Source organism: Schistocerca nitens, chromosome 1 (genome assembly GCF_023898315.1).
Source record: "Schistocerca nitens isolate TAMUIC-IGC-003100 chromosome 1, iqSchNite1.1, whole genome shotgun sequence".
In the NCBI taxonomy this organism is placed as follows: domain Eukaryota; kingdom Metazoa; phylum Arthropoda; class Insecta; order Orthoptera; family Acrididae; genus Schistocerca; species Schistocerca nitens.
In genome coordinates this window covers 732,745,861-732,890,039 of record NC_064614.1, presented here as the reverse complement: position 1 = coordinate 732,890,039, position 144,179 = coordinate 732,745,861, and the positions used below count along the sequence as shown (strand labels likewise).

The 144,179-nt window shown below is 39.2% G+C and overlaps 1 protein-coding gene across 1 annotated transcript; it reads right to left on the bottom strand.

Moving 5' to 3' along the window:
* Window positions 1-54,395: 54,395 nt before the first annotated feature.
* LOC126259965 (double-strand-break repair protein rad21 homolog) lies at window positions 54,396-120,953 on the bottom strand. Its single transcript, XM_049957083.1, has 14 exons — window positions 120,837-120,953; window positions 119,624-119,804; window positions 111,890-112,119; window positions 99,859-100,042; window positions 98,169-98,316; window positions 96,972-97,158; window positions 87,395-87,624; window positions 87,028-87,248; window positions 83,200-83,379; window positions 78,894-79,181; window positions 68,723-69,319; window positions 62,775-62,909; window positions 61,746-61,901; window positions 54,396-56,012 (listed from the first exon to the last, which is right to left on the bottom strand). Exons 2-14 carry the CDS (start codon window positions 119,765-119,767, stop codon window positions 55,887-55,889), a joined length of 2,826 nt encoding a protein of 941 aa, XP_049813040.1. The 5' UTR covers window positions 119,768-119,804; window positions 120,837-120,953; the 3' UTR covers window positions 54,396-55,886.
* Window positions 120,954-144,179: the final 23,226 nt, after the last annotated feature.

The following is a 144,179-nucleotide window of genomic DNA, read 5'->3' as shown; positions in this document are numbered from 1 at the left end:
ATGAAGTCAAATATCTAACCAATATAGATGTGTGATGTTCTAATTGATAGGTTGGCCCCATCCAGACAGTCTAAAATGTACTGTCTTTGTCTGTTCAGGTAGAAACTGTCAGTTTTTTGTTGTTCCTTTTGGTTTGAACATCAGTGCAGGAGTTTTCATCTCAGCTTTGGATAATGTTCTGGGCCCAGAGCTGTTGAGTGTACTAATAGTATATGTAGACAATCTTTTAATTGTGACCACATGCTGGAAGGAACATTTGGAACTATTAGGCAAAGTGCTGAACAGATTCCTAAGTTTTGGAGTTAATGTCAATTTACAAAAATCAGAATATGACAGGTAGGATATTAAATCTGTAGGCCACCTTATTTCTCCATCTGGAATACTTGCAAATAAAAGAAACACTGAAGCAATTAAACATTTACCTGTACCTCAAACAGAAAGACAATTAAAAGCATTCCTTGGAATGGCATAATTTTTTCATAAATTTGTACCAAACCAGCTTTTAAACAGTGATGCCTTGCTGCACGTACTGTGTAAGGAATCTGCTTGGTTTTGGTCAAATCCGTGTCAAAATCATTTTCAGACAGTAAAGAAAGCCTTAGTAAATGCAAACCTATTGCACCACATGGACCTGAATAAAGATTTTTATTTAGCCACAGTTGCATCTTTTGATTGGTTCAGGCATCCTCTCTCTCTCTCTCTCTCTCTCTCTCTCTCTCTCTCTCTCTCTCTCTCTCTCTCTCCCCCTCCCCCCCCCTCTCTCTACTTCCCCCCCCCCCTCCAAATTGGAGGTGTTGACAGAAGACCTACCGTTTGTATAATAAGTTTTGTGACCAGAATTCTCATGGGGTGTGAATGACCATACTTAGTGAAGAAGTTAGAACCATTAGAATTTGTTTGTGTTTTATTAAATTTTAGTATTATGAGGGGGAACAAAAAAACTGGAATTCTTTTTTAAAAGCTATATATTTTCAAATTGTTTACAAAACAACAAAAGTTGATGGACATCCAGAATGAGGTTTGTCATCAATCAACATGTTGCCATTTTTAAATCGAGCAAACCATTTTTCCACTTGAGTTTTTCCCATAATGTCATTTTGGTAAGCTGTATGTTGTTCACTTAAACTTGCCACCATAAAAAATGAAACAAGGACAAAACAGTGCTGACACGATGGCACCTACTGTTCCTATTATTTAAATATGTGTAATAACATGAGTCTTTTAGAAGATGCTGATTCCTGCTGGAAAGCTGGAAAGCAGAAACTTCAACAAATCACACACCTGATTCATCTTGTTGGTGTATATGCATACTCTTAACTTGTGTAAATGATTCTATTATTTGTACTTATCATGCTTGGAGAAATTATGGAGTTTCCAAGGACATGAACAAAATTGTAGCCTTTGGTTATTTTCCTAATGAGTGGCACTGAGTTCACAAAGTTTTGAAATTGTATTGTTTGCCAGAAAGCAAAACATTTGAACCAATCTTGTCTGATTAAATTACATCCTATCATTTCTACAAAGCCTTTAGAATTAGTCTCCTTGGATGCTGTGGGGCCTTTCCCCAGGCTAGAGGAAGTGTGAACTATGTGTCTGCTTTATATGAAGTCTTCACAAAATTTTGGGCTGTATGCTACCAAGAACATAACGTCAACCACTATCATCAGAAGGATCTCTAAAGACTGCTTGCGTAGACTTCGCAAACCCACCATTTTTTTAACAGACAGTGCCTCGAATTTTATGGGTGACAAACAAATAAAACACATTTTAGTTTCTCATTTCATCTGGAAGCAAATCCCATGGAAAGGGTTTTCAAAAATTTCAACAGGTTTATTGGGACATATGTTCCTTCAAGACAGACTAAGTCGGTAGAATACTTAACTCCATTTCAGCAAATTGTAAATGATCTTCCATTTTCTACAGGATTTGCTCCAACAGAATTGATGTTATGTTAGTCAGAAGTGGACAAGTTGGTTAAACCACTACCTCAAATACCAGCTGATAAAGTTCTTCCAGAGCAAAAGTTTCCATCAAGTCCTAACAACTTCAAGTGAAAATGGAGAACAGAGTAAAGAACTCTTTGGCAAAAGGCTAAAACACACATGTGGATATCAGACTGGAGAAGAAGTGCTCCTTAGAACACATCCAGCGACAAGTAAATTGTAGAAGTTAAGCCGTATATGGCAGTTACTGTATTTAGGTCAGTATGTGGCTGCTGATATTCCACACCCAGGATGTTATGTATTAGCACTTTTAAATTTGGGGAAGATACGAGATTTATTCCTGCACAAAGATGTACAGAAATTTGTACACTGAGCACCGATGGACCTTAAACATTATTTTAGTTGAAATTTATATGAAAAATATTATGAACACATACAATTTAGACACTGCATATAGTAACATCAACAGCTGACATACAAGCAAGTAGTTGAGAGAAATTTCTTTTCTAGCAGTATGTACTGTAAAGAGTCTATGAAGAGAAACCACACCAAAAGACATACACATAACAAAATAAATTAATTTTAAACCCAGATAATAAGAAATACTATCTATCCTGTAATAAAAATATACACACTGATATCTAAAAAATGCCTATCTTACTGTCTACACATTATTTACAATTAGAAAACCTGAGCTGAAAGCATTGGGAAAATACTCCAGATGAGAAAAGAAAATGAAATCACAAATAAAATATGCCATGTCACTCTGTCTAGTTTATGAAGTGGCAGCAGGAGAACACACACACAAAAAAGATTATCTTACACAAGCTTTTGGAGCTAGTGGCTCCTTCTTTCAGCAGAAGAGTTAAAGAAGGGTGAAGGAAAAGGACTGGAGAGTTTTAGGAAAAGGGGTACAGTTTCTTTCTCTGTCCAATCACATTATATTGTCAAAAACTGATTATTTTTATTGCCTAATTTATGAGCCTCTCACAGCGTAAATTATTGGGGAAATTTCGAAAAAGGTAAGTTTTATGGATAGCAAATGTTAGAGGAGTAAAACTATTAGTTTATGAAAAATACAAAAATTGCCATGTTGTAAAGACAACATATAGTAAGCATTGGAGAACAACTTGTAGTCATACTGCCCTGCTGACACTGTGCAGTTGTATGAGTGTGGTCTGTGCTGACCTACTGGGAGCCCAGCACTTTAGTTAATTTATGAAGTACTAAGCAGTGGACGTAGTGGAAGTGATGTAAATCCCCTCATAGACTACTATCTTAATGCTTGGGAGCCCAGCACTTTAGTTAATTTATGAAGTACTAAGCAGTGGACGTAGTGGAAGTGATGTAAATCCCCTCATAGACTACTATCTTAATGCTGCTGGGGAGGTTTGAGTGTGTCGATGATCCACTGAGCTATGCTGGCGGGAGTTATGCGCCTGACCATGCCAGACTGGTGAATTGGTTTAAGATTTCAGATGAAGTGTAGTCCCTCTAAGGAACTTCCTTATTGGAATTATGTGGATGGCAGCCACATGGTCCCTTAGCTATGTCTGATATTACTTCAACTTATTTGTAGCGTTCACGCTTCCCGAGCACGGGGTCCCAGGTTCGATTCCCGGCGGGGTCAGGGATTTTCACCTGCCTCGAGATGACTGGGTATTGTTGTGTCATTTTCATCATCATCATTCCTCCTCATTCGGTCGGAGGAAGGCAATGGCAAACCACCTCCACTAGGACGTTGCCTAGTACAGCGGTGCGGGTCTCCCGCATCGTTCCCCTAAGCTATGTCAAGGAGTATGGGACTTCATCGTCATAATCATCATCATCATTATTTGTGTCAGGCTTCTTCTCATTTCTTTCCTATAGGTCTCCCTTGGATAACTCTTTGTTTTTTCAGGTTTTGAGGCCTTAGAGTGCCTTTCATTTTCCTCTTCACTCTTCACTTTCTGGGGTGGTGGGGCTCTGAGAGCCATAGCGAAAGCAGCGTAACTAGGAAAGAAGACCCTGAAGAACAAAACAATGGTCCTCCACGATAGAGGTTCCTGATTGAAGTTAACATCCTGTCTGTGGGAAACAAATTCTAAGGCTGCTCACAGAAATAATAATGAGCCTCAGAATAAGATGGATTAAATCATGATGACCATGCCCCAGAAAAGGACAAAGAACTGGAAAATAATGTACTTTTAAGAGTTGGCACATGAGATACTAAAGAGCAGGAATTTGTTATGGAAATTGAAGAGCATAAAATAAGCACATTTGCAATAACTGAGGTAAAGAAAAAGGGGAAGCCTCAATCGTAAGATGAAGGTACACACTGTTCTACTGTGGTGTTGATAAACATCTATGAGCACATGCAGAAGTGGGGATCCTAATTCACAAGAAATTTAATAAGAACGTTACTAATGTTAGCTGTGTCAAGGAAAGGATAATCAAGATGATAATAGAGGAATATGAATCTATATTTAACATAATTTCTGTATACTCACCTGATGTGGGAAGACTTAAACAAGAAAGAGAAATGTATTATAATAATCTTCAAACTTTAACTGATGCTATTCCCAAAACAGGAAAAATCTTACTCATGAGAGATCTCAATGGATGTGTTGCCAATTTGATTATTCCAAGCATTAAACAAAGATTTAATGAAACATAAATAAATAAAAGTGAAGACGACCTCATCCATTCAACAAATTAGGTATTAATAACACATACTTTGACAATAAGCTGCAACATGAATATACCCGGAGTAATATAAAAGGCCAGTGCTCAGTTATTGAGTACATCATAACCAATAGAGCCATTTATCCAAATCAAATATTAAATGCGAGAACATTAACATCATGTGTAAACTGAACAAGAAACTTAGAAAATAAAAATAAAAATAAAATAAAATAAAAAATGGGAGGCTTACTGAAGAAAGAATTAAAATTGAAGTCATAGAGGATGACAGTACTAAGATTATGTAACGAAATCGATTAAAGGTGAAAATCCTTGATAACCTATATCTAGACAAAAAAGATGCAGAAGCTAGGTGGTTTACTCTCAGATTGAATATACAGGAGGCAGCACAAAAAGCTTTAGGTATGAAAAGGGTGAATGTGATAGGGGGTAGTACTATGTAGAGGACACCATGGTTTAACCAATATGTTAAAGAATTAGCTACTGAGAAGAAGAAAGCATTTCTAAAATATAAAGCCAATCGAAATCAAGACAGTTATATGGAGTATAAGATCATTCATAATAGGGTAAACTTGGAAATTCAAAAAATCGGTGATTATCAGGAGCAATGTATAAAAGGTATGGAATGATAGCTTTATGAATCACAAAAGAAAGCATGGTGAATGCCCCAGAAGCAAAAGAAGGATATTAATGGACACATTCAGATACACAATGTAAACAAAATTCAGCGATAAAATAATTTTAAATTACAGTATAAGGACATAAGAAATATGGAAATTGAAACTAGTCGCCAAAGCACAGAAAATGACAACCAAATAGATTTCTCATTGGAGGAAATATGCACTCCAATAAAAAGACTTAAAATAGAAAATCTTCAGGACCAGATGGCATATACTCGTATAATAATGGGTGGCAGGTATTATAACAACAAATTCGTACTTTGTTTAACAGCATCATGAAGGGAAGCAGGATATCAAGGCAATGGAAAGGAAGTATTACCAGTCCAGTGTATAAAGAAGCAGATAAGCAAGTATTAGATAATTACTGGGGAATTGTCCTGCTTGGTACTACATTAAAACTGTTAACATCAGTAATTAGAGACAGATGCAGAATAATATAGAAACACCAGATGAACAGGAAAGATTCAGGAAAAACAGGAGCATTTTCAGATTGTGGAGAAATTCATAGGGCTGGACAGATGCACAGATGGAGTCGTTGCCAAGCACAACATAATTGCAAGATGTGAGATCATAGTGAACAAAGACTCGTGGCGGGGAATACAGTTTCAGAGAAGGAGTATGGATGTGCAAAATATGTTCAAGTACTTGATCAATTTGTCCTCATTCAGGAGGTGGGAGTGTTCGATGAACTCGGTCAGGAGGATGAGTCATTCACCGTAGAGGATGTTGACAAGTGATGCTTGTAAGTCCTCTGAGTGGGTCGTACATATTCCCAAGAGGAACTTTCATGTTAAATGAGTGCCGTCTTAAGTGTGTGGTGTCTAAGATTCATGAGACCATTGCTCAGTAATTGGTAAGCCCTGGGTGGAAGTTTTCAACACTGCACAGCTCACAAAGTTTGGAGAACAGTGAGTATTCGAGTTGGTGATCCTGGTCACTGTTTATATATGAAGGACAACCAAAATGACAAGCACAGGAGTTGACAAAGGCATGGGTGACTGAATCAGCTGTAATATCAAACAGAGAAATGTTGTCGACCCACCTCGTGTCCTGGTTGATGATTACAAGTATATATCAAATGCCCTGGGAGGGAGGGAGGGGGCTTATGATGTCAGAGTGTACATGATGTAGGCATCCTTTGGGGATGCCAAACTGTCCTAGAGAGGGCTGTGCATGTTGTCCAACTTTACTTTCCTGGCAAGGTACACAGGCCCGCAACAATCATCTAAACCCAGCCAGACTAATCGTTCAGTTAGCATCTTAGTAGCAGCCTTGAAACCTGGGTGAGCAAGAAAGTGTAGGTTGTGGAAAACTGCTCATTGGAGAGGGGAGGTACCTTTGGTTTGAGAGTATCCGACAGTGTCACACACGATGGGGATGGCTGAGCCAGGTACTGTGTATGGCTCAAGAGTCAGTGCATTTTCTGTGTCTTTTAGCATGTTTTGCAACTTGGTGTCATCAGTTTGCAGGTAAGTCAACTCTTCCAGTTCAGTGGGAACATGATAATGTTCACTAAGGAGGTCATCTGTGACAACATTGTTAGAACTGCACATACAGTGTACTTTTGTTGAATACTGGCTGATTAGGTGCAAATGCCACAAGGACTGGGGAGGAATGTCTTTCCCAGGCTGCAGATGGCATCTGCAAGTGGCCAATGGTTGGTAAAGATAGTAAACTCATGGCCTTCAATAGTGTTGCAAAAATGTCTGATCACGTCACGGACCACGAGGAGTTTGCAATTGAACATAGACCACTTGCATTGTGAGGAGAAAGCTTTTAGAGAAAAATTGGAGAGGTTTATTAGTATTGACAAAATGCTGTTGCAAAACCATACCTTTTGTTTGACATATCACTCTTGTTGACAGCGATGGACATGTGGGCATCAGGTATTGGGTCTGTCAGTGTGACAGGGTGGGTGAGGGCAGACTTGAGGGTCTCAAATGCTTAGATCATGTCATCAGAACATGGGACTTTCCTCATCCCCAAGGTGTTTTCACTGATTAGGGCATCAGTGAATGGTGCCTCAAAGGAGGCAGCATGCAGTAAATGATGATGGCAGAAGTTTATAATGCCTAGGAATCTTCACAACTCACAGTAATCCGTTGGCAGAGGGAGGTTATAGATTAACCCTACACAGTCAGAGGTCAGACGGATGCCCTCAGCCGATACTGTATAGCCAAGAAAAGTTACAATCTCATGAGACAATTGAGACTTCTCATGGTTAATTTTGACACCATTGTTCTGGAGCATATCCTGGACTTGTGGCAAATGCCATTCAAGTTTCTCTGGAAGGAGGACAAAATCAAGATACCATTCAAATAGGTATATGCCAATGGGAGATTGCACAATTAAGAATCAATAAACCCCTGCCAAGTCTAGGTCACATTTCTGAGATAATGTGATATGAAACAGTACTCAAATAGACCAACAGAGCAGTCTTGGGACTATCATCTTTGAACATTGGAATTTGGTGGTAAGCTTTGTGGCAATCATGTACATTGAACGCACACATGCCATTGAGCAGTTGGGTGAAGTCCTGAATGTGTAGGATTGGATAACTGTCTGTAACGGTGTGAGAGTTCAGAACCCTGTAGTCCCCGCACAGACAAAATGAACCCTCTTTCTTATGGACAAGGTGTATGGGGGAAGACCAATTGCTATTTGCTATCTGATGGGCATTAAATATAAATCCGCGTTAAATAGTTCATCATAGCTGATTTAGCATGGCACAGCTTTTTGGGACAGATACCTAGCCTTATGTCATCCAAGGGGTCTCCCGGTCATATAGATTCTGCTACAAATACCATTAGTAATTGTACGTATGCATACATTGCATGAATCTGTGGGGGTAACGTCATTGTTGGTTCTAGAGGGGAGGGAGTACCAAGAGAAATCACCACGGAACAAAGTGTCATTGGTCATGGCAACCTGTGCAGGAGGTGGTGACAGAGGAAGCCACAGTTGCTGAAGTGTTGACAGGGCATGATGAATACTCAGGGAAAGAGCTGATGTGGTGTCTGATGAACTTGCACCAGTTTTGCAGATGCTGCTTTGATCAGCTGGGTAAACATGGCATTGTGTGCTTGTAGAGCATCTGAACCAGAGCACTCGAGCATAAGCTCAGCCAATGATGCAGTAAGTTTAGGTGCTAGATTGGAACACTCAAAGAGAGCCACAGAGGGGGGAAAAGGGAGCAGAGCCGAATGAGCTCGGGAGTAGAGAGCCAGAGGCTTGGTGAAGCAATGAGGCTGACTGGATATTAGGTGATAACCCGAAATGTTATACCCAGTACAGACTTTCCCACATCTGCGGCATGGAAAGTCCATAGAAAATTATTAGGTTGGTTGATATGCAAACACAGACTTATGTGATGTGAATGACGCTAGCCTCCATGCCTTTATCGATAAGAAATCTTATGGCCAATGTTTGGTCCACCACATAGAGACGGCCACCAGAAAAGGAGATGGTGTTTGCCAACTGTTGTTTCATTAGTGATTGGTTGTCTTAATAAACTTAAAAAAAAAAACAAAAAATATGAGAATAGAAGATTATTTTCTGAATACAACATCACCTCGCTAAAGAAAACTTTGGGTCAAGAATCTTGGGAATCAGTTTATAGAGAAAGGGGAGTTGACAGCAAATGGGAAGTATTTGTAAAAATTTTAACTAGACATACTGATAGATCAATGTAAATAAAAATAAACCTCCAGTAGTCAAATGTGTAAAACTTGATGAAAAAACGAAAAGACTCAAAGAAGGAATGGAGTATATGTATAAGCTACACAGAGAAACCAGTCTTGATTCATATAAAGAGGATTATAAAAAATATAAATATGAGTAATGGAAGGAAGTAAGGAGAAGGAAAGTAGAACATATTAGTAAACAGATCCGAAATTCTGACTGTGTCTCAAAGTCGTGCTGGGCAGTAGTTAATGATATGAGGAACACTGATTCAAAAACTAAAATTAATTATATAGAGTTAAGTATACATAATGATAATTTTTTTGATCCTTATATAGTTAGCAATATACTTAATGATTACTTTATAGATGCTATTGAAAATGATACTTGCATGAAACAGGAGAGGCAGTTTAAATATGATAAGGAAAAGGAACGGGACTCTTGTATGCTACCTACAGTAACCATCAAGGACGTAACAGAGCTAATTGACAACCTAAATAATAAAAGATCAGCTGGATGGGATGAATTCTCTCCTTTTCTACTGAAAAAATGCAAGGGTGAGTTAGCCAGACCATTAGTCCATCTAATAAATTGTGTACTTGAAGAAGGTGTGTTTCCGAAGAAACTGAAACTTGCTTTAGTTAAACCTTTATATAAGAAAGGGGAAAGAAAACAACCACAGAACTACAGACCAGTTGCCTTAACGTCAGTGTTTGGTAAATTAATTGAAAAAATAATGCTAGAAATCCTAATTGAGCACTGTAATATGAATAACTTAATAGGAGATTTCCAACACGGCTTTAGAAGTGGTTCGAGCACCTTATCTGCAGCAGTACAGTTTGTACACTGTCTGATGGAGAAAATAAATGAGGGTTACGAAATGGCAGGAGTGTTTTTAGATCTTTCCAAAGCGTTTGACAGAGTCCATCATGGCGCTCTTTTAAGTAAACTTGCTTATAATGGTGTCAGTGGGAAACTGTTGCTTTTAATAGAATCTTACCTTACAGATAGACAACAATGCACAGAAGTTGTGTATGATAATGGAGAGGTAATTGCAAAAAGAAGATCAAAGATAAGGAACATAAATTTTGGTGTGCCACAAGGCTCTATCTTGGGCCCCTTCTTGTTTATTTGCTACGTGAATGATTTCCCAAAAGTATTAGACACCAGTCATCATATTACTATGTATGCTGATGACACCTCTGGGGTTTGCTGGGCACGTAGTAATGATGACCTAAATTCAGTGGTACAGAATTTTGTTGAAAAAGCCCAAACACATTTTGAAAAAGAAAACCTGAGAGTCAATATTAACAAAACTAATTTAATTTATTTTAAGACAAGTAGTTCAAATAAAAATACTGTTCTAAATGAGGACATTCAGGAAAATACCTGTTCAGAATGTAAATTTCTGGGGATATATATAGATGACAGACTTTCGTGGAATCAGCAAATAGATCATGTCTGTGGTAAAATAACATCTAGTCTGTATTTACTAAGGAGATTAGTTCAATATTTAGATATCGAAGCAATAAAAATACCGTATTTTGGGTTTGTGTATCCCCATCTATCTTATGGAATTGTATTGTGGGGTGGGTGTAGCCAATACAATATAAAAAGGGTATTTGTATTGCAGAAAAGAGTAATAAGAACTATGGCAAAAGTAAGACCCAGAACTTCATGTAAAAACCTGTTTATTAAGTTTAATATTATGACTATCTATGAGGTATATATGTTTCAATCAATATTATTAGTGAAAAAAGACAAAAAAGTGACAAACAGGAATATGGAAATCCATGATTACAATACAAGACAAAAATCAGACTTTCATATGGTGAGCAGACGATTGAATCTAACAACAAATACCCCATTCATTAAGGGAGCAATATTTTATAATTCTCTGCCAAACAACCTGAAACAGCTTTCTGGTAGAATTCTTAAAAACGAGTTAAAAAAATGGCTTGTATTGAAGTGCCCATACAGTATGGTGCTGACATGATTTGACCTCAGGAAGGCTGTATTAAATATACTTAAATGATATTTTACTTAGTAGCATGTAATCTATTTATATTGTGTATCAATAATCTAAATGTAATTATTATAACATTGCCCATGCATGTTAAATACATGTTTCGAGCTGTAAGATAAATAAATAAATAAGGTGCACTCTGGATGCGGCATGGACTGGAGTGCATAGACTGGTCGGGGAGCAGAGTTTGGAAATGCATAGGGAGCACAGGAATTCCGTTCAGTGTTGCCAAAGGTAGTGTGGAACCAACAGATGGGGTACACAGGTTGGCGGATACTCAGTGCTGCATGCACAATATCTGTTGGCTTCCACGATGAGTCAGCCGAGTTCTTGGAAGAGGACTCAGCAGCGCTCAGTGAGAGTCAGCCGGTAGGAGCAGGCAGTGCACAAAGGCTGCTACCAGGTGGCTGTGTGTCCTCTTGAATTGCTGTGTGTGCTCTCACACGTCCTCTGTCAGGTGGGTGAGATGGAAGGGGAGGGTCATCAGTGGTACCAACACTGGTCTCTGTGTGCTCATCAGGTTAGCGAGCAGGTGCCTACAATGAAAGATGCTATATGCCTGGTGTACAGGGTGTAGTTTAGACTCCAAAGAGCCTCAAGGAGCTGAAAGGAGCTGAAGTTGCAGCTCACAGAGTAGCTTGGTGAGCCACAAGGTCCATAATGCGATGTCAGGCATGAACTGCACAACGACCAATGCCCATAGCTGATGGCAGAGTTGGGATGGAGTCAATGAAACCAAGCTTTCTTCATGGATAACGTAGTGAATAACTCTGAATAGAGGGTGTGATAGATGCGTGATTATCAGTATTTTGGCAACTGAATATATCCAGACAGTAGACAGGCAGAGAATGAGGTCACCAATAAGGTCCATGTAGTCATTTAGATGGCTCACCAGGCAGATCAAGCATGTGTGTTCATCTGCAATGCTGCACAGGTCAAAAAGGTTGCTAGCCAGGTCAGACTAGGTCCTCGGATTGTCTTTCAACAGTGGGCTATTTAGGGTACTTGCCAGTAAGAACACTTTACGTCAGAGAAAATTGAATCAGTACATCCTGAGGCTTTGAGGGAAATATGGCACTGTGACACCGATAGCAAAATCTTGACTGAGCGATTATTGGTTTCCAAGAGCAGCATCACCTGATTTCTTCATGGAGGGGTCAAGATGGTAACCACACACAGTGCAAGACGTGGTAGGCATGAAAGCATGGTTGACCAACGTGGCAGGTACGATTATGCTCATCAAATGCATTGATGGAGTACTTTCATGCATTGTGAGAGTGCGATGTGATGCATCGTATGAGGCCCACATGAGGGGGAGGGGGGCCAAGATCACATGGCACAGAAGTCACGGATGCATGATAGGCTATCACGGGTGGTACAGCTGTGGCTGTGATAGGTGATAATGGGTGATGCATAGTACACAAGAGTAGCAAATGAACAGTACCTTCAGCAACATGTTGTGTGTAAAAATTTACAGTCTGACGGCTGCTGGATTCTGACAGTGATGTATGTAGCATATTATCCATGCAATGGGTATTGATATCTGGGTTGAAACACATACATTAAACAGTTTGTGGAGCACTGAGGTCGACATGACCTTGATGCAGTGACACTTGGTTCACTTTATTATGAACCTGGATATATTAGAGGGAGGAAATGTCTCTGTTCCTATGTAATGGTGACATGAGGTAGGTGCTGCACTTGAGATTCACAGTCCACGGATGAAATGAGATGAGAGAACACAGGGTTTGTTATGTCGTATGGCATATGGCTCATTGTTTGCAGAGTGCACACAACACACAGTCACTGAAATAAAGGCTGAAAAGGCAAAAACGAGCCTGGGGTCACCAACTGTGATAATTCTCTTCCTTTACTTGTATGGAGAAGAAATAACAACCACCAACACAAAATACATTAAAAACAATTTTATCAAATAACTATAGCACATATACACGAAGTTTGACAAGAGAGTACCTATGGATTTAGTGAAAATCATGGAAGATTTATAGCCTATATAGGTAATAAAACAAGATTTAAAACATATGAAGGATTCAAAGATGAAATTACAGTACATGAAGGAATTAGACAAGGAGACTCACTAAGCCCACTCCTGTGCAGCTTAATAAAGGACCACATCATTGATGGCATAAAAAAGAAACCAGGCTATAAAATAGAAAATAAAGTGGTAAATATCATATGTTATACTGAGGATGCTGTACTGATAGAAAATAATGAGGATAATTTACAAAGTGACTTCACCAATTTAATAAAACAGCTAAGCAATATAACAAGGAAATCTCATAAAAAACTAAGAGTATGATAATATCAAAAGCACATGTATGATGTAAATTAGAAATAGATGGTGTATCAGTTGAACAGGTTATGAGCTTTAATTAGCTACAGACTGTTATCACTAGGTATGAAGATTTAACCATGGAAGTGAAAAATCAAGTTACAAAGGCAGTAAGAGCAGCCAGATGTCTGCAAATACTGTATGGAGAAACAAGTTTATGTCAACAGAGGGGAAACTAAAAGTATAAAACAATGGTGTGGCCTGTTTTGACATGTGCAGCAGAAACTAGAGCAGAAACAAAAATGATAAAATAAACGGCAGTGCAAATGAAGGTACTAAGACAGATCCAAGGAGTAACCACGTGGACAAAATAACAAATATGTTATAAGGCAACAGTGTGGAATACAATATATAAATCAGTGTATTAAGTCAAGGAAAAAAACTGGAAGGATCATGTGGATAGGATAGATCCTACAAGACTTGCTAACATGGACGACAGAAAGGGAAACAACTACACAGATAACTACCCAAAACATGGTGTGGCAGTTGGTCCAATACAGTCAAGAAATCACACACACACACACACACTAGGAAAAAGCCTAGAGTGGTCTAAGAACACACACACACACACACACACACACACACACACACACACACTAGGAAAAAGCCTAGTGGTCTAGGAACACACACACACACACACACACACACACACACACTACGAAAAAGCCTAGAGTGGTCTAGGAAGAGGGGTACAGTAGTTTGGAAAAGTCATCAAGAACCCCGGGTCAGTGGAGACTTAACCAGACAGGACAAGAAGGAAAGACTGATTGTCGGGAACTGCGCCAGAGGAGATTTGAAAACCTGAGTGCTGAAAGGTGGAAGGGAGGGTAAAATGCAAGACAGAGATTACTGCTAAAACATCATGCACAAGTTAATAAGAGTGGAAATCTAAGTGCATTGTATGTAACAGAGGTGGGAGAGGGAATGGCAAGGAAGTATACTGGTCAGAAAAATGAAAGATGTTAAAAATAAAAACGAGTAAAGAAAGGAGTAGTTACTGTGAAGAAATGCTGAGACAGAAGGAACTGACATAAATTAAGGCCAGGTGGGTGGAGTTCTGAGAAACTGGTGAGTAGGGCAAGAATCCAGAAGGTGAGCATAGTGAAACTGACACTGAAGTCATGACCGTCATGCTGTAGAGCAGGCTCTGTAATAGGATATTGTGTGTTACCAGTATATACCCTCTGCCTAAGTCTATTCATCCTAACTGATAACTAGGTGGTAATCATGCTGATAGTAAAAGGCCGAACATTGTTTACATAACAGCTGGTACATGACGTGTCATTTCACAGGTGGCTCGCCCTTTGGTAGTACATATTTTTCCAGTTACAGGGCTGACATAGGTAGTGGCAGGAGAGGGCATAGGGCAAGTCTTGCAGCAGGGATGATCATGGGGGTAGGAGCCATAGGATAGGGAGATGGGTGCATAAGGCAAATCTTGTAGCAGCGACGATCGTAGGGGTAGGAGCCATAGGGGAGGGAGATGGATGCAGAAGGAGCATATGGTCCGACAAGGATACTGTGGAGATTGGGAGGGCAACAAAAAGCTATTCTAGGTGTGGTGGGTAAAAGTTTAGTTTTCTACTTATTTCATTTTCTGACCTTTTTTTTTTTTTTTTTTTTTTTTTTGCCTCCCACCCTGTCACATACAATGTACTTAGTTTTCACTCTTATTAACTCATGCACAATTTTTTAGCTTAATCTCTGTCTTGCAGAGACCTTTAAGCTCTCAGGTTTTCAAACTCATATGGTGCAGTCCCCAACAATCAGTCTTCTCTTCTTGTCCCATCCGGTGAGCTTCCCCTGACACAGGATTCTGGGTGACTTTTCTGGACTGTACCCCTTTTCCTAAGCCTCTCCAGTCCTTTTCCCTTACACCTCTTCCTGCCCCTTTGACTCTTGTGCTGGAAGAAGGAGCCACTGATTCCAAAAGCTTGCATAAGTTAACCCTTTTTGTGTGTATGTTTTCTCCTACTGCCACTTGGTGAGTATATTTTTTTATCTATCATATATTTTGCTTGCATTTATATAGCTCAGGCATTGCCAATGACAAGGGAACATTCTCAAATGTCAATAACCAATTTTGATTAAATGCGGGGCATGTGTGGAGGGGACAAAATAAAACAATAGATATTTTTTGTTTGTCACCAGTTTCACTTCTAAGGGATAAGACACATCCCAATAGGTAATTTGGACTATTAGGTTTAGAGGGAATACCTTCAAAATGGGAAAAATGCTTTTCATACAAAAGTTTATATGCAATTAACGTTCTTGAAAACTGTGTAATCAACTTTCGTAAGATCTGAAATTTTGCAAAATATCACAGCACCATTAATTAATTTATGTTACAACATAAATTAAAGAAGCTTTCAAGCCACTTATATCTATGTCTAATAAAAGTGCTTTGTTTACTGTTTCACATACATGTATTTTGCTAATTGGAAATAATAAGTAACTCAGTATTATGATAGAAAATCACTACAATAATAATATTTCATAAAATGAGTGAAATTATTTCACCTAATATACACAATGGAGAACACTATGTAAAACAAAATTCAGTAGGATTTCAAATTGTCGTAGATGATCCTCTAAATATCCTCAGGCATATTTCAATACATTGGTAAATCTTGGGGAAGAGAACTGATTTTGTACTAGTGAATGCAGTTTGATTATATTGTTTCTCAAGTGGAGGCTGACATCATAATCATTCAACAGAACTAGAACTGAAAATCTCCTCATAAAGTTCTTCCAATATTGAAAGCCATATACATCCCATGGCTGTATCTTTACCACTGAGATCTTCCAAATATATGTTAACCTCCCTAGGTGTTTGTTTATCAGATTTCAATGCTGTCACAAGGACATTTGGCACTTCAAAAAGAGATTCTCGAGATCTCAGTCCAAACTCACGATTATTTTCTTTTAAAACTATGAAAAGGTGGGTGGTTGGTGTGGAAAAATTGCTTTGAGTGTTGCACCCAAGGTCAAGAAACTTGGTCATCTGATGATCCCAAAGGGCTTGACAATACAGGTACAACCATGGAATATATACAGCTTTTGATGTTGGAAGAACTTTGTTAGAAGATTTTCAGTTCTAGTTCTGATGTCATTCTTCACTTGAGAAACAATATGATCAAGCTGCAGTCACTAGTACATAATCAGTTCTCTTTATCAAGGTTTACCAATGTACTGAAATATGTCTGATACAAGTCATTAAATTAATGGTGCACTGACATGAAGGTATTGTAAGCTTTACTGTTTGCTGCAAGAACTTTGACTAGCAAGGGGTTGTTTAATTTTGAGGTTTGTAATGCCACTTTCTGATCAAAAACATAACAAATTATGATGTGCACTAAAGAGTCTGCTTACAATTGTTTACAGACAAAGTCTTCATATGTAATGTGAAACTTTTGAAGAGATCTTTTGCATATGCCACCCAAGCTGCATAAGATTATAAAGATTTCTTGTGGGAGTGAAAAAATTAGAGCCTAGAAGTAACAACTTGATGCTTTTTGTCGTGGTAGGAAGACCACAGATAACAAATGTCTGCAAAAACTAGTATCTCAGGCTCTAGAAGAGCATGCAATTTACAAAGGATAGAGAGCAAGTACGAATTTTTTGCTGAAAGTCAACTCTGCTGAAAAACAACATTTTTTGAATTAGCACAGTGAAATAAGTAACTTTGAATACTGATTTATAGGAATAAGAAAAATTATATTTTAACGTTCAAGAATACAAAGGACTTACGCATAAGACTGTGTTAGCAAGATGACATCACAGAGTACACAGCACACTGCAGAAAGGCCTATTAAACTCATTGCTCATAAACATATTGCTCATATATCCCTCACACCACCCTTTGAAAATATATTTTGGATATCACTTTCACAAAACAAATCCGTATTTTTTCACTATCTTCTGAAACTTATAGTGCTTTATACTGATGTGTTTGGCTCTGCCACTAGTAACATAATTTGTGGCTAAAATTATAACTTCCGTGTTGTCACAGAAGATCTTGGTAGGTTCCATACTGATATTAAGCTCTCTCTCTCATGTACTAGAGTCGTGATTCACAGAGCTTCTTGAATTGTGTGTCATAAAGCCCACTGAAAACTGATCAGGATTGGAAGTCAACAGGCCAGTCTTCAGATGATGATTCCAGCCCATGCAGGTACTCATGTGACCATAATTCAGACAGTTAGTCAACAGGTAGTGACATAGCTTAGTGTTCTGTTAATAGCAACTCATGCAAGCAGAGTAAAATACTTCACTGTGTGATTAAATTCCTGCACAGAAGCTGCACAAGTTTTTCTGGTTTGTTTTATTAAGCGTTCTTGTGCCCTGTATCATTTCCAGGACAAGGAATGTGATCACTGTAGCAAAATTAGACACATAGCTTATGTTTATCAAAGCATGCTTTAACTAGATTGCTACTTGCTGTAAAGAATACACATTAAGTTGCAGGTAATTACAAGAAACTTCCAGCCACAGCCTGCATCAGTTAAAGAGAGACACACACCATTCATACCCACAAGCAAGCATACCTCATGGTGTGATTTTGGCAGTCATGTGTACATGAGGAGCATAATATTTGCAATGCATTCTCTTCAACACCTTAGAGGTGTTATGTGACAAATCTTCTTCTCTCTATGAAGCCAGTCTGGGTTGTGCCAAAGACTATACTTCACATATCACACTCAAATTCATGGGGACACCTTAATTCTACTGTGCTCACACCATTCCTATCACTCTCCACAGCCCCCTCGAAAAACCTTTTCTGTTTTAAGCAGCAACAGATTTTGATGCTGGTCTTATCCAGTGAATGGGCTACATCTCTAATCATAATAAGGAAACCTACTGACAAACTTTGTATCTATGTTGATTTCAAATCCACTATCAGAACCCTACATGTGTTGGATTCATATCCAGTCCTTCACTCAGAATACCTCCTGACTGAACTCTTTTGCAAAATTGATCTGCCACTGTGCATATCTCCAGCTTTCATTTGACAAAAAGTCCTCTTCATTCATGGTCATTATCACACATTTGGTGTGTACTGCTCATTCACTTGCCATTCAGCATTGTTAGTGTTCCAATCATTGTGCAGCACTATTTTGAACAACTTATCTGCAATATCTCCAGTTGTGGCAGTTATCTGAGTGACATAATTGCCACAGGCCATATGGAAGCTGAACACCTGCTGTTTCTGCTCTTCACCAAAGTCCAGCAGAATGGTTTAGAGTGTAATTTAAAGAAGTGATTTTTCAGACTTCGAGTGGAATACCTAGGCTACATACTCAGCAGAAGGGGCATAGATCTGAGGCAAAAACATGTGGGAGCCATCACTGTTGAAATTTTAAAGTGTACAACACATACTGTGATATGGGTGAGGATGTGGTACTTAAATTATTACACAGACATCATCACTATTAATAAACATATTACACAATGTGCATGTACACACACACACACGCACACACACACACACACACACACACACACACACACAATGTACAGAATGATACTTCTGCCACACTGTCATCTTTACACTGAGATGTTTTGGTGCAAATTAGACGCTGGCCCAAAGAGCACACACAGGAAAGAGAAACATAAGCTGGAAATCCCCTGGTTTCTGAGTGCACTGGGAATGGTGTTGAATTCAAATAATGGTCACTGCATTCACTAGACAGAATTTCAATGCTTCCCCTCTGTGGACATCATAAAAGGATAACTTAATAGCCTCACACTACTAAATTCCAGTATTAAAAATAAGAATCCAAATGAGACGTAACTTAACTGGCAGTTAGTCCAACAGGAAATAACACTTATTTTAATCCTAACATGTCTCTGAATCTCTCAATTTTAATACATAATAATCTTTAGTTAAAATGTCTACTGCATTTGTCATCAGCTGACACATACTTAAACAATCCACGACAGTCAGCTTGATTTTATGATAGTGTACCCTGAAATGTTTGGTTCTTTCTTATAACCCTGTCTCTTGGTAATCTCAATGGAAACTATGTTGTCAGCATTGACCTGTAGGGATAGCTAACAAATTCAGAACACTTCATCTCATTAAGAAGATCTACAAACCACTTCACCTCCATACAAGTCCCAGAAATAGCAATATATTCAACTTATACTGTGGAGGTCACTACAATGGATTGATTGTTTGGTTCCAGCTAATTTCTGTTCCAGCTAACCAATCATGTACCATGTTCAGATTTACTATTAGCTGGGTCATTTGGCCAGTCAGCTCCACCGTATACACTATTGTCAGAAAAATTATCCCTAAAACATGAACTAAAATCTTTAGTTTGCTGCAGGAGGTGAAACATTCTATGTAGTCCTGCCCAGTGTGAAACACATGACTTAGAATTGAATAGATCTTCCCACAATAAAGATAATACCAGGCCCAGTACATGTGGAGATATATAGCAAAGAAGCCACCACCATTTGGTACAGTTTTTGGTCAAATGGTTTATCATTCTCATCTTCACCAAAATGGTTATCATTACATAGTGTAGTTATGCCCTTGGAGACATGATTTTTAAATTCCCTTAATGCCTGGTGAATGTAGCTAGTTTGGTTTAATTTCACCTGCTCTTGAGACTGTTTAATCTCAAGTCTTAAAACAAACAAATGTCATTAATTTCTTTATGTTATTGAGAACTTTCAGAACATGCTTGAATGTTATGACCCTTTCTTCCTCACCTATTACAACGGTCAACAATATGAACCCCAGTGATAAAATTATTAGAGAAGAATACATAAGGATCCTTTTTACATTGTTTTGAACCTAACTTTATCATCACAGAACAGAAAAAATCATTCCAAACTTTACCTGCCTGTTGAAGCCCATACAGTTATTGAAAAAACAAACTTTATTCGCTGCACTCTACACATGAAAATGGTGCCGTTTTTGGGGCTGTTCAGATAAGCAGTTTCTATATCAATGTGTTTGGCTTACCATCCTGTAAGTACCTATGTGGTGTCACCGCCAGTCACCACACTTGCTAGGAGGTAGCCTTTAAATCGGCCGCGGTCCATTAGTATACGTCGGACCCGCGTGTCGCCACTATCAGTGACTGCAGACCGAGCGCCGCCACACGGCAGATCTAGTCTAGAGAGGCTCCCTAGCACTCGCCCCAGTTGTACAGCCGACTTTGCTAGTGATGGTTCACTGACTACAGACGCTCTCATTTGCAGAGACGACAGTTTAGCATAGCCTGCAGCTACGTCATTTGCTATGACCTAGCAAGGCGCCATATTCAGTTACTATGTCTTCTGAACAGATAATATTGTGACTCATGTACTGTCAAGAGCGACGTTCATCATTAATGGATTAAAGTTAAGTATCAAACTAATTACGTCCGCTTTCTGAATTCTAATTCCTTGTCATGTTCCAGACCTCACATCAGTAGAGTCCTTCCCTCCTCATGCCACCCTGCGTGAGCTAAAACGCGTGCATTTCGGCCAACACTAGTAACACAGTGTTGGCTCTTCTGCCAACACAACAACCTAAGTACTGCAAATGCTCTCAGAATTCTCAAGCTACTTCATCTCGTCCATAGGCTGTAGCTTTCCATATAATCTACTCCAGATATCTGGCTGTAACTCAGAGCTATTAACCTCGCTTTAAATTTACTGATACCAATTTCTCTGTTTCACTTTGTTGTAAATAATCACTTATGTCCTAGAACATGATCAGCTTTTGATCTGTCAACAAGTTTCCTTGTATTGTATAGCATTTTAGGCTACTCGCTTCTGACTCCCTGGCTTTATACCATTCATCCCTGTGAACTGATGTTGGATCAGATTCATTCAACATGTGGTAGCTAAAAAACACGCAAAAAGACACAAACCAGTCTTTTTCATTTTTGCCAGATGTGAAGACTGTTATAACCACACTCCACTATTGCACTGGAAATTTCATTTTCCAGCACTGTATCACACTTCTCACATACGTCATTATCTTCAGTAGTGGTAATTACACCATCTTCTGCATCATATCTACCTTCTTCTCCAATCCCAAATTTGCCCCCTACTCCTCGAACAGCTCTTTACTCAACTTCATCATCTGCTATTGGTTCTGCATTCCCCACAGATGTGTTGTCACCATCTTTTGATAGGCCTGGAAAGCTCAATCACACTGTATTGGCACTGTCTGCTGTCACCTCATTGCTGTGTGGATGGACTTTTGTCATCTGCTTCATGTTTACTTCTGCTGAAAGACACAGTTCCTTGTCTATCAGAGAGAATGCTCACTCATCAAAGATGATACCTCTTCTCAAAAGGATTTTTGTCCATACAAGGCTCCACAGACGATGACCTTTTGATCCTGCTCCTACTCCAAGATAAACACATTCTTCTTGTTGTTCCCCAATTTTGTTAGATGTCAATGTGCTTGTCCAGGCTTTCCAGCCAAATGGTTTGAGCTTACTAAATATTGCTTAACAAGTTCTTCCTGCTTTCAGACTGCATATGGGATTTTTCCACCAAGGGATCCAGTTGGGCATCAATTTCGGATGTAGCAGGCCAACATCAGAGCTTCTCCTCGAAATGTTGTTGGTTAAATCACCTTTGAGCAGTAGGCACTTCAGGATGGATATAAGTGATTAATTCAAGTGTCTGGCTATTCTGTCAGATGGAGTAGAGTAAACTGTGCTTTTCTGATTTGATGAGCCCCCTTCCTTGAACAGTTCTTCAAATTTGCTGTTGATGTATTTGGTCTCATTGCCCTACTGGAGACTTTGCACTTTCCTCCTTGTCTCACACTCTGCATGTTCCTTAAACTCCACAAAAAACTCACACACGCCATTCTTATGGTTTAGCACTTTCACTACCGAGTATCTTGAGTGATCATCCAGTAAGTAGCATAGTACTGTGCTCCACCCAGGGAGGACTATTTAGCATAGCCTGCATCACTATGTACCAGTTCTAGAACATTTACGGTAGTAGTTTGGCTAGGTTTGAAAGGATATTGTTTCATTTTTCCTTGCACGTATACTTCACACAATTTTTTTTTTTTTACTTAGTAGTGCATCTGCTTTAGGTTGAGCTTCCCTGTCTCAAAGCCTTCTTCTGCCTGTCTGGTTGTTGCTTCATTTTCCACTTGTTGATGCATTTTGTTTCTGTGGGGCATCACTGTACTGTTATTCATTTTGTAATAATAGCAGTGCACTAAATAGGCATCACTGCTTGATGATCACCCTCTGAACACTTCCTTCTCACCAACAGACAAACTGCAACATCATCATTTTTTAATCTAATGCACAATTACTTTCTTGCCCATTTGTTCAACAGACAACAAGTTCCTGGCCAGTTCTTTCACCAAAGCACTCTGTTAACCAGATTCACATGATTTTACTGCTTTCATGCCAATACTGCCCTTACCAGTCACCTTAGTAATGTCCCTTCAGACAATTTCGTTTCTCCAAATTTACCTAGTTCTAAGTCTTGTAGAATCTCTTGGTGACTAGTCATATAATGGGATGCTCCTGAATACAGAACTTGTGCCCTTCCATCAGCACCTGTTAAAGTCACTATCTCATCATCTTCCTTTGCACTTGCACTTGCTGAGCCTTCACTGCTTGTATAATTTTTAGCACAGTTGAATTTGCTCCAACTTGCTCCATATCCTGATACCTCGTGAATATTCAGTCCATTTGGTGCAGCCCCTTTTTGTTTTCCATGGAAATGTGGGCATTCCCTAGCAATATAGTCTGCTTCACTGCAGGAGAAACAGAGTCTGTTTCTGCTGGATGTGTACTTTCCACTTTCTTGGTTTCATTTATGATGTTTGTAGTGTCTCTGGGCACTCTTGTTTTGTTTCTGACCTCCACCTAGTGCTGAATATGCTTTGGCTTCTTCTAAGCTCTTGATGGATACCAATGACTGTTGTCAATGGCTTCAGCTTGTTGGAAACTTCTAATGAGGCCTTCATACTTATCCAAAGGCAACTCGAGAAGCATGAAGGTTGCAACTGTTTTGTTCTCAAAGTAGAAGCTTCCTTGCTTCACTAATCTATTGGCAGTCTGAATCTTCATTACATAGTTCTCCATAGTCATATAATCCTCTTTCTTCATATTTACTAAGTCTCTCATATTGGATACAATGTTGAGCAGGCCATTGTTGCAGTGTCTTTTCTTGATCTTCTCCCCTGCCTCCTTTACTAGTTTAAGAATACCAGTCATCTCTACGTAGTGGTCTTTGACCAGCATTAGAATTATGGACATGGCCCCCCTTCATTTTTCTTCTTTTCCTCTGTACCCAATAAATCATAACCCATTCTAAAGCCAGGATCTATGGCATCACTTGCCTCATCATGTTTTATCAGTGAATGAACACAGACTGACTACAAAAAATAGTTATTGCTGCATGGATGATCAATCTTTGCAGATGGTTCCATCATTCTAAAATGTTTTCTTCATCATCAGCTATTGTACAATTCAGATATGTTGTCTTCATTAGTTCTTGCATTTAGTGATCCTTTTCTCATCGAACTCCAGCACACTCACCACAATCATACACTGGGCCCATAACCTGTGGTAATTTTGAAGTGCTTGACATGTATTGAGATGTGGATGAAGATAGGTTGTTGAATTATAACACAGACATCATTGCTGTTAATAAATGTACTGCAGATGAACACACACACATACACACACACACACACACACACACACACGTACGCACACAAATGTATGTACAATGTACAGAATGGCACTACTGTCACACTATTGTCTTTACATCGATATGTTTTGGCGTGAACTACACAGCTGCCCCGTAAAGCATGTACAGAAAAGAGAAACAAATGCTGGAAATCCCTTGGTTTCTGAGTGCACTGGAAATGACACTGAATTCAAATGATGGCCACCGCACTGACTAGATATAATTGCAACAATTACTCATTTACCCACATCAAAGATATAAAGGGACAAGTGTTCTTATGAAAAGTAAATTATTAGTCCAAACATACTACAGGCATCTGAGATTGCTAAATCTTTAAATAATTTGTGCAAAAAAGATGCTGGATACATTTTGGCAGCTGCCTGTCAGACAGCATTTGAAGCTTTCTTAAGAAGGATCACTGCCTACCCACTTTTGATCCCACAAAGATGGTGCCTATAAGAAAGTGTAGTGACGCTTCTCTCTCATTAAAAAGGCAAAAAATGAACGGTTCTTCGTGTGGAGAATGTGAAAAGCATGTGATGAAGGGTATTCTGTGTATCAAATGCAACTACTTGTTACACTAAAAGTGTGCGAGAGTAAATCTAAAATTCGTCAGCGATGATTTTCCGTGGACATGTCATGGTTGTTTACGTGACGAAACGGCCGATCTTGTAAGAGCAGTTGATACAAAACATGAAATTATAAAGTTACTACAAAGTGACATTGAGGCATTAAAAACTGAACTTTCAACCATCAAGAAAGAAAACGATATATTAATACAAGAAAAGAAGTCCTGTGTGTGTAAAAACTATCAAACGGAAAAGCAAGAAGATCGCGAAAATACGAGTGAACGATCGGACTTTAAAAACAACAACATTTCAAGTGTTCCCGTTGATGTCTCGGTAAGCTCAGTAAGCCAAAAACTGGAAGATAAATATAAATGGAAGGTGGTCACATACACCAAAAGGAAAAACAAGGCAATAGAAATGCAACAAAAGGAAAATGACTTTTTAATAATTGGCGATTCGCTGCTGAGGAATATAGCTGTCTCCAATGGCAAGATCGACGTAAGTCCTGGAATTAGAACGCAGCAACTCGGTAAACATTTTAAAAATATGGTGAATGCAAGACAAGCCACTACAGAACCAGATTCTGAAACCAGACATAATTATAAAGAGGTATTTATAAATGTTGGAACGAATTCGTTAAGGAGCAGCAGTAAGGAATAAATGGCAAACTAAACAAGAAACATGATTCATTCTGCAAGAAATATGTATGCAGGATCTCGGCTGATACTTAGCGGAATCATAAACAGAAGGTCAGTGAGTGAAAAATATATCGCCAAAATAAACTCTGCTCTTAAAGAACAATGTGATCATCTTGGGGCAGTTTTTATGGACCCAAACAAATTCCTATGTGAAAACTCACTAGCAAAGGATGGTTTGCATTTAAATAGATTGGGGTCTGTAACATTCAGCAGAATGTTTGCAGATGTCTGCTAAATCATTAGAAGCAAGGGAAACTAATATGGCCTGAAGGGGATGAAAAATCATACACTCTAGCTGGAAAAGAAAAATATAAGCACCATACAAAAAGAGACAATGCTAAAGAATTTGCCTCACAACATGTAAAGCAACAAAAGAAAAATTACATAAAAGTACTTCATCAAAATATTTAATACTTTGGTAACAAAAAATTAGAAGCAGAAGTACTTCTGAGTGAAGTAAGACCAGACATATTATGCATCAGTGAACATGGACTAACTGAAAGTAAAACAGGCAATGTTGCAATAAAGGAATGCAAACTTGCTAGTTACTTCTGAAGATCTAAATATAAGGGTTGTATATATATTAAAACAGGTACTCTCTGAAAGAATGTAAACAGTGAAGCTGCTACATTGCCCGTAGCTAGAGAAAAAGACTTTGAAGTTACTGGTATAGTGACAGAGGATTTTAGAGTGTTTTGTGTTACAGATCACCATGTGGCAATATTAGCATCTTTCTAAAAAAAATTGTTAGCTTATTGAGAATGAATATGAAGAGAAACCTTATTATATGTGGAGACTTCAACATTGACATGGGAAAAGACACAAAAATAAGACAGGATTTTGAAGAATTGTTAATACAGCATAACATGAAAGTAACAATAACTGCACCAACAAGAGTGACTTCACAAAGTGAGACAGTTATTGACAACATAATTACTAATATGTGTAACTATGAGTCACATGTAGTTCAGACAGAAATATCTGATCATCATGGACAACTAATCAGCTTTTGCAGAAGTAATGACACAGTATCAGAACCAAAATGAACAACCAAAGTAATTAGGATCATCAGTGAACAAAATATCAACATCTTTAGAACAATGTTAAGTAAGGAAACCTGGAATGAAACAGAGTGTAAATGAAAAATATGATGCATTTATTTCAACAATTAAATACCATTTTAATGTAGCATTTCCCAAAGTAAATAGACAAGAAAGGCTGCAAGACCAAACACAGTGGATTACCAGCAAAATACTAGAACAGTGAAGAAAGCTGCAGGATCTGAGATGGATGGGCGAAGCTGAAAACTATAAAATATTAAAAAAGAAGTATAGAAAAACAATAAGAGAAGCAAAAGCAAGAGTAATTGACGCCACCATAACAAACTCAAAAAACAAGGCAAAGGCAGCTTGGAATGCAATCAATGATGAAAGAAAGGAAAAAGATGGATCAAACGAAGAAGAAGGTATTAGGTCAATTAAAATAGACAACACAGTGGTCACAGATGGTATGGAAATAGCAAACATACTGAATAATAACTAGATCAGTGTAGTAGAAAACTTAAAATTGGAAAGAAATAGTCAAAAATAGAAGAGCATTAAGGTACCAAAAAGATCAGGCAGTACTATGTTCTTAAGACCAGTCACGGAAGATGAACTACAAAAAACTATACAGAAACTGAAGTCCAAGAAATCAGCTGGTGATGATGAAATATCAAATCATATAATAAAGCTGGTAAGTGAGCAGATAATAACACCACTGTTGAACATAGCAAACTGTTCATTCAGAGATGGAATTTTTCCAGAAAAACTGAAGATAACGGTGGTGGTGCCAGTGTACAAGAAAGGGGATAAGGATGACCCCAACAAGTACAGACCAGTTTCACTTATATCAGGTTTCTCAAAAATCCTAGAAATACTTATGTATACCAGATTACTTAATTTTTTGGACAAACATAACATTCTCATACCCTCAGAACATGGTTTCAGAAAAAGTAAATTTACAGAATCAGCAATTGCCAGTCTAACAGAATACATTTTACAGTCCTTATATGAAAGAAAGGTTGTCTCTGCAATGTTTTTGGATCTTTCAAAAGCATTTGACACCACTGACCATGAAATGCTGATACAAAAATTAGGCAACTATGGCATTCGAGGGCAACCAGCTGAATGGATAAAATCATACTTGTGCAACCGTAAGCAGTATGTATCATTAGGAAACTCATACCAATCAGAAACCAAACCCATCAAATATGGAGTGCCGCAGGGTTCAGTAATGGGGCCATTGTTATTTAATGTGTTTTTTAATGATATAGGTGTTGAGGAGGAAGAAAAGAAAATATTGTATGCTGATGACAATACTAAATAGTGACCAAAATATGGAACAGCTTGAGAGAAGAGCATACATATCTGCAAATGTCAGTGCTCAATGGCTGTTGGAAAATGGACTGGTTTAAAAAAAAAAAAAAAAAAAAAAAAAAAAAACTATGTATGCAAGTGTACAGTGTATCATGGACTTTCGAACCATACTCAGAGTATGGAGTGACTATGTGGGGAAACTCAAACAAACAAGAGACAAAACGAGTGTTCACATTACAAAAAAAGCAATTAGGACCATTTTAAGAAGAAAGACCTCTAAAACGTGCAGAAACTGTTTCAAGAAGTTAGGTATCTTAACTTTTTCATCATTGTATATATATATATAAAACAATAATGTACATCACAAAAGGTAGTGAGGACTGGATTACAAATGCTAGTGTACACACCCACAATACAAGAAGGAAGAATGAAGTATGGAGCATACCCCACTGACTGGCAATGCTAGAAAAGGGGCCCCAGTACTCTGGTGTCAGACTACTAAGAAGTCTGCCTAAAAACCTGCAAAATAGTGTACTTGACAATGTCTTTCCAAAGAAACCTAAAGATTATCTCCTTGAAAAAGAGTTTTACTGTGTTGCAGAATACTTATGCCATTAAATTTGTATATATTGTTATTCATTATCAGTTATGTAAAAATGTAAGCTAAAGGGGTAGAAAAATAAGTGATAATGAATGTTACTGCTTTGACATGTCCTATATTACATGTACATTTACTGTACACAATGTAATATTACAGGATCAAATAAAATTCAATTCAATTCAACATCTTAACCACATCATTGTACCAGTGCAGCTTTGTCCTACAAATAACCCCAGAAAAATTAAGAAAGAATCTGTTGCCATTGGTCTGGAATCAAAAAATTCCACAATTTCATGTAGGAACCAAAGTTCACTTAATCACTGACCACAAACCATTCCTTTCTCTTTCAAAATATAAATCCAAGCTGCCAGGCTAAATAGCTTAACAGCTTCAGTGATGGGTACTCTTTTTAATCAAATACCACTTTGACATTGATTGCCATACAATATCTCAACATACAAACACAGACACACTCTCTCATCTCCAAATGGGCCATGACCCATCTTTCAATTCCTGGGGCCCACGTGCTTTCAGATCAGTGACATTCTCAGTGAAACTGAGCAAAGTAATCTAGATACAAACAATAAAATAGAAACAGTAGAAAAGGAAGTAGTAAAGGGGTGTTTGGCTACTATTGAAAAGAAAAGTGAAAAGGCCAATGAAAATAAAGGATCTGAGTTTGTTGAGATTGAAAACAGGAGAGGTCAATGAAAATAAAGGATCTAAGTTTGTTGAGACTGAAAATAAAGTCAGTTAACTTCAGAGTGTCAGGCACAGTGTTTGTACTGTATCTAATGGATTTTCTTTTGTTAGATATAAAAAGTTTAATGATTTTTAACTACAGGTATACGGTAATGCACATCCTCTCAATTCTATTAGAGACCTTAATAATTTGCCTGCAAGCTGAAGTGATAAAGATAAAATGTCTTCTGTGATATGTTTCTTCAGGGGGAGAAAAAGTCTCAAACTTTATTCAATTTCATCAAAATATAAGGGTGTGATGGTCATCAAAAACCAGAACTGAGGGTCAACACAGTGCGCTATCTTTGTATTACCCAAAATCTTCAATTTTTCAAACTTGCGTCACCATTGTGGTTTGTTCCGGAGTCTTATTCCAGCTCTTGACATGTGATGATGTATTGTGTACTGTGTTTGTAATAAATATCGAGTTTCATATAAAGTGGTTTCTAGGTTATTAATACATTGATTGCATGACCTGTTCCCCATAGTGATGACCCTGGACTTCCATATAAACCCACACCTGTTTTCACTACACTCATTTTGCATTATTCCAGTGACATAATGTACTAATGAACTGCCACATGCTGTGTGATTCAGAAGTGGCAATAAGTTTGCCTTCGGTCTCTTTCACTACTAGCTAGTGCATAACCACCTATGGCAAGCTAGCATACACCAACAAGTGACAAATGTCGGCAAGCCCCTGCATATCAGCAATGTTGACTGGATATGCCAGCTGCTATTAAAGCCGACCAACAGGCTACAGCAGGCAAACTGACAAGCTCGCCCACTGATGCACAAACAAATTGCCAACATCACCCTACACTGTGCATCTGATATATGTCCTATTGGACACAAAACAATTATGAACCTGGTACAGGTATGCTGATGCTGACTGTGAGATCAATGCTGGCACCCAGCGGCAGCTGCCGAGTAACAGCACCACACAATGTCAAAGGTATTGACATGCATGATACCCACTACTAACAAAGCCTACCTTTGCAAGACTTGTCTCAGGCAGCAAGACATCTGCTACTGCTCTTGCTATCTGACCTAATTATCGCAAAGGTTTTTTCCTGTTTGTTCTTGCCTTGGCACTTACTTTTTTTCCCTCTGATCTTCAAACCTCTACCCTTTTGTTCGACTTTTGACCCAATCTATCTTCTCCAGATGAGCGCATATTGATGGTTAACCTTAACCAGATGTACACAGACATCGCCGTACCCACATCCTGTGACACCTCACTTTCGTGAAAACTAACCCTTATGCAGAGATGGAAGTAGACCTTCTGAGCTGGCCGCTATGCAAGAGCTGCTGGCAATTCAGAAACCAATGGTTCTGAGTGTATTTTCAAGCCCATGTATTCCAAAGCTGGCACAGCATAACATAAGCAGTACTGTTCACGAGCCATGGTGCACATGGACTGCACCGTGTCCACATGTGCGGTAGTTCCTCAACTTTGTACTGCAGCTGAAACAAGAGAACTACCTTTACTGCAGTGCTCCACAACATTTGAAGTGAACACATTTCCTGCAAGCCTGACACACAAGCATGTACTTCCACCCGACTTGTGTGTCATTATGTTCCTGTATCAACAACCTATGACAGTGTACACAGCCACCTGTCCAAAGCTTCCACAACTGCAGAAGAACAACCCTACAACATGGTTCATACTAGTGGATAATATCCTGGACATCCATGGCGTGTTGGGCATGCTTCATCTGTTTGAAGAGCCATCTACATGAAAAGCCAGACCTGATCAGCAGTCTATTGCTCACGCCACCAAGCCATCACAAATACACAACCGCAAGAGCCGACATCATCAAGAGCTTAATGTGTCTTCCTGCAGAAGCATCCACTCTATTGTCATGAAGTGTCTTTATGGAACCATATGCCTTGTCAACTTTGGTGCCACTTACGAGATCAGGTCAGCACCAAAGAACTTTCTGACCTCGTACTCTGGTCGTTGCGGCTTGTGGAATTGCCATCAAATCTTCAGCTACATCTGTTGGCTCACAAAAGCAGTGCCCTGGAAGAAAAGCTGCACCTTGTTGACCAGGTATACAGAATCATCAAGCACCACCAGCTCATGTCCTCATGTTTTTCTAGTATGCCAGAAGTTGGTAGCACTGCACTCTCCCCCAACTCCTGCATTTCATTGGCTGGCTGGCAGAAGTCAGACATGCAGCATGCAACACCAGCCGATGGTGTCACCTGGTGGCCAGACCACCATACCTGCAGCCACTCATTGCCCGGCTGTCCTGCCCACCTCAATGCTGCAGCAGAATACCCCATCCCATTCTGCCAGCTCGCTGGCCCAGATGCCGCATACAGCATACCCACTATGTTGATACCGTGGTACATTTGAGGATGCTGCGAATTCTTGCCGTGTGCCCTACAACTACCCAAAAGTGAAGTGCGAGTCCCAGTAGGTGCCACGGCTCGCACACATCAGGGCACCGATGACACCCTCAGTTGACCAATCCTGTCACTCATCACACTGGGCGACTCTACATGTACAACGGAATCAGTATGGTCTATTTCCTCGTAGACACAGGCACTGTTGTTAGCGTCATTCCTAAGTTGAGTGCTCCAACTGTGCTCTTGCCGTTTTCTACACCACACCGGGCAGCCAACACCTCAGCAACTCGTGTCCATGGTTCAGCTGAACTTCAGCTGTATCTCTCGTCTGCCTTATGCTGCACATGGACATGTTGCATTGCAGATGTTGGCTGACCCATTATCAGCACGGATTTCTTATGCAACTTTATTTCTCACCAGGCCTCAAAGCAGCAGTCCTTCTGCACCACACTACCAACAACCAGATACCAGGGGTCTTTGCTACCACCCCATGGCCTCCTGCCACACATTGTGATGCCTTGTCTGCTGCTACAATTGAATGTGTTCACTTCACTGCAGAGCTCACTGCTACCCTGGCCTGCCTAACAATTTAGCGCCATGAGACCACCGACCTTTGTGCCAAGAGCAAGCACCTATGACAGCTTATCGCTGCCACTTCAGCTGACCTGACACACGCACTCAAGGCAGCACAGGACACGGCTGCACTGCACGGACATGTCCACCACAATACCACCATGGCACAGACACCCTCACAGCAATGACTATTCCCACATGTCAGTGACATTCCAGCTTCTGGTGTTGCGAGTGTTCTTATGTTCTTACATCTGCCTCCAATATTGTTGCTCAGGAAATCCTGTTGGTGGTAGGTGTGATTACTAATGGTTTTTGTCACTGACTGAACACCATGGAAGAACCCCCAGACCCCCATGTATGCCACAAGTCTTGACACCTTAACGCCACTGAATTGCAACATGCAAAAGCCGCAGTACAAGAACTGCTAGACTCTGGTATTGTCTGTCCATCCAACAGTAATTGATCCTCACCAATCCACTTAGTTCCCAAGAAGGATAGTTCTTTTCATCTGTGTGGTGACTACCGACAAGCGAATGCCTGGACAATCTTAGATAACTATCCCATACCCCCCATATAGGTTTTTTCCCAACAACTCCATGGCGCACAGGTTTTCAGTATGATAAATTGTAAGAAAGTGTACCATCAGATTCCAATGCATCGAGATGACATCTCCTAGACTGCAATAGTCACCCCTTTCAGACTCAGTGAGTATTGCTACGTGCTGTACAGCCTTATATGTGCTGCACAGACCTGATAAAATTTAATTGATTCCTTACTGTTCTCACTTTCATACTGTTATGCGTATCTAGCTGGTATTTTTATTTCTTGAACTACCTCCAAGGAGCATGAACAACATCTGTTAAGAGTCCTTAATATACACTATGTAATCAAAAGTATCTGAAAATTTGGCTGAAAATGACTTACAAGTTCATGGCACCCTCCATTGGTAATGCTGTTTGGCCACCCTTAGCTTTGATGACAGCTTCCAATCTCGCAGGCATACGTTCAATCAGTTGCTGGAAGGTTTCTTGGGGAATGGCAGCCCATTCTTCACAGAGCGCTGCACTGAGGAGAGATATCGATGTTGGTCGGTGAGGCCTGGCATGAAGTCGGCATTCCAAAACATCCCAAAGGTGTTCTATAGGATTCAGGTCAAGACTCTGTGCAGGCCAGTCCATTACAGGGATGTTATTGTTGTGTAACCACTCTGCCAGAGGCTGTGCATTATGAACAGGTGCTCGATCATGTTGAAAGACGCAACTACCATCCCTGAATTGCTCTTCAAAAGTGGGAAGCAAGAAGGTGCTTAAAACATCAGTGTAGGCCTGTGCTGTGATAGTGCCATGCAAAACAACAAACAGTGCTAGCCCCCTCCATGAAAAACACGATCACACCATAACACCACCGCCTCCGAAATTTACTGTTGGCACTACACACGCTGGCAGATGACATTCACCAGGCGTTCGCCATACCCACACCCTGCCATCGGATCACCACATTGTGTAGCATGATTCGTCACTCCACACAGTGTTTTCCACTGTTCAATCGTCCAATGTTTACACTCTTTACACCAAGCAAGGTGTCGTTTGGCATTTACTGGTGTGATGTGTGGCTTATGAGCAGCCATTCGTTCATGAAATTCAAGTTTTCTCACCTCCTGCCTAACTGTCATAGCACTTTCAGCGGATCCTGATGCAGTTTGGAATTCCTGTGTGATGGTCTGGATAGATGTCTGCCTATTACACATTATGACCCTCTTCAAGTGTCAGCGGTCTCTATCAGTCAACAGACAAGGTGGGCCTGGAACAAATGTTTTTGGGGGTGTCCAGATACTTTTGATCACATAGTGTACTTGCCGAGAATGGGGTCATGATCAACAATAATAAATTGCAGTCATGAACGTGTCACTGATGCTCCAATATCGATTACGGTGGACATGAGTGACACAGCCATTGGTGCGACGCTTCTTCAGCAGGTCGAGGATTGTGTGCAACTACTTCATTTCTTCCCACAAAAGTTATCCACCTCCCGGTGTAAATGGCTCTCTTTCAACTGAGAACTTTTTGCTATTTACAAAGCAGTTCAACATTTCTGCGAGGACATCGAGGTAAGGTCAGTGACTATATATACGAACCATAAGCTGCTGGCCAATGCAGTGTGTAACCCCACAGTCGGCTTCCCTCCCCGAAGCTTCCAACACATAAATTTAATATGTCAATTCACAACTGTTGTCCATTACATCAAGGATGCAGACAACATCATCGCTGACTATATGTCACAAGTTGGTATGATCTCATTCCCTAGCCGTCCAGCATTAGACAGATTAAGACATACAGCAGTTACTACACAGTGAGTCTCTCCCCCTCTCAATTGAGCCTCACCAAATTATGGGTTCTTTTCTACCGGTCCTCTGCAACATTTCCACAGGCACAACCCACTCCCTAGTTTCAGCCAGCTTGCACTGTATGATATTTGCTGCTAGCCATGACCTCTTGTATCCTAGTATTCAGACCACCATACATCTAATAACAGAGCAATTCGTATGGACAAGGGTTAGGGCAGACTGCAGAAACTGGAACCGTGTGTGCATACCCTGCCAATGCTCCAAGGTTGGCCACCATGCATACCCATCGTTGGGCTCATTTGACATAGGCCCACCCAAAGGCAGGTTCCGTCATGTACATCTCGATCTTGTTGGCCCACTCCCTCCTTCAGAGGGTTTTCAATACATCTTGTCTATCACTGACCATTATAGTTGGTGGGTTGAGGCCATTCCGATCACGGATATAACAGCCAACTCTGTCACATGGGCCTTTATCACCTCCTGAATTGCACAGTTCGGCTGCCCAACTTGGGTCAAGAAAGCCCAGGGACAACAATTTGAGGCTGTTCTTTACTCCAAGCTGTGTGACCTGTGCAGTGCAAACAAATCACATACAATAGCCTACGGCTTGTAGAGCAACAGGTTGGTTGAGTACTGGCAACATACTTTAAAAGCCGTGCTGATGTGCCACGATCCATCTTGGTCAGCGGATCTCCCCTGGGCCCTGCTTGGCATCTGTAAGGTCTACAAAGAGTATCTACAAGCCTCCCTAGTTGACTTATTGTATGGGGAACCTCTCGTCCTTCTGGTGGACCCCCCCCCCCCCTCCCTCCCTGTGCAGTGCGAACTTCTGGTCTTAGTTGAGCGAGTCCAACACTTCACCGCACATTTAAGCCCACTGCCACCAAGGGCACGCACAGTCCCTCGCGCCTTCATGCACAAAGACCTACGTGTTTGTGACTACACAATGTTGCACAACGACATGGTGCGACCTGCATTGCACACATCCTACCTGGGCCCACATAAAGTATTATGCCACTCACCACAGACCTTCGACTTTCTGCTCCCCAGTATAAGACAAACAGTGTCCGTCTCACATTTCAAGCCAGCTTGGTGGCTCGATGAAGATGCAGATTCAGAGGATGACTCCTCCCCCCCTGATCCTGCTTCCGTGTGACCCCTCACTCCCATTGCCCCTAATCTCTCCTTCCGGCTCTGATAGTGCATGTGGTGCAAGTGCTTCGTGTCCTCCAATCAGCTCAAAGGTTGTGTATGAAGGATTCCACTCGCCTTCTCCCAACCTAGTGATTCCATGACCAGCCGATGCCTCTGATGACACCTGCATTGCTGTCTTCCATGTCAACATGTCATCCATTCCCATCGAGGGCCTCTCTCTCTGCAGCTATGCAACAGCACACTGTTTGTCCTGCATATGCCCCTCCATGCACACTGGACAATTCAGTCGCCAAGGTCACTCTTCTCCATGTGAGCCATCATTGGTTCAATTGATGACGATGGCTGTCTCTCTTTTCACATGCCACTCACTGCACACCACACCCCCAAATCACCAGGCTGTTTGATCCCGGTTTCCCATTTCAGCTGCCTGATCCGTCCAATGATATGGCAACGAACCTTTGTCATTAACGGAATCTACACCCGTGGGTACTCTTCCCGCACAGAGACATCTTTAGTAACAATACCAGACCAAGCACCATGCCAACCTACACAACCACCTCTCCCATGCTCTGCACTAGGGAGGGAACGGGGGCATGGACTCTGTGGCAGTCATCAAGTGTCAACACAACATGCTACCTTTGAACTAACCAATATCTTTGGCTTTTCAAACTTGTACCGTCATTGCAGTTTGTTCCATAGTCTTATTCTGGCACTTGGCATATGATGATGTATTGTATACTGTGTTCGTGATAAATACTGAGTTTTGTATAAAGTGGTGATCGGGTTATTAATACCACTACTGTTTGCCCTGTTCCCAATAGGTCTGAAGAATAATATAGACCAACTACTAATATACATAACAGATGAAGAATATGAAAGTGAACGTCACATAATGTTTTTCTCTGAACATCTTTTCATGACCAGAATCCACATGTTACAGACTGAAAACTTTTGTTTAGCTGCTCATTATTGTACATCTAGTATGGCAAGGGTGACTTTTTAACAGAAAATAGGAGGAAAAAAAACAGATCTAGAACACCTGATGTGCTCTTACAACTTAGAACCAGTGATAGCCCAGTTAGAGTAACAGCAAGTTCTTGTACTTCAGTAGGTAACATATTTATCGATGAAGATGCATATAATGATTTAACTGGGAAAAATATTATAAATGGCCTCTCTGATCATGATGGCAGTTCCTCACCATAAACCAAATAAATGTACAAAGAAAAGTAAATTTCATTTTGGAAAAAAATTAGAATTTTAAACAGAGATGCCATGATAAACTTTTAACATCAACTACAGCTGCTGTTGACGTAAACTCCAAATTTTATATTTTTATCAATGAGGTTACAATTCTGTTTGAAGAAACATGTCCTAAATCTTTAGTGAGGGGAAATCTGTTTAAATCAGGTCACAGGCCTTGAATTACTAAGGCCATTGAAATTTCTTGTAGAATCCTTCCAACTTTTTTTTTGCAGGAGTGTTATTTATATGGCATGAGCATGGTAAGCAAAATCTTGAATATTAACTTAGGGCTTAGCTAACTTGTACATTCATTTAATTAATTAGAATCTGCTGGCATGACTAGTATACTTAAAAACTGTGCTAATTACCAACACCAGCAATTTTAGATTTCATTATCTTATGTGAACATATATCCCATTACTAGCTTTCAGATAAAGAAGATTAAAAATATATGTAAATAAGTCTTATTGTTACTGAAGTTGTACCCCATATTTTGGGAAACTAGGCAGCATAATTCAGTAGCAACAGTTGTTGTATCTAAAAGTTTGCATTCAGAAGAATCTCTCTCCACTATTCAGTTAATCAGGTGTGTAAATTTTTAATTGCAGCTCTTAAAATACCAGCAAACAACAATCGAAAAATGTAGTTTTTAATATTTCAGTCTTGTAAAAGAGAGGCACAAATTATAACTCATACAATGTGCAAGTTTTATCTAAATTTTGCATCCAGGAGATCGTTTTGTAATGACTGTTTTTAATGACTGACTGTGAACTTGCAGTTAATCTCGGGAACTGTTTCTGCAATAATGCATTCTACAAACTCTGACAATAGTACTCAACTGTAAACAGTATTATTTCCATATTATAATTACTGTGCATAGCATGTTTGTTTTGATATGATTACATTAATGATTTACTTGTCACTCATTAATTATTGTGAATCAGTACGTCTATGTTAAGTTACTGCACTCGAACAAGCATCATTGTTATAGGACATCAACCAAGTGTAGAATGTGACTAACCATTTATCTCTGCATAAACTATAATATTTGAGACTTGATCAGGTTATAAACCATAGGTGATTCAACAAAGAAAGTGCTGTTACATTATTTGAACTGTAAATTTTGTGTGGCCCTTTTCGTCACTTTCAGACAGAATCAATGTATGCGCAACTCCTGATGGCACACTGGCACAGGTAAAAAGGATAATGTTACAATCAAGCATTGCAAACAACAAAATTCTGAACAAGACCATACAGGCATCAAAGAACATGTTCTTGAACACAGAAATTTATGCATCAAGCACTAATGTAAAATCTATGTGAAATTTTATACAGAAGAAAACCGGGGAAAGTGTAGTTCACAGTGAAAATAACCAAATAAAACATAATAACAAAAATAATCAATTATTGATAAAATAATGTAAATAAATAGAGAAAACAAATGTACTCATCAAGTGGTGGTAGGGGAACACAACACAAAAGGATTTAACTTTCATAAGCTTTAGGAGCCAATGGCTCCTTCTTCTGGTGGAAGAGTTGAAGGGAAAGGAAAAGGGGTGATGGAAAAGGACTGGAGAGGTTTAGGAAAAGGGGTACAGTTAAGAAAAGAGATCTTTCCTTCTCATTCCGTCTGGTAAGTCTCCCATGACCAGGGGTTCTGGGTGAATTTTCTAAACTGTACCCCTTTCCCTAAACCTCTCCAGTCCTTTTCCTTCACCCCTCTTTCCTTCTCATCCCATTTGCTAAGTCTCTCCTGACCTGGGATTCTGGGTGACTTTTCTAAAGTGTACCCCTTTCCCTAAACCTCTCCAGTCCTTCTCTTTCACCCCTCTTCCTGCCCCTTCCACTCTTCCACCAGAAGAAGGAGCCACTGGCTCCAAAAGCTTGTGAAACTTAAATCTTTTTTTTGTATGTGTGTTCCTGTGCCGCCATTTTGGTGAGCAGATTTTTATCCGTCCAAATAAAAAATGAGCATCGTCTTGTTAGTGATCCAAAAACAGTTACTGATACATTCAAAAAACATTTTTTAACAGTAACAGAACAAATGGGATCACAAAGCTCCATAAATGAAACCATGAATTTTCTGCACACAACTTGACCTCACACAGTATCACAGATCGTAGTGAGAAGTCACTAATGCAGAAATTGAAAGAGTCATTAAATCTCTGAAAAGCAAAAACTCTAATGGAGTTGAAGACATATCTAGCAAATTTTTAAAATACTGCTGCAACCATATAATTAAAATGTGTTTGCCACATTTTAGATGCATCACTTAAGTAAGGAATGGTTCCTGAAAAGCTCGTGTGTGCAGTTGTGAAACCTCTGTATGAGAAGAGAGATAACACAAATACTGCAAACTATCAGCCAGTCTCACTATTGACAAGTTTTTTCAAGGTTTGAGAAACTAGTGCATGCCACGATTGTCAAGCACCTCAGCGAGTGTAATATCATCAGCAAAAGTAAGTTTGGATTTCAGAAGGGTTATCAACATAAGATATACCATAATATTTTCATTGGCTGCCAATGTTTAGGATTCCATCAAAAGCAGTTGACTGTCATTCACCTAATACCCTTACACAAAGGTACATATGTAGGTATAAGTGATGCAGCATGGAAGCGGCTACATTGGTATGTTCCAAACAGAAAACAGAAAGTTGCAGTGGATAGTTGAGTAGGCATCTCGACACTATCAGGATAGGGTACTATCGCATGTGGAGTGCTTCAGGTTCCATTCTGGGCCCCCTACTTTTTGCTATTTTTATTAATGATCTACCTCTCTGTAAGAATATTTTAAATTTGCTATCTCTGCTGATGACACTACACTGGTTATTTATAATTCAGTAGACAAGCTTGAGATGTCAGTTAACAAGGTTTTTAGGGATACTGTGAACTGCTTTAATATAAATGGTATTTCTGTTGATTACAGTAAATCAAACTATATCCAGTGTCACACAACCTCTAAAGATGAACAAACAGAAGATAGCTGAGGTGGATATTTCAAAATACCTTGTCTTACTTTTTGGAAGCAAACTAAATTGGTCAAACCACATCCTGGATCTGTGCAATAGAGTTCCCACATGGAATGTTTCCCTCTATTATATTCACATCTTATACTCTTATAGATAAATCAGCTTATTATAGTTATTTTCATGCCATTATGGTATATGGAATTACATTTTGGGGAAATCAGCCACTAGATAGAAAAGCACCATGTGCACCGAAAAGAGTCATAAGAAGTGGAGTCATAAGTCATAAGAAGTGGAGGTCCACCATAGAGCCACATACAGAAATCTTTTTAAGGAACTTGAAACCTTCTCATCCACTGCATGATAGATACTCTTCCTGATGTGTTTCATAAGGAAAAGAAAGCTGCTTTTCAAACCTGATAATGGGTATCATAGTCATGATACTGCAAGTCATGATACTGAGTATGGTGCAGAAAGGCTTTAGTGGCTGTAAGATTTTTAATGCCCCATTCACAAATTAAGTGTTTAGTGGATTATGAGCACTTATAAAAAATAAAATTAATTAATTAATTAGTTTAAAAAATTTAAGGTAGTTCCTATTGTAAAAATCATTTTACACTATAAAAAAGTTCCTGAACCACAATGAATAGTATCTGTGAACCTTAGCCCTCAGCCACAGAACCAGATTTTTATTTGTGATCCTATCTGTTTATTACTCTACAATATAACAACAAAAACAATCAATCATTGATAAAATTATTTAATTGGATAGATAGAAGATCTACTCATCAAGAGGTGGCAGAATACACACATAAAAGACTGATGTCATTGGCAAGCTTTCAGAGCCAGTGGCTCCTTCTTCACGCAGAAGGGTTGAAGGGGAAGAAGGGTGAAGGAAAAGGACTGGAGAGGTCTAGGAAAAGGAATATATTTCGGCAGTCACCCAAAACTGCGGGTGACTTACCATATGCGATGAGAAGGGAAGACTGAATCAGTCTTTACGTACGGGATGAGAAGGAAAGACTGAATAAGTCTTTCCTTCTCATCCCAATTGGTAAGTTTCCCCTGACCTACTGTTCTAGGTGACTTTCCTGAAATCTACCCCTTTTCCTAGATCTCTCCAGTCCTTTTCCTTCAACCTTCTTCCTTCCCCTTCAACCATTCTGCCTGAAGAAGGAGCCACTGGCTCCGAAATCTTGCCAATCACAACAGTCTTTTATGTGTGTGTTCTGCCAATGCTTGTGAGTAATTTTTTATCTATACAATTAAAAAATTAGTCTAAAATATTTCTTTGTCAATGATATATTTTCTGTGATATTTATTTAACTGCAAAATTTATTTTTCTGCAATACAACCTAAGCTGCAGATACTTTAATATATTAAAGTGATTAGTACTATTTGCATTATACCGAAACAAATTTGTAAAACTGACACATTCTATATCTTGTGATATATCTACAACATAGATCACTGTGGCATGAAATAAATAAAATTAAGGGTGGGCAGCAGAAGAGGTGGAATCTTGTAATTCACAGAAATAATTTAAGAAATCATTTATGAAGAAGTATTGGACTAAAGGGTAGAAGCAAAGAATTATGAGTCAATTTTGGGATGGTGACAGATATGACTCAAGAAGGGGTAGTGTTAAAGGTTTTTATCAATAGTAGCTGCACAGGGAGCTGGGCAGTGAATCAGGGGGCTGGAAAACACATTTTCACAGAAAGTTAGAGAATTGTTTTAGATTGCTCTGCCTCAGGAGTAATGTTGTTGATTTTTTGAACAATGTGGGAAAAGTGGAAAGAGCCAGACCCACAGTAGAAGACATGTGAGGAATTTTGATGCTAGAAATCAACCAAGGAAAGATTACCAGATGAATAGTGTGAGGAGGACAGGTTCTGGGAGATACAATGTATGTCCCAGGGATAATTGGTCCAATGGAAACAGAAATTATTGTACAAATTCCATTGAGTATGGGAAGTAATGATCACAGACCCAACCATGGAAACTGAGGATTGTTCCAGCTTGGGGGCAAGACATAAAAAAGAGCCACTTGTAAATAAAAGTAAACAAGCCACAAATAATGCTTATCTAGATAGAATTTGTGGGGAAAGTAAAAAACCAAAGTCATGTATAGCCCTAAGCAAAACTGTTTCCAACTGGGAGGATCTTACAGAATTAAAAGAGGTGATAACCAAGCAGACTAATGAGATAGAAAACTTTTCACTGTGCAGTGTAAGAAATACACTCTTATGACAAAAAACTACACCACAAAGTAATATAACCCATATGGGACAGAAATTTGTAGATGTAATGTTCACGTGCAGACAAACAAATGATTAGAATTTCCGAAAAACTGGATGATTTATTCAAGAGAAAGAGCTTCAGAAATTGAGCAAGTCAATAACATATCGGTCCATCTCTGGTCCTTTTGCAAGCAGTTGTTTGGCTTGCCACTGACTGATGGAGTTATTGGATGTATACCTGAGAAATATCAAGCCAAATTCTGCGAAATTGACAAGTTAGATCCTCAAAATCCCAAGCTGGTTGGAAGGCCCTGCCCATAATGCTCCAAACATTCTTAACCCTCGCATTACCAAGCGGAGTATTCTGACTACCCCAGGTTGATTTTTTCCCTATAATAATGTTATCTGAAGGGCCACATGCCTGTGGTTTCATGACGTTGTACTAAAATGATTGACGTTGAATTCACACTCGTGACTGTCTAATTTTTTTACTTAATCACTGTTGTTCAAGTTACTTATTGGTGGGATTGTGAGACTACCCCGCTTGGTATGAAATGTCTTATTTTCTTATTTGTAGAAGAAGAATATTTTGGGAAATATATTTGTCAGTCATCTTCTTTGTTGAGTTTTGCCATACATCCAATGTTTGTTATTGTTTCTGGTTACTATTGTTGAGTTGAATTTAATGTTCACTGTTGAGCTGACATTACACGAGTCAGTATTTCATTTGCAAGTAAGGATGTCTAGCAAAGAGATCATGGAAATTCTATACAATTCTGATGTCAGTGATGATGAAAATGGATGGGACATTGATAATGAACTGAATGAATATATGGAACCTCTTGACAAAGACCATATCATAGCATCAGATGAAGCTGATGATGATGATGAAATATCAGAAGATACTACACATTCACGTGAACAAGTAGTAGAAGAAGAAGAGGATGAAGATGAAGAAGAAAAAGAAAAAGACGAAGACGCTGGAGATTTGTTTGTTTCTAGAAGTGGACTACAATTTTCTAGTGAACCACCAAAAGGTGGGCGGTGTCGCAACATTTTGAACGTAACACCTGGCCCAGTGAATGATGGAAAAACGATCAAAACAATAACAGAGTCATTTTTATTATTTATCTCACTGGAAATCGTGTGCATCAATGTAGAAGAAACGAACAGGGAAGCCAAATGAGTAATTTCTTTGTGGAAAGCAGCTCATTCTTCGAACAAAATGACATGGAGAGATATAAATGCAACTGAAGTGTATGCTGTATTAGCAGTTCTAATAGGAGCTGGTCGAACTCATGGACATCGCACAAGTGCTTCCGATCTGTGGAGAGGTAATGTTGCCTTTTGGCAACCATTCTTTTCTGCCGCCATGTCAAGAAACCGATTTTTGTCTATAGTGAAATTCTTGCTATTTGACAACAGAGACACAAGAGCACAGAGACGAAGAAACCAAGGACAAGCTACAAACCATCAGGGTAGTGTTCGACAATTTTTAATCTAACTTGTGCAAGAACTTCTATCCTTATGAATACGTGACTATTGACGAAGGATTAGCAACCTACCGAGGAAACTGCCTTTTTGGGGTTTATATGAAGAGTAAGCCTGGCAAGAATAATGGTCATGGTGTAACAACTGATAATTTTTTCACCAGTTTTCCATTGGCTGCTGAACTACTAAAACAAAATATGACATAGGTTGGTATCTTGCGTTCCAATAGGAAAGAGATTCTGTAGGAATTCTTGCCAAACAGAAAGAGAGAAGTTCACTCTTCAATGTTTGGTTTCACAAATGACTTGACCCTAGTTTCCTATGTTCCAAAGAAGGAAAAGGCAGTAATACTACTCTCTACTCAGCATAATGAGAGACAAGTGAGTGGTGAAGAAAGTGAACACAAACCAGAAATCATACTGCACTACAACAAAACCAAAGATGCTGTAGATAATGGGGACAAAATGACAAGAGAATACAGTTGTGTTAGAGGAACGAGGCAGTGGCCACTAAGGATCTTCATGGAAATGATAGATATTGCAGCACTGAATGCATATATTCTTTACACTAAAAGATTTCCTGAATGGCAGAAGAACAATCGAAGCTAACGTGAACTCTTCACAACTGAACTGGCATTTGGACTCAGCAAAGGCAACATGGAAGAAAGAGCCAAAAATATCAATGGTCTTCATAAAGATGTACAAGATGCACTGAAAGCTTGTGGTATTGAAATTCCAACAGCAATGGTCCAGACCCAGTGTTCCAAGTTACCAACGCCACAACGATGTCAAGATTGCAAGAGAAATAAAGATTGGAAAACAGGATTCTGTTGTGTAACGTGCAAGAAACCTGTTTGTAATATACACAGAGAAGAAACTGTTACTGTGAAGTGCATGCAGTTCAAAAATGTACTTGACTGAAAAGTTGAAAAAAGTCTTGTGTTATTTTACTGCAGTGACTGTTGAGGTACATAGATTATTAATTTTCTGTTCGTTGAGTACTGAATATAGTGAAAGATATAAAAATTTTTTGTACTTCTAATAACCTGAAGAGCTGTTTTCTATACTAAATAAACCCGTTCGATGGAAATAACGAAATCTGAGAACAAATATTACAATAAAACACAAAACTCTTTTGGAGTAGTCCAAATACCCCACTTGGTAAAATAGAGGTGTGTAAAAGCTTGGTAGCGGGAGGGTTAATTGGGGAGGCATCTGGCCACCTCGCTGGACAAGGTAGGTTTTGGTAAGACAAACAGCAGGTCCATTCACTGCCTCACGAGGAGATGACACTTCCCTACAGCAACTGCCGGACAGCAAAACAACTTGTGCGGTGGACACCAATCTCTCACTAGGTGCCACACATGTATGCTGATTCCAATGCTGTTTCAGCTCTTCAACATGCAAGTGCTGATAGCTGTGCACAATTTGCCACTGTGTCGTGCAATCCGCACTGTGCACGCTGAGTCGCAGATGCTACCCAAGGCAACCACCTATTGACACAACACATTCAACGATGTCATATTGCAGCATTTGCTCCACCTGCGGGACAATGTTACTGCACTGAACAAAATGTTCCAGCAGCATACCACAGTTCCACCACCGTCTAGTGGGCAACTAGTTACATACAAGCCATCTGCACAACATCCATTCTCTCCTGAACAACTGCAACAGCCCACACATTTCACGAATCATGGGTGTCTGCCCATCTCCACAATTTTCCCTCCCACTCTGGACTGTGAGCTCCTCACAGACTCACCCGAAGTTCACACACCTCCCCCTCCCATGCTCACTCACGCGGGCCATGCCATGCATGCAGCAGTCCATTTCTGTGACTATTACCCCTACACTCTGCAGCAGACCACTGTCGCCACCAGCGCTTCAGCCTCCAACAGAGATGGGAGTTGAGAGAACTCTGTTGGAATGTTAGCATCGCTGGCTACAGAATACGACTTGTAGTCTTATCTCTGATGGTTGACGGTAGCAGTTCAGTTCGCTCTGTGAATCAGGTGTCTTATGTCGTGTATCCTTATATGTATCAAGTATCTATGAAATAAAGTGTGTTGTGTACTCTGAACCACTGTGTCGCCTACCATTTGCTATTACTACGTATCAGAGTCCCACAGCTCTAGCATTTTTACAGGTCCCTACTGAAGACTTTGATATTTTTCTCCATTTGTTGCCAAATTGTGGCTCCCCCTTCAACGCTAAAAAACAAAGCAGATCATCTTCGGGTGGTTTAACACTTTGCAAAACAGGCACTATATCTTTATCACGTAAAGTTTTGGGATAGCAGTCCGAGTCCCTGTAGCTGATTTGTGGATCGTCTTAATGACATTTCATTTAACAAATGACTGAGGATGGGTATGAACACCGACAGATGGTTATACTTGTCTAAAGACTGTCTGAAAATTGGGTCTGTTCAATTCCACCATCTGGTCATATATTTTTTTAGTTCTGTTGTGGTAGGTGACAGCCTTTCTGTGTTTTTCAGCTGCTTAAAGGTAATCTGCTATATAAATTAAATAGTTTTCCGGCAGCAACGTACTGCCTAATCAGTATATGATACATAATTTAACAACAAGCTGTCCAAAAAATTCCACAAGAATATATGTTAACTTTTATGGTTCACCCACAATCACCATTTTTGTGTCTTTCAGATTTGTTGCACCAGATGCGATTAAAAGACAAAAATTATTGTGGATGAACCATAAATGCTAAGCAAATGCTCTTGTGGATTTTCATGTAGATCTTTTGGGATCTATAGGTTTGTACCATCCAGTTTGACGTAACTCTTATCACCTGTGCAACGTATCATAAAAGAGTACATTGCCAACAAAGACTTTTGCTGCTTTGATTCATTATTATCACACCTGCCAACTGATTTACTTTTTTTAAAGTAGCCAAGTTCTTCCTCAGGGTTCTCCATACCAAACTTCATCAAATTTGATTTGATGGTTCTGCTGTGAAAAGGTGACAGACAATCACTGTTACTTTCACATTTATAATATTGGTAACTTATGGATTACTCACTGTACCTTTCAGCAAGAAATGGAATGCTATATCATGACTGAAATATGCTGGTTCCTGATAAAAATGCCAAACAGGTACTATTTGCCAACAAGAGGACTTTGGCAAAATGTCAAGGCACATAGAACAACAAATGTACTGACTGTAAGAAACCTGACAACGATGCAAAATCGAAATGTGGACATACTGTTTCTTACTAACTGGGAAAAAGAGTCCAGAGAAAACAAATATTTCCTGAAAACATCTGAAAGTGTGAGCTCGAACACATCCCTACAAATTGACAAATTTTTCACAAAGTTAAAGGTTTAACTTCACTTGCAAAGCGAGTAAAACATACACAATAGCTCATTTATCTGCTATGCAATCACGAAACAATAAGTGACACCATGTTTTATTGTACATTTATAGTAAATTCTGACAAAAAAAGGAACAAATATGCATAACACAACTCACACTTACGTACCATTAATTCCAGGCATTCTGCATTTTTGAACTTTCCGTTACATGCTACCCGAAAGCAAAACTTGTGGTTATGCCAAGATTGACTGTTTCTTGAACTGTCTGGGGGGCGGAGAGGGAGAGCATATGCCCTCTCGTCTGTATGAAAACGATGTTAGCAACTTAACAGATTCAGGACTTTCTGATTTTACTAGATCCGGTGGCTTTTGATTTTGACAGCTGTCCAGATATCAGTTGGACTCCTATTTTCTCTGTTGTTTGCATCTTGTATGTCAAACTGCTGGTGTGTTGTAAAAGTAATTGCCTCTAAGTATATGCCTGTTATGTACAAAGTGTCCCATTTTCCAGTCCCTGTTTTATAGTGTCACATTCTTACTGCTCTCAAATAAACTGCAGCAGATAGCCTCATAATCCAAAATGAGGTTATTACTTGATCTGGATTATTTTTGCACCAGGTCTCTGTTTTTTTGGGATAATACGCTTTAAATGAGTCCATGAAGTCCACACAAGAGGCTGTATTTTATATGTGGGATGGGGTGATAAACAGATGATGTGGACATTGTCTTCTCTTGCTTTGTCTATCATGCAAATGTCACACGATGTCCATTTAGTATTAGCACAACAGGATCAACAGACAGCGTCACAAAATCGTCAAAGTTCTTCATAAAAATACGAGTCTGAATCCAGCTACTTGTGTGGCAAGATGAAGTTAGCCTAATATGAGATACTGTGTCCTAATATATGATATTGGGATACTGTGTATTAGGTATATCAATCTTAACTGGAAACCTAACCTCGTAGTTATGCTTATCAGTTTGAAGGACAATTCATTATAGTGAATTAAAGAGTACCGTATTTACTCGAATCTAAGCCGCACCTGAAAAATGAGACTCGAAATCAAGGAAAAAAATTTTCCCGAATCTAAGCCGCACCTCAAATTTGAGACTCGAAATTCAAGAGGAGAGAAAAGTTTTAGGCCGCACCTCCAAATCGAAACAAAGTTGGTCTATTTTAATATGAGACACAATTTAGGTCGAATGAATGACGATACAACTATAGTAGTCTGGTTCGAGTCGTAAGCTTAGCAGTTAAGCTTTACAAGGTAGCCATTGGTATGCGTCAGGCGCTCCGTCCCTATTGATACGGGTACCCTTCCTTTTTCACGTGCTTCGTCTGGTTTGAATTGATTGCTTATTTTTCTTTGATCTGATAAGTGCCATTTTCTTTGTTATCGGTGTTAACGTCACTCTAAGCTGAAAATGCATTACTGTACTGTGTGATGCATTGTTTGTCGCATTCTGATAGTGCGAGTTCACGGCCTGTCGCCGCTCGCGGCATGGTTTGCTTTTCTGCGCGCTACCGCAGCTTTTTTTTTTTTTTTTTTTTTTTTTAAAAAAGGAATTGTCTCATTAGCGAAACAATGGCAAGAGACTGCTATTTGTTGTTACTTACACTGCTGCTTTCTTTGATAATGATCAACAAGCACCAAATAATAGACTGCGTATGATAGAAGATGTTCTGAACGAGAGTTTAGCGAAAATTTTTCCCCGTTTGAAAATCTTTGCAGACGCCACTTTAGTGCATTACATTACATTCTGCACAGAAATTAGTCATCTTAGATCTAAAAATCTAGTCAATTGCCGTGCTTCATTTCTGACTGTATCACTATTAGCCATTAGAATAATACGAATATAAACATGACGATATGTATATTCTTCCGCGTTTGCTGTTGTCTCACTCTAGTTACACGAAAGAATACATCGCAAAATGTTTATATTCGTATTATTCTTATGGTTAAGAGAATATTGCATGTGATTCACAATTCATAAAAGTTCCTATTAGCAACCATCTCTTCTCACAGGTAGGAAAAAATTCAGAACATAGAGTTAACCATATTGACAAAAACCCCAAACAGTTTGCCAGTCGGATTTTCGTAGTACATTGAAATGTTGCTACATTCGAAGATGAACAATACGGAATTTGTATTTACTTCGTTGGATAATGTATGAAAATGCAGTGGTCGAAACTCGGGGCGGAGAAAAAAGCTCGTCTTCCACTTTTTTTTTTTACTGACGCAGAGGTTTTGGCGCCAGTATTTATCTTTGTGCCTGCAAAACATGCCTGTGTAGCGCTACATATTTTCGACGGCAGAAGTTAGTTGTGGCGGCACCTACCAACATTTTTCAGAACTTCCGCTTACTTTGCACTCGATTCTAAGGCGTAGGCGGTTTTTTGGATTACAAAAACCGGAAAAAAGTGCGGCTTAGATTCGAGTAAATACGGCATGTTGTGAAGAATATAATCATATGAATACTGTTGAAACAGCTACTCAGCTCAGATATTGAAGCCCTACAAGCACATACACTCAAAAAAACATACAGTGCGACACTTTCAAAATCAGGTATTTTTTACAATATCCAGCTCCTTAATGTCTTGTCACTGCTCTACACCTCAGGCACTGTGAGAACTAAGTTCTGATACCTCCCAACATAACTGAGCACTTACTTTAGTCAGAATCTAGCTTTCTCGCATTAGCACTCTGCTAATAGGCACCTTTCCACTACATTAAAAATCATTTTAGGTAATGCCAGTATCTCTCTTGGGTAAATTACAACCAGTGTCAAATCAGAACAGTTGTTCTCTCCAGTTAAATTCTAATTGCAATAAGGTAAAGAGATGTGCATCCCATAATGCGGTGTCTGCAGTTTCATACCCATAGGCCACTGACATTATCAGTGCTTTATTTTTCTTGAAAATTACAAAGAAACGAACCATATTTTTCATTGAAAAACCATATTTTATGCTTGTCCTTTCAATTGGAAGGTCATTAAATTTTGTACCTGCTTGTCACTTTCGGATTATTGTACACATCCAACCAGATTTTAACAGATATTGTCAGACAGAATTTAAACATCTTATTCAGATCCATTACGTTGAATGGGTGAACTTATTTATCCCAGCACAGTTGTAATTTGGCAGTTTATGGACTCATCGTTAAACATTCATTCTCTCTTACTCAATTTCATCTTTGCTACTTCCATGAGGAGTTTTATGCATACAAAGCTTTCTGTTTGCCAACTTAATTTGGACCTCACTGTTTTCAAAATTGATAGTGATAGTGAATTTAGTGTTCCTGAATAAAAGGGAATTACCAGTTTCATTTGTGCCATAGAACTGAATAGGTATTTGATAACTTACTCTCTCCTACATCTGAAATAAGAGCTTCGTACAAGACAAAACTTTGGTACAAGTCTGATTGATCTAAAAATCACGTACTCCTCAACATAATAATATTCTCTCATTCCTACATTATGAATGTCTTTAAAATAACTGGCCTGAATTCACTTAAATTTTGTGTTTTGATTATTTGTGCATGTGGTACTCATTAAGAGAAGAGAAGCAAACACAGAAAGGCTGTCACCTACCACAACAGAACTAAAAAAAATATATTGACCAGATGGTGGAATTGAACTCTGATTCAACAACTGCTGGCAACAATAAGACCTCCTTCAGATCACATCTAGTGCTCTCATTCAAATTGTTAAACATTTTGTGACTGCTGTCGATATCCTACACTTGTGTGCACAATGTTTAACAGGCATTAATTTCCAGTTTGGTGTACACTACATCTCAATGGTATGATACATTGTTGCTATAACGCAACATGGCCATTAATGGAGCGAAAGTGTTGCCACAAATTGTGGTGTGGCTGTACATGCCAAGAATGACCATGTGAGAATTAGCCATTTTCTGCGCAAACAGTTATGCTTTGCCGACTTTTCATACATATTAAATTGAAGAAATAGTGACACACTGACATTTGTTTTTACAGTCCACTGCATGGATCACTGTTTGTTGCATTAGCAGCCAACGATATGTGTAATTTGCAGAGAATGATGTAATAGAGTTAGTTAAGTGGATCGTGTCTGAAAGAAAGAATAATAATTAATAATTTACACAAAGGCAACGATGTCTTGAGTATCCCAGAGGTATATTTTACACTATAGTGAAATACACAGTTACAGAACTTTATGAATGTCTTTAAAATAACTGGCCTGAATTCACTTAAATTTTGTGTTTTGATTATTTGTGCATGTGGTACTCATTAAGAGAAGAGAAGCAAACACAGAAAGGCTGTCACCTACCACAACAGAACTAAAAAAAATATATTGACCAGATGGTGGAATTGAACTCTGATTCAACAACTGCTGGCAACAATAAGACCTCCTTCAGATCACATCTAGTGCTCTCATTCAAATTGTTAAACATTTTGTGACTGCTGTCGATATCCTACACTTGTGTGCACAATGTTTAACAGGCATTAATTTCCAGTTTGGTGTACACTACATCTCAATGGTATGATACATTGTTGCTATAACGCAACATGGCCATTAATGGAGCGAAAGTGTTGCCACAAATTGTGGTGTGGCTGTACATGCCAAGAATGACCATGTGAGAATTAGCCATTTTCTGCGCAAACAGTTATGCTTTGCCGACTTTTCATACATATTAAATTGAAGAAATAGTGACACACTGACATTTGTTTTTACAGTCCACTGCATGGATCACTGTTTGTTGCATTAGCAGCCAACGATATGTGTAATTTGCAGAGAATGATGTAATAGAGTTAGTTAAGTGGATCGTGTCTGAAAGAAAGAATAATAATTAATAATTTACACAAAGGCAACGATGTCTTGAGTATCCCAGAGGTATATTTTACACTATAGTGAAATACACACTGTTACAGAACTTTATTGCTCTGGAAAGTACTGGTGAATGAAACAATAAGGCTTGGCTGGATAATTGAGGCAGAGCATGACACAAAATTACAGTGTCCAGATTTGAATTCTGATCTGCTGGCAGCATCACAGACAAGGTATTTTCCATTTTCAGTTCTTGAGGTCACACTGGTTATTTACATTGCATAAGTAGTAGTTAAAGTAGAATTATTTAGGTCGTATGACTGAAAATAAATGTAGACAAATATAAGAAAACTGGGAAGTTGAATGGGGAAGTGCAACATCTGCTACCATTATCAAAAATAATCCCTTCAAAAGTAATACACTGGAACTGAAAAAGATCTATTGTAGACCTTATCTGTTGTAACTCACTTTGAATGATTCAGGTTCCTGATGTTCATTAAAGACATGCTATCACATTTGAAGGTAGTTCTTCTTCTTGTCTCCAAGAGGATGCTTTCAACATGATAGTGTAACACTCCACTTTGATATTAATGTCCATGAGCACCTTACCAAGAGATATCATTATCATTGGATTCGAAGATGAGGTCCAACATCATATCCAGCACAATCAGTGAACCACACTGGAATGGTGTTACATGGAACACTTGGTAAATGAAACCCCAGTAAAAACTGATGAACTAACTGTTAGGGTTCTCCCTGCCTGTCCTCATTGTGCAAGAGGGATGTTTCAGAGATTGCAGTAAATTTTATACACCATTGTAATGCACAAATCGACAAACTTGACTGTCACTTGTAACAGGTGCTACGAGCTCAAATTGTCAATACGTGCGAGTTGTTTGTACCAATAAAAACCAAATATCCATTTCCAACCATTAGTTCTAAGAGTTCAAAGCACTTAATATAGGAACCACTACCATTTGTATAATTCTGAACATAGGGTTTGGAATACCTTTAGTTACTGAAATGTCATCACATCATTTTGATGTGACACAATGTCTTAAAAAATTATACATCTACATTTTCTGTTTGCATTTGCCAATCTTGCTCTAGTAAGAAAACAATAATGTTGTAAATACTGATAGAGTACGTACTAAATAATATACACAAATGAAGACAATAAGCTGATTGGGGGGGGGGGGGGGTCGTTCCGGTCCCGGGGGCTTGCCTTGGGGGAGGGACGGGTGTACACTCGCACACACACGCATGTGCATCCACACATGTACAGGCACAGGCAGACATATTTAAAGACCAAATATGTCTGCTTGTGTCTGTATATGTGTGGATGGATAGGTGTGTGTGTGCGAGTGTATACCCGTCCTTTTTTCCCCCAAGGTAAGTCTTTCTGCTCCCGGGATTGGAATGGCTCCTTACCCTCTCCCTTAAAACCCACATCCTTTCGTCTTTCCCTCTCCTTCCCTCTTTCCTGACGAGGCAAGTTTGTTGCGAAAGCTTGAATTTTGTGTGTGTGTTTGTTTATGTGTCTATCGACCTGCCAGCGCTTTCGTTCGGTAAGTCACATCATCTTTGTTTTTAGATATTTTTTTCCCACGTGGAATGTTTCCCTCTATTATATTGATATCAGTAAGCTGATAAAGAGGTACACAAATAAAACAGCAAAAAGAGACAACACCACTAAGAAACAAAGATCAAAATATGTAAATAGACTAAGAGGAGAAAAAAAAATCTGACTCAATTAGTGATGCAATGGAAGAATCTCTGACAGTAGATCACAGAAGAACAGACAGATAAAATCAAAACAATTACAGTATGTTAAACTTAGATGAATAAAAGGAACTAAACTTGTTTTGGACAGCAGATATGTACATAATTTCTCAAGCAGTAAATACACAAATTATGTAAGTAATGTGTTACTGAATATGCCTTGTCAAGTGTTATTGGCCATATCCATGTATCCCTAGTGCAACATACTCTTTATCAACACAATAAGAAAAGTCCATGTGATAGCAATTTAACTAATAAATAAATTATCACATACAAGACTCACTCCACACCACAAAGATTACATTAGTCACATATCCAAATAGATGTCAGCAACTTAAACCCGTTTCTATGCGATGTACCTGGTCATAAACACATGAAGCACAGGCAAAGTAAGAATGGGTAGGTAAGGGTAAGGGCAAAGAGGAATGGAACCTACTACTTTATTTAGAGCTGCAACCATAAACATTCGTTTTAGACCAGGTACAAGAGTTGTGATCATTTTCACAGCAGTATATTAGCCATTAATGACTTCTAATAAGGACAAAATAACCAAAAATTTATGCTATCTTCTACAGAATATATGAGCTGTCACAGAAAATCTCATCATCAATGGTATTCACAAAACACTCTAATCAACCATTTGACTTGTTTTGGAAGCAACAAATGACAATGACGATAAAAGTATGTGTCCGCCAAGACAGTAAAATACTTTGTGATTTCACAAATGACTTATTACCTTGTTCATTTCACAATCACAGATTGATCAGGTTTGTCAATGCTGCCCAAGGTTGTGTTATATGACTCCAAAAGATGTACTTTCAACAGTTTTCACTTACATTGCACAACATGAATGAGGAAGCTTCCAACAGTGTGAAAATTTATTTCCAAGGATTTGTAAGAAATTACACTTCTGTATGCAGCAAACGCTAAAACTGGTGGTTGGTGAGTACAAGAAAAAGAAATTAAGTGACTGGAATGTAAGTATTGTTATTGTCCTGAATCTCTCCTCAAGATGTAATACAACATAGTACAAATGATGTAAAGCATACAACTACTGGCTCTGACTGGTTACAAACACAGATATGAAATTAAAATGTTTTATAACACCCTTTATATTTTAATCCAAATTATTATACATGCAAATATGTGAACAAAGCTCCACAAAAAGAAAATCAGTTATACAGCAATAAAAAATTAAATACAATTGTATAAGTAATGAGCTTATTTGTGACATGCCCTTTACATGATGTGACTTTTAAAATATACAAAAAGTGAAAATTAGAGAAATATTTTGTGCCAAGACATGTCAAATCTAGCCAATAAAATAATGAGACTGAAAAAGCTGTCTGAACAGCATGACTAAAAAGTCAGTTTGATATAGCACTTTTCCTTGTAACAGACAACATACATGGAAAGTCACAATATAAGCAAATGTTGGTGTGTATATATATCTTTGGATCAAAAGGGCTCATTTTTACTTGGTCCATCTGGCAGCAACAAAAATCTCAAGTGGTCATGCTGTAGCAAACAGGTTGGCATATTGCTCTACCCATTATGCTTTTATTTAGAATTTTGCTGTAAATCTCTAAATAATAATGCTAAAAGACAAGTAAAAACCTTCAAATACAGATAAAAGAAAGTAATAATACAAGGGAGGAAATATCAAGATAAAATTCCAATAATCATAATATAATCTGCCATGGGCACATAAAAAGGTATTAAAACGCAATGAAGCATGATCTTCCAAATTTTCTTGGAAAAAAATGGGTGCAATAAAAAACTGCATATTAACTTGAGAGACACAGAATCACTTAACTACAGACTGAAAATGCGTAAAAATTCTATACCAGACAAGTTGTTTTTTTCCCACTCCATTATGGAGTAAAATGTCCCACTGCACAAACGTATCAGCATATCCATATTTTTGACAGGTCATGTTAAGTGGAGTATTGGTCCAATAAAAAATGAGCACAAAATATATCACCAAATAACTAGAATGTCAACAGACTGTTGCAGCATATGCACTTAACAAGAACAACGATCTGTGATTGTGTCTAATAAACCAACAATTTGCTAACAAGCTGACCTCATACTTATAAATTACATTCACCATTTCAAATGAATAACTTACTAACAATATATACAAAATTCATTTCTGCATTTACACTCATAAAAACACTATTTTAATGATAAAATGCTTTCTTTTCAACTTATAGCAGTAAACTTTATATGTTGATAAAATTTTTAAAAATTTCACTATTTTGTGATACTGCACAGCCTCAACATGTTCTTAAAATTTATATTTGCACTGCCTCTCATCAGTCAACTTTACAAATTAGTACCTGCAAAATGAGATAATGTAATTTATGATGCACACCTTTACTCTGCCTTTCTCCAATGAGTATATATACAATGCCTGTGATATAACTACAGCAAAACATTGCCTTTTCGAAAAATATTAAGTTGAAAAGAACACGGCAAATTCACAGTATAAAATGTTTGGTGCTCAACAATAGGTCTATATACATGACACAGTTTTTGCTTTTCTGTCTTTGACACAACACTTGACTTCAAGTCACTCTTCAGCTCATAAGGATGGATTTTCAAATTTGTTGCCTCTCGTAATGTGTATGTTCTCATATGATGACTCCTGCGTCAGTTCCAACACGGTATGCTTCTTTAAAACAAGAAGGGTGTAAAACTTTTGTGCCACCTAGAATAGGGAAACAGGACAGAATTAATTATGATGGATAATAAGTAAAAAGAGTAAGCAATTACACAATTAATGCACTGAGGCTACTGGTCCAAAAAAAGTGCCAATGTAAGTCACAATTATGTAAGATCGTAATTGATTATGTAACATTTTTCTTGGTCAATACACATAGATTTTTTTTTCTTTTTAAAAATAATAAATGAAATACACAAGACGAGCACCTCAACAGCATGACAAGAGGGTTACCCACAAACTACTACAAGTAGTATATTCAGCTCTCAGTTATCACAAGATCATTATTATTAGTATTTAAAAAAGAAAGAGGCTATGGAATTAGAATTTGAAATCCGTCAATAAGACCACACCAAACCATTTATAAGCAGGAGACCATGTCCACAGAGTTACATACAGTACATACTCTATAGCGTGCAAATGATTGAACAAGAAACCAGAACAAGTTACATGTTCACAAGATCTCTACTGAATTCTTTTTCACATCAGTCTTTTCTCAATGAGCAGCATGATACGCTCCTTTCATTCTGTGTTCAATAAAATAATGCTTGTGTTCGTCTGTGACAGATAATTATATTAAAGTATAATATAGTAGTTTTATGTATGTACAATGTTTCCTTGCTGTTTCGACAGAACGCAATTTGATGAGATAAAGCACAATAATCTCAAATAAAACAATACAAAATAGAGAAGGAAAAAAAACATTAAAATGTGCTAGGATGTTTAAAAGTACTTCAATGACCTTGTGAGTTCCTCATGGTAATTTGGACTGCTTCACACAGTTGGAAACCAGAAAATCATGGTAAAACTATGATATCCAAATTCAAAACTCTCATTTATAACAAAACCTACAATTGCAAACATAGTCAACTAGAATGGAATGAAAAAGAGTCACATTTAAATGTACACCAATAGCAGAGTGGGAATACCAAACAGTATTCTCAGTTCATCACCCAAACTGTTTATATTTACTTCAATATACACCATCATACACTCATCAGCCAAAACATTCAGACGATCTGCTTAACAGCGTGTTGGTCCACCTCTAGAATGCAGTACCCCAGTGATTCTGTGTGCATGTCTGTGACAAGTTCTTGGTATGGGTGTGTGGCACCATGTATCTATGCACAGGTCACATTATTCTTGTAAATTACAAGCTGGTGGTTTATGGGCGTGGAGGTGGTGCCTAATAGCATTCCAGGTGTTCTCCATTGGGTCCATATCAGGCGAATTTTGTGGCCAAGACATCAACATGAGTTCAGTATCACACTCCTAAAAACCATTGTAGCACAATTCTGACCTTGTGACAAAAACAGTTGTTCCACTGGAAGATGCCATTGCTGTTGGGGTAGGAATCAAGCATGAATAGATGCAGGCAGTCTGCAGTAATGTTCACACAGTCTACAGCTGTCATAGTGAGTTTCATTATTAGAACTGGTCCCACTGAAGCGCAGGTGAATGTCCCCATAGCATGATACTGCCCAACCCCCTCCCCAAAAACCTTCGGCCGTGATGTGGTTTCGAAGAGCTGTTCGACTGGATGATGGCATATCTGGAAACAACCATCAACTCAGTACAACAAGCAATGTAATTCATCCAACTGCTGACAATTTCCATTGGTCTATGGTCCAATGTCAAAGGTCATGCCCACTGCAATCCTAACTGATGATGTCAGTGAGACAATGTGGGAACATATAGGGCATCGCCTGGCAAGCATCGAGTTCCACAATATAAGCTGAACGGTGTGCTTCAAAATACTTGTGCCTGCACCAGCATTGCAATCTATTGTCACATCTACCATAGATCACTGCCTATCCTGCTTTAAGCGCCCTGTTGGGGCTTGTTTAAGTCACTACAACAATTACCCATTTGCACAAGTTCTGTGGATGCACTTTCCTTACAGTGTAGCATCCAATAACTTTTGGATGAAGCTCCTGCACAATAACACTGCACTTTGTGGGTGACTGCCAGCCTTCCTGCACTCAAAAGTCACTTCAATTACCTCCTGCTGGTTCCCACTTCACACTGTTCATTACATCTATGCAGTGACATCACAGATTATCAAGTATGTCTCACCTTGTAGTCACAACAGGTTGGTCCCTTCAAGTGATCCTAAATGACACCTGTACATCAGTATTTGCACAAATAACAGATTCAAAGGAGTCCAAGATTAACTCACTTTTTTATTTTTTGAAGCCTACTATGTTCTTACCTCAACATAATGAAGAGTTCTATCAGGTTTTTTTTTCCTCCTAAAAAACAATTTGGTTGTTCTTCTTAGTAATCAATTCATAAATTGGTTTCCAACAGTTCTTCAAATTGTTGACACATTCCTGCATTACTTGTTCCTTAGCATTTCCGTCTTCTAAAATGGTAGATAGTAATACAAGACCTCTTAATATCTTTAACATGTAGCTACACCTTTCTTCAGGCATAGTTTTTCACCGACTCTTTCCAGCATCACATATTAGTTACTGAGCCATCCAAGAAATCTTCAAAATTATGTGACAGCACTTTATCTAACATCCTTTGATCAATTTCATTTCTCGCTGTCAGATTATTCATACAAAAAACTTCATATAATAAATAAACTTTCCACTAAAGAAGATTTTACTTGGTTTGTTTATACTGCCACAACTCCCCTATTGCAGTAATTATAATTCTACGAAGAAGATAAAAAACATTTCTTTTTTTAAACTGGTGAACAATTTACAATTGTATTATGTCTGGTTACACAGGTGGGCTTGGTTTTATTCTTACTTCTCTTTGAATACATTGTGACTAAAGATAATTAGTTAGAAGATAGGCTATGGAAAAGCAAACCTACATTTATAGCATTTGTAGACTTAGAAAAAGCTTTTGACAATGTTGACTGGAACACTCTCTTTCAAATTCGGAATGTGGCAGGGATAAAATAGAGAGAGCAAAAGGTTATTTACAATTTGTACAGAAACCACATGGCAGTTACAACGGTCGAGGGGCAAGAAAGGGAAGCACTGGTTGAGAAGGGAGTGAGACAGGGTTGTAGCCTCTCCCCGATGTTATTCAAGCTGTATACTGAACAAACAGCAAAGGAAACAAAAAGAAAAATTTGGAGTAAGAATTTAAGTCCAGAGACAAGAAATAAAAACCTTGTGGTTTGCGGAAGACATTGTAATTTTGTCAGTCAGCAAAGGACTTGGAAGAACAGCTGAATGAAATGGAAGTGTCTAGAAAGGAGGATATAAGATCAAAATGAGGATAATGGAATGTACTGTAGTCGAATTAAATCACATGATTCTGAGAGAATTTGATTAGGAAATGACACTTTAATTAGTAGAAGGGTTTTGCTACTTGAGCAGCAAAATAACTGATGATGGTCAAAGCAGATAGGATATAAAATGTAGGCTAGTAATGGCAAGGAAAGAGTTTCTGAAGAAGAGAAATTTTTTAACATTGAGTATAGATTTAAGTGTCAGGAAGTCTTTTCTGAAAGTATCTGTATGGAGCATACATTGGTAGGACACAATCTGAGGCATCAAGTCAATGCCAATTTAATACTGGAAGAAGTGTGGATGGTAAAAATTGTAGATGGATGCCAAGAGATGAATACGCTCAGCAGATTCAGACAAATGTAGGTTGCAGTAGTTACTCAGAGATGAAGAGGCTTGCACAAGATAGAGTAGCATGAAGAGCTGCATCAAAACACAACAACAACAACAACAACAACAACTATAGCCCATTAAATTTCGGAAGATACCCAACCAAAAAATAAGTGGAAGAAATTTTATTTGCACGGCTGCATCCCCGAAATTTATTGGACTATTCATTATGTCACAAAAAGTTGAAAATGAACAAGAACAACAACAATAATAATTTGTGCCAGACTGAAACTCTAAAAAAACAGATTTCCTACTCTTTGTGAGCAGTTCTCTTAACTGTTGATACTATGTGAGCACAATTCAACCCTGACTCAAAATTTTATTGTCACAGAGTGTTATTCCATTTTTTCTGAACAAACATTATTGGCTCTCTAATCTGGAATAGCTTTGCCAGAGGAACGGATATGGTGGAGGATAGCAGCTTACCCTACCACAAAGAACATACACAAATTGATTGTATTGCACTTACAGTGGATTGTTCCATTTCATGTAACACATAAAAAAAACTTTCTGCTGACAGAAAGAATGCAAAATTTCCAAGAAGGGCAACAGTTTATGGAATTACAATCTCAGGCCTTTAAGATTTTTCAAAATAAAACCCTGTTTCGAAATATGGCAGGAAAGCAATTCTTGTTGTAGGTGAACTGTATGAGTGCATCAGTAACTTAACTGAATTATAACAATAGACTACAGCATCACTGAAGTAGGATTACTATATGGCAGTGTTACAGATTACAGCATCACTGAAGCTGGCTTCCTGAACAAGGCGTTCCAAACATCTATCACCAACGATGATGCAATATATATCCATGTTGCATACATAAATTTATAGCAGAAATACTGAAAACACACACACACACACACACACACACACACACACACACACACACACACACACACACACACACAGACCTAACCAGGCCTTCAAAGGCCCAATGGTACTGACTGACCACAGTGTCATCTTCAGCCAATAAATGTCACTGGATGCAGATATGGATGGGCAAGTGGTCAGCATACCACTCTTCATTGTCAGAAAAAAATACTGTTCTTGTGAAACCCAACTGGCTCTCTATTTGCACGAAATAATGAGATATCGACACGAGCTGTCAAATTGATTCCACATTTCTAAATTTCCATTAGGGTTTGGACAGTGTCCCTTACAAGCAGCTTCTAATTCTCTGGCATGCCTATGATATGCAGTCTAGGCCATGCTGCTGGAGACCAATGACCTCGCTGTTTGGTCTCCTCCCCTAAACAACCCAACCCTCGGGTAAGCCAAGCTGTTCCAGTTCAAGCATCCATTTACAGACAGTTGTGCCATAGCTTACACAACTATACGGCTCGGGTGAGCACCTACAGGCAAGAACGGGCAAATAATTACTCAAGCGACAGACTAAGGAGTGAATACAATACAACTGGGCAGCCAATACTACCCGCAGACTACCTGATAGGCACCTGTCCCCTTGCAGCAATCTTGAAACACCACTGGTCTAAACTATCATGTCTGTCAGAAAGGTATGTAGTAATTGGTGGAAAATCAAGTGAAGCTGATATTACATGTGTTTTCCCAAAGGAACTTTTATAGACCCATTTTCTATTCTCAATCAATAAAAATGATTCAGTAGATAATCTGAGTGGCTCTCTTCTATTGTTTACGCATGTCAACAGAAAGCACGAAAACAGTTTAGATTCATTATTTGAATGCTCTTCAATAAACTTTACCAAGAGTCGTACACTTTTAGATATTTTATTTTATTTCGAAAGCAACCAGTTTCGGCAATTCATTTTGCCATCTTCAGGCCCCATATGCTTTTTCGAATCAAAGAGCTTATCGTATAGTGCCATAAAACTGGATATCGCGAATCCCAATCATTGTGCAGCTGATTCATATGAAAGCGTAACAGCTTGACAACTGCTCCACGATATGTTGTACACACATATTTTACCTTTTTGTAGGCAAGCCTAAAAGATATAATGCAATACTGAGGCACTTGTGTTACTACTTTGGCACATGTAAACTCTTGGCTACAACAATTTTCCACATACAAGCTAAAGCAAATTCGATAAAAAACACATTTACCTGTTTTCTGTTATTTCGATGTACCATATCTGAAAAATAAAGCTTGTCACATCGTTCCAGTTTACTCCTCACAATGTGGTACATATGAGCAGCACGTTTATTCAGCACTCGTTCCTCAAATTGCTCATATGTCTCATCAACTTGCTGTTCTTCTTGCTGTTAAAAAAAAAGTGATCACAAGTGTAAAATGTTGTCAAAATGCTGTTCTTAGATGGACATGGAGAGAAAAATAAGTGCCTCATGGTAGACTGTGTACAGCTGAGTTAATCAACACATCTTTCTGGATCATTATGAACAGAAGCAAAATCACAATGTCTGTGAATCGATCATACATATCCACTGGACCTTAATAAAGACATTTCCTTTAATTATTTTTGCATGGTGCTTATAAGCTACATCTCATGTCAGAAGTCAAAACAATCTTTCTAAATAAATTCTTTAACCCGCATTTTATATTTATAATCTAGAGAGACGATTTATATGATTCACACTTTCTTCAAGTGCAGAGCACTCACATGGGCCTACACTAACTGCTACTTGGAACCAGCAACGCTAGAATTCTTATCTGTGCCTCAATCTGGGCGGACTGCCCTCATTTGTAAATCTGACTACAGGCCTTTCTATGAGCTCAAATTTCTCCATTTTAGTCACCATCATTTCAAAATATATTCATTCCTGTAACTCAAAAAGGACCCTCCCACAGACCACAAGAGATGTGCACAAACTTGACCTTTTTGAGCACTCATCCCAGCATTTTCTCTACTAAGTAATTTATGAAAACCTAAACCTGTCTGTTCACGGATGTCGATTCCAGAACAAGTACACTCAAGTTCAACACAGTACTCAGAAAACTGAAATCATTAGTTTAAGCTTAATGAGTAACTTCTCGCACATTATAATTTTTTTGTATCGAGTGCTTCCATTTAGAAAATAGTTACATCATGTATTTAATGAATTCTGCACAAAAAGGGGACACCAGTAAAATATTGTGTGTAATACTGAACTAAAAAGTGATGAAATATTTCTTACTGGTCCAACAGATTGAGGAAACTCATATTCTTCACCATTCCAAGGCGTTAAGACACCTCTCTCAGAATGGGCTCCTGGAGTTTGCGCTGGTGGGTGTTGCTCATCATAGCCCATATTTGCCATCTGAGGAATATTCTGAAATGAAAATATATACATATGTAAAGATATTTATCTGCTACAATTTATGTACATACAAACATTATTCCTTTCCCCACGAACCAAGGATCTCGCTGATGTGAGATGGTTTGCCTGCGTTAGTGATACAGATTCCATACCTTAGATGCAACCAAAATTGAGGCATATCTGTGGAGGGGCCAGACTAATCCATGGTTACTTAAGGAGGTAGATACAGTTATCACACAGTAAAGTTAAGGTTCATTCTAAGTTTTGTTCCTCAAAAAAATGTAAGATATAATTACCTGCAATTTTTTTGTAAAAAACTATGCATACACACAATTAGAAAGACAGATTCTTGACTAAATACTACTCTGCAAATGTCTTAATAAACAATTAAAATTTAACCTTGCAACTAAGTTGATTTTTATGGTTTCCTCGATAAAGCGGTAAGTAATAAACATTTTGCATTTTTCAAATTGCATTTTATGGCTATAACACACAGGTAGAACACTCACTATAACTATCAAGTCACTGCTAGTGGAAATTCTTTCATAATAAATTGAATTCCTAAACCACTTTTTGTACTATTGTTAAATCCACTGGCTGCAGCCTGTTCCCTCAATGGCCACTGGAATAGCTTCTTAAACACATTGAATGAGGCCCCCGGGCATATGCAATGGATGCACTCAGTGTTCCTTCCTGTCCCTTATCGCCATTTACCTGAAGGTTATCATTAATCACCGTACATTTGAATTTCTAATGATTAATAGACATCTATACTTTCATGCTTGCCTCCTCTTGACACAGTACAAAGCAGGTTTCCCCAAAATGGGTGAAATGAACAAACAAGACAGTGCAATATTGCTGTTTCAATGCTGACATTACGTGTGAGCATATCCTGTAAAAAAATTAGCAATCTAATTAAGCCTGAGCCTGAAAAAAATATATCTTATACTACATACAATTTTACATTGTGAAGGCATCACTTCCACTTCCCCTTAAAGAGGCAGCAGCCTTTTGAGCAGTTACAGGGGAAATATTCTGGATGATTGACTGATCTGGCCCTGTAACACAGGTTAACAAGGCCTTACTGTTCTGGTACTCAGAATGGTTGAAAGCTAGGGGAAACTACAGCTGTAAATCCCCCACCCCCACCATTTTCCCTGAGGGCAAGCAGGTCAAGTGAATGGCTTAATGATGGCATTCTCTTCCATAAAATATCCCGGATGCAAAATAGTCCCCCATATGGCTCAAGAGATGGGACTATTCAGGAGGATGTATACTCAGAAAAAATAAGACTGGCATTCTATGGGTCAGAGTATGTATTATTATTGAGTAGGTAAATTAGAAAATTAAAAAAGTTAAATAGATAGTTTGAAATCAGATACAGTAGGAATAAATGAAGTTTGATGGTAGGTATAACAGGACTTCTGGTTCGGTGAGTACAGGGTTACCTACACAAAACTAAATACGGATAATGCAGAAGCAGGCCTAACACTGAATACATTATCATAGGCAAGAAAGACAGAATGCCAACACTGACCACAGTAGTAAAAGTTCATAGGCCAACAAGCTGCACAAATGGTAGTGAAATTGAAAGAATGTATGCTGAAATAAAGGAAATTATTCACACAGTTGAAGGAGATGAAAATTAAATTGTGATGGCTGCCTGGAATTTGATAGAATAAAAAATAGGAGGATGACTGGGTAAAGGGATAACAGAGGACACCACCTGGTAGAGTTTTGCACAGAGCATAATTTAATGATCAATAACAGTTGGTTTAAGATTGATGAAGGAAGGCTGTATACACGGAACAGACCTGGAAAGATTGGGAGGTTTCAGAATGATTACATAACAGTAAGATAAGAGAATTTGAAACCAGATTTTGAACTATAAGATCTCCAGGGGCAGATGTGGACTCTAACCATAATTTATCGGTTATGAACTTCAGACTGAACAAAACTGCAAAAAGATAGGAAACAAAGCAGATGAGGCCTGGATAAATTGAAGGAACTAGAGATTGTTGAGAGTTCTAGAAAGAGAATCAGGCAATGTGGGACTTGGGAACTATTTTTTGGAAAGAGAAGAATTGAAGATGAAATGGGAAACACAATACGGCGAGAAGTATCGACAGAGCACTGAAAGTCCTAAGTGGAAGCAAGGAACCCAGAGTGGATGACATCCTCAGAAAATTACAGAGATCCTTTGAAGAGCCAGCCATGACAAAACCATTCCACCTAGGTGCAAGACATATGAGGCAGGTGAATTAACCTTAAGACTCCAAGAAGAACGTAATAGTTCCAACTCCCAAAAAGTCAGGTGCTGACAGGTATGAACACTATCAAGCCATTAGTTTAATACCAATATTATAAAAAGGATAGTTGTTATCATATAGCAAAGATGCTGAGTCACAGATAGGCACAACAAAAAGACTGTCAGAAAATTAGCTTTCAGCCAACAAGGCCTCTATCAGAGATAGAACACGCACGCACACACGCACAAATGTTACTTAATCTGTACACTGAGCAAGCAGCAAATAAAACCACACAGAAATTTGTAAAGCAAGTTAACGTTTAGGAGGGGTGGGGGTGGGGGAAAATTTGTGTTTTGCGAATGACACCACAATTGTGTCACAGACCGCAGAAATTATAAGATGGACATCATCAAAGTAAAATAAGGGTAATGGAGTGTAATTGAATTAAATCAGGTGATGCCGAGGGAATTAGCTTAGGAAATGAGAAACTAAAGGTAGTAGATGAGTTTTGCTATTTAGGCAGTAAAGTAACTGGTGACAGCCCTAGAATAGAGAATGTAAAATGCAGACTGGCAATACGAAGAAAAGCATTTCTGAAAAAGAGACATTTGTTAGCATCTAATATAAAGTTACGAAGTTTTTTTATGAAGGTATTTGAATAGAGTGTAGCCTTGTGTGGAAGTGAACCATGGATGATAAGCAATTCTGGGTAATCAAATTAAAACTGGGGAAAAAAAAACCACCCCTTCATTCTACAACTGACTAAAAGATGGGATCAGTTGACAGGATAAATCCTGAGGCACATCAAGGTATTGCCAACTTGGTAATGAAAGGAAGCCGGGGAGGGGGGATTGTTGAGGGATACCAAGGTTTGAATACAGTAATCAGGTTGCGTTAGTTATTGGAGAGATGAAGAGGCTTGCACAGTATACACAAGCATGGAGAGCTACACCAAACCAGTTTTTGGACTGAAGACCACAACAACATAAACCGGTTTTACTTCACAATCCAAAATTACACACATATGTAAAACAGATTTTCAAACTGCCACTAAAATTCTGTTATACTGCATACAAGAGACTAAGCTGCTCACACTTAGTTACCAGGACTGGAAGAATGGCATTTTTTTTAAAATCTAAGTTCTGAAACAGCTTATATAAATTATGCACCTACTTTTAAAACATAATAAATAGAAATGCATTACATGAAACAAAATCTAACAATGAGCCGATCAAGGTACAGGCTCAACACCAGTTACTATCATCACACTACCAACAATAATTTCCAACTTACGCTTTGCTATTCAAATAGGAAATGTCAGAGAAATGCAGATGTATGTTCTCAGTCTTAAATATCACCCCGACTACCCTTCAATAAGATGATGATTGGTTTGTGGGGCACTCAACTGCGGGGTCATCAGTGCCCATACAAAGTCCCAACTTTTTACTCAATCCAATTTAGCCACTGTCACGAATGATGATGAAAAGATAAGGACAACACAAACACCCAGTACCGGGGCAGAGAAAATCCCCAACCTAGCCAGGAATCGAACCCCGTGATCCAGAGGCAGCAACGCTAACCACTAGGCCACGAGCTGCTGACTTTCAACAAGAGCGGACGTATACTTGCAGAGTGTTAATTCTGCCAATTTAATGGGTAAGCAGCCTTCATGTGTCAAAGAAATTCCTCTGCCCATTGGAGGCTTCCTAACTCCAAAATTGGTGAGTTACTTTTCTTCGTAACACTGCATAGTACAGTACATGGTGAAGTGTTTCTGTGTAATTATTTATCATTTATTTTACTTGTGAATGGAGAGTGGAAAAACTGATTTAGGCCTACATGGACCTGACTGGGTGAATGATCAGATGCAATATTAATTTCCATTGTCCAGAAATCACAAAGGTCTTAGAAGGCAGCTGCACGTGAATGACATCGACAATCCACAGTATCTGTATCACCCTTCCAGCAGAATATTCTCAAACTGTCTTTCCAATATTCTTTTGTACCGCAATACTCCTAAACTCAACCTTCACCAGTGTCCATCCTGCACTTGCCTCTACTCTTATCCTAACCTTCCAGTCCGCTATTAATATGCTATATTGAGCTTCGCTGACTTGCGTCTAATCTCTTCTCTCCACTTCCGCTTCCTTTCCTTGGCCATCACTCAGACCTATGCCTCAATACTTCCACATTTCCTTCTACATCTTACACACATACTCCACAAGTTATTGGACAATGCATGGTAGTGTAGTTTCTGTAAATATTGGCTTCTTGCTGACATACATAATTTGCATATGGATTGAAATGAAAAATGGCTGCATGGATGTCTACACTTGCTTCCTAACCTCTATTATAGGATGTTCCAGCTGTTGTGCTCGTCCGAGGCAGCTGGGTGGACACGGACATAGATGGGCATACAGTGGAAACCTGGGCAGTGTTGCAGCCAGGTCACACCGAGAGCACACGGGCAGAGGTGGACAAGCAGCTCAAGTATGTGCAGAATGCATGCAATCGGGCCATCTTGCGGGTAGCCTATATTGCTTGCACCTGCCTGTGAGGGTGAGAAAATGCACCCAAAAGCTCCCTTCTCTGATAGTGTTGGAACAACCTTGCTCTATTATCCTGAGACCTATATAAGATGTCTGACAGTGGCTGTAGAACGGTTTTCTAATTCTCTGTCAGATCATTTCTCTAAGCTCATCCAAATATGTTTCATGACAATGTCACTTTTCTCATTAAATGGCACCTGCTTGTGTCATATGAGAATCCCTGCATATGCATTACACTGAGTTGTTACAATCTATAGTGTGCCTCTAAATTCTTCCAATATGTTCTGTCAAGCCCACTTAAATAAGCTACAAATTAAATTTCCTATTCACATGCCTTTCCACTACCCATGGTTTTGTTTCTCTGGTGTTTATGTTGGCAATTGTTCTGAGGGATTGTCTTCACTCCCTCCATTACCTCTATTCTACCTACAATTTCCTTTTATCACATTATAGAGAACTGATGAATATTGTTTGCATTTAACACTGGAGTAAAGAACATCAATGCAAAATAATATTAAACTAACTTATCAGGAATAAGGTAGAAATATCCGGTATCAAGTCAGAGGTCCACTGCAGAAAAAAGCTGAATTTTGATAATTTTCTCTCCTCACTTTCTCAATGGAGGTTCCTTCTTAAATAGGGCTGGGGTGACCTATCCCTCCTTCCCAAATTTCCACCCTTTCCTCCATAATTAAGGAACTTTCACTTTCAAAATCTCTAGTACTGTTCCTTTTTTCTACTTTTGATCTGTCTACTGACAGTATAAGAAATTTCATGCCCTGAGGGTAAGTACTAACTATTCTATTTGTCTAATCCTAATTTTATATTTTTATCTTTCGAATTTTCTTTTTCTTATAATTAACACTTCCATAACAATGCTCCAGTTAATACTTTTATGACAAGTCTCATGAAATATAAAAGTAATAATTAATAGTTAAATGAATGTGGCTCACACTTTGCATGTACACATTCATTTTGATATTAATACAAATGTAACAATTATCTTGTAAGCACAGAATTTACTTACATGGTCATAACCCATGTTTTCCATTGTTGGCAAATGCTGTTCAGTTGGCTGTAGCACTTCCCCTGATGCTTCTGTTGACAAATGTTCAGGGACTGGAGCTGGTGTAGGTACAGAAACAGCAGCAGATATATGAGCTGTGACTGCATCCTCCTGTTCCATGGGGACCTGAGGGGCCGGTGTCAATGGTGGTATCATGGGTGTCATCGGCGGAGGTACTGGTGTCATAGGTGGGGGCCCTGGGGTCATTGGGGGAGGCACTGGAGTCATTGGTGGGGCACCAGGTGTCATGGGAGGAGGCACTGGTGTCATTGAAGGCGGCACTGGCGTCATTGGAGGGGGCACTGGTGTCATCGGAGGTGGCACTGGTGTCATTGGAGGTTGCACTGGCATCATTGCAGGTGGCACTGGCGTCATCGGTGCTGGCACTGGCGTCATCGGTGCTGGCACTGGCGTCATCGGTGGTGGTCCAGGTGTCATCGGTGGTGGTCCTGGCGTCATTGGTGGTGGCCCCGGGGTCATGGGAGCTGCTACTGATGGAACTCCGGGTGTTAATGGGTTAACCAGGTTATGCTCATGCTGCACCAATAAAGAATGCACCTGAAATTGTAGACACAGATGACATTCTATTTTATTAAATACACACAATTATTAATCAGGCATAACACTAATTAAATGAACAAAAATGAATTTATTTAAGGCAAAATTATGTAAGCAATAACTCTCACCACCCCAGTTTAATCACTTGCATCCATGAACAGGTATCATTTTTACAGATAAGAAAAATGTTCATATATCAAGTTTATAGTGAAAACACAATAATTTAGGGTACAACGGAATCCAACATAGGTCTACACATAATTTTGGTTAATCATTCGCATTCATACTTTTACACTGCTAGTCACCAAGCAAGCACAGTGCTCGGGAACAAATTACACATTTTATAAGGCTGTTGCACTGATAATCTTAAATTAAAAGTGCTTTTAAATATGTACACTATTTGCAGTGAAGGCACAGAACTTACTCCAAGCTGACACATACAGAAGACTACAGGTTCAAGCTCAGCATTTAAAACAATGCGATATACCTTTACATATGCTGAAAGTCTCAGTGTGGCATTTTTTTTTTTTTTTTTTTTTTTGTAATAGAAATACCTTTTTACACAAATGAAACAATGCAAAATCCAGGTTGGAAAATGACAATATTATTGAAAGGATAGATTGCTACTCACCATATAGTGGTGATGCTGAGCTATAGACAGGCACAAAAAAGACTGCTAAACAAGTAAGCTTTCGGCCAAAAGGCCTCCTTATGAACACACACACACAAAGACCACTGTCTCTGGCTGCTGAGGCCAGACTCAGAGACAGTGTGTGTGTGTGTGTGTGTGTGTGTGTGTGTGTGTGTGTGTGCGGGCGCGCGAGTTGCATCTATGTGAATGTGTGTGTTTGTTGAAACTTTCATATCAGCGCACACTCCGTTGCAGAGTGAAAATCTCATTCTGTGTGTTTGTTGTCTAATTCACAAGAAGGCCTTCTGGTCAAAAGCTTTCTTGTTTATAAATCTTCTGTTGTACCTGTTTGGAACTCAACATCTCCACTATACAGTGATCAGCATCTATCCATATCATAATATTGTTATTTTTACACAAATGGTTTCACAACCAAGCAGACTACTTACAATGTTTACTCATCTTCAACAAATTTTGAAACTGGTGTAGCACCAAGCACAGAAATTTCTTCTGAACCACAATTCAACAAAAAAAATTGATGAAACAAAAGTCAATTTTGAATCAGAGGAGGAAAAAAAAAAAAAAAAAAAAACCCTCTAATAAGAGCTGTCTCTGGTATTTCAGCAGATAATTTAAGATTCATTTCCCACTACAAACAAAATTATTTTTAAAGCAGAATGTAGTGTGGTCATTCAACATAGTGGTCTCAAATTAGTCTAGTGTGATATTCGTTTTATTGATACATATTAAAATAGATAGTGAAATGCAAATAACCAGTACTACAGCAGTGACTGAGCAGAGCTGCTGTACCGTTGCAGCAGTCTGAGTAGGCCTGGGCAGTGTTGTCACTGCTGGAGTACTGGTTATTCTTCATATTTTACTGTCCTTGTTAATGCATACCATGAAACAAATGCAGTATTATAGTCTGATTAAAATTATAGTTATTTTCTCCACTGTAAGTGCTCAATGTCACCCCCTAACCATTCGCTGCTGCAAAACTGCCACAACAATTGGTCAAATGACTTGTAATAGTTCCTTGTCCAGATTGCTTTCTTGGATCCCAAATCCTAGGTCTGGCATTATTATTTCATCTCTCTCTCTCTCTCTCTCTCTCTCTCTCTCTCTCACACACACACACACACACACAAAATGATGGTAATGAAATACACACTTTTCATATGCATTACGAACCATGCATTATTGGAGAGTTCCACATAAGACGTGATTCAGCATCACCTATACAGTTTAATCACAGATCAGCTTACATTACATAAGCTTCACACAACATTGCATGAAGCCAAATATTTAAAACCTGCAATTCATTGTTCTGATTGGGCACCACGGTTTTTATGCCTGTTTAACTCAGCAGTCTGGCATAGCACACCTGACGTGATGGTCAAAGGTTCAAATCTCACCACGCGTAGCGAATTATTTTTTTTTTAATTTCTAAATCTTACCAAAAGAGTTTGATATTATTTTCATTCAATTAACTGGCTTAAATATAATTTTTAACTTCCAATAGTTTGCCGTGTTATTTTCATAATTGTACTGACTTTTTTTATTTGATCTTATTTTTTCCCCATCATTCTTTTTTTGTTGGAAATTTGTCCGTGTCGCCTGTAATCTGCAACCAATTGCCAACCAGGGCAGCCAATTGGTTGGTAATGCAGTAACTTGTGTAGCCTGTGTGAGGTTAGTTTCAGGTAACCAATGATAGCAAGAAACTAGTTTGCTTTTAGTGCTGAAACTGATTTTTTTCCCTCTCTCTAGAGTTTGCTTGTAGAGGCTACGTTTACACAACGTGAACGAAGTGATCGTGACTTTTGTTCTGTCGCAGATCGTTGATCGCCGTTTTCTCAGATACACTGCACATCATGAGGTTGTGGTTAGCTTAGCACACGAGTTTATTAAATTCAGGGCAACAAAACGCATAATCTGCCGCAGTTTAGTCACTGGTCACTTAATATCAGCTATCGACAGAGCATCCTGCATTCCCACATACCTTGCAGTGGCCGCTTCCAACACTGCTCCGTGTTACACATTAACAGCAGTTGTGAAGTGTCCCAATGTGTGTGTGTGTGTGTGTGTGTGTGTGTGTGTGTGTGTGTGTGTGTGTTACCCATAACCGAGCAGTAGCCATCAGCAGATGTGGCAACACTGTAGCAGCAAGTGATGGAAATCAACTGTCAAGCAATTTTAATTGAACAACTGACTAATTTGGGACAGCACTATCGTATGCACACACAAAATTCCAGTTTAAAAATTATCTTCTTTGTAACAGGAAAGTCACTGGTTATATATTGTTGCCTTTATTCTTTTACTTTCTATCACATTTTTTCCAACAATATCCAACTCCTCGTTGCCACTCTTTATTTTTTACAATGATGCAATGTTCATACGTCCATTTTCTGTTGACACATTGAAGTGAAAAGATGGGCAGGTCAGTGGAATTAATTAGAAAAAAGAAAGATGCTATACTTGCTTGTGTGTCAGACTGCTACAGTTTTTTGTCTTGTGATATTTCCCACACCCCTGTGAGATGAAATAGACTCCTCTCTATTGGAGGGCAAGCTACACGTATCAGAAATCTGGCATTGTTGTTGCAATTTGTTTCTTATTTTTGGGCCTTGAGAGGTCTCACAGACATACCATACTCTTTGCGTGTCATGTTTCTCTTGAATGTTATCGTTTCTCTGTGATGAGGAAAGTTAGACCTTCTATGCAATGTGTTCTATGAGATGGAGGTGTTCAAGAAGGTTCAAGAAGGTCTCAGCAAATTCTGAGATGAAGACTCTGACGATAGTGATAATGACTCTGATTCTGAGTATTTAGCAATCACGTTACTAATTCAGAGAGGCATACTTCTTCGGTAAGAACATAAAGTTGTTTTCGATGGAGAAAACAGAAGCCGTCATGTAACGTAAGGACATGGCAACTCAATATTATCTTGCAGCTGCCTGGACTGCAACAGATTCAGGAAAATTCTTGGAAAAATTCCTGTTTTGGAGATATGAGGCTCAAATACATAAATAGTTTTTTGAAAAACGAAAAACATCTGTCTTTTGTTGTCCATGTTTGAAGTAGAAAACAAGATATTCATGTCAACAGTGTGGTGTTTCGATTTGGTTGGAGAATGGTAAGGCAATCTGCGTAAATGCATGCAGGCTGAAAGCAATTAAAATTTTATTCATGGCCTCAGAAGAATACATAAGGTGAAACAAATACTATCAACTTTCTTCTTGACGTTTAAAATAAAAATTTGGTGAAATTTCTCGCTTGATAGAATTATGGGGTGGAATAATCGCTCTAAGGCTGAAACGATGAGAAGTAAACTGAAAGTTGATTCCAAAGACAATTTGTCATAACTGAAATGTGTTTCTCCATACAATTATGTTGCGAATCTGTAATACCGTGTTCCTGATGATAATCTGACTGAGTAGAGTGCTAACTATGTGCTGTTATTTTATTAATACATAAAATAAAAATAAACTGCAAATTTTGCTGTGTTCTAGTTTTCAAAGTGTTTTAAATTCTGCATTGTTTAAAAAGTGCAAATTTCCATAAAGCCTGCTTCCAAGAAGTGTAATGAACAACAGGAAGTCACGAAAATATATATTCACCAAACATAAAAGAAAAATAGGCCATCTAAGAGACCCCTCCATAGTAAATGTGTTCCTGTGAACATCCACAGTAGTTAAGGGTTAATCAGCCTACAATATGAGGTTACTGAAAAAATACAAGCAGACAGGGAATGATGATCGTGAAAAAGGAAGAGGTAGAGAAAGGATGTTTACTATCAAACAACCATCAACAAACTTTCTCTCATGGGTTGTTGCCTGTCATAAACTGGACTAAAGTGAGACTGGAAAAAAATTGGTGATGTCTCATTACAACAGTGTCGTGGTCTCGCGGTAGCGTTCTCACTTCCCGAGCACGGGGTCCCGGGTTCGATTCCCGGCGGGGTCAGGGATTTTTCCTGCCTCGAGATGACTGGGTGTTGTTGTGTCGTCTTCATCATCATCATTCATCCCCATTACGGTTGGAGGAAGGCAACGGCAAACCACCTCCATTAGGACCTTGCCTAGTAAGGCGGTGCGGGTCTCCTGCATCGTTCCCCTACGCTCTGTAAAGAAGCATGGGACTTCATTTCCATTTTTTTCCCCATTACAACAGTAGCCTTTATTGACAAAAACAATGTGACAACAATGGCTAAAATGGGCAGAAGCACATGTGAAATGCATGCCAAAAACGTGGAACAGGGTAATCTTTTCAAATAAGTCTAGATTTATTCTGCGTGGCTCTGATGGCAAAGTGTTTGTATGTTGCACATTAGGTGAAGAATTTCTACCTTAGTTTTTAACACAAACAGTCAAAACACCCAGCAGGACAGATGATCTGGGGATGCATTTCTATCCATGGAACAGATGGTCTGAACTTCATAAATGGCAGTCAACATCAATGTATACATAAGCAAGGAAGATTAAGACTACAATGAGAGACCAGTTTGCAGATTTTTCCAGTTTCATTTTTGGAGCCAGTAGCTCCTTCTTTTGGCAGAATGACTGAAGGAAAGGGAGAATGTAGAAAAAGGACTGGCAAGGGTTAAAAAACTGGGAAAGCCCAGAAAAATCATCAAGAAACCTGGTTTAGGGGAGACTTAACAAAAGGGATAGAGCCTTTCCTTTTCATCCTGTCTGGAAAGTCTCCCCAGACCCAGGGTTCTGGCCAACTCTTCCAAATTCTCCCCACTTCCTAAACCTTGCCAGTCATTTTCCTTCAACCTTCTTCCTTCCCCCTCAATCCTTCTGCCAGAAGAAGAGTCACTGTCTTCGAAAGCTTGCGCATTTACGAAACCCTTGTGCATGTCACCACTTGGCGAGTAAATCTTTTGTCCATCCAATTACATTAGATTTTCAAAAACTGATTATTTTTGTTGATGTGTGTGTGGGGGGGGGGGATGCATGCACAGGTCACCTTCAATACAGAAAAAAGAGAAGTAGCTTAACAGAATGTGATCTTATGTGTGTGAGTACATGCCACAACAACTGGTTGCTTATCGTTCCTGCTTACTGTTTCTATCTGATTTTTTAAAATTTTGATATTGGCATATTTCATGTGTAATATTGAGGCAGCTGTTATTCTATACCCACTGAACACTTGTTTGTTACGAACCTTTTAACTCTTGACCAAACTGCCATCTACTGAAATATTTGCATTCCATTTGAGACTCCTTATACATTATGTGAATCTTTATATTGAATCCTTAACAAAGTCATACCTCAACGTTCATCTTACTGAAGAGTTTCATTAAACAAGAAATGAAATAGTAATAGTCAGTGAATTAAATGAGAAAATTTTACAGTTGATTTTGATTCTTTATTTACCCTGTTTGTGCAAATTACCATAACCCATAAAGATTAATATTTGTTAAAAAATGGGTATGGACTTTTTTCATGTAAATATGGGGAAATACACTCAAGACAACAACGTGGTCTCAATTTTGCAATTAAGAAATAGCCCCCAATACATATCTTTGTAAAATGTCAGCACTGGGTACCAGAGTACTTAGCCTGATCTTTGAACGAAGATTTCACTCAGTATTTAGCAGTTGAAGCCTTCCGCAAAGGAGGGGAATGTGTAAGGTTCTTGGTCTCGCATATTGTTACAAGGGTATCAACAAAATTATGCTGGTACATACTTGGTAATCTGTTGGAACACTTCTTATTATATAGCTTCCTAAAATAGTCATGTTTTGTTTACTTGGTTTGAATGTTTCAACTGGATATTGGCTGTTATAAAATTCTTTGTTTGGACAAAAAAAAAAAAACAACAACAACGGGTTTTTCCCGGTTGAAAATACACTTTCTCCCAGGTGAAAATACACTTTTTCCGTCTTAAGTGACAATATACTTTTCCTCGGTGCTGCAAAACTTATCAATCCTTAGAATGTTAATGGTTTTCTACACAGACGTAGAATTTGCCGGCACTTTAGAAAACGAAATCCGGGGGGGGGGGGGGGGGGGGGGGGGGGGGGGGTGGGGTGGGGGGGGGGGACACGTATTGGAAAGATCTTTGATGTGCAGCAACATGTACACTGCATTTTTTCGTGTTACGGAGGTATAAATTCGATTTCCACCAAACACTGCATGTTACTTTCCGAAGCAATGAAATCGAGATTGCGACGCGGTTTTGTAAGCTAGTCATAGCTCATGTCACGTGATCTCGCCAGCTGATGTTAGCATAAGACACGTGATGTAGTCAACCAATAGCAAGATTACTCGTAAGTAGCGCGAACACACAAAAAAGAAAAGTTAATGGTTTAAATTAATATACATAGTGTTGCTACAAGAAAGACAAAGCTTTCACAAATAATATTGATCTCTAAGATTAATAAGCTTCAAGAGAAGCTTTCACATATAATGCTGATCTTCTTGCGCGTGTTACACTTTAAGATACATAAAAAAAATGTGCCAGTAAAATTTTTAATAACGACGTAAATGTCCGATCTTCTAGGCTAGAAATTCTTCTAGATGGTCGTCCTCAAAGAGTTGATTTTTAAATGAGAGTCAAACGCTCTGTGGTTTAAGAAATCCATCGTACATTCTCGCACATATGGTAGCTCATCTTGCGTAAAAGGAAATTTACTTTGAAAGTAACAATTTTCAAACCACCATTCACAATATTTTCCCGTGACCTGTTAGAAATTGGTTCGTTTCAGCAGTTGCCAGAGAGCGCCAGATAACGATGACGCAGGAAGCCCGCATGTTTGTACGTGTAAAACATAAAAAGATCTTGTATTATGTCATAAAAGAAACAAGACATCAAAGGACACCTCAAGAGCATCGGAATTTCGTGAACGAAACTACAATGCATAATTCGGTTTAAAGTGCACAATCCTGTGTCCAGATTCGGATGTAAATTTTCTTGAGTACCAGTACTGTATTTCATGTTCGGTTCTTTATTATGGCAAAATGCCATACGAACTAGAAGATGGAAAACGTGCACTTGAAATGCAGCGAACAGTGTGCAGCGAACACAGTGAAATTAAACACATTGTTTCAAATAAATTGACTGCCTCGGCGCAAAAGATTAATAAAAGCCAAACCTCTTTAGCAAACCGTAAAAAATAACTTCATTGTTCTGCAAGGCGATTAATGCTTGACTGTCAGAAAGGTGGGAAAAAGCCTGAAACTAACAACATATTTTAGCCTTCCGCAACTAAGCGAACGTATTTTAATTCATTTGGCAGCTCCCGGCCACAGAAATCCGTTTTGTTTTCATTTAATGTGAGAGCAATAAACGAAGAGGAAACAGCAAAATCACTAGAGACTACCCACCTCCCCACTACAACTCAGACTGCTCTGTGCATCAGGTCTGGATACATGATATTTCCGAACCGGAGCAATTTAGACAGAGGCACCCAGCCACACATCTGTAAGCAGAAGTGGGAGAAGGTACTACTCATACGCGACTCAACTGCGCATGCTCAAGAGCCCGCCCGCAACTGCTCAAATGAATCTAATGTAAACAGCTGTCACGTCAATCTCATCAGAGGCAATTTGTTTTTAGGAAGCACAGCCTATTCTTCCTAAAGCCTTTGACACAATTTGGTTGGCAGACGCTTGTATGAGCACTGTGTTTTTTTGTTGTATATGGCGCATTTCCTTTGCGACTTAAGTTTTATTTTAGTTTTTTTCTCTCGTTCATGTTTTGTTGCTGCAGTATTATTCTGCAGAAGTGGGATACAGTAATATCCTTCGTTAGAGTATTGGTTCTTACCAGTCAAAATTACTAAAATTTAACTGGTACCTAAAACAATGAAAAATTCCCGGAATTCTAAAAAATTCCCGTGTTTTTCCCAGATCTCCCGGGTCGTATACACCCTGTATCAGAAAAATTATACAGTACATTTCACATGAAGAATTAACTACAACATGTTGTGCAATATTCTTGGCACACTTGTTGAATGATATCCACTGACAAAATGGAAAATTAATTTACTGACAATATTTGGACTGGTTTAATAAGAACTGAACTAAGTTTGTGAGTCCACTTGTTACTGTAGACGAGATGTGGGTCTGCTACATTAGCTACTAGGTTGAGAACTTTTCATTTTGCTCTTAGGTACACAATTTGTCTGGCTTTTAATTAGCTATTTTTCAACTATAGATAATTCAGAGTATCTTTTCCTCACATGTAAAATACCCTAAATATGTACTAAAAAGCTTTCTTTAATCTACACAGAATAATAAAGAAAATGTTGATGTAGGATGGCGTGTAAGAGCTCCGTATCTCACAAATATGGATGGAACAAAATCAGTTTTAATATTGCAACTCACATCACATTCTGCGTGATAACTTATCCACTCTAATTTTCTTTATTTATTTACACACTAAATCACAACATATCATAGCTAAAAGGTACACCAGTAACTGCTCTAAGAATCACGATACTCAGAAACCTCTTTACATAATATGTAAGTAATGCAGGCTTGTGGAAACTTCCTAGCAAAAATCTCAAAAAAATTTGAATTCCTTGAAGTAACAAAAATGAGTGTATTCTGTTGACAAAGTGACAGAGATGCCCTAACACCCCAAAACAATTTACAAAATTTGATAACATGAAATTATCCCATAACAGATTTAGTGCAGTAATCATCCGATGGGGTTGAAACGACTTCAGTTATTAAAACACAATATAGCTGTTATTCTGCTTGAGAATGGCATTTCATGCAAGTTTCACTCTGCACATGGTCAATTTTTTGTTACAGAGCATGAGTACATTTAATATTTACTCTAGCTCACAACGATCCCATCAAATATGTTTAAATGAGGGCAGGGGGGATTTGAATGGAGACTGTATTACAAAGTTGGCAATCCTGTTGTTATGGAGCTACACAAGTTAAATAATGTATGTGGGAACAAGTAATCAATTATATATACCTGCTCCGGTGGTAGATGAGGCATATCTGAGTCAACAGGAACTTGTAGTGGTGTTGCAGGTGGCTGAGGCACAACAGGTAGCTGCTGAACGTCTGAAACCTCTGGGGCAGGAGTATGAGGTGGCATATGGGCAACTGTGTCCATAGGAACAACACCCACAGCAATTTCTGCAGCTGTACTTGTCACAGTCAGTGTATCAGTGACAGTAGGGGCCACTGAAGGTTGTGGTAAGTACTGACCAACATCAGGTACCTCCTCTTCTTGTGCCAGGTCAACTTTTTTTGATGGCTAAAATCACCAAACATTTATAATTAATCTTTGAGCCACTGAGTTAAAACATTTTCAGCTGTTATTGAGTAGGTACTTTGCTTCAAAGTTTGAGCCATATTTTATACTGTAAATTATTACCTAAACTTTATTATCATTACAAAATACATTCTGTTGTAGATCAGTTGTGGGTTACTGAGAAAAGCACTTAAAGAGACATTAAGTTCAATTTTTATTCAGAGTTATTCTCATTATAGTATTTTAAAAATGGGCCTGAGCACTATGCGACTTAACGTCTGAGGTCATCAGTCACCTAGAACTTAGAACTACTTAAACCTAACTAACCTAAGGACATCACACACATCCATGCCCGAGGCAGGATTCGAACCTGCGACCGTAGCGGTCGCTCGGTTCCACACTGTAGCGCCTAGAACCGCACGGCCACTCCGGCCGGCAGTATAGTATTTTAAAAATAAAATTTGATTTAAATATTAAAACGTGACATTAGTCTACTTCTTTTGTTACCAAAGAGAAATTTTAATCGAGAACAGTGACACGAGTTGAAACAATTTTGCAAGCTACACAGATTACTGTATCACAGTGATCCTTTCAAACCCATTCATTACATTCTTCACGCTTCCAGACTGTCTTCCTGTCTTTTCTTAATTCACATAAGACACATCTACCACGTTGGCCACATTGAGTTCTTTCTACTGTTTGGGCTTGTTGGGTGTTTGTAGATACACCCATCAAATTGCTTACACTGAGGACATGTTGATCAATTTATTTTCATTTTTTGCTTTTTGCTCAATGTGAGGTCTCACAATTTCTCCTCCCAAAGCAAGCACAAACAGATGCCGGTAATATTTCTTCTTTTGCTGCCCAGTTGGATTTTTTGTCATCCAGAGAACGAAAGCCTTCACACAGGCAACACCAATCAAATTGAAGGAGAGTTTCATAGGCCATTGTCCAGGAGCTCTTGAGCATGTATATTCCCTCACTAATTCGTTCAACACCACTGCTGGTAGTATTGTAACACATAATTTCCAGCTTGAAGCCATTTACTTTCTTAGTTTATGAATCACCATGATGTTGGGATGAGAGTAGTATTAGCGCTCTGTTCTTTGCTGGCTCATAAGACGCCAACATTGGTTCACTGGTAAAACCGAAGAGGAAGAGTGTATCGTTCTTTGTTTATTTTTCAAAAATAATTCTGGAAGCGCTCTCATATTATGCCACATTGTGCCTACCAATGTCGTATTCTTTGTTAAAAGGAACTCTGCTAGCTTACAGCTAGTAAAAAATAAAGAGACTTGTCAATAGTGGGGCTCCTGGCTGTTCCGCACAAATTATTGACCAGATCCTTGACTAAATGGAGACCCTGCTTCTTTTTTCTTTCAGTATATGCTTGCACAAACTGTGTGCAGAAAGTTTGGCCGTCTGCTGCAACCCAAACTTTCATTCCAGATTCATGAACACTGTTCGTCTACTGCAGCGTAATGATTTGAAGTATAAGCCATTTGATATCTGCTGATTACACTGTCTAAAATTCTTCTGATTGGTGCTAATTTGTCTGACATTATAGATTCACATCTTATGACTTTATCGCCAAAACTATGGACAAGCAAAATTTGAACAAATCCGTCTCTTCCCATTGTTGCAGTAAATTCTGTCCCAGAAAATGCAGGGTTTTGGCCCATAAATTTACAACCAATTCTTTCTTCAAACTCATAACACATGCAAGAATACACCGTCCAATAAATGCTAGAATTTCTTCTGCAATAACATTGTTCCATCAATACAGAATTTTAGAAGCACCCTCAAATTAGTGTGAAGGCAAATTTCATTCAACAACTCAATCAGTAAAACAAGTTTGATAATTTCACATAATTTTGAAATGTTTTCACAGCAAGCCTTCAACTCAGGCTTACCTATAACAATGTTATGCTGTCTGCTGTGACTTTAAGGAGGAGGTAACTTTTCCATAATTTACCATTTTTTCCTATGTAATTTTTTCCCATTTCTTTGTCACCAGATTTTCCATTTTCATCAGAATTGTCTTCATTTTCAGATACAGGATTCACTTCTGCTACATCTGAATGTTCACTCAGTAGATTGTTATTATCATCATTATCACTGCAAAGATATCCGTACCATTGTCATCATCTAAATTTGCATTTAGTACTTCTTGTAACATTTTATTTATGGCTTTCATACTTTTTTTCATAGGAAGCCATTTTCACTAAGTACATGTCTGCTGATGTGTGAAGCTTGTTAACAACCAACTGAATGTAACACCAATTTTCAAATTAACAGTTTTGCCAACAGTGTAATAAGAACAAGAAAAACTTAAAAATAAAAATTAACTACAACAAAATTGATCCACTGATGTTTTTTATCAAGGCATATGTATGAAAAAATATAAGTTTGATCATATACAGTGAAACCTCTATATTGGTAATCACAAAAGTAGTCAAATTTTACTGAGAATATATAGAAAAATACTTTAAATGGTAAAAATTAAAAAAGAATTAGCTAGAAACAATTATTTTAATAATGAATTAGTAAAATACAATCTCAGTCAAATTTCCACAAAAATCTTTGGATTGGCACAACTTTAACATCACATACCCAGGATTTTTTGATCTTCGGGACTCGAATTCCTTCATTCATTTTTCTCAGCCAGGGCTGAACACAAAAACATCTGTTTTTTTGTTGTCATCTTCATCCTGCCCTAATCTTAATGGTTACAGACACTGCCAGAGAAATATTTGAAAAAAAAGTAGGTCCACCATATGCAAACTGCTGTATAAATGTAAATTTAGGGTCTGTGTATACTATTGCTATTTCTTTTAAGTTTTTCTATGCTCTCCACACCGATCCGTTATACAGTAGGTGAGTAGTTGCCTTTCCCTTATTTTATGATTGCTCCATCCCAGAATTTTCATTATTGTTACAAATTTACATACAATATCCTTGAGCAACCAAGTGTCATAGTACAAAATAAACAGTTGAGCCATAATTCGGAACAGTAACAACATAATTCTGTGACAGCTACATAAGAGAACAACAATCACCTAATAAAATAGGAGCCTTGAGCTCTCACTTGTCAGAAATTTTTAATTCAAACGAATGACTTTACAAAAAATCACTCACTTCCCTTCCATTTTCAAGCGTTATTCCATCTAATGCGCTAGTGCAGATTTGCACCAGGAATATCCTGCGTGTATCGAGTAATCGGTCGATGTGAACCAGTCTCCAGTTCCAAACATGTACACCTGGGGGCACCCCTTAGGTGTATCATGTAATAGGGGCACAGTGTTAAAAACACTGTTCAGATGTTCACCATTTGCTCACACGAGATACAAAAGAATAGTGCCAACGATACAAATGACAGGCATGATGGGCATCACATCTCACGTTACTTGGGCGCTGAAGCTGATGTTGACTCAAGCTGAGCACGGCTTTTTGGAGCCTGCGCAAATCCACAGAAAGGAAAATGAAGCATCTACACCAGTGGCTTAAACACTATAAAGAGGGAAATAACTGATTAGGTTTCCAAAAATAGGAGCATTGCATTGAGGAAATCATTGTGTAGAGGAAATGTACTAAAGAGGAAACGTACTAAAGAGATAACTTTAGCATTCTGTGTATGGGCTTCTGGTCGGAACCGAGAAGATGGAAATAACATGAAGGAAAACATTACATGGAGAAACATTACACAGAGGTTTCACTGTACGTGTAATAAGTTTGATCATGTGTATGTAATAATAACACCTAACTCATAAGTACACCAATTGTAAAAAGTTTCTTCCATAGAATCAAATAATAATTAAGAAAATATATGATCTGGATACAATACATCGCCACTTAGAAATCAAACGTTATAACAGTGGACTGTTTTATGATGCAGAGAAAATGAGCGCGCGTGCGCGCGCGCGCTCACACACACACACACACAACATTACATCAATGCAACTAGTCAGAAATAATATTGCAGGTTATTCTTACCCTGAACAAGATGTTCTGTTCTATTTACCTGATACTCTTCAGGTTCAACCAGTTTTCTTTTGCGAGTTGACCGACGGGGATCTTGTTGGACGAGCTCTGCTTCCCCTTCACGGACCTGTTCAAGAGCCATATCTTCTTCCCCTTCATCAACGCCCAAGCCGAAGTCATAATTCTCAGCTGGGCGACTTGTGAGGTGTCTTTGGTAGTTCTGAATGGCAACATTACAAGAAGAATCAGACATACCTATATTTAATGTAAGCAAAAGTAGTTTCAAGAATGTGTTTGTTGTTTGCTCATTTATGTGACATCAGACCCTATCTTTGCCACTTATAAAACAAATGAAGAAAGGATGACTCTAAATCAAGTAACAGTGTGACATTGAAGTACGAACATTCGAAAAGTTACCTCACCATAAAGCTGACAAATGCAAGCTTAAATTTATGGCAAAAGGTTCTCTGAGATCCTGCTCCATACAAGATGCATTTGACTAGCAGCTAAATTTAAAGAAAATATTATTGTTGCCAAGATTGATAGGAAGCCCACACCTACCTCAGTAGTACAAGTTTATATGCCCACTAGATCCGCATATGACGAAGAGATTGATGAAATGTACGATGAGATAAAATAAATTATTCTGATAGTGAAGAGAGACGAAAATTTAATAGTCATGGGTGACTGGAATTTGATAGTAGGAAAAGGAAGAGATGGAAACGTAGTAGGTGAATATGGAATGGGTTTTAGGAGTGAAAGAGGAAGCTGCCTGGTAGAATTTTGCACAGAGCATAACTTAATCATAGCTAACACTTGGTTCAAGAATCATAAAAGAAGGTTGTATACATGGAAGAACCCTGGAGATACTAGAAGGTTTCAGTATAGATTATATAATGGTAAGACAGACATTAAGGAAACAGGTTTTAAATAGTAAGACATTCCCAGGGGCAGATGTGGACTCTGACCACAATCTATTGGTTATGAACTGTAGATTAAAACTAAAGAAATTGCAAAAAGGTGGGAATTTAAGGAAATGGGACCTGGATAAACTGACTAAGCCAGAGGTTGTAGAGAGTTTCAGGGAGAGCATTAGGGAACAATTGACAAGAATGGGGGAAAGAAATACAGTAGAAGAAGAATGGGTAGATCTGAGAAATGAAATAGTGAAGGCAGCAGAGGATCAAGTAGGTAAAAAGATGAGGGCTAACAGAAATCCTTGGGTAACAGAAGAGATATTTAATTTAATTGATGAAAGGAGAAAATACACAAATGCAGCAAATGAAACAGGCAAAAAGGAATACAAACTTCTCAAAAATAAGATCGACAGGAAGTGCAAAATGGCTAAGCAGGGATGGCTACAGGACAAATTTAAGGATGTAGAGGCTTATCTCTTGAGGGGTAAGATAGATACTGCCTACAGGAAAATTAAAGAGACCTTTGGAGAAAAGAGAACCACTTGCATGAATATCATAAGCTCAGATGAAAACCCAGTTCTAAGCAAAGAAGGGAAAGTAGAAAGGTGGAAGGAGTATATAGAGGGTCTGTACATGGGCGATGTTCTTGCAGACAATATTATGGAAATGGAAGAGGATGTAGATGAAGATGAAATGGGAGATATGATACTGCGTGAAGAGTTTGACATAGCACTGAAAGACCTAAGTCGAAACAAGGTCCTGGGAGTAGACAACATTCCATTAGAATTACTGATAGCCTTGGGAGAGCCAGTCCTGACAAAAACTCTACCATCTGGTGAGCAAGATGTATGAGACAGCCGAAATACCCCCAGACTTCAAGAAGAATATAATAATCCCAATCCCAAAGAAAGCAGGTGTTGACAGATGTGAAAATTACCGAACTATCAGTTTAATAAGCCACAGCTGCAAAATACTAACACTAATGGAAAAACTGGTAGAAGCCGACCTTGGGGAAACAAGTGTGGATTCCGTAGAAATGTTGGAACACGTGAGGCAATACTGACCCTACGACTTATCTTAGAAAATAGATTAAGGAAAGGCAAACCTACGTTTCTAGCATTTGTAGACCTACACAAAGCTTTTGACAATGTTGACTGGAATACTCTCTTTCAAATTCTGAAGGTGGCAGGGGTAAAATACATGGAGCGAAAGGCTATTTACATTTTGTGCAGAAACCAAATGGCAATTATAAGAGTTGAGGGGCTTGAAAGGGAAGCAGTGGTTGGGAAGGGAGTGAGACAGGGTTGTAGCCTCTCCCCGAAGTTATTCAATCTGTATATTGAGCAAGCAGTAAAGGAAACAAAGGAACAGTTCGGAGTAGGTATTAAAATCCATGGAGAAGAAATAAAAACTTTGACGTTCGTCAATGACATTGTAATTCTGTCAGAAGCAGCAAAGGACCTGGAAGAGCAGCTGAACGGAATGGATAGTGTCTTGAAAGGAGGATATAAGATGAACATCAACAAAAGCAAAACGAGGATAATGGAGTGTAGTCAAATTAAATCGGGTGATGCTGAGGGTATTAGATTAGGAAATGAGACACTTAAAGTAGTAAATGAGTTTTGCTATTTGGAGAGCAAAATAACTCATGATGGTCGAAGTAGAGAGGATATAAAATGTAGACTGGCAATGGCAAGGAAAGTGTTTCTGAAGAAGAGAAATTTGTTAACATCGAGTATAGATTTAAGTGTCAGGAAGTCTTTTCTCAAAGTATTTGTATGGAGTGTTGCCATGTATGGAAGTGAAACGTGGATGATAGTTTCGACAAGAAGAGAATAGAAGCTTTCGAAATGTGGTGCTACAGAAGAATGCTGAAGATTAGATGGGTAGATCATATAACTAAAGAGGAGGTACTGAATAGGATTGGGGAGAAGAGAAATTTGTGGCACAACTTGACTAGAAGAAGGGATCGGTTGGCAGGACATATTCTGAGGCATCAAGGGATCACCAGTTTAGTATTGGAGTGCAGTGCGGAGGGTAAAAATCGTAGAGGGAGACCAAGAGATGACTACACTAAACAGATTCAGAAGGATGTAGGTTGTAGTAGGTATCGGGAGATGGAGAAGCTTGCACAGGATAGAGCAGCATGAAGAGCTGCATCAAATCAGTCTCTGGACTGAAGACCACAACAACAACAACAACACATTTTTTTCTGCAACTAAAGTAATTTATATGGTACATGTGAAATGAACATACTAATTCCCTAAATATAGTGATCAGAAGTGACAAGCAACAAGCTTGACTTGGTCTTGAGGTGAGGCTGAATAGTAAGACATATCAACAGAACATAAATTCTTACGAGACAATGGTTCTGATGTGGGTACTTCTACAGCATCTTCTCCTTATACTGGGTTGTAGGAGTGGCTCCAAGGGAACCTGAAGGAGGGGTGAGGAAGGGATGAGGGGATGCAGCTGGTGAATGCATAAGGTATGGCAATGTAGAAGGTGAATAGATACAGCTGCCGACGTGTTTCGGTGTATGTGTTTCTGTAGTGACAAGCAATTTGTTTTTAAAGTTTCGAAGCTCATGGTATTTAAAGGTATATGAAGAGCAGAAAGTTGCAAAATTTGTGTCAAAAGTAGAAACTTTTAAGCATACAGAATAATTCATGCAATAACATTAAACTGTGCAGAAATGAAACCAGCTGGATTAACTCACTGAAAAATTCTAGACATAGCCCCCCCCCCCTTCACACACACACACACACACACACACACACACACACACACACACACACACGAAAATCAATCTATCAATGGATCAACAATATGTTATGTACCACAAAAGAGATACATATACTCTAAAACAACATCTGTGAACACAAAGCAAATGAACTTTAACAGAAGTCAAACCTGGAAACAATTAATAACATACAACATTCAAACACTACCTTAAACAAAACACGTGCTGGAATGGGGCGCCCTGGTAAGGCAAACAACTTCTCCACTCCACCAGTTTCCTTCCAGTGCATCAATCTCTTAGTTGGTGGGGCAAGATCTAATGTAGTGACTATGTCACTTGTATCTGAAAGCTGAGCTTTCATTTCTTCTCCAGAAATATTCTTAATTTCATCCACAATCAGCTTCCGTTTCCGCTTTGTCTTAGTAAAACCTGTAATGAATCAAGAATGTCCACATTTCAGTATGTTGGCCATACAAAACACCATGGATAAGGAATAGTTTGAGCTCAACCCCCCTCCCCAATCACACAAACATTCCACAACTACTAATTATTCTTCAATTACGCAAAAGTCTTGCCTTTTAATGCAGAAGCATCAACAGGTGCTAATGCAAAGCTCTCTTCTTCGTTATGCAGGAGAGTTGTTTGATCTTGCTGCTGACCAGCGACGTCTTCCAATCCAGCTTCCTGCTGGAAAACTGATGGTTCAGGTACAGGTGGTGGCTGCATCATAGGCTCCGCAGATGCAGGCCTTTCTGGGACTTGGCCAAGGACAGGTGTTGCTGGCCTTGATTCCCCACCAATACTACTACAATAGCAATAACAAAAATCAATGTACACACATAAGAATCAAACACCACCATAGAAAATGAATTAAAAATAATAAAAATACTGTCAATTTACTTTTCATTAAGTGTACCTCAAGTGTCGGCAGCGTAGGTTATCAAAATACACGTAACATGCATTTATAAAATCACAAAATGTTGCAGTAAAAAAACTACTAGTTTAGCTTTTGCAGGGACATAAATATAGAGCTACAGCGAAACCATTCAATGAGTATCTAAATAATAAAAGCCATATTTTCAATCTACAATGATGCTGCATTAACTGTATACTCTTGAGTCACATTTTAGCGTTGCCAGTTACTATCCAAAGTAATAACAGCTTGAACCACTTGATACGCTGCAAGTCACAATCATGTTCTCATATGTGTCCACATCTATCTGGAGCCAAGCCGTCTGTAGTGCTTCCCACAGCTGTTGAAGGTTATGTTATGAAGGATTCACACAGAAAAAAACATTGATCAAGGATATTCTACAAATGTCAAACTGGATAAAGATGTATGAAATTTGGAGACCAATGCAATGAAGTACGTGGTAGTCCAAAGCTGTTCCGTAAACTGCACACATGGAGACCATGGTAGCCTGCTACGATCAAGTTTTTGGAACAGCTGCCACACAAAAAAATGATAGGATAATAAATTTTATTGATTATTGCTGATTTCAAACTCCTACAGTTATTTTCATCTGGCTCCGATACATATATAAGCTTATGGCCCACATGCCAATGATCACACTCCCGTTGTCAGAAGAGTTCCAGGTGAGTTAAAAAAATTGCATTTATCAAATAATGATCCTAGCTCCTATCAAAGTAGTCCCCTTGGCTATCTATACACACTTGACAACATTTCTAGGAGGTCTTGGAAGCAAGCAGTGAAATTTTCAACTGCAACACTTGTAAGCTCATTTGTCACAGGCCATTGTATATCTGTGATATCCTAATGAAGCTTTCCTCTCACTCTACTTTTCACTCCCGGAAACAAGAAAAAATTGCAGGGCGAGAGGTTGGGTGAATGCGGGATGGCAATAACAGAATGTCTGGCCAGATACTTGGTAACAGATAAAGCAGTATGGGGTCTTGCATTGTAATGCAGTAAGAACCGGTCCTGAGTGTGGCACAAACCACAGTGGAGACAACGAACTGCTTGTCACAAGACTTCAATGTAAAGAGTTCAGTTCACTGTCTGACCTGGAGGACCATACTAATCCTCTTCCATCAAAGAATGCTATCAATGTATTCTCTGTTCTTGAAGGTTGTCATTTGACTTTTTTTTTGAGGCTGGTGATCCACGAATTCCGTCATTCAGCACTCTGAAGCTTCGTTTGAGGGTCATAGTGGTAGCACTAACTTTCACACCAAGCAATAATCTTCAACAGAAATGTGGGATCACACCTGACTCTATCCAATAGTACAGCAGAACTTCTTCGCCTTTCCTCTTTCTGTTCGTCTTTGAGGAACGAGTTTTGCATTAACTTTCTGCTTCCTTAAATCTTTGTGTAAAAATTTATGACATACATCATGGTTCAAATTAATTTCTTCTGATATTGCATGGACAGTAACATGATGGTTCTCTTGCAATAACTGCCTTACATGCACCACGTTTGCATCGGTGTGTGATGTAGACAGGTGACCAGCTCTGGGATTGTCTTGCACTGAATCTCTGAATTCACAAAACCTTTAGGGCCATTCGAAAAAACAACTTATTCAAACTTCCACACCAGCACATGCTTGCTTAATCATTGTCCGTGTTTCGCTAGGGGTTTTCCTGAGCTTAATTTTCACTCATTGCTCACAATTAGCATCCACTGTGTCACCGTAACTAATGTGCTAAGAACCCAAACGGTGTGTTGATAAGCACACCCCTGTCACCTTGTGTGTGTGTGTGTGTAAACATGGCCAAGGTAATTTCAAGGATGCACACATACCATGTAACATGAAAACATTTATTCCTTCTTAATACTGCAAACTCAGAAATAAAGATAACCTGTCCAGGAACTTTTCTGACAAAGGGGGTATTATATAAAAGACAGCTGTGAGCACAATATGTACACAGTTTTCTATTAATTCACCAGTGCAGCAAATGACACACTTTAGTTGCAAGATTATTTAGGTGGTAATCATAACGTGATCCGACGCTGTATGGGCGATTCAACAGCAAGTTAGATTTCAGTGGGTAGTTTACAACTATGTGCATAGTCATCATAGGCTCCATTCACACAAACAATATGTTACTGCGAGCTCATGTCATTTTCTCACGATACAGCAGTGTTGGCGCAACAATGGAGCCACACATACCACGGCAGTAACACAGTGAGAAGATTGTGCTCACCAGCCATCGCTGCATTGCAACGATCTCGCCGATTGCCATGAATCATCTGTTGTTATTGGTGAATGTGGCAGTGCATATGTGATTGCAACCTGCCATGGATACAACTGGTTCAGATATTAAATTTTTCATTGAAGGGGTGAAAACATACCCTACAACATGGGACACAGCTCGTGAGGAGTATCAGGATAAGGTTAAGAATAGAGATGCATGGTTTCACGTGTGTCAAGTTTTGTGAGGGCTTTGTTGTGAAATCAAATCAGGAGGGGAAATGATATACTGTAGGTAAACTATTTTGTGTCTGTGTTCTAGTGGTGGTGTGTTTTATTGAATGTGGCTATTTAAAACTCAAAACAGCACTAAGCAGAAAATGTTTTGCTCTCAGGTGAACAACCCTTCAGCTTGGTGAACAAATATTCAATTAACAGTTACAGTGTAAAGTAAATTATTTTACCGTGGCTCATTCAATGTAATCAATGCTTTACTGTACTACAACCACAAAACACATAATTGTACACATTTCAATAATGATAAAAACTGAATAGTCTTCCATGTTTGGGGATAAATCGATCCAGTATTCACTAAGATTGTTATGGAACAGATTTAGATACATTTGTCTTGCAATGGTAATTTGCCAGCTATGTCTATAAAGTAATCAGTACATTTACTCTACTTTTAAGAGAACTCCTCTCTTGGGTTGATGGGATTTGATTGTTCAGATTACACAGTGTGCTTCTCAAATCCCTTGGCATTTTTCAACCACCTTTCCTCTGTGAATTTCAGTATGGACTCTTAGTGCAAAACTTTCTACACAGATTTACCAACTTCCCTTACTATTTTATAAACTGTGGTGTGGCTGATTCTGTAGTGTTAAATCAGATGATTGCCTGGTTCAACAATTTAAAGGACCAAACTATGAGGTCATCATATCCTCCTATCTGAGCAGGCGAGTCACTAAAACTACACAGAAAAGGTGTGCGAAATCTATGGTCAGAAAACCCTGATGTCTACCGGAGGCCCTCAAAGACAGAAAATGTAATGGGGAGACACATCGCCAACCACTTAAAAGAGGTACCACCCAACGATACCCAGAAAAGACTAGCAACAAGGACAGGGTAAGAGAAGCACCGGAAAACACAGAAAGAACATCAAGTAAAAACACAACATGCAAGAAGGGTGAAGAAGAGCAAAACAAAGGGTAGGGCGAGGCTGGAGCACACCACCAATCCCAGCCAGCCATTACCTGGTTGGGACAGAGGAGGCAACAGCACATCCTGCAAGCCCCTCAATGGGCTGACAAGGCTGAGGCACATTCCCTTACACAGTGGTAAAAACGCTCTACAGTAATAAACCATAAAACCAAGTCAGCCGCTGAGCCATCACTCGCTTACACCAGTGGTATCGAGTCAGGAATATTACGAATGCGCTGCAGAGCGGCTTGAAAAGTGGGGGCTACTGTCAAACATGCACTACACTGACAGTGAGGCGGATCATTGCGACAGAGGAAATGACCATGAGACAGCCTAGTATGGCCAATGCCAAACTAGCAAAGGACGATGAAGTCCTTGCGAGAGGCCTGCATGAAGCACCTACACAATTATGTGATCTTGTTTATCGCCCATAGTTTGTTCGGCGAAATCAGAACATGCCATTTCATACTCCAAATCCTTATAACTTCATGATATAAAAAACTGAAGGTCAAGTTCTGGAATACTAATCTCAAGAAGTGGCTTGCCAGTAGCCAATTTGGGCAGCCTGTGAGCGAGTTAATTCCCTGGGATCCCAATGTGACCTGGGGTCCAGACAAAGACCACCGAGCAGCCACACTGTTTTGAGGGCAAAAAAAGAAATCCTATATAGTCAGAAGCAAGGGATCATGAGGGTAACACTGGTCAAGACCTTGTAAACTACTCAAGAAGTCGTTACTGATAAGGAAGGACTCGCGTGTACAGCGACGGATAAGGTCAAAAGCACGAGAGATCACTACCAACTCCACAATGAAAAAACTGCAGCCATCTGCCAAGGAGTGCGGTTCATTACATCCTGCATGAACGTAAGTGAAGCCAATGTGACTGGCAACCACTGAACTATGACTGGCAACCACTGAACTATGATTGTACACTACTTCTGAACCCCAAAATGCACAGAGAATGGAGAAGAATTGGCAGCGGAGGGCCTCAGGCAGAGTCGGGTCTTTCGGACCTTGTAAGAGATCAAGACAGAGCTGTGGATGGGGGATGTATCAGGGTGGTGTACGAGAGAAGAAGAGATGGTAGTGGGGGAAACCAGGAGATCTGAAAAATGGGTCCGGATGAAGATGGCGTCTGCGACTGTAACCCCAGACCTGGTCAGTCATTGCGGGAGGCAGGCCTCTGTATCTGAGAACAGGATACGGTAGTTCGCTTGCTCTAGGGAGCAGCTGATGTGTAACATGTAAGTGATCAACTGTTATTGGTGTAGAATCCACAACTGTGGAACCCCAACCTCTGCTAGCAGGCTGATTACGGGGCTAGTCCGAAACACGTCAGTTGCTAGTCGTTCTCCACAATGGTGTATTGGGTCCAGTACATATAACGTTGAAGGTGATGCTGAGTCATATGCAAGACTCTCATAATCTGGACATGACTGGACCAATGTTTTGTGCAGTCAGAGCAAAGTAGAGTAGAGTAGGGTGGCCCACACCTCAGCTGGTATTGCTGAGGCACTGACGAGTGTTGAGGTGTGACCAACATGTGTACTTCACTACCAACATGTTTGCTTTAGTTGACAAAGATGGGAAAGCTATGTCAACCGGGCACCAAGACCAGTCCTAAAAAACAATGAGAGTCCACCACATTCAGGAACTGGTCATCAAGGCACAGAACCACGTGGGGATGCCCTATATGACATTGACAGAAATACATAACACAGGTCTTGGCAGCCGAAAACTGAAAACCATGAGTGAGAGCTTGTGCTCACTGTATGGCTTCCTGCATCTTATGTTCAGCAACACCCATCGGTAATGAACAAAAAAAAGTCATCAGTATACAACAAGGAGCGAGAACATAGGTTCCACAGCTGCCACCAGACCACTCATAGCAACTAAATTTGAATGACACTTAAAACTTGAGGAATGCCATTCTCTTGCAGATGGGAAGTGCTACAGGAGGCACCAACCTGTACCTGAAAAGTGCAACATGAAGAAAGTTCTGGATAGGCGTCAGCCTGTAGCTGATAAGTGCAACACGAGAAAAAGTTCCGGATAAAAACAGGGAGCATGCCACCAAGGTCCCACTCATGTTGTCAACATGTTGTGGTGCCATGTAGTATTTTAAGCTTTATGCAGATCAAAAAGAGACTGCAATAAGGCGCTGACAACAGGCAAACACTGTTCGGATTGCAGATTTCAAGTGTATTAAATTATCTGCAGTAGAAAGGTCTGAGCAAAAAACCACCCTGGGTCGAAACCAAAAGGTCCTGGGATTTAAGGAGCAATATAGCCTTTGACTCACCACACATTCAAGTAATTTGCAGAAGGCACTGGTTAACTGATTGGACAAAGCTGTCTGTCTGAAGAGGCAGTTGACCCTATTTCAAAAATGAAATAACATTTCTTTCTCGCCAGTGGGAAGGGAAGTGCCCCTTGCTCTAGGAACAGTTAAAAAAGGCAAGTATATGCCGTTGGCTAGCCACTGAAAAGTGTTGAAGCATTTGGTTGAGCACCCGGCCCATTTCAGGGCCAAGAGCAAGAGTATTGGTGAATTCACACTCTCCAAACAGGGTGTTATAAGACTCTGGGCAGCGGGAAATGAAAGATAAAGGGAGTTGTTCCAGACAGTGTTTGTGAAGACTGAGCACAGGCAGATATTGGACCAAAGCTGAGGCCTGAGCAAAATGCTCAGTGATAAGAGTCTGGGTGGGTGAGGATAACACTATTCAGGGAAATTCCCAAAACACTTGTAGGAGGATAGCACCCAAAAATGTGTCTGATCTTTTCTCATACCTGCAAAGAGGAAGTACGTGGCCCGATGGCAGTGACATATTGTTTCCAATAATTCTATTTTTGGCATTTAATAAGATAACGGGCCCGGGCACAAAGACGTTAAAAGGCAAGGAGGGAGTCAGAGGGCACAACAGCATTCTTTAATAGCCACAGAAATTTCTGGGATCCACGAGGGACAGTCTTCAGTCTGGGAGAACCTAAGGAAGTGGGAATCACTGAAGCAGCTGTTGAATTCTTAACTCCCCATTCAGAGGATAATCTAGGGCTACAGATGGAAAAATAAATGGTTGAGAAAGTGTGTGGGAGGTCCAGTGTTGTGGAGGCAGAGATCAAGCCTTGCCAGCAGGTATTCAACTATCCAACCCCAGTCAGTGATCACAGTACCACCCCACATACGATTATGGGCATTAAAATCTCCAAGGAGAAGGAAGGGACGTGGCAGCTGTGTAAGGAGGGCAAGAAGAGCATGAAGCACAGGAGGCCAATGTGGAGGCAGATAAAGATTGCATCTGTTACCTCAGAGTCTAAACGGATCTCAAATTGCCACCACTTCCAGTGTGGTTTGAAAACGAACCCACAAACTAACAATTTCCCTGCAGACCAACATATAGAAACCACTGGAGGCTCACAAAGGGCTGACCCGGTTCTGGCAAGAGACTTGGAAAACACGAAGATTCGCAAATGGGTATCCATGAAATAAGATTGCTGGAATACAACACAAGGCACAAAGTAGACAGAAAAAAGGGATTGCAATTTTGGAAGATGACAATAGCAACGATTACAGTTCCTTTGAAGGAGAGCAGTACTAGAGTAAAAATTGACATTGAACAGGCCAGAATCAATTACTGTGCTAAGTCAGTATCCATCACCGGTAAGGGTGTAGTGACATGCACGAATGGAAGAGACCAGACTCTCATTGGTATGGAGGGGTTGACACCCACTCAGATGTTAGGAGGAGAGGAGGGTGGGGGTGGCTTGTCCTGAGGCATATGCATCATCATCTTCTCTTTTGGAGGGTGTGAGGAGGTGTGGTTGGGAAGAGAGAGTGTGTGTTCACAGCAATATTGGGATCTGAAAGGGAATAAGTGGCTGTGAGGCCCACAGAGCATGAGTCCTGCAACCTTCTTGTCCCCGGCAAAAAAGAAGCTTTCTTCTCCAGCCAAGAGCAAGGAACAGTTCCGTGAAAGGAGGGTGCAGGAACTACCAGGGAGGAGTAAAGGAAGGGAGACAGGATGGAGGTAAGTTGGAAGAAGGAGGAGGAAAGTGTGCAACAGAAGCAAAGGCAGACATTCAAAGGTCAAACCTCTGTCAGGCCTCCTGAATCTTCCTTTCCTTTTTATAGATTGGGCAATCTGGTGAGCGAGGAGAATATGGACTGCAACAGTTCACACACTTGGGCGGTGGCGTGCAAGGACTCCCCACAATGAGAGCGGCTGCAGCTGCCGCAAATAGGAGTCACCTCACTCATGAAGATATGAGACTAAAACAGAGACACCAGCACCAGCACATGGGAGGTGGGATATAGGGATTCATATCGCAATAGTAAACCAAAACGTTGACTTTTTCCGGAAGGGTACCCCCCTCAAAAGGTAAGATGAAAGTGCCGGTACCAATACAATTGTCCTTAGGACCTATCTGGATTCACTGGACGAAATAAATGCTGCACCGTGCCTGATTAGTTCGAAATTCCTCATCAGATTGGAAGAGGAGGTCCTTCTGGAAAATAAAGGCCTGTGTCATATTTAAGGAATCGTGAGGAATAATGCTCACCTTGATGTCTCCTATGTGCTCACAACCACAAAGAAGCTTACTGACTGGCAGAAGAGGTTCTGATCAGCAGGGAACCAGATCACATCTTACTAAGAGAGGTTACTTCCCCAAACTTATCTTCAATGTCTTCTACAAAAAAAAAAAAAAAAAAAAAAAAAAAAAAAAAAAAAAAAAAAAAAAAAAAAAGACTTCTAGGCATACACGGGACAGTAACAGCTCAGGTACAAGAAGTGTGATCCCTGTGTTGCCAGAAGGCTACATAACAGCCCCACCACATGGGCTAGCTACTGTGTACCATGCTGGCGACCTAGCAGGAGGCCGGGGCAGGGGGAAAGGGGGGGGGGGGGGGGGGGGAGTTGGAGCTAATGTGAGGAAGAAGGGGACAGGAGAGGAACCTATGCCAAAGATGCTAGGTTGGGAGTTCTTCCCCAAATGGCTCACACTATAGAAACAATTTTGAAAGAGAGGCCAAACTCCCCCCCCCCCCAAAAAGAAAAAGAAAAAAAAAAAAAAAAAGAGAGAGAGAGAGAAGGGAGAATGGAAAAGCAAGATAAGATCATACACAGCAGTACCGAGGGAATAGCCGGGCTTGTCGTAAAGGGAGCAACCAAGGGAGAAAGAAGAGGCGGAGTGGGAGCAGCTAGGATGGGAAGGGGTGGATATAAGGATGAGAAAACAGCCTGGAAAGGAAGAGCGGTGGCAATAACGCAGGGCCCCGTGCGTGCGACACACATACCCACAAAAAGAGCTGTGCCCCCCCCCCCCCCCCCGAGGGTTAATACAGATCAATCTGTGTACAGCCACTACTCAGATAATTAGAAAAGAAGAACTATTAGCATTACTGCTGTTGCTTTACTGTTAATTCATAAAAGATTGTACATTCATTTCAAAATAAGGACTGTAGTTTAATCTTCTATTAAATCTATAGACAGTGTCACAAATGTTCTTATCATCAGCTGTGAACTTAATGTTGGGTGAATCCAAAACTTCCTGTTGCACTTCTTAATGTGTTAATAAACAAAATAAGCAAACAATGCCTGCTTTCTTCTGTCTACGTGCATACTGGAGGGCTTCCAATCAAGTACTGCTTCGTGATTATCACTATGATGCTGCTGTGTGTGCACAGAAACAGTTACCAAGACTGCAATAATTACTCTCAGCTGGTGGTACAATGATTTTACACCAAAATAACAAGAATATTCAATAAGAGAACTTCAGGATATAATTAAGGTCTTACCTGCGGCCACCCACTGAAGGGGGTCCTCCGAAGTGGTCACCCATGTCATCATCACTATCTTGAGGCGCAGCAACCTCTGGTGGCTTCGGAGGCTCTTCCGGTGGCTGCAGTGAACTTGTCTCAACTGCAGGGACTTCTGCAGGCATGGGTGCCTCATCAAACAGGCCTCCTTCAAAAAGCCCACCAGCTGCAACAAAGCAAAAAACAAATCACATACTTCATTTCACTAAAAAGTTTAAAGTCGTGTCATAAATAATAGCGGTTAATACCCAGTTGTAGGCTAAGTCCTTAGATAAGAGCGCACTCAAGCTGGGGACAGAAATTGGCTTGTCACTTTCCTTGGAACCATCCCACTATTTGGCAAACCAATTTAGGGGAATCAAAGAATACAGAAATACGGAAGGTCAAACAGTGATCCGAACCACTGTCCTCACAAATGTGACTAAGGGGTCTTGCCACTCATTACAGACAAACATTTTCTGAAAACTGTAATGAACAAATGCATCTTACAAACTAGTAGATAGTACTGATACTGAATGGCTCCTGTGCTACCTTGGAAAGTATAACTGTGATAATATATTGGTTTTTGTTCTTGCTTGCATTTAATTGTGGTAATGCAATAATGTAAAAGCCTGGATAAAATACAATATGTGATATGACTTAATAAGTCACTGTACACATATACAAGACGTGATTGCAGCTGTTATTTTTCTTCAGAAGAAATTGCTCAGACAATCCCAAGATCAAGCACTAAGCTCTAATCATTAGCATCTTGTATGTATGTTTATCAGTCACCCATTGCTTCTTGTATATGGATTAAGATTGATTGATTGCATCGTGAACTTAATGCTTGGAAGAGCCAACACAATTCAATGCACAACAACGTGCAACACTGATGAAATTGAGTGATACTAATACTACTGAATAACACAAAATAACTTGTGCCTAAAAATGGTTTATGATCTGAAACACAAAAATTTTGAATAATTCTGAAGAATCTGTAGTCTTAATAAGATGTGATGAATCAAAGATTCTCTCTTTTCCTAAGATTAAACATACTTTTTTCATAACTAATCAGCTAAATTGTTTACAACAGAAAATCAAAATTTCAAAATCTTCATTTTCAGCATTCAATTCTCACAAACATTAAGCAAATTACATAACTAATACACATGGTAAAAATAAATGAAACTATACCAATTATATCTTGCCCAAGATCTCTGCCAAAACCGTCATCTCTAATTGGGGCTTCAATCTGGCCAGCTGATGTTGAAGGTTGTGGTTCCTTTTCTTTTTCCATTGGTAAATGTTCCACTGGAGGACCATCGCTGAACAACAAATTTGCCTGAAAATATGATCACAACTGTTATGGGCAATGTACAAAAGATGATACACAAGCATTGGGAAACTATCACAGACCGTAACATTGTTGTACAGATGTAACACATAAGCCTACATCAAAACATTATTGATCACTGTGAGCTTGAACAAACAAAGATTCCTACACTATTACTTTGTGACACAGAAAGAAATCCCCAGCCTTTTCACTTATGCCCCTTGTGCTTGATCTACCAAGAGATGTTTATATATTATGAAAACTATTTATGTTCAATAAAGACAGATCACAAAAGCTGTGATTTAAATGTTTAGCTAAAAATACTACTACAGTAAATATCTCCATGTCAACAATTACCCTGAGAACAAAAGCTGTCAAACTGCAAAAAGTATAACAACTTATCAATAAAAATAGACTCAAGCAGTAAATTCTTTTAAAAGTATTTACGCTAATTGCAATTGCCAGTGTCAGCATATTAAATAAGAAACAAGTTTCCAAAATAACACACTGCTAAATATAATGCTTACTAACAGTTTGACGAGTTAACTGCCAGATTAAAGGCTTTAAAGTTTAAGACAAATGTCCATTACTTCTCTGTTGACATTAAGAATGCAATATAGTTCAAGAATTAAGGTAAGTGACTTGCATTTTCTCCAATGTGGTTACATTTTCTCTGAAATTATCTGAGGTCGTAAAGATAATCCTCACATGGACAATGGATTTCCCCCAGTCTGTGTGCCTCCTATGAGATTATATTTTGTCATCATCTCTATTAGTTTTGGATAATGATGTTGATACTATCAAAGCTAACTCCACCTCACATGGGAAAAGGGAGGGTGAGGGTGGGGGGTAAAGTTAAGTGTTTCACTATTTGCCAAAATTGCACTTCATTCTGAATTGATCCCTTAGACATGGTGTATCATATGAACATTTTACTCAGTCTACACAATTCTTTTTATTTTTGTCTTGGTGGCTCAATCAGTGGTAAAGTGCCAGACTATGGATCCAAAGCTCATTGGTTCAATCCCTGGCCACTTCTGGGATTTCTTTATTTGTCACTTATTACATCTTTTGCCTTTGACAACATTTGAAAATGTGAAAAACAGCAAACTGCATTGTGTTTTGGAGTCTGCAATAAACCATGGCTCCTACTATAAGCGGCTGGGTAAGACAGCACAAAGGTTGGAGGAAGGCAAGGGCATATCATCTCCAACAGGACCAGGCCAGTGGTGATTAAATCAACCATAAGGTTGTTGCAGTTTTACTTTACTTTGTGAGAAAGCCCACTCAATTAACTGTCTAATGTGGTTCCTGTGAGAAGCTGGATGACACAAAAAAAATTCATTTCATGGTACCTTCACTAAACTAAATGTAGGTAGTATAACAAAACATTTTGCATTTTGTTGAACAATTACGCATAAAAGCAGAAGTTAATGGCTGAGTGGACTTATCATTCTGAATTTACTGATTAACAAATGAATGGGCAATTCAAAATCTCAAGAATAATACTATTATTTTATGTAAATGACTGTTTCTTCCATTGCCACAGACCTGATCCAGAGATGGTTCGAGACTAGGAACGTTTCTCATTAACTCTGGTGGTTCAGCGTCAAATCCCATGTCACCAAATCCTTCATCACTGGCCACCAAGGTAATACTCCCATAATCTTCTCGCATGGTGATCTCCTCAGCTCGTGACTGATTCAAACTAAACTGAGCCTCTATGTCAACATCACTGCAATAAATAAATAAATAAATAAATTACTGCTTCTAATGGAACACTGATATAACAGTAAAGGCTATGAATTAACACCTACATACACAACTGTACATAAATCTAATACAAATCCACCTTACTAACAAATGGAAACAACTTGATCAGAACATAAATTTGTCGCAGCAGAATGTGTACAAAAATCCTTTTAGAGTATTTTCACTACCTTTACCTTCATGGTTTTTCCACGAGATATATATTGGAGGAATAAATATGCTGGATAATTTTTCTACAAACACTTTTTCTTTCAATTTTAAAAGTAAACCACATGATAATGAACAACATTTTTCTGTGTAGCATATTCCACTGGAATTTGATGAGCATTTCCATCAACTTTTCACACTTACTAAATGACCCCTGGATAAAATGTGCTGACCTTTGATTCTTCTATATTTTTCTCTATCGTCTGTACCCTAGAAGCAATACTCTAAATATCAGCCAACCACCTTCATAATTATATACTTATATAGATATAGTGTCCGTTCTTTCGGACATGTCTAAAAGAACAGACACCATTGATGACCTGCAGCTGTCTAGAACTAAATTAGAATAATATATTAACAACTTCAGCTGCTGATGGGTGTTGATATATATCAATGGGGAAGAGTGAAAATGTGTGGCCCGACCGGGACTCGAACCCAAGATCTCCTGCTTACATGGCAGACGCTCTATCCATCTCAGCCACCGAGGGCAGTGCGACTGCAGGGACTATCTTGCACACGCCTCCCATGAGACCCATATTCTCACCTTACATGTCAACACACTACATTCGTAGTGTCCCTACCCAACACACCCATTACTCGTGGAAGACATTCTTACCAAGTCCTGTAAGACTTCGGGTAATACGTGTGCATCACACAGAAGAGGAAGGTCATGGCCGGTATTGCCAGAACTATGTACTTAAATGGATATGGTGTCTGTCCCTTCGGACAAGCGTGGTCCAAAATAGGCCCATTCGAAAACGGGGCAAAAATCAATAGTTGCCTTATGAAAATGGGTTAAAAGCTGGACTTGTCCAGTTTTGAACCTAACTACTGGATCTGACCCCTTCTGAATCTAAACCATCTGAATCTAAACCAGACTGTATCCACATACTTCTTACATTATTTTTTGCTATAATTTTTAAGTAAATAGTTAACAATTTATGTCTCATGTGCTTTTGTTTTAAGAATGACCTTATTGACAGTCAATATAAAATAAAAATAAAATACAGGAAGGAAAAACATTGCATGAACATGAATCTTAGTACTGGTTGCTCTTGAATGAAAAAGACATACTTAATAAGTTGCATACATTTACATTTCTTTCGTGTGCCTTGTTTGGAAGAACATCTGATGCATTAATTTCCATTTTCGGAAGAAAAAACCAATTCAAGATTTAACAAAAACACACACACAGTATGCAAGCAAAGAGAACAAGATGAGTGCCACATACAAAGTCTTAAGTTATGATTTGCTACTGATGGAATGGGCCACTTTTCAAATACTTGCTAGGAATTGGCCACTTTTGAAGCAAAGCTGCAATTTCAAACAGCTTTCTAAAGCAATTTTATGAATTTTTGACACTCTGTGAGGCTACTGTTTGACTCAGCGCAAAAAATGCTATAAGGAAATATCGCTGTCAGGTTGGGAGGGGGTTGATCGGACTTGGCCGCCTTTGGTACTGACCTCAAATTATCTGTCCTTTCGGAGCAACTTTCCAACACGAGTCTTTCTCATCTGCACAACTTTGCTCTGCACATACTGGCTAAAGGTGTATTGCACATAATTTTTTTAAAATATATTTAAATTAATAATGTAAGAAACAGAAGGTAAAAGAAATTAATACATACGCAACAACCATGACATGTGAATCAGAAACTATCATATGAAAGAGTGCCTACAGTAGTAGGAAAGCAAGAACTCAATAAAAGTACCGGCTAGCATATTATGAATATTTTGTCTTTTTAAAAGTTGTATTACTTTCTTTCTACCTTTTACACATCATTCAATTCCAAAACATAAAATCTTTGTTTCTAACTGTCTCATGTTGTTGCTTAACTGGTTTCTTTCCTTCAAGCTATATCTGTGAGGCAGCCCACTATTACAACACCTCATCTAAGAAGCAGAGGTCCCCAGCAGTTAGATCAACTTTTCGAGACCATTTACACGGTTATGTAGGTTAAGATCCCAGGTATCACACACTGCTGCCAGTCACTCTGGTTGGCCCACATTTGCAAGTTACTGACAGGGGAGGGGAATGGATTTGTGTGGCAGTCAATAGTGTTATAAAAGTTGCATCAAATAGTATGGTTGTGTGGTTTAATGGATAGGACAGTAGCTTCACATGTACGAGATTGTGGGGTTCGAACTTTATCAGGTGCAGTAATTCTTTTTATTTTTAAATCTTTATCGAAATGACTGATCATCTTTATTCAGTTAATTGGTTTTAATGTAATGTTTCATTTCTTTCTATTCCTTTGTCAAATTATTTTAATCATCATACAAACTTCTTTCATTTTTTGTCCATACCATTCTTTTTCCAATCGGAATTTAATTATATTTACCTATTATAATATTCAATTATTTGAAAATTCCTATCATCAGTTAAAAAACAAAAGACCACATAATCTATTTATACTGACTGTGCAGTGGTGTGAAAACTGTATTTTACATTTGTGCAATTTTTTTTCATGGTAATGATCACATAAACATTTAAAACATAACCCAAATGCCTACTGCATTATGGACAAAATAATGCAGATGATGATTTAAATGAAAGAAAGGTTTTTGCGTAAAACAAAATTCAAACAAAATGAGAAATAGATATAATGAACACAATAATAATAATGTGGGGTGAGGGGGGCGGGGGGAGAGGGAGGGGGAGAGAGAGGGAGAGGGGGGGAGAGAGAGAGAGAGAGAGAGAGAGAGAAATTAAATCAATGCATAAAATTAATTAAAAACATATGAATAAAGATGGAAAAAAAGATGACAGGAACAAAAATGAGAGTAAATCAAGAAGTTGATATTATGATTAAAATGATGTGCCAAAGGAATTGAAATAAAAAAAATACATTTAAATCAATTAACTGAATAAAAATAAAGATTTAAAAACAAAAAACATCGCTGTGCCTGGTGAGATTCGAATCTACAAATTCCTATGTGTGAAACTATTTCACCGCTGAAGAAACCTCATTACATGACTTTAGTTCGTTATTTGTTTTCCTGTGGTACCTGTAGTTACTATATAAAAGCTTAAACAATTCTGTATGTGAGTTAATAAAATACACCCAGTTTGTTCACACCATATGAGAATACGTTGAGCTTTAAGAGTTATTTACAACTAAAACCCTCTTGGTGATGCACAACACAGCTGTAGTGAAACATGGAGACCTTTATTTCAGTCTGTAAAAATGTACACTTGTAGGTATTATGCTACGAAATTATTAACATTTAAGTGAATATATAATTCTCCAACATCAACGTACATCCATGAACGTGTATGTCAGACTTGTTTAAGGAATGGCTAGGCAAGCAAGAGGGCTGTACTTTGCTCGTCGCCTGGGAATTGAACACTCATAATGAAATAGGGTGGTCAGACACCATAATAATAAGGTGTTAAGTGCAAACAAAGTGTTGTCTTCTGAGGATTCACCATCATTACATTTTGCATAGCCTTAGATGCAAATGTGTAAGGTGCAATGCCTGAAGCAGAGAATAATTCTTTTTAAATTGGTGAAAAGTAGAAGGATGAGCAGATTAGGAACTTCAAAGTGAATGTCAGACATACCAACAGCATTTAACAATGTGGCAGAGCAGGATGCCTATATGTTTATGGTATGAAATGATGTCTTGGGATGCCAGTGCTTCAAGGTTCTAAATACAACAAAAAAAAAAGTCATTTTAAAACAACATTACAATACCTTCTATGTACAACATTATCAACATCTGGAAGGCAAAGAGCAAGCAGCAGAGGTGCAAAAACTAAAGAAAACATAGATGATGCGACCAAAGTATTCATAATCATGTGTGAGAGAAAAATATGTCTGAATAATTTTCCTCAATATTTTCACTATGAAATTATTCCCTCCACCTAGGATGAACATTCAACAAATGTATGTCCAATTCGAGCAACTTGCTTTTCAGACTGTCAAAGCATTGCACCATTTGGCTTAAGGACTGATTCTTGACACATTTACGGGAAACACTAAAATAGTTACCCATTCCACAAGAGATTTTTGAAATATATAAAGAATTTATGCAGTAAGAGTATGAACAAAAGAGAACTGACATTTGTGGTGACTCGTACATCGCCAGTTCAAAGCCTTATTGGAAGATTTAGAAAGTAGTTGTGGTGATGTGCCACATCACAGTGAAACACACTGGCTGATTCAAAGTATGAGAGATTTTTTTGAGCTTTGGGGCGAAATAGATAAAATTATGGGTATGACTTGTAAGCCTGTCACAGACCTGAAAAATGAACTTTGGATAGCAGATTTACTCTTCCCCCATGACATTACGAATTGCATGAATGTCTTGAATTTATCATTGCACAGTAAAAACACATTAAAAGTCAGGAGTATGATTGCATCCAAGGATTCAAGACGCAACTTTCTTTGTGGAATGGGCAGCTAGGAAATGGGACTAATCATTTCTCTAAGATGTCATCTTTAACAACGGGAGCAGAATTAAAATATGCTCATCGATATTTTCCACAAATATGAATTCTGTTTCTAGGATTTTTAAAAGTTAAATTACAACTTTCATGTATTTTCATTTCCCTTTTCAGTTGATGTTGAGAATGTGGAAACTTAAGTGACACTTGGAGCTTATAATGCGACAAGCAGCTGCATGGTAAGTTTCAGAACAACGAAATCTGTTAGAATTTTATAAGACTTTTCCTCAACACAAATTTCCATGACTTTTTGCAGCTATGATTATGTGATGTTGGGATCTACATACTTGTGTGACCACCTTTTTCCAAAATGAAGAGAAAGGAATCTGCCACGGAAGCTCACTGACATAAATCAACTTTATGACTGTCTTTGAATTAGCAGTGCTCAGAAAGTGGCAACAGACATTGATGCTTTAGCAAAAATAAAAAAAAGCAGTATTCATTGGTTTCCTGTGTTTTTATGTTTGAATAAAATTGTAATGAAATATTAGTTGTCAATTTAAATATCTTTCAAAAAATGGCAATCAACATCAGACTGCATCGGTTGTAGGCAATATCATATTTTGTACTTAGCTGCCCAAAGTTCTTCACTTCATAGGAATATTAAGAGAGATGTAAGTTTCATGTTATTGGAAAATACATTTGCCATGAAATGCATTAATGAGCCACTATGGAGTCATACATCTCCCCAGAGAATTCCATTAGTGATCGTAGAATTGGGCTCACATTGGAAACAGTTTCTCTTGCTGAACTACCATGCTTCAATCCCTCCCTCCACCATTAGTTATTGCGAGCAGGTGCTGGTTGCTCACTGCTGACACATGAGTACAAGCCAGCTCACACAAGTCTGATTTGTGGAGAGGCCAGCTTAAGCTGATTAAGAGACCTTTTTCTGATTTGCAGTGCATATATGGCAGTGAAGAATATCCCTTGAACACAAGTGACCAAGCGGATATTTCTACGGGTCAGCCAATTTCACAGTGATGGTCTTAGAATAATTCAAAGTGAGTCTACACTCAGTAACATGGAAATATACAGATCATGCAATATTAGATGATGGTGACTTTAACCTAGCGATTCGAGATTGGGACACGTACAAGTTCAATGCATGTGGCACATACAGTCTTGTGAAGTAGCTTTGAACGTGTTTTCCAAAAACAGTCTTGAGCAAGGAAATATTTCAGACATTTTAGTTACAAGCAGGCCTCATCTTATAGACTATGTCAATACTGAGAAACAGATTAGTGATGATTACGAGACAGCAACAATGGTCACTTAAAAAAACACCAACAAGGCTAGAAGGGTATATTTGTTAGAGCAGATAAGCAGTTGTTAGCATCCCATTTAAGACAATTAACCCAGATAACCCTGACGTAATTCTGGAAGGACGACGTCACTCACTGTTGAAATTATTTATTTTTGCGAATAACACATTGTTGCAACAGACTGTGACGCATTGTTATATGAAGTAGGCAGAGTCAGTTGCGCGCTGCGACAGTCAGTTTGACGGTGTTGTTCATAGTGAGTGAGAAACTGTGTCTTGAAAATAGGGCCGATTTTACCATGGACGAGCTGACTGACCTTGTCATCGATGGGTATGTATATTTTCTTTCATATTGCGTCAATAATTCTGAAACTTGTCATGCAATATCTTAAAGAATTAACCTATATTATTTATGGGTTCCTATTACGATTGAAAGTTTTCGTCAGTTGTAATTCAATAATGTTTTCAACCGTCCTTCCAGAAGGACGTCAGGGTAATATGTTGTCATTTTGTATTCACAGAAAACGATGTACACTGATGGAACTTTTGGACATGTTAGAATCAAAAGATGAGGAAATACCGAACACTGGTGGGAATGTAACATTACACCCTCCTCTAAATTCAACTGATGATGTAACAGATGAAGATTCGGGTGCTGAAGAAAATCCAAGTGTAGATAAATTACCAGCAAGTCAGCTCAATGCTACTGTGCTTTGTGATTTGGCCATCTTTACCAATGGTAATGCTGTGAATACAACAAGGAAACAATCCTTCACCTCGTTCTGACTCAGCATCCGGGCTTTCCATTGTACGTTGGCATGATAACAATTTTGTTACTGTAGCCATCAACTTTGACAGAGTGCAACCACTACGCTCTGTAGCAAGATTTTCCAGGGAACAAAAGAAAAGGATTAGCGTGCCTCAAACTAACTTATTACACTCCTACAATACTCATATGGGAGGCACAGATCGAGCTGACCAAAATGTATCCCTATATAGATGCTCTATAAGAGGGAAAAAGTGGTATTTCCTGATCATTGTACATTTTATAGACATTGCAGAGCAAAAAGCCTGGGATCTTTACAAGCACAACGAAGAACCCATAGATCATCTGACATTTCGTCGTCGAATTGTCACTGCAATTCTTGAAAGTCACAAAAGAGTCACTACCAGCAGAGGACATCCTAGTAAGAGGGCAAAACTTGATTCTAGCTTTGATGGAAGAGAACAAAATGTTGCTGAATTACCAACGGATGAGGTAACAAAAAATAAGAAGCAGCTGAAATGTCGAAGTTGACAAAAAAAAAAACTACTACTATGTGCATAAAATGTGACGAACCACTTCATGTTTGTTGCTTGTCTTATCATACTAGTGCATAAAATGTGTGTATAGGTTATTTTCTTTGTTTTTTTTGTATTTATTAGCTGTTTTAGCCTATAATTCAAATTTATTTATGTTTATTTGAAAGTATAAAAACCGAAACAAGTTAATTGTGCAATGTCATATACTTTAAAAACATGTTCCCTTATTGTCCTGACGTCCTTCTGGAAGGACGCCCATTTTTTGGAAATACTAACTAAAAATAAATACTCAAAATTGTTTTTACTTCTTCCTTACAACCTTGTGAATGAATGTAGATAAGATATAAATCAATTTTGGAAAAAAAAAAAAAATTCAAGACTATCTGGGTTAATGTACAACAGTTAGTCCTACATAATGGGCGTAGAGGAATTATAGGCAAAGTTTAAATTGACTGTAATTCACACTCCAGAGAAGTATTGAGGAGAAGCAGATTAAAAGATCAATGTGTGATGCATACAGCAGCTTCCACAATCACACCTTAGCAAAAGATCTTGCCTAGAACCACAGAAAATTTTGTTTCTATGCAAAATTGCTAAGTGGGTCAAAGGCTGCTATACAGTCACCCATTGACCAGTGTGGTGTAGCAACAGAAGACGGGGGGAGGAGGGGGGTTGAAGTTTTAAATGTCACATTTAAGAAATCATTCACCAAGGAGGATCATACAACATACTGTTGCTTGACCCCCACACAAGCTCTTGTATGGTGGGCATAATAATAGGTGCCCCAGATTTGAGAACCAACTGAAAAAGTTGAAAACAGCGAAGTCAGCAGGTCCAGATAGAATCCCAATTCAGTTTTACAAAAGAGTATTCTACGTCATTGGCCCCTTACTTAGCTTGCATTTATCGCGAATCCCTCACCCAGTGCAAAGTTCCAAGGGAGTGGAAAAAAGTGTACTTATATAAGAAGGGTAAAAGAATGGACCCGAAAAATTAAATACCAAAATCCTTAACATCGGTTTGCTGTAGAACTGTTGAACATATCTGAGTTTGCATATAATAAATTACATTGAGATGGAAAAGCTTCTGTCCACAAAATAAGAATGGCTTTAGAAAGCACCACCTGTGTGAAACTCAGTTTGCCCCTTCTCACATGACATACTGCAAACCATGGGTGAAGGGCAGGAGGCAGATTTGATATTCCTAGATTTCTGGAAAGTGTTTGACACGGTGCCATACTGCAGGCTGGTAGCGAAGGTCTCAGAGCATATGGATTAGGTTCCCAGAAATGGGAGTAGCTTGAAGACTTCTTAAGTAACAAAATTCAGTATGTTTTCCTCAGCAGCGTGTGCCCAGAGATATGTATATCATCAGTAGTGACCCAGGGACACGCTTTCATTCTCTAGACACGTAAATGACTTGAAAGAGGGTGAGCAGCAATCTGTGGCTATTTTCTGATGACACTATGGTGCTAGGGGAAGTGTTATCATTTAAAACGACAGGAGAAGGATATGAAATGACTTCTAGTTGGCGTTATGCATGACAGCTCACTCTAAATGCAGAAAAATTTAATTAAGGCTTATGGGTAGGAAGAACAATCCCATAATGTTCAAATACAGCATTAGTAGGGTGCTGCTTGACACAGTCAACTCAGTCACATACCTAGGTGTAACTTTGTGAAGCAATGTGAATGGGATGAGCACTTTGAGGATGGTAGCATGGAAGGCACCTGGTCGGCTTCAGTTTATAGGGCGAATTTTAGGGAAGTGCAGCTCATCTACAACAGAACCTGTTTATAGGACACTAGTGCAACCCATTCTTGAGTTAGTTTGAGTGTCTGGGATTCCCACCAGGTCGGATTAAAGGAAACACTCAAAGCAATTCAGAGCCTGTTTATAGGACACTAGTGCAACCCATTCTTGAGTATAGTTTCAGTTTCAGAGGTGTTTGGAAGATTTGTTACAGGTAGGTTCAATCAACATGCATGTATTGTGGATAAGCTTTGTGAACTCGAATGGTAATCCCTGAAGTGAATACAATATTTTTTTCATGAAATGTTACTGAGAAAATTCAGAGAAGTGGCATTTGAAACACTGCGAATGATTCTCCTGCTGTCGAGAAACATTTCACAAAAGGTCCACGAAGATAAGAGAAATTAGGGCTCCTTCAGATGCGTATAAACAGTTGCCTTTCCCTTGCTCATTTTGGAAGAGGAAAGGAAATCACAAGCAATGGTATGAGATACCCTCCAAAATGCACCATACATTGGCTGGTGGGGTTTTATGTAGATATAGATTATTTCAGTGTACTGAAATAATGAGCGTATGGCATTGTTGGCCGGGAGGCCCCATGCGGGGGAGTTCGGCAGCCTTGTCGCAAGTTCTTTTTAGCTGACGCCACTTTGGCGACTTGCGGGTCAATGATGATGAAAATGACAGACACACAACACCCAGTCTCCAGCCGGGAATCAAACCCGGGCCCCCTGCGTGATAGGCGGAAACGCTACGGAGGCGGACAGTGTACTAGAAACTCAGGTAAAACACTGCAACACAACAAACATAATTTCTGCTGGTGGCAAATCATCAGTTTATAGTCAAAATGTATTTTAGCAAGTTGCTCTCAGTGTCCCGGCAAAGAGACACCAAGAAGGTTAGAATATACGGGATGTTCTAGTCCCATTAACATAAGGCCCTGCACTCCATCATACTGTGGAGACCAAAACACTGTGAGTAGCACACACATATTGAATAGTGTCATTCACTGAAATAAAAATGTAAATCTGTGTAGAAATTATTATTTGCTTTATCTAAGGATGCACAAATGGTAGCGAAATGCCTGCTGTTACTTTCTACCAGTAAATGCTTTAGCTAAAATAATACTTTTGGTTTAAATATGGACTACTCACTTCAATGTTTTCAACAACTGGCTTCAAAAACTTTGATGCTTAAAAATATGTAGGTTGCCCGCCCGGTTAGCCGTGCGGTTAAACACACTGCTTTCTGGGCGGGAAGGCGTGCAAGTCCCCGGCACAAAGCCACCTGGCAGATTAGTGTAGAGGTCCAGTGTGCCGGTCAGTCTTTGGATGGTTTTAAGAGTTTTCCATCTGTCTCGGCGAATGTGGTCTGGTTCCCCTTATTCTGCCACATTTACACTATGTCAGTGATTGCTGCGCAAACACTTTCTTGACGTATGCATACACCGTAATTACTCTACCACGCAAACATTGGGGTTACACTTGTATGGTGTGAGATGTTCCTGTGGGAGGTGGAGGGGTCCACTGGGGGCCGAACTGCACAATAACCCTGGGATTAGTGTGGGACAGCGGTGGGGTGAGTGGACTGCTGTAGCCTGTTGCGGGGTTGTGAACCACTGAGGCTACAGCAGGGACGAAGCCTCTCCGTCGTTTTTAGGTCCCCGGTTCCATATAATATGTAAGTTCACGAAGGACTGTGCAAGGAAAAGCTGGTGCATAAAGGCACTGTGATGAAATACAGCACACCCATCAAATGTAGCAATATGCTGAGAGCAATCCCGTGAAGCTCAATTTGATTGAACTTCCATATCATGTGTTCGCATCAGAAACTTGCATTTTTTCACTGTTTGTCTCGTACATACAGAATGCTATTTGCACTTTGATTTATAATAAATGATTTTAATGTTTCAGTGTATGATACCTATTTATTTGGCAGAATTTGATGTTGAACTTGTTTTCATTTGCTGTTGGCAGCTGGTGTCACAGCAGTTGTCCACATCTTGTATATTTGATTTTAATGTTTACAGCCCTTTTTCATTCATACATGATTATCCTGTTCTGTGCTAATTATGTTGGAAGACTTTTCTTTACTTTTGGGAACTGCTGTTCCAGAAAGTAGTAATAATTTCTGTGTATCACAAACTTGACATAAACTGCTAATTTTGTTATTTTATACATCTGTTTATTTTCTATCATTGCCAAAAGATGTTTGCCTCAATCGAGACACACCACTTCGTGGGCATGGTATTCATTGTATAGCGTGTGTGAAGCACACATGCAATAAAGGGGGGGGGGGGGGGAAATCAAGCTTCTTAAGCAGCCGAACTCGCCTCAATCAGCAAAATATTAATTTGAATCGTGATAATGACCCTGCATAAGAAGAACTAGGCTCTAAGTAGAGAGGGCAAGTTTCACATAGGGTTTTAATGAAGGAACTCTTGTCTTGGAATAACAACATAGGTAACACCATCTCCGTTTATTTTAACCTCCTTGGTTTATACAGAGGCTCCCAGTCATAAGTATTCAAAAGACTTTCAGCAGCTGGAAGTACTGACCAATTTTCCAATGCTATCTAGACAGCTACACACCTATGTACAACTGCGCTTGCCTTATGCTGCTGTCTAATATCATTACGACAGTAGAGAAGAATTATCACAACTCACCAACATACACAAAAATGAAAGCTATACCATCTAAAAGGACGAACTCAAATTATAAATATTTCTCAGTCAATAATATCTAGATATGGCAACACTAACTTAAAATAAGTAAATAACATTAAAAAAGGAAAAAATAAAAAGAAACTGTAAAGAGAATTATGCAATACAAAACTTACTTCAACTCAGGCATTGCAGTGTCAAAGTCATGGAAAACTTCAGGTAATGTAATGGCATTCACAGCAGCCTCGCGATGTTCTTCAGGTAGGTCCACCATCCCAGGGCGGAATGCCATCTTTATTTTCACAAAAGCTTCATTGCAGTCAGCAAGCAAATATTTTGCCTTGCGTGAATAAATTCGAACTACTCCAAGAAGCAAGTGACCAGAAGTTCGCAACGCCATTTTTACCTGTGAAACAGAGTTTTAACTTTTACAGTGTAATTTCTGATTTTTTTTAAATTTGTGTGTGTGTGTGTGTGGGGGGGAGTGACATTCATACAAATACAACAAATGATTTACGTCTGGATTAGCTCAATGAAATAATACTGATAAAGAGAACAAGAAAAAGTCAATGAAATTAAATAACAGTTGAAATATTGAAGGCACCGACATACACAGCACTGATGGTGTAAAACAATGGTTTCATTATTTTAAAATAAGGTACTTGCACTGAAACACTCAGCATGCATAACACACAGCATAATAATTACAAACAATTTCTCGCATTACAACATTAAATCCTTAATCCCCACAGCTAACTCCTCTGTATGCTTGTATCACATATGAGCAAAAAAGATTAAGTACAACTGATAAAAACAGAGTAATATTTTGAGTGTTTGAGACCAAAGCTTCCACTTTCTGCACAAAAACGATCAGCTGACAAACCAAACAGGCCTACTGTTAAATAGAAAAATGAAACAAATCATACAGTTATAAGGCAACAGCCAATGTAAGAGAAATAACAGCCAATCACTTTAGGAAAAAGTATCTGTAGAGTTAAAAATTTGCGAACATTTCACAGAATGTGATAATCTGTAATTTAGTTCTGGTGTGAATGCACAGAAGTTTGAACTGCTTGTACATCTTTGCACCACAGGAAATTTTGGCTTGTTTCCCCATAGTTAGCAGACAACATGTAACATTAATCATTGACACAGAAGTTACTCTTCATTCATAGGAGAAATAATAAAGTGTCAACTCGATTGATCAATAACACTCATTTGTTTTGACCCATAGTGTAACTACATTGTGTGACATTGAGGTGGCATATGTATTTGAAATGGCTCATGTATGCAGCAGCACTCTCTAGTGTACGACATTTGTCTTTCTAAACTGTTTGAGTGTGTTTTTAGTGATACCAGACGCCTTGAATCCTCTTTGTGATAATGATATTGGAAGTGTTTGTGGCAGTTTTTTAGTGAGTTACTTTGATGTTGACAGTTGTGGGCATTAGACTTGTTTTAGCATTTGGAATATTAGTGTGGTGAATTGCTTATGGTCGGATATTTAATTTCACATATCATTTTTTCTTAATCAAGGATATCACAACGAAGTTCACGGTATGTTGCTGCATGCCACATATGGGGATGAGATATTGAGGACAATTAAATTCCTTATACGGAATTTAATTGCCAAGTTCGTGAAGTGGTATTTTTGTGGAGAAGATATGGGATTGACCAAAGTTGCACCACAGACCTTGGGCCAGAGTGTGTGGTGTTGCTGGTAAGAGAACGTGTGGAGTTCTATCTGGAGAGATTCCTGTTTTGAAAAGTCTAGGCTTGCTATTTGAGAGACTGTGTTGATGACACATTATTTTTGCTATCATTAGATTGGTGTGTTGGCTGGCACTGGTTGGTAAGTATATATTTGTGGTTGTAATTTTTTACTGTGTATGTATGGTACGTGTCTTTATACGCCTAACTTTGTGTTTCTTGTGGACTGAAACTGTTCATGTAATTTTTTAAATGAACTTTTGGGTTACATTTCTGATAATTACTTTGGATTGTGATTGGTAGGTATCAAGGAGTTGCTTTACCCGAAACAGCAAAGTTAGCTTTTCGGTATTAGTTATATGAGCAAGTTTTGGTTTCGTGGTATTGTAGACATGTTAACTGATGTTTTTGATACTGCCTTCTGTTAATTTTCGTGCTTTCATTATGTGTATTGGCCTCACCTTTTGGCTTGTTGCTGTGCTACATATTTTAGGGTTCCTGTACGGGTAACACTATTTTTAAGTTGAGCTATTTGGGTCAACTGAATATGTAGGTACATCTTTTTTTTCCCCTCCACATTTGTTACAAGGCACTTTGTAGTGCAATCTGTTTTAAGAGTTTTTCCACTAGTATTGGTCTTTCAAGTTGAACAAGATAGCTCAACCAATGTTACGATACCAGTTACAGTGTTTTCCTCTTACTGTGTGTTTTTTGAAACTGCTGCATTGATTCCTTTATGTTATTGTCGCATTTTGTATATTTTACTGTTAATCTGATTCTATGGCACTCATCAAAATGCTGCGAGATGTCGCAAGTCACGCTCATTAAAATGCTGCAGAATTTCAACACAGTCACTTGGATGGAAGCCTGAGAAAGTTTTGTCAGCAGCATAAGCCAAGAAAGTTGTTAGATGTAAACTAAATACATTGTCTTGTGGCTCACTCATTTTTTTACTAACAAATATTGTAAAAAAAGGAATGGGGGATAAAGTTGCAACAAAAAAAATGACAATAGTAGCCACACAAGATACCACACACAACAAAACAAGGGAGAGAGTTATAGTAATGAATCACATCCTCTACAAAAGAAAACCAGTCCGTAGATCTAAGATGTAAATGACAACATTAAGAAGTAAATGAAAGTAACAGATAACAGTAAATACACAAAGAAAACTGTTTTAATCTAGAAAAAATTCATGTTCTAAGTACTCAATATTTAAAAACAAAATTAACTCAGCAAACCCAGAAAAAACTAATAATTTTAGCAGTCTTAATGATGACTGATGCTTCCTCTACAACTAACATGGCAATAATAAGAAAACTGTGTGGGTGCTCATTAACATTCATGAGCATGCACTGTCTTACAGAACATGATGATCAAGGAAATGCAGTATTACTTGGCTTCAAAAAAAGTACATCACTCAGAAATAAAGTGCAATCAATGGAGTATGAAACAAAGTTTGTAACTGGATTGAAGATTTCCTGATACTGAGAAAACAGCAAGTAACTTTCGATGGAGAGTAATGAACAGATGTAAAAGTAACAAGTGTCTCACAGGGAAGTGCATTGCTGCCCTTGCTGTCCCCGTTGTACATTAATGACCTCGCAGGTTACACTAACAGTAACCTCGAACTTTATGCAGATGATGCAGTTATCTAAAATTAAGTACTATTTGAATTAAGCTCTAGAAATATTTAGCTAGATCTAGCAACAATTTCAAAGTTGTATGAAAACTGGCAACTTGCTTTATAAGCACAGAAACCTACCACTGTGCACTTACCCAGTTGCAGAATACTAGTATCCTGTGACTATAATACCAATGACTGAAACTGGAAACGCATTAAATCAGAGACATATCTGGCTATAACTTTTTTGGGTATAACAAATTGAATGATCACATAGGCTAAACTTAGGTAAAGCAAGTGGCAGACTTCTACTAGGAAGATGCAATCAGCCTACAAAGGCAATTACTTGCAAAACACTTGTGCAACTCATCCTAGAATATTGCTGAAGCGTTGGGACCCATACCAAACGATATCAACAAGAGATATTGAACACATACAAAGGGCAGCACAAATTGTCCCTGGTTTGTTTGACTTAGGGATTGTGTCAAGGAAATTCAAGAACCATATCCAGGCCACTGAAACTTTGCAATTGACATATGTGTTTCAAGTTGGCAGCTTAACAGCTAAACAAGTGATGAACGAGGCACTGGGTGTGGGGCGTGCACCAATCCCAGCGTGGTAGTCGCTGCCAGTCATAATGTCAAAGCTCCCATGTTGCTGGCTTTGTTTTATGTGAACAAAAACAACATGCATTAAGCATGGCATCTACCGTGTGATTGTGTTGTACTGTGATATGTTTCGCTGTGGTTTAGAAATTCTGATACTCAAGAAAAACTTCGTTTGCATACCTGACAATCTTTTGCGTCAAGGTATGCCGCTAGAAAGTGATGTATTGAAGTTACTACAGAGAACTCGTGGGTTTTAAGAGCAGGAGAAAGATTACGCAAATATTCATGGACAGCCATCAGTTCCTGGCGATAATGTTGTGGAACGAACATCAAAAGCTCTTGAAATTGGAACAAAAACAGTAGTAAGCAATGGAGTGTTATTTCAACAGTTGAAAGATGTGGATGTGAGCCGTTGAGATTCTGAGCCGAGTGGATAAGATAATATATTTTAAGTGTGAAAAGGAATGAAGAAACACCAGCTTCACCGTCACCCACTTAAGATTCTTTTAAGACTGGTGCAGTTTGCAGGCATATTTATGCTTACTACAGCAGGAAAGAGTATCTACGGTAACAAACTTTTCAGGGGTAGGAAAAAATCACAAAACAGTATGCTGAGAAGTACAGATCTATATTACAAAGTGCTAGAGAAATTCAAAGTCCTGTTGGATATGGCTAATATTGTTAAGGCCCAAAGCAAATTCTTGCACAAAATTGCTCCCAAACACATCAATTCGATTTGTGTTTGTGATAACGACTATAAAGATGGTTTTGGCACTGATTCCTATTACAGTGACAATGAGGAGTTAGATGGAATTGCACCATCATCGTCATATAGTGGTGAGTGGAAAGCTATGAATATCAGTTATTTATTGTGGCATAGTCACTATAAACCATATGGCGAGAAGTTACAATCTCAGTTATTGTTTATTTTGCAAACTATTTACTGTATTGTTTTCAATATATCCATCATTATCAAATGTTTATTTTCTGTATTTCTTTCCTCCACTATCAAAAGCATGTGTTTCACTATTATTTTATCTACAAATTATTCCATTATTTATTTGCTGTCATTATGGTAGCAAGTCAAAAAATAAATCTTATATATACCGTCATTGCTCAATAGCTTACATTTAGGAGATGGAACATAAAACCATATTGTCTGCTATTTGTACAGAGGCTCCTGTTGCAACATTGATATTGCAGTACAGCCAACCTGAAGTGACATAATGCAAACTTTCAAGTCCAATGTTTTGCTGGTACTGGTACAGTATTAACTGAGAATGGAATGACACTACTCTCAGACATGTAGTTACGAGAACTTAAGATTCTGCAACCTCTGTGGAACATCGTCAGGGTGAAAAGAAGATAAAATTGTGTTTTCTCAAGGTGAAACCTACCCAAAAACAAATTAATTTCTCTGAAATGTGCATTAGTCACTTGCAGACTACGGATGTAAACAGGGAACTGACTGTTTAAAACTGACTGAGAGCAGTTGGAACTAAAAAACAGTCTCAACCAGATACACATTGGAAAAGCACACTGCTCAAACAAAATACAATATTGTGTGTTCCTTGTAAATCCATGACACAAAATAGCAAAACACACCACAAATAAAATTCGATAACTCTTTTCTTACCAATGCAGATCACAATCACGAAAGAAGAATAAGATATGAAATTATAATTTGATCTGTACAGTACAGTCCCCTTTAATCTGAACTAATTGGGACTGGACCGTGTTCGGATTAGCCGGAATTACGGTGACAAGTTTCTAGAATCAAATATACCAAGCAGATAAGTAGGTGCACCGTGGTAACAAATGGGAACAAGTGTAGGAACAATGGCTCCCTCTCACTCCCTGCCCTTGATGTTGTGCATTGTTGAGACCTTTGTAGTGTCTGAGGTCACTGGACTGCCAGTTGGCTCGCAAAGTGCTTGGTTATGTTACTTATCAATCGCTGGCATGCATAACAGTTGTATTGTATTCGTTCAGGTGTAGTGGTGTACATATTTTCATCATGAGTAAACGGAAACAAACAACGTTAACTTGCAAAGAAAAACTGAATGCTTGGAGGAACTGGGTGCTGGTAATGCAACCATTTGTGATCGGAAGAAGAACCGAGTGAAGCTTTAACAGTCTTGTACAATGTCTCCGGGAAAAACACTCGAAATTCGGCAGACTCTGAAACAGTACCAGTACAATAAAGTGGATGAAGCTCTTTTCCTCTGGTTTACGCAGGAAAGGGAAAGGGGAACTCCTTTGAGTGGAGCACTGGTTCAGGAGAAGACTGTTTACCTGAATAAGTTAATGAATGGTGACGAGTCTTTTAGTGAGAGTACGAGTTGGTTGGACAGATTCAAAAAATGTCACAGAATCCATCAGCTAACATTACTGGAGAGAAGCTTTCTTCTGACTGTGATGCAGCGAAGGAATACTTGGGTGAGTTTGAAAAAATGATAAGAGAGGGAAAGTATTCTCCCGACAAATTTGTAACGCTGACAAGACTGGCCTTAATTTTAGGGCATTGCCAACAAAAAGCCTGGCACCAAAAGCAGTAGACCATGCTCCTGGTTTTAAAATGTGCAAAGATTGTGTGACTTTATTAGCGTGCTGACTGGAAAATCTGCTAGGCCCAGAGTTTTTAAAAACTGCAACATGAAGTCCCTGCCTGTATATTATTGCAACCAGAAAAGAACATGGATGGATTGTAAGCTGTTCAAAGAATGGTTTCACGGCCAGTTTGTTCCCTATGTTTGATGGTTTTCTAAGGAAAATCATTTGTCTCCCCGTGCAATCCTTTTGATTGATAACGTGCCATCTCACCCCAGCACTGACGAATTATGTGATGAGAAATTGTGCCGATGCTTTTGCCACCAAATGTTACACTGCTTCTACAGCCGATGGACCAGGGTGTAGTGCAAACATTAAAACTAATATATACAGAAAACAATTTTTAAGAATGAAAAATGAAATGAAATGGTTGTATGGCATTGTTGGCCAGGAGGCCCCATTCGGGGAAGTACGGCCGCCGTATTGCAAGTCCTTTTTAATTGACGCCACTTCGACGACTTGCGAGTCAATGATGATGAAAGACACACAACACCCAGTCGTCACGAGGCAGAGAAAATCCCTAACCCCGCCAGGAATCGAACCCGGGACCCCGTACGCGGGAAGCGAGAACGCTACCGCCTGATCCAAGATGACAGCATTCCTTTAGTGGACAAAATAAAAAAAGACCAATGTGAAAGATGTTGTTTAATGGGCCGCTGAAGCATAGCTGAATATTTCAGAAAATACTCTTGAGAAAATCGTGGAGGAAACTGTGGACATCTCTTGAATATGATACAGATAATCCCTGGATGTGAAGAAGTTAGTGAAGGAGACGTAGATGAGTGGATGGGGCATGTGTGGAGAATCTTAATGATGCTGATTTAGTTGCTGCTGTGGTTCAAGACCAGGAAGAAGTGGACTGCTGTGACGGAAGTGACAATGAGGCTGAAAGCGACACAGGAGAGCTGGTGCCATACAGTGACACAGCAGAAGCCCTTGACCTTGTGCTACGTTATTTGGAGCGACAGCGCATTGCAACACCTGCTGATTTGATGTTTATGAGATGATGGCACAACTATGCATCATATAACAGACTGTCTTCATTACGCCAAAAAAACAATGAGCTTTTGTCATCTAAGAAGTAGGGATAAAATGCCCACTGTATTTTAGTTTGACAGCTTTTCTTGCATTGTTTGAACATAATGTTTTCTTGCCAATTTTTCTAATACATGTTCACTGTACACTTCAAATTAAAACAGTTTACATCACAGTTTTCCATATCCAGAGTAATATTTTTCATGTTCAGATTGTCGGGATTCGGATTAGGGGGACTGCTGAAGTTTGTAACACTGGCATTAATTCAGAAAATAAACACAGATAAACAACACTACATTTCGTTCCCCTGTCAAATAGCATACCTTTGGTTGTAGAATTCCATCAACTGATTTCTCAATATTAGTTTCAAATACATGAGCTTTTGTCAACTTTTTGTCCCAGTGCGCTGCCAGCCATATGCGGGCCAATGGGCCCTTCTTGGCCAAAACAAAATGAGCGTAAAACATGACAGCAAAATATCTGGCTGCCACTTAGTCTCTCACACTGAAAAAAAACACAATAATAATTAGTAACACATTTATGTAAATGTTCTGCATAAATGCTCTCCCTCAGCATAAAAAATAACATAATAAGGCCTATTTGAAGAAAATATTTGAGGAATCTATCACGGATAGCAATTACCTGTGTACAGTTTACACTGGTAACTCACCACACGCATTACATGTAGTTATATATCTACAGCAGTTAAGCTACATGTACATTACATGGAACATGCTGTTAAATCGAATCTGTAGAAGGGGTATTACTGGGGAGAAGCATGCAACTAAGGACTTCGTCAACACATTTAAGTATTTTGTGAGAATTATAGTTAACAATCAACAACTAAAATTTATAATAACCACAAACAAATAGCGACAACAACTTTTTTACGTTTTTTATTTGTAAATAATTCTAAATGAACTACAAAAGATTTATAACGTTTTGCTGGAAAACCACATGACCTGACTGAACAATTGCCACAGAAGCAACACACCTGGCTTGGCACTGAAATTCATCACTTATGTTTCCTGTAGGGCGCTCAAATTATTCACTTATCGTAGCTACAGCAAGTAAACAAGAATTATTTCATAGCTTGCGGACACTTCCTCGTTCCAGCACTAACAGAATATACAATGTTCTATCAAAACTGAACATGTTAACCGTCGAAATTTTTAATAGGGCTATAAATTTATCTTCCTGCGAATATTACACGATCTAATAAAGAGATATAATGTAACGCTGATCAGGATGTTCAAAAATGTAACATTTTCCTACTTACAACTGCCACATTATAAACTTGTGCATACCACTTAACACTTTCACTTCAGCTGCCAATACTAATTCCAGAATACAGATAAAACCACGACATAATTTTATCCTAAATGCACACCTGGAATCTTTCGTACACTTTGGTGAACACGTATTTGGCGCCTAATTGTTACACAAATTACAGTTATCGTTTATGTAATTGAAGTAGACATGGATTTACAACAGTGATTACGCCACCTCACTACATTTGAGATAAAGCAAACTTACAAGAAAAATAACGAAAACTTGCACTTCAGCTGCTTCGCATCATTCTCGTTGCATCACAGTATCACACTCACTTGATTCGTAAACAAACTAAACAAGATGGCGTCTACGTTGACAAACACGGGCGCCAGTTTCAAAATTTGGGCGGGTCAATGTTAACCGGCAAATAACGAGATCTTGTATCGATTGCCATAATATAACATTATCGATTACTAAAGTTAAAATTAAAGAATAGACAAATATTAGGAAGAAAATAATTATTTTTCTGTTTTAGAATAAATAATAGAATGATTATATCCTGAGATAAAAATAAAGTAAATATGCGTTTGAAGGAAGTAAAGTCTCTGTCTTCACAAGATGTCTGCTTCCCAAACGCTAAGCTGGATTAAAAGAAAGGGTGATGTGGAGTAGAAGTACCCGAATTTTTATCACAACACCAGTAACAATATATTGCTGATTGATTCGAGAAATAATACTATGAACAGCTGCCTGGTGTCAATTATATTAAAGGAGCAGTAAAGCACCATGTAATAAAAAAGGAAAAATTGTCGTGTGAGAAAGACCTCTTCATAAGGTAGGAGCGGGGTTTCTGATTGAGGAACCAGCGAAACGATTATGTTTTTGGCGTTTTTCTGCACAGCAATTACTTTGGAACTTGGCACATAAAATTATTTGCAAGCCGAAGATTTTCGTCGATGACCTGATTGTAAATGAGAAAATGCTCAGGTATGACGGTTTGCGAGCCAAATGTCGGTGAGACAGGAGGACAATATTACCACAACTTGTTGGACGTCAGTTGTAACAAATGCTGAAAAGACTGGCATGATAAGAACTCCAGGAAGGACTCCTACTATTTTACGTTGCCCTTGTAAAATTACAAGAAGCCGTCTTCTTTGGAAGTAGAGGAATAATGTGTGGCTCTAGAATGTGTAGGCCCTGCTAAATCCATTTTTGGCAAGGTACAGTGAATTGCATGACAGCGGATACTTTCCAGTGTACCACATATTAGAGTTTCTTCCCAGTCCTTTAATGTATTCAGAGTGAGAAGAATAACTATGTTGGTAACAGTTCAGTGGACATCCTCATCAATCATTCTCTGAACAGGAAATACATTATTTAAATTATCTCTTTTGAAGATCATTAATACCTGTTCAGACTGTTTTCACAGTAAGAGAGGGCCTACTTTTATGTTGTGTGCTAACCTGAAACTTATAGATGTGGATAACAGCCTCCCAGAGGACGAGTGGTGCCAATTAAGCTACCCTACCATGTCTCGTGGACAAATTGAAGGCCTAAGTCAGTCAGTGGTGTGTAACATGTCTAAAATGAAATGGTAGTTCTCATAATTTTGCCCTCTTCTGCAAAGTTTTATAACATACTCAACACCACATTGTATCAAAAGGAAGATATACTCGAGAAAGTTACAAAGAAACAGAATAGGTAGTCTACTTAGAACATTTACAAGTGAAAAAAACATAATTTTATCCTCGGTGCTTTGGAACTATTAGCTCTTTCCTCAGGAAGCAAAGAGTGATAGACTGGGAAAAATTTTAAAAATAAGGAAGGCCGCTCTTTACACAAGATGAGAGTGACCCTTCTTTTTTGAGGATGAGTGGAAACATAAACACTGGTAGTGAATACATTTTGAAGTAGCAAGAGTAATATAATCAAACTGACATGTTGCCTTTTCATCTTCACTGTGCAAAGCGTAGCAATGGAAACCTCTCTGCTTCAAATGATTGCCAAGTGTTAAAATTTATGAAATAAATTACATTTTATGTTTACATAAAAGTTTAACAATGTCACTGACTCATCGTCTGCTCTAGATCTAGATTTTGAAGGAGTGCCTCCAAGAATGTGGAATGGGTTAAGTTGTATCTTAATAAGAAAAAGCTATTGCGAGGAACTGTAACAATGATCAACTGTCATTAAACTGATGTAAATTATTTCTACTTAAGGAGACTAAACATAACATGACAAAAGTAACAGGAAAGCTGTTACTTTGAAAAAAAGCTGCTGCTTTTTCAGTTACTTTAAAAAACTGTTGCTTATTTGTTACAGTTTGTGTAATGGAGCTGTGCAATCAAGTGGACATTTGAGCGGCAGCCACAGTTACTGTTTATATTCAGCATTTAGACTAGTCTTCGTTCTCATGTACTCATCCTGGGAGATCCACAGTCACTGTGAATGGCAAACAGTGATGGGATTGGAAATCTCTGGGCAGAAGATCAAAATAAGTACTGGCTACACAGGTGACCCCTTCCGCCTTAAAAACAAGTTCAAGATATTGCCTAATGCTTGAAGTACATCTGAGCCATTATAGGACACCATGTCTTTTGAGGCAGGTGATGGAGCCCCTTAGGGTATTAGTGGCCACGTCTGGAATGAAGGCCACTGTTTACATTTCCGTGTTTGAGGGGGGGGGGGGGGGGGCGGGTGAGCCGTATTGTTCAAGACATGGAGGAGACCCTGCTGGTAATACGTGCTGAGTGCACTCAGCAGTAAATCGTGACTAATGCTGGCACGAATGGCACCTGCTGCCAGAATTCAAAGCCTATACTCTGTTTGCGTAGATGGCTGGCTGCATTGATGAAGACAGTTAACATAGGCTGTGGCATGGAAGCAGAACTAGTATTTTGCAATATCATTCCTAGAACTGAGCATGGTCCTGGTTTGGAGCTAAGTGATCTCTCAGATAGAGAATTGTAGAACCCCCCTAACAGGTCAGGCATGCACAACACATGAAGTAGTTACTAGGATAATGGAGTATGCATGGCATAACTAAGTGGGTTTTCTTAGGTTAGAGAAATCCCTCCATTGCCTTTCAGACAGGAAAGAATATCAGCCTCATTAACTGCAGAGAGTAACATTCTTCATGGCAGATTGGAGAAAGAAAGTGTTAATATTGTATTAGCTAACTGCAGGAGTGTCCATGAAATGTCTCAGAACTAATCACACTGGGAAACGGTAATAATACTTGCATAATACCAAGGATTGAAGGCTGGCTGAAATCAGAAGTTGATAGCAACGTAATTCTAAATTCTGGTTGGAACAAATAAGGCAAAGATGGGTTGGACACCATTTGCGGAGGTGTGTATATAGCATGTAAATAATGTGCAAATATCTAGTGAACGTAGTTCAGATTTTGAATGTGAAGTAGTATGGGTAAAGGTAAATCTTAAAGGGAATAAAAAATTGCAAACATTTCACAGGAAACTTGAAGAAAGTTGCACATAAATTTCCTGGTCATATTATGGTATTAAGGGGAGAGTTCAACTTACCAGGTGTAGACTTGTAGAGTCATCTGGCAGGTAGGAGGTACTGGGAATCATGTGAAATTGCTTTCAGAAAATTACCTTAAATAATTAACCAGAGAACCAACTCAAGCAGGTGACTTCTTAGATCTCTGTTTACCAATAGGCCTGAACATTTTGGCTCATTGTAGAACACAGAACCAGTGATTATAAAGCCATTACTGTATCACTGAATGCAACTGTAAATAAGAATGTCAACAAAGGTAGGAAGATATTTTTGCTTAGCAGTTGTGACAAAAAAAGACACAGATTACCTGAATAGTTAACATAAAACATTCATCTCTGGCACTGAAGATACAATAAGTTGGCAGAGTTCATGAGTGCTATACAATGTGCCGATCAAAGTTATGATTTGATTTGACTTTGATTTTATTTTATTTTGTGTTCCATAGGTCCAACTGTGTTGGGTTCACTAGGACATGGAATGAGTCAGTTTTCTACATATACAAAATTATGATCTTATAACATACACAGACATTTGAGTACATAATTATATAAAAATTTACACAGTAATTTCTTTGGGCAGCAATACAGATAAAAGAAGATACATATTTTCGTAGAGTTATTAAAGCACAACAGAAAAACAGATACAGGGCACAAACGGATATAGAGCTCAAGTTAAATAACATTCTTAGTGGCATTATTTCAACTTGTATTATATAATATTAAAATCTTACAGTTAATTTATTTAAAAATTCATGTATACTGTAAAAAGCTTTTTCTAGCAGAAATATTTTTAATGCTTTCTTAAACTTACTCTTATTATAAATCTCTGTCTTTATTTCAGGAGGAAGAGTTTTGTTCCAGTGTAGTGGACACCCTTTTCCACCAAGCTCAGATTTCTAGGCACGCTGTGTATGTCATTCTTTTCATGATAATTACTGTTTGGTTGGAACATGTCTATATTTTTATAGACAAAACAAATAACAGAAAAAATATTTTGGCATGCAGTTGTGCATGTTTTAAGTTTTCGGAAGCTATTTCTACATGAGTCTCTTAAGCACAGTCCACATATAACTCTTAAAGCTCACTTCTGAGAAATGAATACTTTCCTCGCTAATGGCTGGTTACCCCAAAAAATAATGCTGTATTCAACGAGTGAGTAAAAATAGCCATAGTATGCCACTTTTGCAGTGTTAGGTTCAACACACGTAATGACAACCCATAAAGCATACATAGCAGAGCTAAGCCTCTTACAGAGATCTATAATATGCAAGACCAGTTCATTTTCTTGTCAATGTGCACTTCAAGAAATTTTATTGTTTCCATTCTTTCTATTGGCTGATTACCACATGTTACACTTAGTTCTCTATCTTTTTCTGTTTTGGTACAGAAATGAATAAAATTGGTCTTACTGTAATTTAATGAGAGACCGTTCGCCTTGAACCAATTAACCACATCCGAGAGTATGTGAGTAATGGATCCCTCAAGATTACTATTTGTTCTACTGCTCATAAAAATTGTGGAGTTGTAAGCAAATAAAGTAAATTTACATGGCAGGCTTTTACATGAAGGTAGATCATTTATAATAATCAAGAATAATAGCGGCCTAAGAATTGCCATGTAGCTAACAGGAACCTCCAATTCCTTTTATGAAGCCTTTGTAAGGGAGGGGTGTTCGGACACAGGGAGACTGATTTTTCTCCCCTCATTTGGTAACATCTCATCTAGCATAGACTGTATCTGAATGATTCTTGTAAGAGTCTGTTTGTTGCCTAATTGCCAGAAGCATCTGGTCTGATCAAAGTGCTAGCCATCATATCCCAGAAATTTCAGTTGTTTTCACTCTGTGTTTTTGGGATAAATTTTTCTGAAAGACGAACTGCAAAATAAATGTAGTCAGAGTTAAAACAGGTACTTGTCCTACAGTAAGATGAAATTGTGGATCAGAAAGAATCTAATTTAGTATGTTTCATCAAAACTTAAGAAGTATTCTTAAATAAAAAGGATGAACTAATACAAATACAAGAAATATTAGTGCAAAGAGAATATTAACAGGTACTGTATACTCTGAACATCACTTGGAAGTAACTGAAATTGAACAGTTATTTATGGATGGACAAGACCTAATAGAATGCCATTATAGAATCAGTAAAAAGAAAGAGACACTAACTTATATACAAAAAACTGCAGTTAAGTCGCGGAAGTTACAGATCAGGAATATTGTGTTGAACAACTCTTTACATGCTACTCCACAGCATCAGGTTTACAAACACACAAGATTATAGTACTGAAGTTTTACAAGTCACCAGCAGGAACTATCTTAAATCTCATTAAACAGTTACAGAATTTGATTTCTAAAGTTTTCTCAATGCCATAGATTGATGGAATGTATTTTTTATTTTTTTTATTTTTTTTTAGCTAAGTTGAGGAATTGTTAATTTAGCTAGAAGCTGAAAAACATACTATCAGTGAGAAAGAGTACATATAAGATTATTCAGAGTGAACTAAAGACTCGTTACTTGTGGAGACTTTCTAACAGGTACTAGTACTTATTGAAGACAACTAGAATATATGTTCTTCATTCTCACAATCGTGTTCCCAGTTATGGCTGAAGGTCATAACATAGTATCCATGGCCACCTTGTTTCAAGTGTCTTAAGATGCGGCCAGGACTCCATTTTGGCCGCCTGCCATATCCCCTTATCCATACAAGGTCACCGGCGGTGAACCGGCCAAGCGAAGGCACCCGCGGCCATGAGGTGGAAGGCCGCAGAAGATGAAGTAGTGTGCGGGGCTGTTGGCCATGTAAGAGCTCAGCCGGGCTGTGGTCGCCCATGGGGATGAAACAGTAAGAAGTCAGAAATTGGGCAAGCGCATGGAGTTTCCTCATCTGAGCCTTAAATGTGTGGACCAGACGTTCAGCCTCACCGTTTGACTGTGGATGGAATGGAGGGGCCGTGACATGCATGACGCTGTGACGGGCACAAAAATCCGCAAAATCGGAAGAGGCAAATTGCGGACCATTGTCAGTAACAAGAGTAGAGGGAAGCCCTTCCAAAGAGAAAATGCGAGCTACAGCATTTGTGGTTGCCGCGGTGGTAGGCAACGTGCAGCAGACAATGAAAGGAAAGTTAGAGTAGACGTCAATAACGAGAAGCCAATAATTGCCTAAAAAAGGTCCCACGAAGTCAGCATGAATACGCTCCCAGGGCTTCTCAGGCGAAGGCCACGGTGACAAAGATGACTTTGGGGTGGCGGCCTGTGATGCACAAGGGCCGCAGGCAGCGACCATGTGTGTGATTTCAGAGTCGATGCCGGGCCAGTACACATGACGGTGTGCCAGAGATTTTGTGCGAGAGACACCCCAGTGCCCTTGGTGAAGGAGGCGCAAGAGCAAAGACGCAGGTACCACAACACGCGGCAAAGTATTTTCGGTGGAAAGGAGGATAACACCATCCCTAGCCTTGAGACGGTAACACAAAGTGTAGTAGTTCCGCAACGGATCAGATGTCTTAGCGGACGGACGATCTGGGCAATCCTTCTGAATATCCGGGAGAGGGTAGGGTCAGAACCCTTAGCAGCCGCCAGCCGGTCCCCGGTAATGGGGAACCCGTCCACAACCCGCTGCTCGGCAACATCCAGGTGGAAACACAAAAGTTCGTCCCCATCGAATGCCAGATCAGGACCCATGGGAAGGCAAGACAGTGCGTCAGCATTTGCATGTTGAGCTGTCGGCTGGAAATGAATCTCATAATTGAAACGAGACAAGTAAAGAGCCCAACGCTGGAGGCGGTGTGCAGCCTTGTCGGGAAGTGACGTAGATGGATGTAACAAGGAAACAAGTGGTTTGTGATCCGTAACAAGATGAAATTTGGATCAATAGAGAAAAACACCAAACTTATGAAGAGCATAAATAATGGCCAAAGCTTCTTTTTCAATTTGAGAATACTTTTATTGGGCATCCTTGAGCGTTTTGGAGGCATAAGCAATGGGTTGTTCAGAACCGTCAGAAAAACGGTGCGCAAGGACTGCACCAACCCCGTACTGAGAGTTGTCTGTGGCAAGAACAAGATGTTGACCAGGTCGATAAGTAGCCAGGTACGGGGCCTGTTTTAGCAGTCTTCAATATCTGGAAAGCCGCATCGATGACGTTGACCAGTGAAAAGGCACGTTTTTATGCAACAGGCGATGCAACGGCTGAGCCACAAAAGCAGCAGACAGTAAAAACCTGTGGTGGTAGGTTATTTTCCCCAAGAAGGCCTGCAGTACCTTAACATATGTAGGGCAAGGAAGGGCATCGATCGCAGCGACAGTTTGCTGAAGCGGACGAATACCATCCCGAGAGAGTTGAAACCCCAAGTACATGATAGCCTGAAAAAAATTTGATTTCTGAAGATTACACTTAAGACTGGCAGTCTGTAAGACATGAAAAAGTGTGCGGAGATTCTGAAGATGTTCGCCAGTGGTGGAGCCAGTGACAACAATGTCGTCCTGGTAATTTATACACCCAGGGACAGTGAGCAATAATTGTTCCAAGAATCGCTGAAAGAGAGCAGGGGCGCTGGCAACCCCGAATGGCAATCGTTGGTATTGATAGAGGCCGAAAGGCGTGCTAAGGACCAGAAACTGCCGGGAAGCAGTATCGAGAGGAAGTTGATGATAAGCTTCTGACAGGTCAAGTTTAGAAAAATACTGGCCTCCAGCAAGTTTGGTGAACAATTCTTCAGGTCAAGGATTAGGGTAAGTGTCAATAAGGCATTGAGCATTTACAGTGGCTTTGAAATCGCCACAGAGACGAATATGACCATTTGGCGTAGCAACAACGACAGGAGAGAACCACTCACTGGAAGTGACAGGGTGTAAGAGCCCTGAAACAGTGAGACCCGAGCAGTGGGTTTGAGCGTGATATGAGCTTCAAAGTCATTTGCATGGCCTAACCCAGGAGAAAAAAGGGACGCAAATGTCGTCGACAAGGAATCCAATTGAGCATAAGGAACAGCATCAGAGACGAGATTGACAGAGTCATCTATGGGGAACCCAAAAACGCGAAAGGCATCGAAACCAAAAAGATTCTCCACGTTACTATGGTCGACCACAAATATGGGAATAGTGTGAACGACAGATTTGTAAGATACCTCAGCATCAAATTGTCCCAAGAGAGAAATCTTCTGTTTATTGTAAGTCCGTAATTGCCTAGTGACAGGTGACAGGATTGGAGAACCCAACTGAAGATTCATCTGAGAATTGATGGTAGTGGCAACAGAACCAGTATCCACCTGCATGCGAACATCTCGACCAAGTATTTGGACAGTGAGGAATAACTTCCCTGAAAGGGAAGAAGTACAATTGACAGACAACACAGAAGCAGAATCAGCATCATGTTCATGAACATCAGGTATGCGGTCGGATTTGCAAACGGGTGACACATGACCCTTCTTTTTGCATTTGTGACACATGGCCCAATGTTGGGGACAATCCTCTCGTGAATGTTTCGTAAAACACCGCGGACAGAAGTGAGCACATTCAGCAAAGGACAAAGATGCAGGATCTTTCAAAGGAGCCAATTGCGACAACCGATACATTTGAGGTGAAATCCATGAAAGGAACAGAGACTTACATGTTTGGTCGTCCGCGACATGAAATGCCAAGAAGTGCTGTCGAAGACGTTTTTTGTAATCAGACCAGTCTTCCGCCATCTCGTTGTAAGGAGGAAAAGGAGGGAGAGACAACAACAAGGGACGCTCCGCATTGGATGCCGCGACGAAATCATGAATCACATTTGTGAGAAGCGTTTGCTGTTCAATCAGACCCTGCAACAGTTGCTCTAAAGTAGCCATGGAAACCTGTGGGTCAACGATGAAAAAGAAAAATTCACTACCTTGTCGCCAGTTGTTATAACTTCAAGTTGAACTAATATATTTCAAGGATGACACGATACATGTAAGTCACAGATCAAGTAAACAAAGTAAGACGTGAGTACACTTAAACAGTTGAACTTCAAGTTGAACTAATATATTTCAAGGACGACACGATACATGTAAGTCACAGATCAAGTAAACAAAGTAAGCCGTGAGTACACTTAAACAGTCAAATCAGAACTGAGTCCGCATCTAGCGGCCGCTGGCTGGCTGGCTGCTTAGGTGGCGCTGCTGCTGCATGGCTGGTAGTCAGCGCCGCATGTAGAGGACGCGCGTAACTGCGCGGCCGCACTTTGAAAGATCGGCGAGTCACAACAATTTGTTACACTATGTGGAGCTATATTCAGTAGGACAGTGAAGAGACTATCACCTTTCTTCATGCCTTTTTTTAAAATTGAAGCTTTCACTTGTTCTGTTTAGAACTTTACTTTTGCTGACATGTCTGTCATTGTCATTCTGATTAGTCTTATTAGTTTAGCACATATACCAACTTCTTCCAGTACTCTGTAAAGTTATTTCTGGTTTATGCTGTCTCTTTCTGGTTTATGCTGTCAAAGGTCAGTCAGTGAACAGGAAATGCAGATCTATATCATATTCATAGAACTTTTCCATCACTTGTCTTATCACAAATATTTGATCTAGAGTTCCCTCTGTCTGGTTGAAAGCCACACTGATATTCTCCCAGTGTGTGTTCTGTGCATTTCTGCATCCTTTTCCTCTATTGCTGACCTGCAGTCTTTGTCAAACCATTCCTGGGGTCTTTTGTTCCTTCTTATGCCTATTATTTCTTCTGCAGCATCTTTCATGGCTTTTCCAATCGTGCTCCACCTTTCGTCTACTCCTACTGCGGTCTCTTCATTGCTCAGCTTTCTGCTAAGTGTTACTTGGTATTTTTTTACTTCATCAGGGAATTTCATTTTGTCAGTATTCCAAGTCAACATCTGTCCTATTCTGTTGCCATCTATTTGTGACAGTTTCTCTCTCAAGATTGATTTTATCACAAAGTGGTCTGAGTCACAGTTTTGTCTTCTGCATCTCTGTGCATCCATAACTGACATGGAGTGACGTGCAATCACTAAAATATGGTCAGTCTGATTGACTACTCCATTAACTGCAGACTTCCAAGTACCCAGATGGATTCTTTTGTGTGGGAATCAGGTACTTTTAATAATCATATTATTTCTTGCTGTGAACTGGCATAGTAAGTCTCCATTCTTGTTGTTTTCTTCATATAGTGAATATTTTCCAGGAACTCCATATGGATGTTCATTCCTCCCTATTTTTGTGTTAAAACTATTAATAGCATCAGATCATATTTAGGTACTGCACAGCATACTTTTTTCAAGTCTTTATTGATATATTCTTAAATCTCCCTCTTAGTCTGAGTCTGCACATCCTTTCATTTATGGGTTCAAATTCTAATAGGCTTTTCTAATTTCCCTAGTTGTTATAAATCCTGTTCCAAGTTGGCCTGTTCGCTCTTCTGGCCCACTATACACCAATGAGTACTCCAGTTTATCTCTCTGCCCATTCCCTTGCCGTCTTATTTCCTGTAGCTGTACGACATCATATTTAAATTTCAAAATTTCATTGGCTATTTCTTTCATTTTTCCAGGCTGAAGCAATGTCCTCACACTCCATCATGTTACTGTCAGATCCTTCATTCTTTTCCTTTGCTGGGGTAATGATACTTGTTTTCCATCCAGTTTCCGAGGCTTCTGCTGAATTTCCGTAACATTCTTTTTTTTTACAGAGTGGTGTTATTAGCCCCATGCCCAACCTCCAACCTGGAGGACCAAGATTTGTGTTAGGTTTACTCCTCTAGAGAAGCTGGCTTCACTTTGTCTCTAGAGCCCTCCCTGCCCTATGTTGTAGGACACACTTCATCTGGCTCCTCAGCTTGTTTCAACCGCCAGCTGCATTAAGCAGTTTATATGTGTGAAAATGTTAACAATAAAATGTGTAGATCAGGTAGGCTATAAAAGTAAAACATTGTATAACAGGATCCTAAGTGTTATGGTATAAAGTCAGCAACCACACGCCAGTTGGGAACAACAGAGAAGAGAAGGCTGTGAGAAGAGGTCAGCCAATCAGACGCTGACCGACATCCCTCCAGGATGACAACACAACAGCAGCAGCTAGGTGAAGACGACGTAAGTGCCGCTCCCAACTGGTGGCAGCCCACTTCGATAGCAGCTTCAACATTAGCCACGTCATTAGCTGATGCATCGTAGCCTCTTTATTAGCAATCTCTATGCAGCTCAGTTAGAGACCAGCAGTCACTGCAGTTCAGTTGTGGTCACTAGGACCAGAAGTGTTACTTGTGCTTGTCTATTCTGAAGAAGACTGATTATTTTGTAGTTCGCCATTGCTTGTGACACTTCTGTGTGATTGCACTTGTGGGTGATCATGTATAAAGAACTACAAAAATTCTCAGATCAAAGTTAAGTATTTCTACTTGTCTTGTTGTAATAAAACTCATTCATATGAGTTGTTTGATTGTTTGTCCAGCGAACCAAGTATGCAAAATTCGTAGAAACAACAACATGGTGATGAAATGTATGAATAACATGGTACTGATGATATAGGAGCAATAACATAGTAACAACCCGTTAATGCTTCAAACCCAGAGCCACCAGCTTACACAGCTTGTCTCTGTTTTGTTTTGTTGTGGGCTTTTGTGTTTTGCTGGCACCTTAATTCTATCTTGTCTTTTCTTTGCGGGGGTGTGTTTACTTTTTACCAGTGTCTCTTATAGTGTTTTTTCTATTCAGTGTTTTCAGGTGGGCATTGCAGAAACTTTCTTTGCTAGTGTGCTTATTTTTCTTGCTTGCATTGTCTGTTGCATTTGCCTGTTCCAAAATGAGCAACCCAGCTCTACCACCCCCTTCTCAGGTGCCTCAGCTGCAAGTGATAGATGCAACACAGCTAACACAGATGTTTCAGTTTCAGACACAGCTGAATGCAACCCTTCTAAACACAGTACAGCAAGCAACAAATGCAGCGTCACCACCCGACCAACATGCAACAACTGTAGCTCCAAGTGCCACATTGCCTTTTCATTAATTTAACGAAAAAGAAGTGGAATGGCTCAAGTGGGTACAACAGTATGAAGCCCATATCATTGCTTTCAAAGTATCAGATACTGTGAAACTACATTACTTTTTGTCAACATAGGAGGTGCAGTCTTTTGCTTCATTCAGAAATTGTTTCCCAGTGCCACTCCAAGTGGTCTTTCCTGTGATCAGATTGTAGGTTCTTTAACTAACTATTATGACCAACAAGTGAATGTGGTGGCAGCTAGGTACCAATTCTTTCATCACAAGAAAATGTCGGAACAAACTTATTGTGATTGGGTAACAGATTTGCAGGGTATGACAAGTAAATGCAAATTCAGATGTGCTTGTGGTGCTTTATATTCAGATGTTATGTTGTATGATGTGATTATGTATAGTGTCACTGATGTCAAACTTAGAGAACAGCTTTTGAAACAATCTGATCCATAATTTCATCACATAGTGCAAAGTCTAGATCAGTATGATCCATGTGCTGTAGCAACCGATAAATTTGAGCAGCCACCAATTTGTCAGGTTGAGTCATCCCTTGCTCACGATCAGCCCAGCAGGTAGCAACAGCACGCACATGCCAAGCCACGTAAACAGTTCTCTAAACAGGCAGCTACATCAATGAACAGAATTAAGTCATGCCCTCAGTGCTATTCATGGCACAAGCACCAGGATTGCCCATCCAGACAAGCACAGTGTTACACTTGTGGCAAAAAAGGTCACGTACAATCCATATGTTTGCAATGGAAAAAAACATAAGAATTCCACCCACTAACAAAAATCTAGTCACTAGGCCCATGTTATAAATGCAGTGTATTCAAAGCCTGCTGCAGGCATTAGTAAATTTAGCAAGCAAACAGTTTCTTCAGTGCTACACCAGTCCAACAAACTTTTTGTTCGATTGCATCTTAGTGGAAAAAGGTGTGAAATTTCAGTTGGACATGGGTGCCGCTGTTACATTTTCAAAAACAAATGAACTGTTAGGCTCCTTGTGCCTACTTAAAACTAGCACACATCTGATAGTGAACAAGACATTCCCATTCTCAGAAAATGTACTTTTGCCTGACATATATCACTTGCAGACACGTACTGTGACTTTCACAGTGCTACAATCATGCAATTGTGAGAACATATTTGGCCTTGATTCATTTGATTTGTTTGGCTTTCAAATTCAGGACAATGTGTTGTCAGTGAATTGCATTCAATGCCAAAGACAGTGTAGCTTACTTGCTGAAAGAATTCCCTTAACTCTTTTCCGAAGGTTTAGGCAAACAATAGAATTGGGGAGAAGAGGAGTTTGTGGCACAACTTGACAAAAAGAAGGGACCGGTTGGTAGGACATGTTTTGAGGCATCAAGGGACCACAAATTTAGCATTGGAGGGCAGCGTGGAGGGTAAAAATCGTAGAGGGAGACCAAGAGATGAATACACTAAGCAGATTCAGAAGGTTGTAGGTTGCAGTAAGTACTGGGAGATGAAGAAGCTTGCACAGGATAGAGTAGCATGGAGCGCTGCATCAAACCAGTCTCAGGACTGAAGACCACAACAACAACAACAATTTTGTTGCACATATTACTATGAAGGACAATGCTCAACCGAAATTTTGCCAGGCCAGAACTGTTCCCATTGCATTAATGCACAATTTGGCTGCTGAACTTTAAGAATTGCAAGATAGTGGAGCAATTGCGCCCATACAAGCTTGTCAATGGGCAAGTCCACTGGTTTTGCTCCCCAAATCTTCAGGTTTCATTCGCTTCTGTGTTGAATTTAACTCTACAATCAACTCACAAACTGTGATTGATACTTATCAATTGCCAAACCCAGAGGATCTCATGGATAAATTAGGCACTGGTCGCTACTTTTCAAAAATTGATTTGCGCGACACATATCTTCAAATACCACTAGATGAACAGTGTGTGCTGTGAATACTCATTTGGGCTTGTTTAAATATTTTCGTTTGCATTTTGACAGTGCTTCCTCACTCACCATTTTCCAATGGTATTTGGAACAGCTCACTGCTCAAGTACCAAATTGTTCAAAGTATTTGGACGATATTGTCATAGCAGGTCTTAAACCTGAAGAACACATTGCAAATTTGTGTGCTTTGTTTCGTGTGTTATCTGATGGAGGACTGGACAAGTGTAATTATTTTAAACCTGAGTTGCAGTATCTTGGTAATGTCATAAACAATCAAGGTGTACATCCTCTTCAGTTACATTTGTTAGCCATACATGACCTGCTAGTTCCTCACAATGTCACAGAATTGCAGTCAATCTTAGGGAAAATGAACTATTATATTCGGTTCATACCAAATGCTTCTCAAATCGCAGCTCCATTGCATCACTTGTGTCACAGGAACATCCCCTTTTTTTGGACAGATGAGTGCCAAGAAGCTTTTCAAAAACTTAAAGATGCATTGCTCAGTGATCGATGCTTGGTTCAGTTTGATCCTGTCAAGCCAGTTGTGTTGCAAGTTGATGCTTCCTCTTACGAAATTGGTGCAGTGCTTTTGCACAGATTTAGTGATAAAGACAGGCCTACTGCTTTCGCATCAGAAGTGTTGTCCAAAGCACAGTGTAACTATTCACAAATAGGGGAAGAGGCATTGGTTATTGTGTATGGTGACACCAAATTCCACCACTATTTGTATGACAGAAAATTCTGCTTAGCAATGGATCACAAGCCATTGCAGTCCTTGTTTCATCTGATGAAACTGGTTCCTGTACAAACTGCCCAAAAATTGCAATGATGGGCTTTGTTGTTATCTTAATACCAGTATGAGATTGTGTATTTTTTTAAATTTATTTATTTACTTGTTAAGTTCCATAGGACCAAATTGAGGAGCAAATCTCCAAGGTCATGGAACATGTCAGTACATGAAATTACAACATAAACATAATAACAGTTAAAAATAAATTTTCATGAACTTTAAAAAAGACAGTTCGTAAGTTTAAGTAAACGCTATCGGCAATACAATAAAAATCAGCTTAATTTTTCAAGGAACTCCTCGCGACAGAATAGAAGGAGTGGCCCTTGAGTAAACTCTTCAGTTTCAATTTTTGAATTCGAGTGGCAGCTTACTGAAAATGGATGCAGCCGTAAACTGCACACTTTTTTGCACAAGAGTTAAGGAAGTCCGATCCAAATGCAGGTTTGATTTCTGCCGAGTATTAACCAAGTGAAAGTTGCTTATTCTTGGGGATAAACTAATATTAGTAACAAGAAACGACAATAAGGAATATACGTATTGAGAGGCCAATGTCAAAATACCCAGACCCGTGAACAGAAGTCGACAAGAGGTTCATGAAGTAACACCACTTTGCACGAACCGCCCGTTTCTGAGCCAAAAATATCCTTTTAGAATGGGAAGAGTTACCCCAAAATATAATACCATATGACAATAGCGAATGAAAATAAGCAAAAGTAGACTAATTTTCATGTCGAACGATCACTCACTTCAGATACAGTTTGAATAGCAAAAATGGCAGTATTAAGTCTTTGAACAAGACCTGAATGTGGGCTTTCCATGACAGCTTACTATCTATCTGAACACCTAGAAATTTGAACTGTTCAGTTTCACTATTCATATGCCCATTCTGTGAAATTAAAATGTCATGTTTTGTTGAATTGTGTGTTAGAAACTGTAAAAACTGAGTCTTACTGTGATTTAGTGTTAGTTTATTTTCTACAAGCCATGAACTGAGGTCATGTACTGCACTATTTGAAACCGAGCCAATGTAGCACACAACATCCTTTACTACCAAGCTAGTGTCATCAGCAAACAGAAATATTTCAGAGTTACCCGTAATACTAGGGGGCATATCATTTATATAAATAAGGAACAGGAGTGGCCCCAACACTGATCCCTGGGACACCTCCCACTTGACTCAAACCCCACATCACAGCCACTATCAACACTGTGAATAGTGACCTTTTGCTGCCTGTTGCTGAAGTAAGAGGTGAACCAATTGTGAGCTACTCCCCGTATTCCATAATGGCCCAACTTCTGGAGCAATATTTTGTGACTAACACAATCAAATGCCTTAGTTAAATCAAAAAATATGCCAAGCGTTTGAAACCTTTTGTTTAACCCATCCAGTACCTCACAGAGAAAAGAGAATATAGCATTTTCAGTTGTTAAACGACTTCTAAAGCTGAACTGTACATTTGATAGCAAATCGTGTGATATAAAATGATCAATTATCCTTACATAATAGCCTTTTCAATAACTTTTGCTAACACTGATGGCATAGAAATAGGTCTAAAATTATCTACATTATCCCTTCCTCCCTTTTTATAAATTGGCTTTATTTTTTTTATTTTATTTTATTTATTTATTTGCTCCTGTTGATCACATATTATACAGCCAGTGTACAAGTAATATAGGACAAGTCAATTGATGCAATTACAGTAGTACATTAACATTTATACATCACATTGCCCAGACATTGGTTTATTTTACAAGAACAATTACTTGCATGCAATATTAAAGCCTGCATTATGCCAAAAACAGTTTAAGTGATTGTTTAAAATAGTAGAATAAGTGACAGTGCACATTTTTATGCTACTGTCATATATAAGGAAGTAAATTTTCTTCATGGTCGTAGTTTGAATGAATACAAGTTTTAACTGCATTCCTTAAGAAGAGGTTTAAGTGAATGCTCAAGAGAGTGGGATACATGAGAGTTCACATTTTCTCATAATGAAACAGATAAATTTACATTTTATCATCACAATTTAAGTTAAACTACAAGTAACAGCATCACACTTTATCTTTAAGGGAGTGCTTTTCTTAGGCAGTTTCCCCCACTCTTGTACATCATAACTCTAAGTATTCATTCATTTTATAGAAAGTTTGTTCAATGAGAAATAATTTTAGTTTCCTTTTGAAAACCTGTACATTATTTATTTCCTTTTTTATATTGATGGGGAGCTTATTGAAGACCTTTATACCTGACTCAGTAACTCCCCTATGTACTTTAGTGAGAGATGCAGAGCCCTGATGAAAATTTTTCACCTGTCTTGTGTCATGGTTGTGGATGTCACAATTTTTCTGGAACAGTTCCCTGTTATTGGCTACAAATAACATCAGTGAGTATATATACTGACCTGTGATGGTAAGTATACTGAGAGATTTGAAGAGACCTCTGCAAGATGTCCCATTAGGGACCCCACATATTAGCCTCACTGCTCGTTTTTGTATTCTGAAGACTCTTTCAACACCTGCAGCATTTACTACTGAGTACTTTAATCGCTCAGGAAACTGACCATTCCTAAAGGAAAAATTACAAATATGGCTAAATACAGGGCTAACATGTGCAGCACAGTAGTTTATTATTCTGCTAGACACTCCATCATAACCATGAGAGTCCTTGGTCTTCAGTGATTTAATTATTGACTCGATCTCCCTCTTGTCTGTATCACAGAGGAGTATTTCAGACATCAATCTCGGAAAGGCATTTGCCAAGAAAGTTATATGATTTCCTGTAGAAACTAAATTTTTATTTAATTCACCAGCAATGCTCAGAAAATGATTGTTAAATACTGTACATATATCTGATTTATCAGTAACAGAAATATTTTTACTGTGAACTGACTTTATATCGTCGACCTTGTGCTGCTCACCAGACACTTCCTTCACAACAGACCATATGGTTTTAATTTTATCCTGTGAATTAGCTATTCTATTTGCATACCACATACTTTTTGCCTTCCTGATAACATTTTTAAGCACCTTACAATACTGTTTGTAATGGGCTACTTTAGCTTGATTGTGACTACCTCTAACATTTTGATATAATTCCCACTTCGTTCTACATGATATCCTTATCCCACTAGTCAGCCACCTGGACTGCCCATTACTACTAGTACCCCATTTAGAATGTTCTAATGGAAAGCAACTCTCAAAGAGCACGAGAAATGTGTTAATAAAAGCATTGTATTTATCATTGATGTTATCAGCACTATAAACATCCTGCCACTCTTGTTCCTTGACAAGGTTTAAAAAACTCTCTATTGCTGTTGGATTAACTTTCCTATATAGTTTGTAATTAAATATGACCTTGGTTTGAGTACAAAAGCCTTTTAGTGTTCAAATTTGTGCATCAAGGTCTGATAGGCCATTCATGCTTTTACTAAAATATTGTCTATGGCTGTGCTACTGTTCCCCTGCACCCTAGTTAGAAAAAACACAGTTTGCATCAGATCATATGAATTTAGGAGATCTACCAACATCCTTTTTCTTGCACCATCAAATACAAAATTTATATTGAAGTCACCACATATAACTAGTTTCTGGTACTTCCTACAAAGTGAATCAAGAACCCTCTCTGGCTTGAGCAGAAATGCTCTGAAGTCAGAGTTAGAGGACCTATAAACAACATTCAAATATCTGCTCAGTGCAGTGTCGTGATACATCTACAGACTCAAATGGAATACTGTTTTTTACGTACAGAGCCACTCCCCAACACCACAAGGAACTCCTTGAGAAACAGCCAGCTAATCTGTAGCCTGATAAAGGAAGCCTCTGAATTGTCAAGTTATTTTAGTGGTGCTCTGATATACTAATAATTTCATAGTCAACATCTACACTCCTGGAAATTGAAATAAGAACACCGTGAATTCATTGTCCCAGGAAGGGGAAACTTTATTGACACATTCCTGGGGTCAGATACATCACATGATCACACTGACAGAACCACAAGCACATAGACACAGGCAACAGAGCATGCACAATGTCGGCACTAGTACAGTGTATATCCACCTTTCGCAGCAATGCAGGCTGCTATTCTCCCATGGAGACGATCGTAGAGATGCTGGATGTAGTCCTGTGGAACGGCTTGCCATGCCATTTCCACCTGGCGCCTCAGTTGGACCAGCGTTCGTGCTGGACGTGCAGACCGCGTGAGACGACGCTTCATCCAGTCCCAAACATGCTCAATGGGGGACAGATCCGGAGATCTTGCTGGCCAGGGTAGTTGACTTACACCTTCTAGAGCACGTTGGGTGGCACGGGATACATGCGGACGTGCATTGTCCTGTTGGAACAGCAAGTTCCCTTACCGGTCTAGGAATGGTAGAACGATGGGTTCGATGACGGTTTGGATGTACCGTGCACTATTCAGTGTCCCCTCGACGATCACCAGTGGTGTACGGCCAGTGTAGGAGATCGCTCCCCACACCATGATGCCGGGTGTTGGCCCTGTGTGCCTCGGTCGTATGCAGTCCAGATTGTGGCGCTCACCTGCACGGCGCCAAACACGCATACGACCATCATTGGCACCAAGGCAGAAGCGACTCTCATCGCTGAAGACGACACGTCTCCATTCGTCCCTCCATTCACGCCTGTCGCGACACCACTGGAGGCGGGCTGCACGATGTTGGGGTGTGAGCGGAAGACGGCCTAACGGTGTGCGGGACCGTAGCCCAGCTTCATGGAGACGGTTGCGAATGGTCCTCGCCGATACCCCAGGAGCAACAGTGTCCCCAATTTGCTGGGAAGTGGCGGTGCGGTCCCCTACGGCACTGCGTAGGATCCTACGGTCTTGGCGTGCATCCGTGCATCGCTGCGGTCCGGTCCCAGGTCGACGGGCACGTGCACCTTCCGCCGACCACTGGCGACAACATCGATGTACTGTGGAGACCTCACGCCCCACGTGTTGAGCAATTCGGCGGTACATCCACCCGGCCTCCCGCATGCCCACTATATGCCCTCGCTCAAAGTCCGTCAACTGCACATACGGTTCACGTCCACGCTGTCGCGGCATGCTACCAGTGTTAAAGACTGCGATGGAGCTCCGTATGCCACGGCAAACTGGCTGACACTGACGGCGGCGGTGCACAAATGCTGCGCAGCTAGCGCCATTCGACGGCCAACACTGCGGTTCCTGGTGTGTCCGCTGTGCCGTGCATGTGATCATTGCTTGTACAGCCCTCTCGCAGTGTCCGGAGCAAGTATGGTGGGTCTGACACACCGGTGTCAATGTGTTCTTTTTTCCATTTCCAGGAGTGTATAAGTAGTTAACTAACTTTATCTCTAATACCTCTTATATTTTGTATCGTCTAACAGCTCAACATGGTAATGTGGATGCACTTTTACGTCTTCCAATTGGCCCTGATACAGACTATGACACTTCTGCTGCATCTTGTTGTCACATCGATGCTCACGATTCTGAATTGCTTCAATCCTTTCCTCTGAACTCGCGGAAAATTGCACAGGCCATGGAAGCTGATTCAGATTTGAACATTTTGCTAAAATACATTCGCACATCTTGGCCTCGCTCATTGTATAGCATAAAGAACTCTGTATTGTGCCGATACTTTGCACGTCAGCATAGCCTCGCTATACAGCAAGGTGTGATTCTTGTTCAAAATGACAGTGGACAGCCACAGGTGTTGATCCCCAAAGTTTTGCAAAAAGAAGTGTTACAGTTACTTCATCAAGGACACTGGGGGATTGTTCCTATGAAACTGTTGACTGATTGATTGATTTTATCAGGGAAGCAAAAACAACTTTGGTCAAGCCCACTGCTGCTATGCCAAGACAGGGTTTATTGTCCAGTATCATTCCCTGTGTCTCCAGTGAAGCCAACCAATGCCCTTGAACAGTGCCTGAATATTCTGTGTCTTTTAATCTCCAATGCCTTGCATTCGAAGATCAAGTGTGATGCAGTTTCCTCACTCATACCACACATCCTACATTTGGGGTCTTCTTCTATTATCCCCATTGTATGTAGGTGTTTTTTGAAATTCCCATGGCCTGTTAATAGTCCAACCATGACTTTCATTTCTTTCCTGTTCAAGCCCAGGATGGAGAGACTTCTCTTAGAACATGGCTTCGGCATCAATACCTTGCCATGTTTTTGCTTTTGGACCTTAGCCCAATATTCTGCATGCTGTCTCCTAGTCCAGTCTTGTAGTTTTATTTTGATCATCGCCTTGCTAATTGTCAGGACAGGTTCCAGTCCAGTAAATGGTGTCATCGTCCCTATCCTGGCCAACCTATCAGCTTACTCATTACCACTAATTCCTGAGTGACCAAGGACCCACAGTAGGTTTACCCTATTGCTTTCCCCTAGCTCCACAAGGACTTTGTGGCATTCTGCCACAATGTTTGATCTTGTTGCAGAGGCTGCCAGTGCTTTCAGGGCTGCTTGGCTGTCTGAATAAATGAAAATGCTATGACCTCTGTAGCACCTCTGCAAATTCTCCTCCACACACAACCTGATAGGAGATATTTCTGCTTGAAACACAGTGGCCATCTTCCCTAGAGAGTTTGCACTCTCCAGCCTTGGCTGCACCCTGCATACCCTGGCCCCAACACCTTGGTCTGTTTTTGAATGTCAGTGAACCAGACTATGTCCCCAGTATAGTGTCAAAATTTGTCTCCCAGTTACTACATTGAAAGATTTGTTGAAGCAGCTGGTAGTTATTATATAGTTCTCTGGCATTTCCCCAACCATATCTATGTCTACCTCACTCAGTATTTTAGTGTGAGATCCTGGATACCCCAGTGAGTTCCAGTTTTTGCCAGTCTTTAACCTGTGTGCTCCAGCTGCTGCCTCTGTCTTTATCCATAGGTGTAATGGGGGCATGTCCAGCATGGTTTCCATCCCAGGAGAGGGTGTGCTATTAATTCTGCCTTTAATGGCAAAGCAGGTCAATCTCTGCACCTTAGCAAGCTCCTTAGCAGCTACCCGCTGTTCTACCTTTTTCTACCACACTATAGCCCCATAAATAATTAGAGGTCTTACTACTGTGGTGGATATCCAGTACATATTCTTGGGGTTTAAGCCCCAGTTTTTACCACAAGCTCTCCTGGTACTCATTAGAGGAACTTTCACCTTGGAACAAGTGCTCCTTACATGAAGGGTCCACAATAGTTTCTCATTCGGGGTTACCCATAGATATTTCACTATTCCCTTCACTGGTAGAGTTTCACCGAGGAGCTTGAGATTCCAATATGTGTGTTGGATCTGCTTCCTCGTAAATGGTACTACAACAGTCTTCTTAGGTCTGAGCCTTAGATCCTATTTCCTGCACAAGTTTTGCACAATGTTCAATACTCCTTGTGCCATACCTCTGACTGTACTTGAAAATTTGCCTAGTATTACTATGACAAGATCATCTGCATATCCCCGGCAAAAGTATTGTCTAGAATTTAATTCTGCAATGAGTTCATTTACCACAAGGTTCTACAGTAGAAGGGACAGGACCCCTCTTTGTGGAAAGCCTCTGGTGGTATTGATTACCATTTTTTCTTGCATCATAGTCACTTCTACCTTTCTACCACTAAGCATGGCTCTAATCCACCTGAAAATGGTGGTCTCCAAGCCATGCAACTCTGCTGCCTTAATCATGGATTCGAAGGTCATGTTGCTAAAAGCCCCTTCGATGTCCAAGAAGATGCAGAGGGCTATTTCCTGAAAGTGTAGTGCTTGCTCCGCCTTCCCAACAAGTTGATGCAGTGCAGTTTCACACAATTTTCCTGGTTGGTATGCATGTTGGTTTATGTGTAGAGGGGCCCTAGTTAACCTCCTCTCCCTAACATGCACATTGGCCAGTTTTTCTAATGTTTTAAGAAGAAAGGAGGACAGACTGATTGGTCTCATATCCTTGGTCTTGGTATAATGAATTCTCCCTGGCTTTGGAATGAAGACAACCTTCACTGCCCTCCAGACGTTGGGAATGATTCCTACTGCTAGGCTAAACCTGCATAGGAATCTTATTAAGTTCCCTCCTGCTTGTTGCAAGAGCACTGTAAAAATTCCATCTGGACCAGGTGTCTTGAAGGGTTAACACATTCCCTGGCAGATTCCCAGTTCTCCCTTTGAATACCTGAAAACCAATATCTCACAGGGATCTCGTCCTGGTCTATGTTGTCTGTCAGAGTACATTGAGGAAAACAAGTCTTGAGGAGTAGTTCCAGTGTTTCATGTGTTGTCCTAGTATACTCCCCATTATCTTTCCTTGAAGTTCCTCCTGAGTTAGTTTGTAGCCTAGTGAGGATTTTGTGAAGTCTGGCCTGAACAACCATACCCTCTATCTCCTCACAGAACACCTTCCAGGACGCCTATTTTGCTTGCTTAATTGTAAGATTGTATTCGAC

Excerpts from the sequence above, each read along its gene's own strand:
- LOC126259965 (XM_049957083.1), bottom strand. The coding sequence starts at position 119,767 with ATGTTTTACGCTCATTTTGTTTTGGCCAAGAAGGGCCCATTGGCCCGC. Across the intron at positions 112,120-119,623 it reads ATGGAATTCTACAACCAAAG|GTAAAAATGGCGTTGCGAAC; the intron begins GTATGCTATTTG and ends TCTGTTTCACAG. Across the intron at positions 69,320-78,893 it reads CTCATCTACCACCGGAGCAG|GTGCATTCTTTATTGGTGCA; the intron begins GTATATATAATT and ends CTACAATTTCAG.